The following is a 124,385-nucleotide window of genomic DNA, read 5'->3' on the forward strand; positions in this document are numbered from 1 at the left end:
GGGGGAGCCTAGAGCCCGCTGGGTGGATCCTTCCATCTGAGTCTCAAGGTCCTTGCCTCAAAGCATACTCAGTTCAACCCAGAGAAAGTTAATCTTATTAGGAGCCCCCGGGAATCCACGGCCCCTACCCCCTCAGAGTGCTGGCTCTCCTGGCCAGCTAAGGCACAGAAACAAACACCCCAAGGAAAGGGCTGAGCCAGGCTCAGAGCGTGGAAGTAAGGCAATAGAGAAGCATCGGGAGGGAACTGAGGAGGGCAGTAACAGGGAAATACAAGCAATTCCTGGCTTCCCCGGGAAGACAGAACAACAACTGCATAGAAGGGACAATCTGCCTAGGGCTAAAACCTCTGAACACCAGACAGAGATAAGAAAAGCTATTCCTCCCCACTCAGATAGAGATGGCAAACTCCACAGAAGCACAAAAGCCCCAAAATTCCAAGAAAAACAAGAAGAAGGGGGCAACTTTGGACACATTTTATGGAGCAAAAATACAAAATGCAGAGGAGATAGAAGAGGAAACACAAGCAAATGCTCCAAAACCTTCCAAAGGAAATGGAAACTCTCCACAAACCCATGAAGAATTTGAATCAGAAAGGATCAAAAAGATGGAAGCCTTCTGGGAGGAAAAGTGGGAAATAATGCAAAAGAAATTCACACATCAACAAAACCAGTTTGACCAAAGTGAAAAGGAAAACCAGGCTTTAAACATCAGAATTAGGCAACTCGAAGACAACGAGCAGGTAAAAGAGCAAGAATCAATAAAGCAAAGCCAAAAGATCAAGAAATTAGAAGAGAACATAAAATATCTCACTGACAAGGTGACAGACTTGGAAAATAGAGGAAGAAGAGATAATTTAAAAATAATTGGACTTCTAGAAAAGCCAGAAATAAACAGCAAACTCGACGTTGTAATACAAGAGATAATGAAAGAAAATTGCCCAGAGACTCTAGAACAAGGGGGCAATACAGCCACTGACAGAGCTCACAGAACACCCTCTACACTAACTCCCCAAAAGACAACTCCCAGGAATGTAATTGCCAAATTCCAAAGCTTTCAAACAAAAGAAAAAATCCTACAAGAAGCCAGAAAAAGACAATTTAGATATAAAGGAATGCCAATCAGGGTCACACACCACCTTGCAAGTTCCACTCTGAATGATCGTAAGGCATGGAACATGAATTTCAGAAAGGCAAGAGAGCTGGGTCTTCAACCAAGAATCAGCTATCCAGCAAAACTGACTATATACTTCCAATGGAAAGTATGGGCATTCAACAAAATAGAAGATTTCCAAGTTTCTGCAAAGAAAAGACCAGAGCTCTGTGGAAAGTTTGATATCAAAAAACAAAGAGCATGGAATACCTGAAAAGGTAAATATGAAGGAAAGGGAAAAGGAGAAAAATGTTATCTTTTTCTTTTACCTAAACTCTCTTCTATAAGGACTACATTTGTATCAATCTATGTATACTAACATGTGGGGAAAATGTAATGTGTAAATAGGGGGAAAACAAAGACCAAATAAAATAATCTTTCTCACACAAAGACTCACACGGGAAAAGTGTGACAAGGAAATCACTTTAAAGACTGATATATATTAATTTAAGGTCGCCAAGGGATTAAGCTATGTAATTCCTAAATGAAAACTCAAGTCAGCAGTCAACCTTTTATAGAGTTTAATTACAGACAGGAGGAAGAAAGGAATTAGAGATAGAGAGAGAGGGAGAGAGAAAGGGGAGAGAAGGGAATAGGGCTTAAATACCCCTTCTGTTTAGGCTGGGCCAAAAGGCCCAAGCCCTTAGATAGCTGGGGCAAAGAAAAGAGATCAGTCCCTATTACTCATGTGACGAAAATGGAGAAACAGTCTCAAAGGCCCCCACCTTCAGCTTCCTTCAGAGCAAGCTTCTCAGAGAACACTCCAACCACTCAGACCAACTCCTCAACCCCCTCTCTGAGTCTTCAGCCCCTCTATCTTTAAGGAAACCATCCAAGTTCCCTCCCCTCAGTTCTCACATCTACCAATCACTGTCCATCAATTTCCCTGTGCCAATGGAGGCTCTAGCTTAACCCAGGACCGCCCAGAGGTCTCTGGCTTTGCACATGTCTGCTGAAGGTCATATTCTCAAATAATTAAATCTTTGATCCTTTGCTACAGCCCTTCCTAAATCCTGTTAACCTGAGTAGGGTAGAGATTGGAATAATTAAATTTTGATCTATGCTGCAGCCCTTCCTCAATCCTGTTAGGACTGAGTAGGGTGGAGATTGATTCCAAGTATCTCCATTGTATCAATTCTAAAATCAATCATGACTCAAAGAAATTCCTGTTCTATGCTTAAGCATAGGTCAAAGTCCTTTCCATTGTTCAGCAAAAGGTTTCTGTCCTAAAGTAATCTTAAGAAGGGAGGAGGAGGAACCTCCCATGCCAATGGGGTTCACATTCCAATAGACTATCAGTAATAAATTTTCCAAGTATGAAATTTCCCAATGGTGAAATTTCCAACATTTATAAGTCTAAGGAATTTTAAGGTTTACAAAAGGGAGGGGAAGAAAACTCCTATAAGAAGGAGAGGAAGAGAGGGGGGTTTTTTACTTAAACCTTAAACTCAGGGAAATCAACTCTGAGAGGCAAGAACATCCAGATCCATTGGGATCGTGAATTCTATCTTACCCAACAAGGGAAGGGAGAAGGGAAAACCAAGGGGGGAGGGGAGGGAACACAAAAAAAAGGGAGGGAAGAAGAGGGGGGAGGGGAAGGGAACAAAAAGTGAGGGACTAGAAAGGGAAACAGATCAAGGGAGGGGACAAGGGGGACTGATTTAAAGTAAATCACTGGACTAAAAGGTAGAGCTGAAGAAGAAAGATTAGAATTAGGGAAGGATATCAAAATGCCAGGGAGTCCACCAGTGACAGTCATAACGTTGAAGGTAAATGGGATGAACTCACCCATAAAATGTAGACGAATAGCAGAATGGATTAGAATCCAAAACCCTACCATATGTTGTCTTCAAGAAACACACATGAGGCAGGTAGACACCCACAAGGTCAGAATTAAAGGATTAAAATCTTTTGGGCATCAACTGACAGAAAGAAGGCAGGAATTGCAATCATGATATCTGATAAAGCCAAAGCAAAAATAGACCTGATCAAAAGGGATAGGGAAGGTAATTATATTTTGTTAAAAGGGACATTAGATAATGAGGAAATATCACTAATCAACATGTATGCACCAAATAATATAGCACCCAAATTTCTAATGGAGAAACTAGGAGAATTGAAGGAAGAAATAGACAGCAAAACCATATTAGTGGGAGGGTTGAACCAACCATTATCAAATTTAGATAAATCAAATCAAAAAATAAATAAGAAAGAGGTAAAAGAAGTGAATGAAATCTTAGAAAAATTAGAATTAATAGACATATGGAGAAAAATTAATAGGGATAAAAAGGAATACACCTTCTTCTCAGCACCACATGGCACATTCACAAAAATTGACCATATATTAGGTCACAGAAACATAGTACACAAATGCAGAAAAGCAGAAATAATGAATGCAGCCTTCTCAGATCACAAGGCAATAAAAATAATGATCAGTAATGGTACATGGAAAACCAAATCTAAAACCAATTGGAAATTAAACAATATGATACTCCAAAATCATTTAGTTAGAGAAGAAATCATAGAAACAATTAATAATTTCATCGAGGAAAATGACAATGGTGAGACATCCTTTCAAACCTTTTGGGATGCAGCCAAAGTGGTAATCAGAGGTAAATTCATATCCCTGAGTAGGGAGAAATTCATATCCCCAAACTAGGGAGAGCAGAGATCAATCAATTGGAAATGCAAATGAAAAAACTCGAAAGCGATCAAATTAAAACCCCTCAGCAGAAAACCAAACTAGAAATCCTAAAAATTAAGGGAGAAATTAATAAAATCGAAAGTGATAGAACTACTGATTTAATAAATAAGACAAGAAGCTGGTACTTTGAAAAAACAAACAAAATAGACAAAGTACTGGTCAATCTAATTAAAAAAAGGAAAGAAGAAAAGCAAATTAACAGCATCAAAGACGAAAAGGGGGACATCACCTCCAATGAAGAGGAAATTAAGGTAATCATTAAAAATTACTTTGCCCAATTATATGGCAATAAATACACCAATTTAGGTGATATGGATGAATATCCATATCAAATATCCATACCAAAATATCCATACCAAAAATACAAACTGCCTAGACTAACAGAAGAAGAAATAGAATTCTTAAATAATCCCACATCAGAAAATGAAATCCAACAGGCCATCAAAGAACTTCCTAAGAAAAAGTCCCCAGGGCCCGATGGATTCACCAGTGAATTTTATCAAACATTTAGAGAACAGTTAATCCCAATACTATACAAACCATTTGACATAATAAGCAAAGAGGGAGTTCTACCAAACTCCTTTTATGACACAAACATGGTACTGATTCCAAAACCAGGCAGGTCAAAAACAGAGAAAGAAAACTATAGACCAATCTCCCTAATGAATATAGATGCAAAAATCTTAAATAGGATACTAGCAAAAAGACTCCAGCAAGTGATCAGAAGGGTCATCCACCATGATCAAGTAGGATTTATACCAGGGATGCAGGGCTGGTTCAATATTAGGAAAACCATCCACATAATTGACCACATCAACAAACAAACCAACAAGAATCACATGATTATCTCAATAGACGCAGAAAAAGCCTTTGATAAAATACAACACCCATTCCTATTAAAAACACTAGAAAGCATAGGAATAGAAGGGTCGTTCCTAAAAATAATAAACAACATATATCTAAAACCATCAGCTAATATCATCTGCAATGGGGATAAACTAGAAGTATTCCCAATAAGATCAGGAGTGAAACAAGGATGCCCATTATCACCTCTACTATTTGACATTGTACTAGAAACACTAGCAGTAGCAATTAGAGAAGAAAAAGAAAATGAAGGCATCAAAATAGGCAAGGAGGAGACCAAGTTATCGCTCTTTGCAGATGACTTGATGGTCTACTTAAAGAATCCTAGAGATTCAACCAAAAAGCTAATTGAAATAATCAACAACTTTAGCAAAATTGCAGGATACAAAATAAACCCACAGAAGTCATCAGCATTTCTATATATTTCCAACACAGCTCAGCAGCAAAAACTAGAAAGAGAAATCCCATTCAAAATCACCTTAGACAAAATAAAATACCTAGGAATCTATCTCCTGAGACAAACACAGGAACTATATGAACAAAACTACAAAACACTCTCCACACAACTAAAACTAGACTTGAGCAATTGGAAAAACATTAACTGCTCATGGGTAGGACAAGCCAATATAATAAAAATGACCATCCCAACCAAACTTATTTATCTATTTAGTGCCATACCCATTGAACTCCCAAAATATTTCTTTACTGGTTTAGAAAAAACCATAACAAAGTTCATTTGGAATAACAAAAGATCAAGGATATCCAGGGAAATAATGAAAAAAAAAACACACACAAATGATGGGGGCCTTGCAGTCCCAGACCTTAAACTATATTACAAAGCAGCAGTTATCAAAATAATTTGGTACTGGATAAGAGACAGAAAGGAGGATCAGTGGAATAGACTGGGGGCAAGTGACCTCAGCCAGACAGTATACGATAAACCCAAAGATCCCAGCTTTTGGGACAAAAATCCACTATTCGATAAAAACTGCTGGGAAAACTGGAAGACAGTGTGGGAGAGACTAGGAATTGATCAACACCTGACACTCTACACCAAGATAAATTCAAAATGGGTGAATGACTTAAACATAAAGAAGGAAACCACAAGTAAATTGGGTAAACACAGAATAGTATACATGTCAGACCTTTGGGAGGTGAAAGACTTTAAAACCAAGCAAGACATAGAAAGAGTCACAAAATGTAAAATAAATAATTTCGACTACATCAATTTAAAAAGCTTTTGTACAAACAAAACCAATGTAACTAAAATCAGAAGGGAAACGACAAATTGGGAAAAAATCTTCATAAAAACCTCTGACAAAGGTTTAATTACTCACATTTATAAAGAGCTAAATCTATTGTACAAAAATCCAAGCCATTCTCCAATTGATAAATGGGCAAGGGACATGGATAGGCAGTTTTCAGATAAAGAAATCAAAACTATTAATAAGCACATGAAAAAGTGTTCTAAGTCTCTTATAATCAGAGAGATGCAAATCAAAACAACTCTGAGGTATCACCTCACACCTAGCAGATTGGCTAACATGACAGCAAAGGAAAGTAATGAATGCTGGAGGGGATGTGGCAAAGTTGGGACATTAATTCATTGCTGGTGGAGTTGTGAACTGATCCAACCATTCTGGAGGGCAATTTGGAACTATGCCCAAAGGGCGATAAAAGACTGTCTGCCCTTTGATCCTGCCATAGCACTGCATCTGTACCCCAAAGAGATAATAAGGAAAAAGACTTGTACAAGAATATTCATAGCTGTACTCTTTGTGGTAGCAAAAAACTGGAAAATGAGGGGATGCCCTTCAATTCAGAAATGGCTGGACAAATTGTGGCATATGTTGGTGATGGAATACTGTTGTGCTAAAAGGAATAATGAACTGGAGGGATTCCATGGAGACTGGAAAAACCTCCAGGAAGTGATGCAGAGCGAAAGGAGCAGAACCAGGAGAACATTGTACACAGAGATGGATACATTGTAGCATGATTGAATGTAATGGTCTTCTCCATTAGTGTCAATGCAGTGATCCTGAACAACTTGGAGGCAGCTATGAGAAATAACACTATCCACATTCAGAGGAAAAACTGTGGAGTAGAAACACAGAAGAAAAAACCACTGCTTCAATACATGGGTCGAGGGGATATGGCTGGGAATGTAGACTCTAAATGAACATCCGAATGCAAACCCCAACAACATGGAAATAGCTTCTGATCAAGGACACAAGTAATACCCAATGAAATTGCATGTTGGCTGTGGAAAGGGTGAGGAAAGGGAACGGAGGGAAATAATGTGATTATTGTAACCAAGGAATAAAGTTCTAAATTGACTAAATAAATTAATTCCAAAAAATTCCCCAGAAAAACATGGACATGGTAGACAGGGACAGTGAGGCAAAGAAATTGGTCCAACGATTTCAGGAAGCAATTGGGAATGACACTCAGGAAGTGATAAGAATGTTCACATCCTTTTGTCCAGAGATTCCACTGCTGGGGATAAACCGCAAGGAAGCCTAGCCCATAGACACCAAAATATTTAGAGCAGCAAATGAGGAACAAAGGGGGTGATAAATGGTAAACAAATGAGAGTGGTGTGAAAAGAACAGCTAGTCCCTTTTTAGACATCGAGGTAGAGATCCAGAAGAAGTTACTCAAAGCCAGTTTTAGGATGATGCGTGACAGGATGTCTCCAGAAGGGATGGGCTCCTCAGTCAGTCCCATTTTACATCTCTCTTCCACACAGAGCTGAAACCTTGCTACAATGAGCCTCAGGGATAGCTTTGAAGAGAAGAATGATAAATGAATACATTGAGAAGGGGAAAAGAAAGAATACTTCCCAGGTTGACTACTCTGATGAGCAGGAATCAAGGACAGAGTTTAGTATTTGCTTATGTCTCAGGGCTTTTGATAATACTACGGAGTAAATTATCTTCCTCCTCCCAGCACCCCTCATCCCTGAAACACTGCCCAGTGCTGACTTATGCCCACCAGTCTCTATGAACCCAATTTTCTGAGCCCTGAAATAGTCCTAGATCACACATGGTTTCAGAGCCAAGAAAAAACCCCAAAGCATAAAATTCTGAGGCCTCTCCTCCATGAACTTTGAGTTCTTCAATGTAAAGTACAGCTCATCTCCTAAATAATTCAAAGGTGCTACTGTGGTTACCACAGCATCCAGGGAGTAGAATTTCTCAGAGAGAGATGACTGATTCTACTATCAAGGAGGATAAACCTATCCATCCTCCATCTGTCCAGAAACAGACCAAAAAATTGGGGTTTTTCATGATTTAAAGAGTCTGGTCTCAGATACATTCTAGCTGTATGATCCTGGGCAAGTCACCTGATCCCCACTGCCTAGCTCTTACTACTCTTCTGCCTGAGATGGAAGGTAATAGTTTAGGGGAGGTGAAAGTGAGTCTCTAAATGGGATTGAAGTCTCATTCCCAAGACCTTCCATTACCAACTGCCAAGGGCAAACATAAATAGGGAGTGGCCAATGGGGAACTCTTAACAGGTAAAGGTTGTCTTCTTTCCAGAAGTTGTTCAATGGCAATGACTGTGCCCAATTTAAGAATCCCAGATCCTCAGTACTGGGGCCATTTAACTTTTTTGTCATTGTCTCTCCAACACTTCCCACAGTATATGGCTCAGAGTAGGCACATGATCATTCTTGCTGATGGACTGAACTGACTGATCCCAGGAGATACCCAGTCTAACTTGGATGGGGAAAAGTCTCTCTACAATATCCCCACAAAAGTGATCCTCTGGCTTGGGTTAGAACATTTCCAGTGATGGAGAACTGACCACCTTCCTGGTAGCTTTTTCCACTTTGAAATAGCTATAATTGTTAAGGCGGATTTTCCTTGCACCCAATCAGAAATCTGTCCCTCCAATTTTCCCACAATGCTCCTATTTCTGTCTTCTAGAGCCAAGCAGAACAGCCCAATCCTTCTTCCACATGATTGCCCATCAATTACTTGATGGCAGTTATGTTCCTCCCACCTATTCCAGAGTTCTTTTCACAAATCCTGCCTTCGAACCAACTGTCATATGGTGAGATTTCCTGTGCTCTTCCTCTCCTACCCCCATGATCATGACCCCCAAAGGCCCATAGCCATTAAGAATGAGATCGCTTCCTTCCTTGAAATGCTCAGTACCCACATTTAAGCATTGCTGGGGAAAGGTCATTGGTTGGTGGAGATTCAGTCATTTCCATTGATCTTGAAGAGAAGTGAGAAGGGGGATCCCCAGGCTTCAGAACTCACACAGGCAAGACAGCTAAACTTTTTGGTGATGTCTCTACTCCCAAGCCCTCTTAGGATACCCTCTCCTTCACCTATTCAAATATTACCCACCCTGCATAGCACAATTCTCCTTTTACCAGGTCTGCCTACAATGACTTTCTCCTTCCCTGACTGCCCACGAGGCTGAAAATCAGCACCTCAAAACCCAAAGGCTGATGCTCCACTGTCATATTGGTCTGTGCTTGTTTCAGGTGTGGAACTTGTCCCAGTCCTCTCCCTTCCTCCCCACCCTCCAGTCCAGCAGCTACTTGAGGGAAGAGTCAGTGTCTTCTCTTCCTCTGAAGCCCCTCATTCGCAGTAAAAATTTGGAACCAAAAACTGAGGTACAGGGAGGGAAATGCTCAGTAAGAAACTACTTAACTGACTGAATGAAGGTACTCATAACCAAGAAGATCTTTCAATTGATTTCTGAACTGAGTGAGAAGTGGTAGCTATCTCCAAAACGTCATGTGGATGATTTAAGAAGAGAAGGGGGCAGTATGGTACCATGGAGAGAGACTTCTGAATTGGAATCAAGAAGCCTCGGGTCAAATCCCAGTTTGACTACTCATTTCCTGTTACCTTAAGTAAGTCACTTAATATCTAGTTTCTCAGATTCCTCATCTATAAAATTAGAGGGATGGGCCAGATGGATTCAAAGGACCACTCTTTCAAGTCTAGATCTATGATGCTGGGATTCAGTGCCATGTAGGGGAAAGAATGCTGCATTTGGAGTCAAAGGGTCTGTATGCCAATCCTCACTCTGATACTGACTTCAGACATAATCTGAAGGACGTCATTCCCCACATCCCTGAGCCTCTCCTCCATCATCAAAATGAGAAGAGCTGGCATTCTGGAGAGCAATGTGGAATTGTAGCAAAAAGAATGAATAATATGTCCATTCCCCTGACCCCCAGATGCCATATGAGGCATATGTAGGCCAACAAGATTAATGGCAAGGAAAAAGACCCCCAAATCTTACATATATACATACACACACATACACAGAAAATGTATTCAGGGCAACAATTTTTGCAATAGCAAAGAAACAAATAAATACATAGATGATGCCTGGGAAATATCTATACAAATTGTGTCTATACAAAACTATAAAAACATAGTGGAAAATGGCTACATTATAAGAAATGACAAGGGACATAGAAAAACTTGGGAAGATTTCTATAAATGGATGCAAAATAAGGAAAGCAAAATGCACACAATGGCTGCAATAACATGGCCATGGAGGAAAGAATGACAATTGCACAATGAAAAGGAATGTCTGGAAGAATATGATGACCAACCGAGGCCCCCCCAGTAAGACACAAGAAAACTCTCCTTTGATTCTTTCCAGAGCTGGGAGACTCTGGGTATGGAACACTGAATATAATAGCTAACTTTTCATGCATTGCTTGGTTTTACTGACCTCCCCACCCCTCACTTTTAATTCTTCACAATGAGGGATAGCTCTCTGGGAGGGCAAAGGGATATACTAGAAATGTAGGTGATGGGGCAATTCTTTCTTAAATGGGAAGTTGGACTAGGTGGCCTCTTAGGTCCCTTCTATTTCCAAATGTAAGACTCACGGATCCTATGACTAATGGGAAATAACTGTGACAATGGAAAGATTCCAGTACAAGGAGTTCAAGTTGTCACAAACTAGCCTCAGTTTCCCCACCAATGAGAATATTGGCCTTACATTCAAAGAGGGAGACTGTGGTCATGAGAATTGGCTACGATTTGAATCTACTAGGGAATGTTACAGAATCACAGAATGTCGAGAGTTGGAAGGTGCCCTAGTCCAGCTCATAAAAGAAGCCCCAGAATAACATACCTATCAAGTAGTCGTCTAGAGTTGGCCCATGGCACTTCAGAGAGGACGCAGGTGCCATTATCTGAGGTGACCCACTCCACTTGGAGCAACTCTCATGGTCAGGAAGTATATCTGTCATCAGGTCTAAACCGGCCAAAAGCAGCTTGCATACTTTGTTCTTGGTTCTGCCTTTTAAGACCCAAATAACAGGTGTAGATCTGGTTCCACCTGACAGTGTTTTGAAGATTTAAAGATTGCTGGCATGACTTCCAAGACTTCACTCCAAGACAAACAAGCTCAGTTCCTTCAACTGATCTTTCATAGAATGTAATCCTGTTCACTCTCCATGTTATATCAATATTTCATTAAGCTGTGTTGTTTACATTGAAACCAAGATGCAGGTTTAACCCCTAAGGATCCTTGTTGTCTTCATCTTCTCTCATCATCCATGAAGACACCAGAGCCTGTCCAGGTAATTTGGAAGACATCCTGACAGGTAACCATTCTGACTTTGTCCTCCGGAAACCAAGCCACTGGGGGTAGCTGGGTAGCTCAGTGGATGGAGAGCCAGGCCTAGAGATGGGAGGTCCTGGGTTCCAATCTGGCCTCAGACACTTCCCAGCTGTGTGACCCTGGGCAAGTCACTTAACCCCCACTGCCCAGCCCTTACCACTATTCTGCCTTGGAACCAATACACACTATTGATTCCAAGACAGAAGGTAAGGATTTAAAGAAAAGTTGATGGAGATGCATGCTGGGAGCAAAGGTAGCAAAATAAGGGACTCTTAGTTCACCCAAACCCCCCAAACATAAAAAAATGGAAAAGAAAGTATCGTAAAACAAAGGAAAGCATGATGGACACATCTCACTATGGAGAGAGGGGGGAGCAGCAAGCGTTCATCTTGGGTGTGCCCACGGCCTTCTAGAGAGGGAGATTCCATCATCCCGAGATGGCCCATTCCACTTTGGAACAATTCTTTGGTCAAGAAGGGTATCTCTCATCAAGTCTAAATTGGCCAAAAGCAACCTGCATCCATTGTTCTTGGTTCTGTCTTTTTAGACCCAACATACCCAACTCACCCAACAGTGGGTGCTGGGTGGGGGGAACTTGCAGAGCACCTACCGGCACAGCCCTACTCACTGCCAAGCAGTCTGAAGTAATGAAACAGCAGATAAGGAGCAGCCCAAGATGAGGGGTACAGAGATCTGAGTGCAGCCCTATGTGAGGCCTTGGCAATGAAACTGGCTGGGAGAAGGGGGGAACAGAAAGAGTGAAGGAGCTTAGCCCTATTCACTTCCGTGAGACCTGAGACAATGAGATGGCAGAGGGGGAGCAGCCTAACACTAGACATACTCTCTTCCACATTACCTGAAATAACAAAAGGGCAAAGTGGGGAAAGGCCAACACAGGAGACAGGGAAACCCAAAGCATGGAGGGCAGAATCTACCTGGAAAAAACTGTGGCAAGATTCCCCAGAAGAAGGCAGCTGGCACGCTACACCCCGAATTAGAACAGCCTGGACGCATGGTCTCTGTCCTCCTGGTTTGATGAGGCCAAATTCGGCATGTTTGTGAACTGGGGAGTGTATCCATGCCTGCCTGGGGCGAATGGTTCTGGTATAACTGGAAGGGCTATAAAAACCCAGATGCTGAAGCTTTTATGTGCAACAACTACCCTCCGGGCTTCTCCTACTCCACTTTGGCCCCCAGTTCCACACGAAGTTCTATGATCCCCAAAAGAGTGCAGAAATCTCTGAGGAGGCAAGGCCAGGCATGTGGTCCTGACCTCCGAGCATCATGAAGGCTATACAAACTGGCCCCGTCCTCTATCTTGGAACTGAAATTCTATGGACAGAGGGCCCCACTTGGATCTTTCCTTCAAGAGAGAAGAATATCCATCATGGTCTCTACCACTCTCTCCTGGAGTGGTTTCATCCCTTCTATTTGCTTGACAAGCAAAACAACTTCATAACACAGAACTCTGTCACTGCCGAAGACCTACCAAAATTGGTTGATCTTGTGAACAGATACAAACCTGACCTGATCTGGTCTGAAGGAGAATGGGAAGTCCCAGACACTTACTGGAATGCCACTGAGTTTCTCAACTGGCTGTACAATGGCAGCCCTGTTAAGGATCAAACTGTGGTTAATGATCAATGGGGCAAAGAAGATCTATATAAACATGGGGATTACCTTACCTGCCATGACAAATATAAGCCAGACACTCTTCCAAAAAGGAAATGGGAGATGTGCACCACCCTTGATAAAAAAATAAAACCTGGGGATATCAGAGAATGCTGTGGGGTGGGTCAGCCTCCCACAGGGGATGGGCTCTTGAAGGGGGGACAGTGTTGGCGGAATGGTGGATGGGACACAGCTTTCACATTCATCCCACAGCACAGGTTTCACAAGATAAACTGCTCTGCCTTGGCTGAGACTTGGCTTTATTTTATACCTTCATGATCACACATCTACTTGGCACACAGTTTCATTCTCAACATACATGTTTCCATATAACATAATAACAGACAGGAAGTCTAGGGAGATAGCCAACAAAACATTTTTGCTAAGTGCAGGGTCAGAGGGTAGAATCAGCATGACCCAGATATAGGTTGGGGAATTCAGAGCACAGATTTGCCAGAAGTTTTTATGCCTAAAAAAGAGGGTCCTACCTAAGTGGGTATATAAGAATCCTTAGGTTTAATTTTGTAAGTGGGATCTCCTGGTAATATCCTGGAGGGACAGAGTGGGACATCTGTATTAACCCTGCAAGCATGTTGCTCTCATCTATTTTTCCTGGGGCTAAGTAAAAATAATAATTATAGCAATTCCATTAATAAGGAGATGTTAATAATGAAAGTCACTTAGGGGGGTTTCAGTGGGTGTTTCCATCCTTCCTGGGGGCTGTTGTGCAGTCCCCAATTTCCACTTGTGACCATGTCAAACAGCATGGTCTTTGATGGCTCCCAGCATCTCTCCCCACCCCCCTTGCTTCCCCCATTTGAATAAGTTTATTTAGTCAATTTAGAACATTATTCCTTGGTTACAATAACCACATTATTTCCCTCCCCTCAACCCACTCTTCCCGCAGTCACCCTGAAATTTCATTGAATATTACTTGTGTCCTTCATCAGAACCTATTTCCATGTTGTTGTTTACACTAGGATATTCTTTTAGAGTCTACATCCCCAACCATATCCCTTTGACCCATGTATTCAAGCAGTTGTTTTTCTTTGGTATTTTTACTCCCTCAGTTTTTCCTCTGGATGTGGATAGTGGTTTTTCTCCTAGGTTCCTCTGAGTTGTTCAGGGTCATTTCATTGCCACTAAAGGAAAAGTCCACTACATTAAATTGTACCACAGTGTATCAGTCTCTGTGTACAATGTTTTCCTGGTTCTGCTCCTTTCACTCTGCATCAATTCCTAGAGGTTGTTCCAGTCCCCATGGAATTCCTCCACTATATTATTCCTTTGAGCACAATAGTATTCCATCACCAACATATACCACAATTTATTCAGCCATTCCCCAAATGAAGGGCATCCCCTCATTTTCAAATTTTTTTTGCCACCACAAAGAGCACAGCTATGAATATTTTTGTACAAGTCTTTTTCCTTATTATCTCTTTGGGGTACAAACCCAGCAGTGCTATGGCTGGATCAAAGGGCAGATAGTCTTTTATCACCCTTTGGGCATAGTTCCAAATTGCCCTCCAAAATGGTTGGATCAATTCACATCTCCACCAGCAATGAATTAATGTCCCAACTTTGCCACATGCCCTCCAGCGTTCATTACTTTCCTTTACTGTCATGTCAGCCAGTCTGCTAGGTGTGAGGTGATACCTTAGAGTTGTTTTGATTTGCATTTCTCTGATTATAAGAGATTTAAAACACTTTTTAATGTGCTTATTAATAGTTTTGATTTCTTTAACTGAAAATTGCCTATTCATTTCCTGTGCCTATTTTTCAATTGGAGAATGGCTTGATTTTTTGTACAACTGGTTTAGCTCTTTATAAATTTGAGTTATTAGACCCTTTTTCAGAGGTTTTTGTAATAAAGATTGTTTCCCAATTTGTTGCTTCCCTTCTATTTTTGGATGCATTAGTTTTGTTTGTACAAAAACTTTTTAATTTGATGTCATTAAAATTATTGATTTTACATTTTGTGGGGTTTTTTTTAGCTCTTGCTTGGTTTTAAAGTCTTTCCTTTCCCAAAGATCTGACAAGTATACTATTCTGTGTTCACCTAATTTGCTTTATAGTTTCCTTCTTTATATTCAGGTCATTCACCCATTCAGAGTTTATCTTGGTGTAGGGTGTGAGATGTTGATCCAAACATAATCTCTCCCATACTGTCTTCTAATTTTCACAGCAGTTTTTATCAAATACTGGGTTTTGGTCCTAAAAATTGAAATCTTTGGGTTTACCATAGACTGTATTGCTAAGGTCATTTACCCCAAGTCTATTCCACTGATCCTCCTTTCTGTCTCTTAGCCAGTACTAAATTGTTTTGATGACCACTGCTTTATAGCATAGTTTGAGATCTGGGACTGCAAGTCCTCCTTCCTTTGCATTTTTTTTTTCATGATTTCCCTGGATATCCTTGATCTTTTGTTCTTCCAAAGGAACTTTGTTATGTTTTTTTTATAATTCAGTAAAAAAGTTTTTTGGTAGTTCAATGGGTATGGCACTAAATAAGTACATTAATTTTGGTAGGATTGTCATTTTTATTATGTTAGCTCATCATACCCATGAGCAATCAATGTTTTTCCAATTGTTTAGATGTAGTTTTAATTGTGTGGAGAGTGTTTTGTAGTTGTGTTCATATAGTTCCTGTTTTTGTCTTGGCAGATAGATTCCTAAATATTTTGTTTTGTCTAGGGTGATTTTAAATGGAATTTCTGTTTCTAATTCTTGCTGCTGAAATGGGTTGGATATATATAGAAATGCTGATGACTTAGGCGGGTTTATTTTGTATCCTGCAACTTTGCTAAAATTGTTGATTGTTTCAATTAGCTTTTTGGTTGATTCTCTAGGATTCTTTAAGTAGACCATCATATCATCCACAAAGAGTGATAGCTTGGTCTCCTCATTGCCAATTCTAATACCTTCAGTTTCTTTTTCTTCTCTAATTGCTTCTGCTAGTGTTTCTAGTACAATGTTAAATAATAGAGGTGATAATGGGCATCCTTGTTTCACTCCTGATCTTATTGGGAATGCATCTAGTTTATCCCCATTGCAGATGATGTTTGCTGATGGTTTTAGATATATACTGTTTATTATTTTTAGGAAAGGCCCTTCTTTTCCTATACTTTCTAGTGCTTTCAATAGGAATGGGTGTTGTATTTTATCAAAGGCTTTTTCTGCATCTATTGAGATAATCATGTTGGTTTGCTTGTTAATATGGTCAATTATGTGGATGGTTTTCCTAATATTGAACCATCCTTGCATTCCTGGTATTAATCCTAACTGGTTATAGTGAATAACTCTGGTGATCACTTGCTGGAGTATTTTTGCTAGTATTCTATTTTAAAATTTTGCATCTATATTCATTAAGGAGATTGGTCTATAGTTTTCTTTCTCTGTTTTTGACCTGCTTGGCTTTGGGATCAGTACCATGTTTTTGTCGTAAAATGAATTTGGTAGAATTCCTTCTTTGCTTATTCTATCAAATAATTTGTATAATGTTGGGATTAGTTGTTCTTTGAATGTTTCATAGAATTCATTTGTGAATCCATCTGGACCTGGGGATTTTTTCTTAGGGATTTCTTTGATGGCTTGTTCAATTTCTTTTTCTGATATAGGGTTGTTTAGGTAATTTATTTTGTCCTCTTTTAGTCTAGGAAATTTATATTTTTGTAAATATTCATCCATATCACCTAGATTGCCATATTTTTTGCCACATAATTGGGCATAGTAGTTTTTAATGATTGACTTAATTTCCTCTTCATTTGAGGTGAGGTCTCCCTTTTCATCTTGGATACTGTCAATTTGATTTTTTTCTTTCCTTTTTTTAATTAGACTGACTAGTACTTTGTCTATTTTATTTGTTTTTTTTCAAAGTACCAGCATCTAGTATTATTTATTAAATCAATAGTTCTGTGACTTTCAGTTTTATTCATTTCTCCCTTGATTTTGTTGATCTCTAATTTAGTCTTCATCTGAGGATTTTTAATTTGTTCGCTTTCTAGTTTTTTAATTTGCATGCCCAATTCATTGACCTCTGTCCTTCTTAATTTGTTAATATATGAACTCAAGGATATAAATTTCCCCCCTGAGTACTGCTTTGGCTACATCCCATTGGTTTTGAAAGGATGTCTCATCATTGTCATTTTCTTCAATGAAGTTATTAATTGTTTCTACAATTTGTTCTTTAACTAACCAATTTTGGAGAATCGTATTGTTAATTTTCCAGTGAATTTTTGATTTACCTCTCCATGTACCCTTACTAATTATTATTTTCATTGCATTGTGATCTGAGAAGGTTGCATTTAGTATTTCTGCTCTTTTGCACTTGTTTGCAATGTTTTTAGGTCCTAATACATGATCAATTTTTGTGAATATACAATGTGCTGCTGAAAAGAAGGTATGTTCCTTTTTATCCCTATTTAATTTTCTCCACATATCTACTAACTCTAATTTTTCTAAGATTTCATTCACTTCTCTTACCTGTTTCTTACTTATTTTTTGGTTTTATTTATCTAGTTCAGATAGAGAAAGGTTCAGGTCTCCCACTTGTATAGTTTTTCTATCCATTTCATCCTTGTGCTCCTATAGTTTCTCCTTTAGAAATTTGTATGCTCTGCCATTTGGTGCATACATGTTGAGTATGGATATTTCCTCATTGTCTATACTGCCTTTTATCAGGATGTAATTACCTTCCCTATCTCTTTTAACTAGATTTATTTTTACTTTGGCTTTGTCAGATATCATGATTGCGACTCCTGCCTTCTTTTTATCAGTTGATGCCCAAAAGATTTGACTCCATCATCTTACTTTCACCCTATGTGTATCTACCTTCCTCATGTGTGTTTCTTGTAGGCAGCATATGGTAGGGTTTTGGATTCTAATCCAATCTGCTATTTGCTTGGGTTTTATGGGTGAGTTCATTCCATTCACATTCAGAGTTATGATTACCAGCTGTGTATTTCCAGAATTTTGATTTCTGCTCCTAGTCCTGCCTTTTCTTCTTTCATCCTTTCCTTCTAAACCAATGTTTGTTTTAAACCAGTCCCCCTAATTCCCACCCTTATTTTACTTCCCTTTCTACCCCTCGCTTCTTATTCCCCCCTTATTTTCCCTATAGTCTTTCTAAAATTACCCCCCCACCCTCTCCCTCCCTTGTACTGCTTCCCTCCTCACCAGTTAATTTATTGCTGTTCTACTCCCCTATAGGGCGCAAATATATTCTCTGCCCCAATGGATTGGACTGTTCTTCCCTCTTTGTGTCAATTTCAAAGCATGTAAGAGTTGAGTATTTCCTATCTCCAACCTCTTTACCCTTCCAATGTATTGATGTTCTCCCCCCTCCCGCCATGAGCTTCTTTGTGACACATGAATTTACCCGCATTTGTTTCTTTTCCCATTTCTTTTAGTATTAACCTCTCTTTTTTAGCTCTTGTTGTATATATCTATATCTATATATCATATATAAATATATATACATACACATACATGTATCTATGCATGCATATATCTATATACCTATTTATGTCCTGTCCTTTCATCCTATACAGTTTGTCACTGTTCCCTCTAAGTGTAATACTTCTAGCTTCCCAGGTGATAACAACAGTTTTTAAGAATTACCAATAACCTCTTTTCTTATAGGGATATATATCATTTTAACTTATCGAGTCTCTTAAATTTTTTTTTGTTGTTTTGTTTTGTTTTTCTTTTTTCCCTCTTTTTAAATTACCTTTTGATGATTCTCTTGAGTTCTGTGCTGGGACTTCAAATTTTCTGTTCAGGTCTGGTCTTTTCTTTGCAAATTCTTGGAATTCTTCTATTTTGTTGAATGACCATACTTTCCCCTGTAAGAATATAGTCAGTTTTGCTGGGTAGTTGATTCTTGGTTGTAGACCTAGTTCCCTTGTTTTCTGGAATACCATTTCCATGCCTTTCAGTCCTTCAGTGTAGATACATCCAGATCCTGTGTTATCCTCCCTGTGGTTTCATGGTATTTGAATGACTTCTTGGCAGCTTGTAATATTTTTTCTTTGTTCTGATAGCTCTTGAATTTGGCTATAACATCCCTGGGTGTTATCAGTTTCAGGATTAAGTACAGGAGGTGATCTGTGGATTCTTTCAATCTCCACTTTTCCCTCTTGTTCTAGGATATCGGGGCAGTTTTCTTGAATAATTTCCTGTAGCATTGTGTCCAGGATTTTTCTTTTGTTCTGGTCTTCTGGTAGACCAATAATTGTTAAATTGTTGCTCCTCAAATGATTTTCTAAATCCTCTGTTTTGTGAATGAGATGCTTCATATTTTCCTCAAGTTTTTCATTCTTTTGCTTTTGTTTTATAGTGTCCTGCTGCCTTGTGAGGTCACTTAATTCTAGTTGTTGTATTCTGATTTTTAAATAATGGATTTCATTCCTGGCTTTTTGGTCATCCTTCTCTTTCTGGTCTGATTTTCTATGGAGGTCATCTTTCATCCTCTTTACCTCATCTTTCATCTCTTTTGCCTCATCTTTCATTTCCTTTTCCTCATTTTCCAGCTGATTAATTTTGGCTTTCAAGACAATGTTTTCTGTTTCCAGATGACTTATCTTGCTATTAAAGTTGTCTTCAGCCTCTCTTAATTGTGTTTTTATTGCATTTTGAGTTCTTCCAAAGCCATCCAATTCTCTGGGATTTCTGATTTAGCACTTGCTGATCCCTTCCCCTCTGTTCCATTTGCTGTATAGAAGCTATCTATTGTAATTTCCTTCTTTTTCTGTTGTTTGCCCATATCCACCCCCTTCTTTGCTCCCCGCATTTGTCTGTGCTCTTGTTCCTCTCTTTTTTTTGTTTTTGTTTTGGTGGCTTCTGTCAGTCTCCCCTCTTGGAGCTTTGACAGAAGATCTCTTGGTGCAGTCTCTGGGGGAGGATCATTGGGGGTTTGAGCTTCCCTGTCCTGTGGAGGCTTTTGATTGGATTAAAGTCCAGCAGTCAATGAAAGAGGGGTGTGGAGCCTGGACTTCCCTGAGTTCTGAAGACTTTTGATGGGATTAAGTTCAGCTTGGTTGGGTTAGGCATGCTCTGAGGCCAACACCTCCTGTAAAGCTGGAGCAAATATGGAGGATCTCCACAGCTGTGGCCAAGCTGCCACCTCTATGCTTCCTCTCTACCTCCTTCCCTGCCATCTGTGTTTGATGTTCTGAGCTTGGCACAGCTCTGCCCACAAGGTACACCCTCCAGACCAGCACCTTTGCCCTCCCAGAAGTTCCCACTGCCACTGGAGTCTCAGTGCTCTAGGTGGGCAGGGGGAGGGGTCCTGGGACCTTCGGTCTGCCTTCCCCTTAAACCAGAGTGTTCTCAGATTCCGACTTTTGAAGGGGGGGCATACCTTTTGAATTGAGTACAGCGGAAGGGCTCCTTGTCTCTGTCTTGTTGTTAGGTTTGATTTTTAGTCCCCTAGGAGCATTCAGTTTGTGATTGGTAAGGAAGGGTATTCAGAGGTCTGAACTTTTGCTCATTCTAGGCTGCCATCTTGACTCTGCCTCTTTTGTTTTTTAATTGGAATGACTTCAATTCATCTTGGGCTTGATGTAGGATAGAACCTAGTTATGGATGATGACTGTTGTGCAATGTGGACTCCTTGAGCAATGGCTGTAGCTAGGAATGTAATGTAGGAATGGAAATAGCTAGGGATGTAAGCTTAAAGTGACTTAAACTTTAGGAAATCAGTTGTGGGGCATAAATGCCTAAATATTGTTCAACAACAAATACAATGAAGGGATTAGAACAACTGGTTAAAATACATCCTGAACAAGAACAAATTCTAGGAGTCTTGGGGGATAATATACACATCTGTAGGACCACTGAGAAAGTCAGAGTCATCTGAAGGCAGCAGTGCAATCAGGAGGTGAAAATTCCTGCTTGTGCTTGGGCTGCAGGTGTCTTGATTTGTTCCCAAGTTGGTAGAGTACTCTGGACTCATGCAACTAGATAAACACAATTACAAAATACTTTTTACACAAATAAAATCAGAACTAAACAATTGGAAAATATTAATTGATCATGGATTGGGCAAGCCAATATAATAAAAATGATAAACCTACCTATTAATTCACCACAAATTATTTCGTAGAACTAGAAAAAGTGATAATATAATTCATCTAGAAGATCACAGTAACCTAGTGTTCAATAAATTCAAAGATCCAAGCTTTTGAAGGAAGAGCTCACTATTTGACAAAAATTGCTGGGAAAATTGGAAATACAACATGGCAGAAAGTAGGCATAGACCCACATCTTACACCATACACCAAGATAAAGTCAAAAGGATACTAGATCAAGAAATAAAGGGGAATATCATAAAAAAAATTAGGGGAATATGGAAAAATTTGCCTTTCATACTTATGTGTAAGGAAAGAAAAAAGATACAATTTCTATTAAATATGAAAGTTTCTGTTAAACAAAACCAATGCAACCAAGTTTAGAAAAGAAACAACATAGGGGCAATGGAACTGTATAGCAAGTTCCTTTGACAAGCCTCATTTTTCAAATGTATAGAGATGGAGCCCAATTTATAAGACCACAAAGCATTTCCCAACTGATGAAGAAATTAAGACTACCTATAGTCACATAAGGAAATGCATTAAATCATTACTGATTAGAGAAACGCAAATTAAAACAACTTTGTGATACCATCTCACACCTATCAGAGTAGCTAATATGACCAAAAAGGAAAATGATAAATGTTAGAGGGGATGTGGGGAAATTTGGGCAATAAGGCATTGTTGGTGGAACTCTTAATGGATACAACCATTCTAAAGAGAAATATGGAACCACACCCAAAGGGCCATAAAACCTTTGACCCAATAATACCACTATGGGTCTAAATCCCAAAGAGATCAGAGATGGGAAAAAATATATTGTAAAAAAATATTTTAGATGCTATTTTTGCAGTGGCAAAGAATTAGAAATTGGGGAGGTATCCATCACTTGGGGAATGACTAAATAAGCTATGGTATATGATTGTAGTAGTAGTAGTGTCTCGGTAACCAAGGATGACAATTGTCTTTGTGCGTTTTCATCTATGATAGATGACTGTGCACAAAGACACTTGGGTGTGAAGGAGATTTAAGTGGAAAAGTCAATGCACAGAAACAGTCCCACTCTCTCGGCGTTGGAAGCCTGGGTCCAGTGGCACAAAAAGGCGTTACACCTGGAGACTTCCTCAGTTGCATTGGATGGCCATGTTGTCTTTTGTGCTCCAACATGCCCTAAGCACTCCACAGTGCTTTGCTGCGTTGCCCTCTCAGCCATTGAACCTTCCGTCTGTTCAGTTGAAGCAGTCTTCACATGCTGGGTGAGCAAAGCCTTAGTTCACCAGGGATCTACGACCCAATGGCTACCCTCACAAGGTTTAGCCAGCCTGTCGAAGCCGTTGCCTGGGGTGTGGCTGCTGCTGCATGCTAGCAACTACTGGGAGCCACAAGTGAGAGCTCGGTGTCAGGTGAGGGTCAGAGGCTGGAGAGCTGCCCTAGGAGGGCACGACAAGCCCTCCATACCAGAGATAATACTCCTCCCTGAGCACCCCATACAACCCATATATAATTGTAAAGGAAAACTATTGTGCCATAAGAAATGATGAACAGGATGGATTCAGAAAAACCTGGAAAGACTTATATGAACTGATGCAAAATGAAGTGAGCAGAGCCAGAACAGTATATACAGTGAAGGAAATATTGTATGATAATCAATTGTGAAGGGCTAAATTCTTATTAGCAAAACAAGTTTCCAAGATAACCCAGAAGGATTCATGATTAAACAACAACAACACTCTCTATATCCAAAGAAGGAATTGGTGAAATGATAAAATGCAGGGACTTAATTACTAGAAGTAAGGGGAGATTCTGCTACGTCGGAGACCTTGGTCTCTGGTCTTCAAATAAGAGGGTTGGACATGACTTCCATTTCTCTCTAAATTCTTCTATATCCCTATGGAAACTTCTCTCAATGGACCAAATGCCTGTTTCTCCCTATGGTCATGAGCTTTCCTGGTCCTGAATTCTGCCACATAAGCCCCAGGAAAGCAGAGCAGTAGGATGGAGACACAGTTCAAGCTACACATTACTCTGTGTGTTCCTGCCAGTTAGCTCATAGGTCATCCTGGAAATTCTCCACCTTTCATCTCCTGAATTCCTGCCCTGAGTTCCCTCACTGATGGCTGCCTCCTCACTGACCAGCTATTTCAGGCAGGTCCTAGTCATGCTTTCCTGTATTTCCTACTCCTAGACCATCTGGCCACTGTTTGCAGAACTGAGCCTCTCAGACTAGGCCTCCTACGCCTTCAGGTTCTGGTTCTGAAAGCAGGATCAGATCAACTCAGCCATAGTTCCTGGAAGGGCTGAGTCAACTGACTCCACTAGGACTCCACTCACCTTCCCTCTTACTTCCTGGATCGAGCAGATCCCCCTGCACTGCTCCTCTGTGTATTGTCTCCTCACTAGACTACAAGCTCCCTGAAGGCAGACACTGTTCTGGTTTTTGTAGTTTTTTTCTCCAATGCTGAGCACAATGCTTCCTGGGCACATAGTAAGCACTTAATAAATCCTCTTCATTTTTAAATGAAGATGAAACGATAAAGTGTTTACAAGGCTCACCTGCATTCAAATTTTGCCTCTCATTCATAGTGGATATGTGATTCTGGTCAAGTCCCTCAACCTCTCAGTGCCCCCAGTGACCCCAGAGGACAGACAGGACTGACTTGCACTGGTCAAAGGATTTTTCCTTATACAGGATGGCCCAATATAGATTAAATTCACTGTTCTGTCCCTGGAGATCACTATGGTACAGTGTATGAATGCTGAGCATTGCCACTGAACTTAGGAACAAAAGTCTCGAGTTCAAATCTTCCTTCTGACACTTAGCAGCTATGACATCTTGGGCCAATCCCTTAACCCCTCAAATGCCGTTTTCTCAGGTGTAAATGGAAATAATAATAGTACTTCTCTCACAGAGTGGCTGTGGGGACCAAATATATATAAAGAGTTTTGTAAGCCTTAACATGTTATGGAAATGCTAGTTGTCATCATCATCATCATCATCATCATCATCATCATAGCTCAGTTCAGCCGCTTGCTACCTAGGTGACCTTGAACAAATCAATTAGCCCTTAGGCATCACTTTCCTTATCTAGCAACCAACTGTTGGACTAGATTGATAATCCTATGAACCTGTGTTCCCTGTCTCACAAGACTATCAGGAGGGCCCCATGAGTAGAGATGGAAAAGACACTGAAAAGTCCAAACCAGATAGTGTCTTATGATGTTACTGTCGCTATCGTTCAGTCTTATGCTTATTATTGATTAGCCAGAGGTAGGATTTCATTCAGAGGAACCGACAATGAGGAAATTCCCTCCATCAGTTCAGGACTCTTCCTACTCTGCAACTTGCACCCCTAGGGTGTCACACAATTATAAAGAAATTCAAGAGAAAGAACTGTGGAACCAGAAATGCATTAGGAAAATGTATGATCAATCACATAGAGTGAAGGGGATCTCATTGGGGGTTTGATGTCAAAGGATCGCTCTACTGCTAATATGAATAACATAGAAATAGATTTTGGAACAATGATGCATGTATAACCCAGTGGAACTGCTTGTCAGCTTTGGGAGGGGGGAGGAGAGCATGAGAGGGGGGTCATGAGTCATGTAACCATGGAAAAACATTCTCAATAAAAATTTAAAAAATGAAATCCAGGTGATCAATATTCAAGATATTTCATGGATGGAAAGATCTCCTCTGAATGAAAACGTCATGGACCATCTTATTACCTCCAAAAGCCTTTTTTTTCTCAATAAAATGCAACCTTCAAGAATCTTCTCTTTTTTATCTCCAGAATACATTTAGGACTTTTTCTATAATGTCTTTGAAACTTGTTCACCTTTGAAAATGGCTCCATCTCTGAAATACTTTTGGCATTGTAAGTACTGTACTCTTTACTCCTATGACCTTTCTTTCTGATTTGCTAGTTTCTCCCAGAACCTCCACTTTTAGGGAGAATGCCCAGGATGTCTTCATTTCTCTCCAGGGTGCATTGCTGACTCTCTGGACTCACTCATCCATGCCTCCTTCACTTCTCCCTGCCTATTTTCAGAATTATCTTCCTCTACTAGAATGTAAGCTTCTTGAGGATAGGAACTATCTTTTTCCTTCTAGTCGTATTTCCAGAAATTAACACAGATTCTAGCACATAGTAATTACTTCCAAAATGCTTTTTGACTTGATGTGGTTGATTTCTCCAACAAGGTGTCCCTTCAGCATACATTAAGTTGGCAAAAATCTTTTCCTTGATGAAAACATCTACAGATATGGTTTTGACTAATGATCATCTGAGTATCAATAATCATGAGAATTTAAATTCAAATTAAGATAAATTGAAGCACAAAGGAGTAAATATGTTCAATTTATTAGTAAAGCATGAATTTACCAGTAAATAGAATCTTAACTTTCCCAATAAAGCTAAGACCCTGAATGAGGGGGACAGCTTTCTTTTATAGTTTTGAAGAGCAGAGAAGATAGGAAGGTTAGTATCATAGATGGAGGAAAATATGATTGGATAGAAACTAGAAATGATGACTAGAAACAAAGCCCTTCATCCTTTCCATGATTAGGAAATGTTCATTGAGTCCAGCTGCACCTGCAAAGATATAGATAGCAAACCAGAGTTCTTCAGATAACACCCTTGAAGGAAAGATTGGTAGTGTAAAGATACTAGTCCAAACTCCCTCCTGTCTACTTGTATCCTTTAAAGGTAACAGATTTTGTTGGACTAAGAATAGAACAGTGACTAATAGGAGAACTGGATTTCTAAACTTAATTCATTACAGGCCAGCTAAATTTCTAAATTAAGTTCAGAGACAAAGAATAATGACTAAGGCAGTTACAGGACAAAAGTTAACTGTAAATGCTATTGTTGTTGAGACATTTTAGTGGCATCTAACTCTTCATGATGCCATTTAGGGTTTTCTTGGCAATAAAGCAAGATCTTCTCCAGAATAAGATGCCTCCTATGCTTATTCCTGCACAGTGTCTGTTAATCAAAGGCTGACTGATGTGTTAATATCCCTTTGATCCCCCTCTCCTCTCCTCTCCTCTCCTCTCCTCTCCTCTCCTCTCCTCTCCTCTCCTCTCCTCTCCTCTCCTCTCCTCTCCTCTCCTCTCCTCTCCTCTCCTCTCCTCTCCTCTCCTCTCCTCTCCTCTCCTTTCCCTCTTCCCCATGGATCTTCCCTGCTTTGGAATTTTCTGACCTTGAGAGATCATCTAAGATCTAGTCATTGACCAAAGTGATCACAAATAGAATTCCAACAATGGTCCTCTGAGGAGCTATATTCTAAAAACTCACCAGATCTTTCTTCAGTCCCATCAATGTGAACCCTCTCTCCTTCCCTCCTTTGATGTAGTTTGCAAGCCATTAGATGCCTCATTTCATTAGAGGGCAATCCATCAAATGAGGACATTGCCTTCTTCCATTTTGTGGATATCAATAAAACTGCTTTGGGTGGCTTCTTGCTATGTACCTGACCATAGTTTTTCCAGTCATTTCCCATATATAAATCATTACTACTACCAATCAAACTGTGTGTGTATTGACAGAAGCCAAAGGAAATGTTTCAGTGTAAACTAATATATGAGCCAGTATGTACATACACACACACACCCATCAAGGGAGGAATCAGTCTCCTTTGAGAGGCAAGAGAAAGACTCCAGATATGAGCATTCATGCCTCACTTTGAGCTGCCTGTATACACTTAGACATCCTATGCAGATATACATGGGCAATAGATATCTTTACCTACAGATCAAATATATATAGCATAAAGTGAATAAATACAAATATATACAGAGTAATGAAATGCAAAGTAGCTTGGGAGGGAGAGCATTGGTATTTGTTGGGATCAGGAAATGCTTCACATAGAATATGGCAACTGAATACATATTAATGGAAGAGAGGCAAGGGTAAGGAGGGAGTGCATTCCAGGCACGTACAATGTCTATGCAGAGAAATGGAGACAGGAGATGGAATACCGTATGTGAGGAACATAGAGAAAACCAGTTTGCCTGGATGCAGAATGCGGGTTGGAGTATAATAATGTCCAGTGAGATTGGAAAGATTGTGAAGGACTTTAAAAACTAAATGGAGGGTATATATGCTAGATCCTGGAGGCAAGAGGCAGTTGATTGAATAGAGGACTCACATAGATAGATTTATTTTTTTAAACCCTTACCTTCCATCCTAGAATCAGTAATGTGAAAGGTTCCAAAGGCTAGGCAATTGGAGTTAAGTGACTTGACCAGGATCACCCAGATAGGAAGTGTCTGAGGTCAGATTTTGAACTCAGAACTTCCCATCTCCAGGTCTGGTTCTCTATCCACTGAATCACTGAGTCCCATCAGATCTATTCTTAAGGAAAATTATTTTGGGCAACATGCAAAGAATGTACTGGAATGGAACAAGACTTGAGGTAAGAAGGCCACATTGGATGCTATAATCTAGTTGAGAATTTATGAAGGCCTGAACTACATAAACAGAGAGGAGAGGAGAGATGCAAGAGATATTCTGAAGTTAGAGACAGTTAAGATATGGCAAAGGAGGATTGGATACAAAGGGTAAGGGAGAAGAGAGTCCAGGATAACCAGTGAGATTAGGAGCCAGAGGCACTGGAAGGATGCTGGTTCTTTTGACAGAAATGCAGAAGTTTGGAAAATGGAAGGGTTTTTAGGGTAAGGAATGAATTAATAATTAAAGTTAATGGGGGCAGCTTGGGGATAGAATGTTAGACTTAGAGTAAAGAAGGTCTGAAAAGATGTAAGATCCTAGGTAAGTCATTTAACCTCTCTCATTCTCAACCTTTGTTTCCTTATATTTAAAAGAATTTTCCTCTAAGGATTTTGTGAAGATCAAATAAGATAACACATGCAAAGCACTCAGTAAATCTTAAAGCCCTCTATGTAAATGCTAGCTATTATAATGGTAATGAGTTCAGTTTTGTCTATGTTGTATTTAAGTGCTCTATAAATGCTAGCTAAGCTTTTAGTTATTCCCTGGTGAAATCCTTCTATCCTTCTACATAATTCATCCTCTGTAAGGTGGAACAGTTAGCTCATGCCCAACCTGTGCCTTTCCAGTGGACAGCAGGGACATGTGTACTTGCCATACTTGTGTCCATGTCAAGTTCAAAATCCAAATGGTAGCTGGACTCCTTAAAAAGGGTGAGTGAGAGGGGGCAGCTGGGTAGCTCAGTGGATTGAGAGCCAGGCCTAGAGACAGGAGGTCCTAGGTTCAAATCTGGCCTCAGCCACTTCCTAGCTGTGTGACCCTGGGCAAGTCACTTGACCCCCATTGCCTAGCCCTTACCACTCTTCTGCCATGGAGCCAATACACAGTATTGACTCCAAGACGGAAGGTGAGGGTTTAAAAAAAAAAAAGGTGAGTGAGGTCTTCCAGATGTTCTTGTTGACTGTTTCCCTCTTCAATAACAGGCAATTCTTCTTTAAAAAAAAAAATGACTGAACTGGCAATCCAAATGGAAAAAGCCAAGCAAATGAAGAATGTCCATAATGTTTTCTGTGTCATGGACCCCTTCAGCAGTCTAGTGAAGACTGCCCTCTTCTAGTCCCCTTCTAGAATTGTGTTAACATAAGCTTACAGAAGAAACCAATAAGATGAAATTACAATCATGAATATGAAAATACAAATTCACAGACCCTAGGAAAAGAATAATTGGCCTCGACCATAAAAGGTGATTGGATGTCACACCAGTGCAGATATCTTGGGCAGGCATTCTGTGCAGACAAAGAAGCATGACCCAGAATGGAATAGGATGAAGAGAATGATGTATAATATTGGGGAAATGGCGCCACATTTACAATGACCACATACTGCTTGCTGCCACAATATTTTCTTGATGATGCTTTTTGGCATTGGTCCATGCAACAGGAAAATCTCAAAGGATCTTGTTACTCTTTGCTTCTTCCTAACTGGAACAACAGTTGCTGGCCCAGACTGCCAGAGACCATGAGAAGTTGACCCACTCAGCTTTGGATTTCTGTCCTGGAGATGGATTGTCTACAATAGTGAGAGGCAGAAACTCCCTCAGTTCACTAGCTACCCCCAAATGTGTTTCATACCCACCTACCCCAGGCATCATCCTTTCTGTTCTCTCTTTCTATACATACCCCTCTCTGGGGCACTTACGCATTTTTGAAATCCTGAAGGGGTTATTGAAGTGTTCTTTCTATATAATCACAAGCTTGGTGGTTGTCCTCAAAATGCAGCATCTTGGTTAATCATAACAGCCATTCACCCTCAAGCAAGATGTAGTACTCTCATCTGAAACTATGGGAGGGAGAGGTGATTTCTGCTGGCTGAGAGAATGATGGCCATGATGCTGCATACCTGCCATAAAGACCTTGGTTCAGTTGTCAACACACACTTTTATAATGAGCTCCTAGGACTCAAGAGAGAAGAGTGAATGGCAGAATGGAGTCCCCCAGGATATGTATGGAACCTGGACCCATTGTGTTCCTTAACTCTCAATTCCTTAACTCTGCAATTCTAGTGACTACTGAGAGTGGACCTGCCCTGGGTGAGATCATTCTCTCTCCTTGTTTGATCTGAGATTTTATCTCAGTCACCACCAGTGAACTTATTTATTCTCCTGTATATATTGACATTATGCCCAGAACTTGGATTTCTCTTTGCCATCTTGCCTAGATAAATGGGTTTACTTCCAATTCACTATTTATGATGATCTTTTGTGTAACCAGAATTCAATGAAAAGGAATTGAGTTGTCCAAAGTAAGCCAAGGACTATTTTCACCCTTGAGAGTGATCAGGGAATCAGATTTCCTTCTGAATCCACTCATACCCTTAGACTAGAAGCATTTGATAGGGAGCAGATTGATATAATTCCAAACACTTCTTGGAGATGGGAGAGATCATTCCGTTTTTGGTGGTTCTACTGCCTGGTTGCTCTTTATCTCCCCCAAGGCTATTGTTGGTACCAGCATTGCTCTCCTCATACTTTCACAGAAGTGCACTAGACCTCCGATTATAACTATCCAAGCCATGAACCATGTGTATAGTTCTTTCATAAAGATGTAAGCTCCTTGAAGAGAGAGAATATTTCATTTTTCTTTGTTCTCACAGTGCCTAGCACAGTGCCAGATACATAGCTGTTTTTATTAAATACTTATTGATTAATATCATATGTAGAAATAATAGATTGACTTAGAGTTGAGAAGAATGCTACCTCAGACCCTTGCAATTGTGTGACCCCGACTTTCTGTGCCTCGGTTTCCTTGCCCCATTCAAATGTGAACTCTTGAGATCGGGTACTAGTTTTGGTTTTTCTTTGCTTCACAAGGACTTAGTATAGTGTCTGATATGTATCAGACACTGAATGAAAGCTAGTTGGCTGACTTATCTGTAAAACAAGGGGTTTGGACTCTAGGATCCCTTCCAGCTCTAACTCTAGAATCCTGCTTATTCTATATTTTCCTTCCCCTCTTCCTAGCTACCCCCAAATGTATTTCATCCCCATCTACCCCAGGCCTCATCCTTTTTGGTCCTGTTTCTCTCCTTATCTATTTCTCTCATGAGCATTCATACATCTTTGAAATGGCAAAGGGGTTAGTGAAGCACAATGTAAACTTCCTAAGGGCAGAGACTTTCATTTTTGCCGTTGTATTCCCAGCACTGGCACTGTGCGTGGCACATAGTGGAGGCTTAGTACATGCTTGTCGACTAGACATCTGGTGATAAATGGAGTCTGTCTGGGATCAAATCAGAGCTCCCAGGTCATCTAGGACTAAGTGGTAAATGAGGAACACGATGAGATGAGGGAAGGAGTCCACACCAGCCAAAGATAGAAGAATAAGATTCTAGATTTAGGGTTGGAAGGTGCCTTCAAGGCCATTGACCCTCTCACTTCATAAATGACGAAACAGAAATAGAAGAGGTTAAATACATGTCCAAGGTAGCCCAGCTAGTAAGAATCTGAGGCAGGACTTGAATTGAGGTCATCTTGACTTCAAATTCTGGCTCCTATCAATACACCAAACTACCTTAATACATTATACTAATGCAATATCTTAAAAAAACAACAACAACCCTTTCTCTTAGAATTGATAGTAAGTATTGGTTCCAAGGCAGAAGAGAGGTAAGGGCTAGGCAATGGGGGTGAAGTGACTTGTCCAGGGTTATACAACTAGGCAGTGTTTGAGGCCACAATGCAGTGTCTTTGATATAGTCATTCTCCGGAGGTAGGCTGACCTCCAGCCTTTTCGGGGTTACCATCTTTCTCATTTTTGACTCTTAATTATGGAAGCTCTTGTTTGACTTGCATCTGGTAGCAGAGACATCCCAGGGCTCTGAGCACAGCTAGAGGAAAGGGTGTAAACTCAGCTGCAGAAGAACCCACGAATCAATGAGAGGTCCAAAACTCTAGCCTACGGCAAAGGGAATTTCCCTGGACTTGTGGTTTTACCCAGTCTCTTCCTTGGGTGGCAGGGGAGTTACCAGAAGATGTCAGGGTCTCTAAAGCATTTTAACACTGCTCCTATTTTTGTTCCTTTCCCTTACTTGAGTTGTAGGAATTGTCTTTGTGGCAATAAACGGGGTCCTGTTAAAAGCTATTCTTTGAGACTGTAGAAAAAAAGCCATACCTGGAGATGGGTTCAAATCTAGTCTCAGATACTTCCTAGCTGTGTGACCCTGGGCAAGTCACTTATCACCAATTATCTATCTCTCACTATTCTTCTGCCTTGGTTCTGATACTTAGTCTCAATTCTAAGAAAGAAGGTGAAGGTTTAAAAAAAATCCATCCTTTACTGGTGTTGAAGATTGTAACAACAGTAATGTTTGATCTCTTCTGATGCCAGCAAAACGTAACATGAATGTGTTACAGTGGGGCTTACCAAAAAAAAATGGGGACACAATGCCACAATGGGGACCCCAGAGAAATTCTCCAGAGGTTTGGGAGACCCCATTGTTCTCTGACATTGGTTCATTCACTTCAACTTGCTTCCATGCTAGCAGGTCTAAGTTTCCAGAGAGATACCACTTCCACATGGTTACATTTACCTTTCTTAGGGCCCCTGTTGATGAGAAATATATTTCCCCTACTTATCTTGAGCCCCCATCTGAGTGTTTTCCATAAACATAGCCAGTCACTCAAGAGAATGCATCCATACACCGCTCACTGTTTTTCCAGTCGGACACTTGCAATAAAGACACTTTAATATCATAAACATCATAATTTGCTGAAAAAATAAGGCAAATTCTATTAATGTTAAGAGTTAACAAGGTAGCACATAAATAACAAAATGCATCATAAAGAAGATCCCTCCATCAATGCGCTTCATAGTAGTCAATAAACAAGAGATAACCAACATTTATTTAGCTCCTAAAGCTACTATGTGCAAGGCACTGTGGGCGTACAAAAGAGACAAAAGATTGTCCCTGCTCTCAGGGAACTCACAATCTAATGGGAAGAGCTCTGGCCAGTGAGCTCATAATAGCTATAGTGAAGAATGGATGCACAGTAATAGGAACCTGTCAGAGAAACCCATAAGGGAGGAAGACTCATGGATTATGGGTAACTCACCATGTATAGGCTGGACTATAGGCTTTGATATTATCCATCCATTTAGAAGCATCTCTGTCACACAAAACTGCTTCTCTGATTACTGTTGGACTATTGAAGAAGATGAGAAAGGAAGAAAGAGAAGTCCTGTGTGCATCTTCCTTATTTCCTTCTGAATACTTCTAACTTTCTAGTTAGGGTACAAGGTCACCCTTCTTCCCTAGTCTCTATAGGCAATTCCTCTCATCCCTGGGAATTAGAAGTACATTTGCAACTTCCACTTAACAAATTCCATGTTGGATTTGAGGGTTACTATAGAGCAGTGATGGCGAGACTTTTAGAGACTGAGTGCCCAAACTACGTCCTCATGCCACATGTGAGCTGCCTTCTTACCCCAGACAGGGGAGGGAAAAAGTGCTCCAACTGAGCTGCTGGGAAGAGGGGCAGGTGATGTGCTCAGGGACAGTGGAGAGGGGAAAGGGAGCAGCCCCCTCTGGCACACTTGCTATAGGTTTGTTTGCCAGAACAGCTATAGATGCTTTCTTCCCTTTGAACCACTAGAGATCTTATCCTATTAACAACAGAAAGTTCCCTTCTTCCATCCCATCATAATGACCCATTTCCCCCCCTCCATTCTATGCCTTCTTTTGTAGTATTAGCACATTTGTATGTCTGTCCATTCCATCTATTCAGAAAGTAATGAGACATCACTTAGTACCTAATAAGTACAGAGACCAGTTAATTCTTGCCTTTGTTTCCCCCAGTGCCTGAAATATTATAGGTGACTGATAAATGCTAGGTGATTGCCTTTTCCTTGAGGGCAAAGATTTCACTTTTTCCCTTATATCTCCAGCACCTATCACTAAGTCTACTCATAGTTATTGCTCAAGAAAAGCTAGATGATTAATTGATTACTTTGAAATATATGTGGATCTTTTATCTAATTAATATGGGTTTTCTCCTTATAAGCTACCTATGGCTTCTGTAATTCTCATCTATGTTCCTCCATACTATACAGAGCCCAATTACCATGTTGGAGTTCTTAACCTTTTTTGGCAGGCTGGTGAAACCTTTGGACTGCTTTTCTGAAAAATTTTTTTAAATGAGTAAAATATAGAATTATGTTATGCATAGGATTAATACTTAGATTATAATGATTCATAGTGTTATATTAAAATATAGTCCTCTCTCTCTCTCTCTCTCTCTCTCTCTCTCTCTCTCTCTCTCTCTCTCTCTCTCTCTCTGTCTCTCTCTCTCTCCCTCTCTCTCTCTCTCTCTCTCTCTCTCTCTCTCTCTCTCTCTCTCTCTCTCTCTCTCCCTCTCCATGTATATATTTAAAATTCTTGCCTTTTATCTTAGAATCAATACCAAGAATTGGTTTCCAAGGCAGAAGAGTGGGAAGGGTTAGGCAATTTGGGTAAAGTGACTTGCCTACAGTCACACAGGCCGGATTTGAATACAGGATCTCCCATATCCAGACCTGGCTCTCTATCTACTAAACCACTTAAGTGCCCCCCACAAAATATTTTTTTAAAAAGTTCACAGATCCTCCCCAAGTTAAGGATGCTTTCTTTGGAGAGTTGATTATTCCCAACTCAGGCTATCAATCTTTCATCCTGTACTCTTACTACATAATCAATCTATTTCCTTTTCTGGTCCTCTCTGCCTTGATCATGGTTTTGTGTCATTTCTAATTCCCAAGGCATCACTGGACACACACAGTATTCTATTTGTGCCCATCATACATTTTGGAATTGTCCTTTAGATGATCTTATGTTTTATTTTGCCTCTTCAAAGGTGGTGCTGTCTCATTATTGGCAGTTGTGTAGCATATTTGTGAACAATCTGATCTTAACAAGGTGAGCTTTGGTCAAGGGGAGATTCTTGGGATAATTAAAAATGTTCCACAGTGTCCTAATTGTGAAACAAATTAATTAAGTTTTAGTAAATAATTATTACACACAGAGACAAAAAGGAGTAGTAAATAGAAAGTTAGTACTTAAGCCTGAAAGATCTGGGTTCAAGTTCTACCTCTCACACTTATGGGTATATGACCCAGGGTATTTGACCCTAGATAAGTCACTTAACCAAGCAGAACTGGAGGGGCAGCTGAATAGCTCAGTGGATTGAGATCCAAGCCTAGAGACAGGAAGTCCTATGTTCAAATCTGGCCTCAAATACTTCCCGGCTGTGTGACCCTGGGCAAGTCACTTTACCCCCATTGCCTAGCCCTTACTGCTCTTCTGCTTTGGAACCAACACACAGTATCGATTCTAAAGCAGAAGGTAAGGGTTTAAAACAAGTGTTGTTTCATAGAAGTTGCCAATCTGCATCAACAGGCAGAGTTTCCTCATGCGAGAGTTAAGTGAAATCATACCTCCAGTCACTGGACTGGACGATGGACCCAGACTATGTTCAAGGTCTGGGCTAGTCTTCAGGATATGGCTGCAACTATGCCTGTGGCTCTGGCTTGAGCTCATGTTCTCAGGCATATGGCCTGGGGGCTTGTGTCCATGAATGGTGACCAGAAGCTGGGCTTACCTTTACCCACTACAACCAAGAAGCAGAGGTAGCCACAAGTCCTAGCTATGCCAAGAAGCTCATTATCTAGCTAGTGGGGCTCTTTGATTTTAAGAGAAAAGCGAGCGTGCTGTTCTTTGGAAGCACCTCTAGGGATCATAATGGCAGACGCATTTCAGATGACTTTGACAGGGTTGGTCATCAGCTGGTGGTTCAGTATTCATCTGGTCATTGAAACCCATGTTCGGTGGGTGGCCCTTCCCTCCAAGATTCCGAGCTTCACCTCTGAGACCAGCACATATTTTCATTCATCCCCAGCGTTGACCCCTGTAGCTTTAGTTCATCTTCCCTCTTCTGGAAGGCGATGTGCTACATGGATTGTTCAGGACGTCTCATACCTGAGCCACATATGCACTAGCAGTTAATTGTAAGAAGGAGGCATTTCCGTTTCAGCCTTACAGTGGTTTGACTCCTTATTCTTGGGATGGAAACCCTAATGACTGACTCTAACCCTGCTCGACCAGTCTGTCTGCATCAAGGTCGTTGTCCTGCATGGGATAATGTCCAAATAGCCTTAGAGAACTTGTTATTGGTCATCATCCCCCATGCTCAATGAGAAAAAGAGGACATCACGATATTGGAGTCAAGGTACAGTGTGTTCAGCTGTGGCAAATCAATAGAATTTTAGCCTAGCAGGTTGGGCACAAATAGTCGATCTGAACATTTGGGATGGAGAGTCTCTAAATTTGCACATCTCATTTCTTTTGAGCCACCGCAATTCTGCTTTGCTCATAAAACGCGATGCCTTCTTTGATTTGGGCATGCCCTGTGCCAGCGTCTCCCATGTCTCATAACTGATACCAAAATTCTTCAGAGAGACCTTTAGAGTGTCCTTGTGTCACTTCTGACTTCTGTGTGAGCACTTGACTTGTGTGAATGCTGTGTCAAATAGTCTTTTGACTTTTGGTCAATGTGGTTGGCCCATTGGAGTAGTATTCTCATCAGTAGAGTCTGAATGCTTGGCAGGTCAGCTTGAGAGAGGAACTCAGTGCCTGGTACCTTATTTTGCCAGGTAACCTTCAGAGTTTTCCCAAGATAACTAAGAAAAGTGGTTCAAGTTTTTGGCGTGGCATTGGCCAACTGCCCAAGTTTATCAGGCATACAACAATGAAATCAACAGAGCAGCTCTGTAGACCTTTAGTTTGGTAGGCAGCATCATACCTCTTCTCTTCCACACTTTCACCCAAACACCGATCTAGCTTTAGCAGTATGTCCATCAGTATCACCATCTGTTATGGGACAGCCCAGGTGGGCAGTTAGTTATTTCTGATTTGTCATTGACTAGCACATGCCCGTGTAGTGTGGGTGTGCACAATTTTTGGGTGCTATACCAAGATGGAGACTTTTAAAATTCACACATCTCTGTGGACATCCCTGAAAAATATACTGCCAAGTGAAGTATCCACAGAATTCACAATTTCTCCATTTGCTCTAACCAATGGTTTCATGTATGGGTGGTGTGGTGCTGCCTATTAGAGAACCTCCATTTTCTTGGTGTTAATTGTGAGGCCAAATGAGCACATTGGCAGTCTCGGAGGGAGACTGCATTGAGTGTACAATCATCTGCAAATAAAAAGCCTCACACCAACTCTCTATCCATTTTAGTCTTGGCTTGTAACCTTTTCAAGTTCATAATTTCATCATTAGTGCAATAATGGACCTGGATGCCATTTTAATTCTCACCAAAGAAATCTGAAAAGATCTTGCCAAAAGGTATGGGAGAAAGTATACAGCCTTCTTTCACTCCATTTGTGACTGGGAAAACCTGAGAGCATCATCCATTATCCATGCAAGCACGCCATCATGGAGCTGGTAGACAATACTGATGAACTTCTCCAGGCAATCAAAATTTGTCCATGGTCTCCAATAAGCTCTTGTGACTGACAATACCAGAGGCCTTACTCAGGTTGAGCATTGTGTATGGATCATTGTGCTGCTTCTGAAATTTCTCCTAGAGTTGTCAGGCAGCAAACACCAGGTTGACTATTTCCTTGGCCCTTTCTGAAACTACACTGGCTCTTGGGTGGATGATCATCTTCCAGGTGAAGGACCAGCCCATTAAAGAGGACTCTGGCTAGGATCTTGCCAGCTATAATGACTTGAGAAAGACTCCCCTGTGATTGTCAGAAGACAATCTATTTCCTTTTCCCTTAGAGACAGCAGGTACATCCTTGATCTCCTGGGAGAGAATCTCCTTTTGCCATGACCAGAAGAGTTCAGTAAGCTTCTGTATGAGCGCTGGACCTGTTGCCTTGGAGATAGCTGCTGAGATGAAAGGAGTCTAATAGTCAACAGCTCTTCTTCAGTGGGGAGTTGAGCTAGAGAGGGATTGGCTTCCACCTGAGGTATAGAGTCAATGGTTTCCACACTGGTTGATGATAGTCACTTGGGAACACTATAGAAATGTTTAGTCCTTCTCCCCATTCACTCCTCTTAGAGAACTAGCACGATGACTGGCTGGAAGTCTTCAAACAGTAGCTAACTCAGCTGCAATGGGAGAAACAGCAGCCAATGGTTGACCTTGCCAATACTACTGAACTGAACCTCTTCTTTAATTTCTCAGCTACCTCTGACTGTTCTAAACAGCCCCAGCCATATTCTTCCTTGTCTCTCTGACCTTGGAGGGGACTACTTGCTTTGGGGCCATGGTCAGTCTGACAATAAAATCCAGGTAGAACAAAAAAAAAGTGATACAGAGACTAAAATGAAAGCCAACTGTGCAACCTTTACACCAAGGGCTTTCACATGATAAAATGGCACCCGTTATACTTTTGATGTGGGGTATGATGAGATTTCCATTTCTTTGGCTTATTGTCTTTACCTAAATAAGCCAAGAGTCTCACTCTCTGACATTCCAGAGTGTTATCACAAACTCTTTGAACTTCAAAAGTATAGCTTGCTTGCCTCATTTGAATCAACCAGTTTATATATAGATCAAAGAAAACAAATAGGGCCCAAATAGAGCTCAAGGGAAATATCTAATCCCTTTTATGAGCATCAATCTCCATACAACCTACAGAATGACTTCTAGTTCTATCCTGGCCAGAGAGACTCCTAAGCAGTGATGCCCCTACAGTAGACCGTGATTAAGTAGCTTTCCTAGTCATTCCTTCTCATTGTTTCTCTCCTTAGTAACTGACTGAGTCATGATCCCTCCTGAAGCTTGGTCTTCATGGGATGCTAGAGCAGGTGTCCCACATTTGACAATGACTCCTTTGTGGTTCTCTGTCCTTCTCTTGGTCTGCAGTTCTTGCTTGAGTGTGTCTGCCATGTCTCCTTTCTCCACTCTCAGCTGGTCGTGTCTCCATCAAAGGCAAGCCTTGTTGCTATGGAGGATATTGTAGAAATCCGAATCACAGAATGACAGAATCAGAGCATCTTAGTTAGAAGAGATCTCTGGAGCTAACTAGTCCAGTGAATCTGATAAAGAATGCTTCTACAGCATGTCCAATGGGTCATCATCTGCCCAGACTTTGGTCAAAGATCTCTAACAAGTGGAATTTCACTACCTCCCGAGGCAATCTATTCCACTTTGGATAACTCTGTTATTAGAAAATCTCTAATATAAAGAATTCTTTCCTTCATGTTAAGCCTAAATTTGCCTCTTTGCAATTTCCATCATTGTCTCTACTTCTACTTCCTGGCACCAAAGAAGAACAAATCTACTTCCCTGCCTCCTCTCCTTATCCTCTAGTAGAAATCATCCTTCAGCATTCTTAATCCCTTTAGTGGAGAACTGCTGCGGAGGAGGAGGAGAAGAAAGAAGAAAAGGAGGAGTCAGAAGAGTCTGATGATGACATGGGCTTTGGGCTCTTTGACTGAGAACCCACCCCAATCCCTGAGCAAATAAATGTTTTATTTAAGGAGAAAAAAAATCATTTTATTTAAGAACTCTCCTGTAGAGAGGGCCAATTCCTGGGCCTAGTAAATGCCAGAATAGATTTGACTCATTGTCCCTATGAGTCATTTTATTCTCTGGCCACCGCTTTGCCAACTGTCTTGCTCTCCCTCCCCCAATTTCCAGCTCCAGAGACATAATCAAGCCAATATATCCATTGCCACTGGAAAAGGTGTGCCATGCCGCTCCCCAATAGCTGCTCTCCGCTTCTTTTAAGTTTTCCAGTGCTGCCCAATAGCCCTTCCTGACATCTTCTGACTTTTTTCTGTATTGTCCCTGCTACAAGAATGTAAGCTATTTGAAGACAGGGCCCCTTTCTGCTTTGGAATTTGAAATTCAGGTGAAAGCATTTAGCACTGTGCTTGGCCAAGTTCAAGCACTGAATGTTTACATTTATTCAGCTTTGAAGACAACTAACACACTCTGCTCCAAGGGTTTTGGCAAGTCCATGCCAAGGCCATTTGCGGTAGGACTGGCCCAGATCCACACTATTTGGTGACTTGGCAGTCAAGATTCCAAAAGGTTTTGCTCGGCCGCCACATTGATTCAAATCGAAACCCACAAAATTTGAAAAAGATCATTGTAGTGTCTCATGTTTCAGGATAAAAAATCCACTTCCTATACAGCAGACAGGGAAGGCTTGCTGAGAAATCAGGCTATCTGAGGAGGATTCCGAGGCTCTGGTGGATTTCAGTCTCTCTATGGGCCATAATTCACTGCTCACATGTGAAGAAAGCATCTTCTGCTGAGACTGATTGACTCTATCCTATCATATGAATTGTGACTCTATCTTATCATATGAATTGGAGATAATAACCCATAGACAAATGGATGCTGTTTTTTCAAGAATATATTGAATTACTGATTTTTTCCCATATTTTTCTTATTTCTTTTCTTTTATTTTTTGATCAGAATATTTGATTTTTTCTCATTTTTTTGTACTGAAGGTACACATAATTAATATTAATATTATTTTTTCCTGCAGTAATACAAGTTAATATATATACTCTTGCTATAATATCAATATATGCCTAAAAGCTTTAAACTATGGGAACCTGCCATTTATTGATAAAATATTATAGGACTGTGATTAATGTTTGTGTCTGATTCCAGGAAAAGGGATAAAAACAAGGAGCACAGACTAAACCTGAATAGTGCCAATAGAGCACACAAGAAATATTAAAGTGAGACTCGAGGTTGCAACGCTTAACTTATGTTTAAGTCGTACAACTTCCTTGTATCTACACTCTTTTCGAAATACTCAAACAAGTACAAAGCTTGACTATCATGCTGGCTCCCTATATCCCTGAGGAAAAAATCAGACAAGGGAATGACATTTCCCCATCAAAATAGAATTCTAATTCTTTTCTTCTTATATAATGCAACTTCCTGTAGTCTTGGCTATAAATGACTAAGTGAAATATTACTGCATTCTGTCCTACATACTTGTGGGATAGAAATTACTTTAAACTGGACCTATACAAGGTCTATTTTGAATTTTTCTTATGTTTTTGATTATTTTTCTATTCTTTTGATAATTGACACATACACCCCCATAACTGAACATTGCATTCTGAGCTAAACTTGATATTTTTTTAATACTTACTTCAGGGGGGATTGTATTTTAATTTAAAATCTAAGAATTTTTTTTATTTTTGAATTTTTTTTGTTTGAGATTGTATTTTTATAAAAATCCAAGAATTTTGTTTAAGATTTTACTGTTATAAAAAATTCAAAGATTTTGATTCTGTTTGAGAAAAGATCTTCAAGAAAGAAGCTTGAAACTTTTATATCCAGAGAATGAACTGTTGCAGAAAGATGCCGAAAACCTACACTTCATCAAGAAGATCAAGAATGAACTTTGGATGTGATTGATTGGACTGAACTTTTGATTGAACATTTATTGTAACTGTACACATTTATGCCAAAAGGGACTGCCCCTAATTTGGCTTTCTGTCAATGCACCTAGCAAACATTGGTTTTGCTTTCTTTTCTTTTCTATTTCCTCTCTCACTATTCTAATTTCTCTTAGAAAATTGAATATTGTGTATATCTTTAGTTAGAAGTGAATTCAGAACTACAAAATGATTATGTTAAATGATCAATGGGGAGACTAGTCTCCCAATGATCATCAGGGGGGATTGTAAACCTTAAAATTTCTTAGACTTATAAATGTTGGAAATTTCACCATTGGGAAATTTCATACCTGAAAAATTTCCTATTGATAGTGGGAACTCTATTGGAATGTGAACCCCATTGGCATGGGAGGTTCCTCCTCCTCCCTTCTTAAGATTACTTTAGGACAGAAACCTTTTGCTGAACAATGGAAAGGGCTTTGACCTATGCTTAAGCATAGAACAGGAAGTTCTTTGAGTCATGATTGATTTTAGAATTGATTCAATAGAGATACTTGGAATGACAGAACCAGGTCTTGGAAACTACAATTTCCACCCCACTCAGGGTAACAGGATTTAGGAAGGGCTGCAGTCAAAGGATCAAGATTTAATTATTTGAGAATATGACCTTCAACAGACATGTGCAAAGCCACAGACCTCTGGGCGGTCCTGGGTTAAGCTAGAGCCACCATTGGCACAGGGAAGACATGGACAGTGATTGGTAGATGTGAGAACTGAGGGGAGGGAACTTGGATGGTTTCCTTAAAGATAGCGGGGTCTGAGGACGGAGGGGTGGTTGGTTGGAGAGGTTTTTGGTCTAAGAGGTGGTGCTTTGAGGGTTGGCTCTGAAGGAAGCTGGAGGTGGAGGCCCCTGAGACTGTTTCTCCATTTTGGTCACGTGAGTAATAGGGACTGATCTCCTTTCTTTGCCCCAGCTATCTAAGGGCTTGGGCCTTTTGGCCCAGCCTAAACAGAAGGGGTATTTCAGCCTTATTCCCTTCTCTCCCCTTTCTCTCTCCCTCTCTCTCTCTCTCTCTATCTCTAATACCTTTCTTCATCCTGTTTGTAATTAAACTCCATAAAAGGTTGACTGCTGACTTGAGTTTTCATTTAGGAATTACATAGCTGAATTCCTTGGCGACCTTAAATTAATATATGTCAGTCTTTTAAAGTGATTTCCTTGTCACAGCAGCCAAAGAGCAGAGGCGTGCTTGGGTTGTGCTAAAAGAAGAAGAGCTTCCAGGGAGAAGGAGAGCATCGAAAGTCCACTGCCTTCTGCTCCAGTGGGAATGCAGTTGGAGAACTATGTTCTGTTCAATTCTGAGCAGCACAGTGTACAAAGTGACAATCATGACCCCAGGCTCTCTCTGGAGGTGCTAGGAGCAGAGCAGCCAGGTTGGTTAAGGATCATGAGTCTGTGTCTCATGAGGATCAGTTGAAGGAATTGGAATGATTTGCCTGGAAAAAAACCCCAACAATTTGTGGAGTGGTGTATGAGAATTGTCATCAAATAATTTAATAGCTATTACATCTAAAATGGAATTGAGGGGGCAGCTAGGCGACTCAGTGGATGGAAAGCCAGACCTAGAGAAGGGAGATCCTGGGTTCAAATCTGGCCTCAGACACTTCTCAACTGTGTGACCCTGGGCAAGTCACTTAACCCCCATTGCCTAGCCCTTCCTTACCACTCTTCTGCCTTAGAACCAATACCCAGTATTGATTCTAAGATGGAAGGTAATGGTTTAAAAAAAATATGGGGCAGCTAGGTGACTCAGAGGGTTGAGAGCCAGGCCTATAGATGGGAGGTCCTGAGTTAAAATTTGACCTCAGACACTTCCCAGCTGTGTGACCCTAAGCAAGTCATTTAACCCCCATTGCCTAGCACTTACTGCTCTTCTGCCTTGGAACCAATACACAGAATTGATTCCAAGACGGAAGGTAAGAGTTTAAAACTAAAATAAAATAAAAAAATAAAATGGAATCAATTTGTTCTGTTAGTTTGGGCAGCTAGTTGGCACAGTAGAGAGAGAGCCTTGTCTGGATTCCAGAAGACCTGAGTTCAAATTTGACCCCAAACACTTGCTAACTGTGTTGCCTCTGGTGAGTCATTTATCCCATGTTTGCCTCAGTTTCTGTATATCTAAAATAAGGATAATAATAGCACCTCCCACTTGAGGTTGTTGTAAATAAAATAAGATAATAATTGCTCAGCACATAATAAGTGCTATAGAAAAGTTAGCTGTCATTATTTATCCACAGAACACAGAAGTAGGAGCAATGATGTAAGTTGCAAAGAGGCATACTTGGGCTGGGCATGTCCAGCAATAACTTCCCATCCATCAGAGCCATCCATAGGCAGAATGCACTCCCAGTGGAAGAGGAGATAGCCTCACATCTGGAGAGGCGTCTCTCTTGGGAATTGGAATGTTGCTCCCTTTGCTTCTGGTTCCTTCCGGTAAATGTACTCTCATTTAACCCAGCATGATCATATGAGCCTTTCGAGCCTTGATATGGCGAAGGAGCTCAACCCTTCAGATGGTGCCACGCCCAAGGGTCGGATTCCCATGCTCAGAGCCGGTACAGAAAATCGGGGCTGAGCCACTAGACAATAACCCAGTTCTTGTCCTGTCAGAGGGATTCACATGGACCCTGGAGATCTAGCTCGAGCTTCGAGAGCCATCTGGTGGCACGTACATGCAAGAGTAAGTAGTCTAGCCCAGCCTCCTCCAGGAGATTGGTGTACTGTGCATACCAGGGTAACCTGGGAGCTCCTGTGGAGAGGAACGACTGGGTTCCATGGGTTTCTCTCACGATTTTGCATCTTATTCGATCCTTCCCATCAGTGCAGCTTATTCAGTTTTTCAGTCTCAACTCTCACCCAATGGGCGAGCTTTCCACCCCCCCCCCTCCACTCCTCAGCTCTGTGTCTTGTGTGTCTGCTAAACGGAACATCTAAGGCTTCAGCCAAATGGGTAAACATCTATGAAATCACAGAGAGAGACCTTCCTTTGGGAGCCACTCATGATCCCTATTAGGGTGGTTCTTCTATGAGAAGCCCCAGGAAAATCAATGAGAGGAAAGAAAGCCTGAGCTCAAAGGCTAAATGCATACCAGCTGGAAATTCCATGGGTAGACAGCTGGTCTGTCTCACTTGGGCCATTGTGGGGATCAAAACAAATGATGTTTGGGAAACTCGTGTAAACTCGAAAGCAGTAAATGAATAGAAGGGATGAAAAATCAGATTAACTAGAGAGGTTCTGGCAGTCACAAAAGCTCACTTGAGAGAGTTCTCGCCTCTCACCAATAGTCTTGTTGAGAGTTGTTTTTGTCTTTGGGGGAGCCAAGCTCTTCTCTCTTTGCTCTTCTGGTCCACTCAGGGACTCTTGGATTTGCTGATGCCTGAAACGGGAAGAAAATCTGAAGGGGGTGTGTGATTCTCTCCCTTAGCTTCTTAGGACTGTTCTGGGTAGCTTTGTTCTTTTTTTTATTTGTTCTCCCACAATCCCCAGTCACGTAGGTGGTGGGATTGCCTCAGCCATGAAAAGGAAAACTGGGTTGGGATAAAGGCTGAAAGAAGAGCAGGTTCTAGGAAAGGAGATTCAGACTAAAAGGGACGTTAGAAATCATCTGGTCTAATCCCCTCATTTTCCAAGGGAAGGAAATGGCAGAGAAGATGCTAACCTGTTTTGGTAGAGGACTTCCTTATCCATGAGTGTCCTCTACCAATGTCCTATTCCCTAGCCTAAGGATGAAGTTAGACTCCTCAGAATATCTTGGGCTCACGTGTAACCAGTCCAATTCTTACTGACTTACCTGAGCACACTGGGAAGCTGTTGATGCTATGGGAATGGCTCACTTTCTAGTGCCTGACTATTCTTCTCTTTCTTGATAAGTGGCCATTCAACCTTTGTGGGAAGCTCTTTAATAAGGGGATGCCTACTTCCTCCCCATGACTTTCGGACAGATACCTTCAATTAAGTCCATACTCAAGGCCCTTCACCATCTTCCTAAGCCATCATCTTCTGGATGCTCCCAAGCTTGTCAATGTTCTCCCTAAAATGTGGGCCCCAGAATTGAATGCAATATTCTAGATGCTGTTTGAGCAGAAGGCATTAGGATCATCATCTCAGTGTAGGATGATGGGTTCTTCTCCTCTCACCCCACAACTTTGATTCTATCATCCTCATTTCTCCAGGTCGAATGTCTCTTGTTTTTCTACCCTGAAATCCTGACCACAACATAGACAGAGAGACCCCTCCTTTTTCTGAGTCACGATTCTTTATTTTCTTATCTACCGTTTTTATTTTTTATTGAAAATTTTTATTTAATTAATTACTTTAGAATATTTTTCCATGGTTCCATGATTCATGTTCTTTCCCTCCTCTCCTCTCACCCCTCTTCCCATAGCCAAGGAGCAATTCCACTGGGTTTTACATGTGTCATTGATCAAGACCTATTTCCATATTCTCATCTTCCCTTGAAGAGGAATGCTTTAAGGAAAAGAGGATTAGGCTGAAACTCAGGATGCCTCAGCCCTTTGGCCAGTTGGCAATGTGGCACTTTGCTATTGTTTTGCCCTCCTTCTAAGGCATTCTTCCAGCTCATAGTCCTATGCTCAGTTGTTATTGTTACTTTTCATGCTGCCTTCCCAATTTTGCCTTTATATTCCAGTTATAGTAAGCTAAAGGACCTGAGTTGGGATTGAGAGTCAGGCCTAGAGATGGGAGGTCCTAGGTTCAAATCTGGCTTCAGATACTTCCTAGCTGTGTGACCCTGGGCAAATCACTTCACCCCCATTGTCTAGCCCTTACTGCTCTTCTGCCTTGGAGCCAATACACAGTATTAACTCCAAGATGGAAGGTAAGGGTTTAAATTAAAAATAATAATAATAATAAAGGACCTGAGTTCCAATCTTGATTCTGTAGCCTACTAACTCTGTGGTCTGAAGCAAACTACTTGACCTTTATGGGTCTCTAGTTGCCTTATCTTTAAAATGAGGGAATGGTGCTCATTGATTGCTTCCATTTCTCTGTCCTCTGAAATCCAAGATTTCAGATTTCCATGTATTCTTTCCTTCCTCACACTCATTCCAGATTTGGGAGGCTTATGGGGAGGTGATTGAGGCAGAGCAGGGAGGGTTTGGTTGGATGATGTCTCCTAGTGAACTCTTATTTCTGACTTGTGATACATAGTAATGCCACTCTTTTCTCTGTCTTTCCACAAATAGGTGTCCGAGAGCTAGCACTCACTCATCTCTGCCTTCTTAGCAAAGATACATGAGTAAGTAGGCTTGGGAACTCCTGGCAGAGAAAAAGAAGATAAATATGACTGGTAGGCTAAGGGTTGGTTCAATGCAATTCATTTGAGAAGGGGGCCAACTCAAATCCCACCTCTTCCATGAAGCCTTCCTTCATAACAAGAGCAGCCATTGGTATTCTCCTCCTCCTCTATCCCTCGCCCCCAGCCATTATTATTGACACCATGCTTTGTCTTTTTTATATTATACCCAATTCAGTTCTTATTGCCTCATCTGCTTTGGTTTTCTCCCTCCCAGAAAGGTAGATTATAGCCTCCCTAACGTCATGGGCTCTGTCAGGGAGTTCTTAATAAATGCGTGTTTAATTGAATCGACAAGTCGGAAAAGTGGTTCTCATCTCCCCCTTCCCAGACCCTGCCCTGACTCCTATTAGAGTGAGGAAACCTCAGAAGGAGAAATCTCAATGAACGAATGAATCAATAGGCATTTGCAGGCATCAACTATGGGACGGGCACTGTGGAATCCAGTGTTTAGCCCAATGTGCAAATTGAAAATTCCATTCACCCAGAATAGTCTTCAGACTTTCATAGCAGACGGAAGTAGAAAGAACACTTCCCTCCTTTTGAATAGAAAGATCTGGGTTTGACCACCAGCTCCTGCTCCTGGATTACCTTAGGTAAGTCATTCAGTCCCTCTGGGTCTTCTCTTCCCCATCTGTCACATGCGTGTGGCGGTGATTCAGTGGCTGTTTTCTTAGATCTGTCCCACCCTCTGCTCTAAAACTTCATATGAGATATCTTTCTTCTGAACTCCGAGGACCACATTCACATCGATGAGTCAATTTATTCTGAGGAATTGGGGATTTGGGAAGGCTAAGGGGCAATTTAAATTTTACACATAGGGAAATTGGGACATAAAGAGGTCTATAGGATCATAGAATCCTAGACATGTTAACGTCATCTAGTCCAGTCCCTTCCTTTGGCAGATGAGGAAACTGAGGTCCAGAGAGTGTAAGTATTTCACTCAAGGTCATAAAGGTAGGTAGCAAGTAGAAGAGCCACAAATAGAACTCAGATCTTTATTAGAAAGCCTGTGCTCTTTCTAAGTAAATTATATAACAAGACCACAAGTGGGGCAACACATGCTCTCTCTGTCTGTCTGTCTGTTTGTCTGTCTGTCTGCCTCACTCTTTCCCTTTCTCTTATAGAAGCCATCTAACCTCTACTGGGTAGTGTCAATTTCTCATACCCACCGACTGGCACTAAGTGGCACATCCTCCATATTATTGTCAACAGCCAATTCAGTATTTGGTGACAATTCCAAAGGGATAAAGCCCACCCCCTGGCTGCACTCCAAGACTCATAAAGAGCTGAATGGTGGGTGGTATCTTTATCTAGCACTGACTAAATAAATCCCCTCTGCTGAAAGAGCACCACCCAACAGTACCTTATGGTTGACTGCCTTGAAAACTGCTTGTCCTAGAAAACAAAAACTTGGGTGAAATTGCTCTTTTAAGTCTGTCTTAGAACCTTTAAGTCACATTAGGCAGAAGAAAGAACCCCATTTTGACATTAGCCCTTTGTTTAGCTAGAAACCCTGTGTAGGACCGAGGTCCAAGGAAAAGATGGTAGAAGACAAGGATGGGGAGAGAGAAAGCAAAGGAATTTTCATGGAACCAAAGAACAAACAGTTCATTGTTCTTCCATTTGATGTAGGTCCCTTTTCATCACCACTGACCTAGAACCTCTTGCCCTACTGCTACAGATCCTCCACCACCCAGGTTCTTGACTTTTGCCCTGAGTGAACCTCCCAGAAATACGACCGAGATCTTCCACCACCCCTCTCTACCCTCTCAAGCAGCCTGACCACATAAACAGCATCTCTTTCGCTCCTCCCTTCATTCTGGCTGGAGGTCCTCCTCAGCTATGCTCATATCTTCCCCAGGGCCCTGATGACAGGATGACTAGAGCCTTAATGAGGGTCCTGGGAAGAGAGTCAGGCATCTCTGACTCTGAACATCTGGGATGCTTTTCAGAACAGGGTGGCATTGTCAGAAAGGAGGAGGCACTGAGGTCTGGAGACATTTCAGCCTGGGTATCAAGTGATCTAAGTTTACTGCCTGAATTCACTCACTTTGTGAGTGAGCTGAAGCATTTCACTCCATTTCCCTGAGTCTCCACTTCGCCATCTTTAAAAGAGAAAGAAACTATTATTATTTTACATGCCTACTTCTATTGGATACTCATGGATAGTTTCTTTGGTTAATAAATAATCAAACGAGATAATAACATATGAAGTGTCTTGAAGACCTCTGAACTATTCATGATACCAGCATTATCTCTAAGAGCATGGGGACCCTTTCAGAGGAGGAGTTGTTTAGTAGTTTTCAGTCATGTCTGAGCCTCCATTCCTGCATTTGGGGCTTTCTTCACAAAGATACAAGAGCCATTTCCTTCTCCAGATCATTTTTCAAATTAGGAAACTGAGGCAAATAAGGCTATCACCTGCCCAGGGTCACACAATTAATCAGTGTCAGAGGCCAAATTTGAATGTGAGAAGATGAATCTTCCTAATGTCAAGTCTGGCACTTTATACACTGTGCTACCTAGCTGTCTCTTTATGAGAAGAAGACAATCAGCTATTCCCTGCTTCCATAATATTGTAATAAAAGGGATACTGGGGTGCCAGCTGTAATAAAGGTGATAGTTGTAAAAAATAAAATATTACAACTATCTCCTTGATTACAATATTAACAGAAAAGACCTACAATTACACCAGGATGGATTTAGGTTAGGGATGATGGAATAGCTAGGGAGGCATATTTTCCGCTCTGTGGAGAGAGGTGATGAACCCCAATAAGGTGAGATAAATGTTACATTTGCTATTCTTTCATTACAGAATCCCAGATTTGGAAAAAAAAAAAACTTTGACAGCTACATAGTCCAAGAGAGTCTAGATATTATCTTTCAAGAAATTCTCAAGGAAAACTGCTCTCAAATTTTTGAACAAAAAAATAAAATAAAAATGGAGAGAATCCACTGACCACCTTCTGAAAGAAATCCCAAATAAAAACTCCCAGGAATACTGTGGCCAAATTCTGGAACCCCCAGGTCAAGGAGAATATATTGCAAGCAGCCAAAAAGAAACAATTCAAACCATAGACAAGAAAACATAAGACTTAGCAGCTTCTACGTTAAGTGACTGGAGGGCTTGGAATATGATATTGCAGAGGGCAAAGGAGCTAGGACTATAACTAAGAGTCACTTACCCAGTAAAACTGAGTATAATCCTTCAGAGAAAAAAATGGATAGTCAATGAAATAGAGGACTTTTAAGTATAACTGAAGAGAAGATCAGAACTGAATAGAAAATCTGACTGAAATACAACACTCAAAGAAAGATACAGGAGAGATACAGATAAACAGGAAGAGAAAACATAGGAGATTCAATAAGCTTAAGTTGTATATCCATACATGGGGAGAAGGTTCTTGTAATTCTTGAGAACTCTATCATTACTAGGGAAGTTATAAGGGATATGCATAGACACGTTTTTCTCTCCACCACCACTACCACACAAACTCTTTCATTTTGTCCCTGTGAAGCCAATGCCTATCACAGAGCCATCTGGCATATAGGAGGCATTTAATACAACCTTGTTGTAATATAATTAGTAGCTAACACTTATATAGCACTTATTATGTGCTAGGCACTGTGCTAAGTACTTTACAGTTTTATCTTCTTCGATCCTCACAACTCTTGAGGTAGATGCTATTATTTGCCCCATCTTACAGAAGAAGAAACTGAGGCAAATAGAAGTTAAGTGACTTGCCCCATGTCTGAGGTGACATTTAAAGACTCAGATCTTCCTCACTCTGGTCCCAGTGCTCTATTCACTGAGCTCCCCAACTGTTCCTTGAGCTGAAAGGGACCTTAGAGATCATCTACTTTATCTTCATCATTTTACAGATGAGCTGACTGAAGTCCAGAGAAATTAAATGCATATACTAAGATCACATAGGGCAGAGAGGTGGTCCAGTGGTCCAGGCTTTGAGCCAGAAAGACCCGAGTTCAAATCCAACCTCAGACACTTCTTAGTTATGTGATCCCCAGGCAAGTTATTCAACCCTGTTGGCTTTAGTTATCTCAGGGTGTAAAGTTAGGGGATTGGTCGAAGATCCCTTCCATTTTCAAATCTATGATCCTTAAGAGACTCAGAACTGATTCCTTTCCCTTTCTCTTCCCTGCTGGATTTCACCTTTGGAACTCCTTGCAGGATTTCTTTCTGCCAATGCACACAAAGGACCTTGTTCTTCTTAGCATCTGGAAGCACAGCTCCCTCTCCATCCTTGAGGCATGGACAGACAATTGCTGGCCCCTTTCTCAAAGCCTTCCCAGACTGGTAAAGCCAAAGCCTGCCTTGAACTGGTAAAGCCTTCCTGAACCTGCTGCCACTTCCATACCATGAGGAAGGATCACAAGAGATATTAAAGAGTGGACCTTTCGGAATCAAGGCTAGGAGGGAAGCGCTCGTGGGATCAGCCAGCAGCTACTACAGACTACAGAACGGGGAGGCTCAGCTCAGCTCAGCTCAGCTCAGCTCAGCTCATCCAAAGGACATAAGCAAGAGAGAAAGAGTTATCCCTCTGTGGCTCCCTTAGGTCAGGAAATGGCTTTGCTCTTACCTCAGTAGGTCTTCAGTGCTGACGTGTCCCTGGCATCTCATCTCGCTCTTGTGGCTCCTGTCCAAGAGACTCCTCTCTGATGCCCTGCCTCACCCCTTTCCCAAAGACTGGCACATGCCGTACTCCATACTTCCTCCCTCTCTTTTCCTGCCACCCCCAAACAGAAGCAGGTAGTTTTCCTTGGGTGGCATCACTGAAATGCTTGAAGTGGAAAGGAGCCCAGTCTTCCAGAGTTGGGGTTTGAAGGGCTCTGACTTCCTGCCCAGCTCTTCTCTGCCCTTTTATTTTTTGGCAGTCTTCTAAGGGATGGTCCATGGATGGGAAGTTCCACAAAGGAATGGTTCTCACACTATCACTTTCAATTCATGGGATGGGGCGGGTTTTTAAAGAGCCTTTCCCAGAAGGAGCCTGGGAGCGATAAAGGGCATAGCTAAAACACAGAGGAGGGGAAAGGGCACTCTTTGCTGAAATATCTGTCCCAGCATACCCTTGAATTGGCATAAATCTGCCCTTTAATCCTCCCTTAGAGAATAGGAAAGAATCATGGAGTTACAGAATACCTGTGCTACAAAAGTCCTTAGAAACCTAGTCCCATCCCCCTTGTTTTCACTTTTCTTTGTCCATTATAGCCCACTTAACACACAATAAGGCTGAATTGAGAATGTATTATTCTTAAAAAATAGTTAGGTGGCTCAGTGGATAGTTAGAACTTGAGACAGGTGGTCCTGGGTTCAAATCTGACATCAGAGAATTCTGTGTGACCCTGGGCAAGTCACTTAACTCATTGCCTACCTCTTACTAGTCTTCTGCCTTGGAGCCAATACTTAGTATTGATTCTAAGATGGAAGGTAAGGGTTAAAAAAACCCAGAATTCATTATGTTTAGGAAACAGAAAAACAAATACCCAGAAATTGGAAAGGGAACTGTCCACTCAAAATGTTCAGTGCAAATACAAACATTCCTGATGCGCCTATGTCTTCTATGGCTATCCCCCATACCACCTGCTCCCCAGTTGACTTCCTTTCTCCAATATGCTTCCAAGAAAGGAAACCCCCAACCGACTGGGCAGCTGATATTAAGGCAGGGACTTCCGTTCTTTAATGTCTGGGAGATTACTTTGCCAGCCTTTGAAAACAAGGCTCTCTCCAAAGCCACCTCTTGGACCCTGACCTAGTCAAGCCATCACTCTTTTCCTTGGTCTCCTACTCAGTGAGACCCAGCTCCGTCCTGATGCCGCCACATCCCTCGCCACCCTTTCTAGGACTCTGGCCATTTTCCCTCACCCCCCTCGGGGAGCTGAACACTCCTTACTCCTCATGGCCACTCTCACATTCTCCTACCATCATCCCCTCCTTGGACATTTGTGCTATCCAAATGATCGCCCAATCCAGGTCCCAGGGGTCATGATTGACTCATCCCTAGAACCTTCCCCTCTTTCCTCCCTCATTTCAGTGCCTAGAAAACAGACTGTCTCTTCCCTCCATCTCCAATCCTCCAACTGGGGAAATTTCAGCATTCATCATGATGTTTCTTCATGTCTCCCAATTGTCCAGTTCCCCGATTTACTCCTTCACCGCCACCTCAGCTACACCCAGTGATGGATCTTACTCAGATCCTCCTTCTTGCCATCACCTGCACATGTTCCACTTCCACGTCTAAGACTTTGGGGATGCCCTTCTGGGATCTCTTTATTATTCTATCTTTCTTTCTGCCTAACAGCCTAATCCTGTTTTTAATCCTCATCTTGACTTCCAATTCCTTCACCCCTTGGTTCTTTACTAAATCATTACTTTAGCACCATCTATACTTTCCTCCCTTAGTCATCTCAACCCCTTTCTGAACTGGTTCAACTCGACCCCTTTCCTCTACTCTCTACTCTGGATCCTTTTTGTTCAGCCACCTCTAACTCTCTGTGACCCCATTTGGAGTTTTCTTGGCAAAGAAACTGCACTGGTTTGCCATATTTTTCTCCAGCTCATTTTACAGATGAGGAAACTGAGTCAAACAGAATTAAGTGACTTGCCCAGGGTCACACAGCTAACACATATCGGAGGCCAGATCTGAACTTGGGAAGATGTGTCTTCCTGACTCCAGACCTGGTATTCTGTCCACTTCAGCATCACCTAACTGCCTCAAGGATAAAGATCCTCGTAGCTTCATGATCCTAAGCAAATCACCTACCCTCTGTTTGTCTCAGTTTTCTCAACTATACAGTGGGGATAATAATAATAGAACTTACCTCCCAGTGGATCGATGAGATAATTGTAAAATGCTTAGCTCAATGCCTGGCATTCAGTGGGTGCTCTATAGGTGCTGAGTCCCTTCCCTTTTTTTTTCCACGTCTCTAGCTGATCATGATTTGCCAAACTCCTCAATAGTCAACTGAAGATGGCCCTTGAGGTCTCTGCCAGTTCTAGCTCAAGGGTCCTAGAATTCCACGGAAAGTCCTCAGAAAAAACGGAGATTTTTCCTCTCAGTGTAGACACTTTAAATGCTCTTTGGCATCTTTTTTATTTCTTCCCTATACATTCCTCCATACATTCCTCTCTTCTCTTCCTCCCAGAGAACCATGAGTGATAACAATGAGGGAAAAGGAGCAAAAAAAAAAGTCCAGGCTGACTAACATTGGAAAAATCACCCATTCTTTTGGGGTTTCCCACCCAAAGGCCACACTCTGTGGTGGTTGTGTCTTTCCCTTTTTTGTATCCATGGCGCGTGGTGGGCCTTTAAGAGATGCCTCTTGATGGCTTGACTGACCCTGCCAAGATGGAGGAGAGGGTCTTCAAGCAGGGACTTTTCATGAATGGTTATGGAACTGAATTAATGAAGGAGGGAAGTATGGAATGAAGGAAAGAATGGAACAAGCCGAGGAAATGGGGACAGACAGAGGGCATGGAAGCTAGTAAGGGAGAAACAATGTAAGTAGTGAGGAAACTGAGGTAGTCCAGAGATGTATAAGGGAAGAGAGAACAGGAAGTGACAAAACCGGACAAAAGAAGGTGTAGGTAAGATGAAAACAGAGGTGGGCAGGATTTCCGAAGTTCGTAGGAAATAGCCAAATAGCTTTGGTTCACTGGACTCTGAGCTCCCTTCCTCTTGAGCTCGACTTTCATCCCTGTGCCTCAGCCAGGCTGTTTTCTATTCTTCCCATGCCGCATGGAGGGTTGAGAGATGACTTCCATCTGATTTCTTTCCCCATTGATGTAGCCCAATAGGTCCTGAGTACAAGGTTCCAGGGAGGGTGTCCAGGGCATTTAAGTAAATAGAAGAAGTGAGATATAAGATTGGAGGCAGCTGAGTGGTACAGTGTATAGAGTGCTGGTCCTGGAGTCAGGAAGATTCTTACTAGCTATATGATCCTGGAGAAGTTACTTAATCCTGTTGGCCTCAGTTTCCTCATCTGTAAAATGAGCTGGAGAAGGAAATGGCCAACCCCTCCAGGATCTCTGCTAAGAAAACCCTGAATCCTGTTGGCCTCAGTTTCCTCATCTGTAAAATGAGCTGGAGAAGGAAATGGCCAACCCCTCCAGGATCTCTGCTAAGAAAACCCTGAATCCTGTTGGCCTCAGTTTCCTCATCTGTAAAATGAGCTGGAGAAGGAAATGGCCAACCCCTCCAGGATCTCTGCTAAGAAAACCCTGAATCCTGTTGGCCTCAGTTTCCTCATCTGTAAAATGAGCTGGAGAAGGAAATGGCCAACCACTCCAGGATCTCTGCCAAGAAAACTCCCACTTCAAATAGAGTGACAAGGTGGCAGATCCGATGAATAACAATAACAAAGATTGCGGGAGGAAAGGGGGAGGTCTAGCAATTTTCTAGCAAAACCAAGGACAGGGCATGGGGTGAGGGCTACAGTTTCTGAAGGCAGACTCGTTCCCTGGGAAGTCTGTTCTCTGCCACACTATTATTATCTTTTCCTCTAGCTGACATACAGTGGGTTCCGGTTCTGAGACGTGTCTCCCCCACTGAAGTTCCTTCAGTGAGTGCGTGAGATCGCAGGTAAAGGGGGGACCTGAGTAGTTAGTGGGGATTTCCTCATCGGTTCCCCAACCTCTAGCGGGAGGCAGCCTCGGTTAGTTTTCAGGGCTCACTCATTCAATAACCCTTTGCCAGCTCCGAGACGAGGGAGGGAAGAGACGGAGACGGTTTGGATCTTATCATTCTGGAACACGTATGTGGGAAATTGTTATTCCGTGGAGTCAGGAAAATAAAATAGCTTTGACTGTAACCGTCATCATCATCACCAAGTGGGGTGCAGGGCAGCTGGGGGGGGGCACTGAGGGAAGGAAGAATTGGGCAGAGATGAATAAAGCGCAGCGCGTGGCTCCAGATCCACAGGACGACGGCCGTAGATCCGGAAGGGACCTCTGAAGCCCTCTCGTTGGACTCCCTCATTTTACAGGGGAAGAAACAGGCTTCAAGCGAGCCGTAGGAGTGAGACGTGAACCTCCGGGGCCCAGACTCTGAACTCTTTTACCTGGAAAGCAATTCAACCACCTGAGCCAATAGGTGCTGCCACGGTTCAGTTGGAGGCAAGACCGGGAAGGGAGAGTCAGGAGCGAGCAAGTCTGTAGACTTTGCAGGGCGATAGAATAATCCCGGCTGCCCGTCTACCTTGTCGCTCAGGAAGCTGAATTCATCTGCCCGGGCTCTGCTGGAACACAGTGTGGGCACGCGTCATCCTGACAGAGGAAACAGCTGGCACAACTGTGCCAGAGAAGCGCAGCCCTGAGAGTTTGACACGTCCACAAATCTGTGGTCTCTGTCACGTGGGTGTTTCTTCTGTGCGTGTAGGCAGGTGATAATACCGACAAAAATACGATGAATGGGATGGGGGCACCGCTAGGTGGCTTAATGGATTGAGAGCACCAGGCCAGGAGACAGGAGGTCCTGGGTTCAAATGTAGCCTCAGACATTTCCTAACTTGTCCTGGGCAAGTCACTTAACCCCCACTGCCCAGTAACTTATTGAAATTCTGCCTTGGAACCTATACATGGTATTGATTCCAAGATGGAAGGGAAGGGTTTAAGAAAGGGGGAAAATATAGATAGAGCTGTATGTGAAATATGGAAGGCAGCTAGGAAACCAAGAAGATAAGTCATGGCTAGGTGACCCTGGACAAGTCACAGAAACTCACGATCCTAGGAAATCTATCGAAGACTAACGGTGCAGAGATGTTATTGATTCCATCTGGCCCATGCCTTCAAGGAACTAACTTCTTTTAAGGGTTTGCCAGTTAGCCCTTCCTTTTCCTAAACATTCAACCAGTTTCATTTTCTTTCTGAACCATCTTTTGCTCCCAGTTGCCATGGATGACCAAGGATGCCTCTGGTCATCATCTGGAGGGTATACAGTCCTGAGTTCCATTTGCCAGTGAAAACTGGACAGCCAGCAGGAGGAAGAGGAGGAGAGGCAGGGCTCATTTTCTCGGAGTTGGGGGATGGCGAATCTTCTCAGGCTTTTTAGGGCATGTTAGGAAGCCACGTTTCTGGAGGTATTTGGGGTGGAGAACTTTTAACCTTAGTATTTTGGGGCTAGAGGACCAAAGTTAGGCTCTTCAGGAATGAGGAGATGAGCACCAGGCCCACTCTGTTCTAGGACAGCTCCTTTCCGGGGTCCTGTGTTTTGTTCTGGGTACCACAATTTAAGGAGGGCATCAGCAAGCTGGAGAGTAGCCAGAAGAGAGCAACCAGGATGGGGCCATGACATGGGAGAATCTATTGAAAGAGCTAGAGGGTTTTAGTCTGAAAAGGAGATGACCGGGAGACATAATAACTCTTTTCAAGTATTTAATGGACCATCTTGTAGAAATGAGATGAAATTTGTTCTCTTTTCCTTCTGGGCCAGAACCCGGAGGTGGGAAAAGAAGAGAGTTTGTGTTGTGGGGAGCTGCAAAGAAGCCAATTTCTATTCACTGTGGGAAGAAACCTTTTTTTTAATATTTTATTTTTCCCCAATGACATGTGAAAACAATTTTTAACATTCAGTGTTTGTTTAAAGTTTGAGTTCCCCAATTCTCTCTTCCCTCCTTGAGCTGGTGAGCAATCTGATACAGATTTTACACATGCAATTCTGTAAACCATTGAGGAAAAATTGACCAGTTGTGCCTGCTTGTGTAATGTTTGGCCTTGGGAAGGTGGGCAGGGAGAGAATGGAAGGTTCCTTCTCCCTGGATGTCTTCTAGCAGTAGCTGGACAATTCTACATCAGGTGTGTCATAGTGAAAGTTCCTTTCCTGTCTCGCTTGGACTAGATGGCATTGGAGTCTCTTCTCCACCATTTTGTACCACTTCCCCACCTATCTTCATGGAATGAAGGAGGAGCTCTGCATAAGGCTTGAGAAGAGAGTTGTGCAAAACATTTCTCCTGGTCATATCTTGAAAAAGGGGTTTGAAATATTGGCCAAATGTGAGTCTCACTCCCTTTCTCTGGAATATCACCTCAGCCTTCTTTGGAAAATCAAAGCATCTCTGATTGCCCTGATCACCACCAGGCGCTTTGAACAGTCCCCCATTCTACTAAGCTTCATAAAAAGCACTCCAGAGGAGGGCAGATACAGTTGAGAGCCCAGGCAATGCTACGGCAATAGGGATAAGAAGAGGCACGTTTGGGGATTCCCCCCCACACCATGCCCATTCCTTGACCCTCATTCAATGCCCCACATCTTCTCCATTATATCCTGCCCATCTTTAGTCACCTTGTGGTCATTGAATGTGGTCAATGACTCAGAGGTCATTGAAAGGGGTGGTAGCACCCATAAGGATGGATTCCAAGTGATATAACTGTTGGGTTTCAGGAGGCAGTCATTTAGGCCAGTAACCTGGTTTGGGAAGGCTGCCCAAGCCCAAGGTAGGCAGAGCCAGACCCTGAGCTAATAAACACAGATCACTATAGAACACAGCGACAGTTATTGTATTTAATAAACAAGGGAAGGTGAAAAGGGGATTTGGGATAATCTAAACTAATGCCAATCTACCTGGACCCACCAAATCTAGATATCCCTTCCTGGGGATTTCTTCTTAGTGGATTTCCTACTCTAAATTCTCGCTAACCCCAACTCTCCAGTCCCTGATCTTAACTAAAACCCTCAACTAAGCTCCCCTTTATTGGATTTAAGGAAAGAGGAAAATCTTTTCCTCTAAGCCTCTTGGGACTTGAGCCATCCAGTGAAACCAGACTGTCAGTCCATTGAGGCTTGCCCCTTCTGTGGGCTACTCAGGGAGCATGAGAAGTGCAAATATGGCAAATGCATTAGTCAGGAGGAGTTTTGCTTTGCTTGTCTGGAGAGTTCCCACGCCTGCTCTGTTGCCAGACCGAATTCCCATTTTAAGGACTGTGCCAAACCAGCGGCTCCAAGGCAAACAAAAATAAGCGCTTCTTTGAGTGACTACAGCATGTGCCAAGGGTTGGGTATACAAACAATCCTCAAAGAACTCACACGCTAACATGAAAGAGGAGATGCAAACTGTTAGTTAAGTTTAAAACAGGATATTTTGGAGAAAACCTACAATGGGGAAGGCATCTGCGTTAAGGGGGGATGGGGAAGACGTCCTGTAGAAACTGGAATTATAATTGGGACTTGGAGGAAGGCAGGGAATTCAGGAGGCACAGCTGAGGAGGAAGAGAATTCCAGGCAGTGGGGACAAGCAGCAAATAAAAGTGTTTGGAGTGAGAAGAGTGTCTCATTCAGGAAGGTCAACGGCACTAGATTGCAAAGTACAGGATGGGGTACACGTAAAGAATAAGCCTGGAATGATAGTAAAGTGTAGGACATGGAGGTCTCTAAAAGCCAAGTAGAAGATTTCATATTTGATCCTGGAGGAAATGGGGAGCCCTACAGGGAGACGACATGGTTACACTTGCTTTTTAGAAAGATTAATTTGATAGCTGAGTGCGGGATGGACTGAAGCAAAGAGACAAACCTGCAGGCTATTGTAATAGCCCAGGCATAAGGAAGACTTGGACCAGGGTGTTGGCAGTGTAGAGTCAAGAGATGATATCTAGGTTTCCAGCTTGCGTGCCTGGGAGTACAGCAGCATGCTCTAAAGTAATAGGAAAGTTAGGAAGAGGGGAGGAAGAAAAGATGAGTTCAGGGGCAGCTGGGTGGCTCAGTGGATAGTTAGGCATGGAGATGGGAGGACCTGGGTTCAAATGTGGTCTCAGACACTTCCTAGCTGTGCAACTGTGGTGGGCAAGTCACTTAATTCCCATTGCCTAGCCCTTAGAACTCTTCTGCTGCCCTGGAGGAAGGGCAGGGCAGGGCAGGGCAGGGCAGGGCAGGGCAGGGCAGGGCAGGGCAGGGCAGGGCAGGGCAGGGCAGGGCAGGGCAGGGCAGGGCAGGGCAGGGCAGGGCACGGCAGGGCAGGGCAGGGCAGGGCAGGGCAGGGCAGGGCAGGGCAGGGAAGGGAAGGGAAGGGAAGGGAAGGGAAGGGAAGGGAAGGGAAGGGAAGGGAAGGGAAGGGAAGGGAAGGGAAGGGAAGGGAAGGGAAGGGAAGGGAAGGGAAGGGAAGGGAAGGGAAGGGAAGGGAAGGGAAGGGAAGGGAAGGGAAGGGAAGGGAAGGGAAGGGAAGGGAAGGGAAGGGAAGGGAAGGGAAGGGAAGGGAAGGGAAGGGAAGGGAAGGGAAGGGAAGGGAAGGGAGAAAAGAGAAAGAAAGAAAGAAAGAAAGAAAGAAAGAAAGAAAGAAAGAAAGAAAGAAAGAAAGAAAGAAAGAAAGAAAGAAAGAAAGAAAGAAAGAAAGAAAGAAAGAAAGAAAGAAAGAAAGAAAGAAAGAAAGAAAGAAAGAAAGAAAGAAAACTTCCAAGGAAGGAAGGAAGGAAAAGAAAGAAGTTCGTAAGAGTTAATTTTTAGTGGTTGACTAGAATATATGAAAATTATAAATAATAATGGTGGTTGCTGATTCAAAGTATTATTGCTCAAAGTCAAAATGACTTTTAATAGCTTTTATTTACAAAAGAGGTGGAAAGAGTGAAAGTAGAGAAATACAGAAGGGTAGAGAAGACATTTAGCCTATTGCTCCAGTGCTTGACTCAGTCAGGACTTGTTGACATTCAACCAGAATTAAACTCTCTCCAGAAGATAGGAAGGGAAAGCCAGCTATCCACTCACCCAAGTTCCCTCCAAGAGGCAGGTCAAGATGATGACTTGAACTGAAGGTGACTCCTGAGACCAACTTTCTTCCTTGAGCCGACCTTCTTCTTGAAGTTGACTTCCTTCTTGGAGACAACTTCCCTTTTCAGCCCCAGCAATTCAGGGACTTTTATAGTGAGTTCTTGTCTCTTCCCCTTTTCATAGGGGTCAATCACAGCTTCCAAATTCTCTTGCACTTCTTCCTAGCATCCCAATTCTTGCTGCTCTCAGGGGTAAATCTGTGGTGTCCTCAGCCAGCCCTCCCCTCCCCCCCGCCCCCAACCTAGAGATTGCCCTGTGCTCACACCATAGGTGGAGTGGGCAAGAGGTGATAAGCTCATGCTTTGGTAGGAGTAATTTTACCCCCTTATAGCGTGGAAATGCCCAAACCCTGCCTATCTTCAAGGCTGTACCCTACAGTAGAGCCCCTTCATTTAGCTGGTTTTGATTTTTGTCCTTTTGAGGCACTTTATATAGGTCGGTGGTGAGGAGAAGACCCTTGCTTCTCTTCTGCAGCCATCTTAGCCCAGAATTCAGACACATATATCTTTAGCTGCCCATTAGTTACTTTCCTTTTCTCTGTGTACAATCTTTTATCTTTAAATAGATGAATGACTCATTGGCTCCATAATCTTATTGATGTGGATGCTTCTGTCCATTGAACAGAATGGACTGATTTCCCACTTCTCAGTCTACCTGCCTGGCTAATGTTCTAGAATAAATTGGTCATATGGCTGAAAGCCCAGAGCCAGATGGCAGAGGGTTGAGGGTCAGAGGCTGGGCTATTCCCATTTATCTAAGCACAATACTTAGACACTGAATAACCTCTTGGTCACTCTAAGAAGTCCTTTGCTAATACCAGTTTCTTGTTCTTCTGAGCTGATGAGTTTTTCTTGATAGTTAATTTTGAAGTTGCACCCTCTTCTCATCACCCATCTCAGCGTTGCATTGGAGGCCACTGGGGAAAGGGGAAAGTGATCCCACTGGGTTCCAAGAGCAAATTCAGCTGTGGGAGGTTCTACTGACATTTCCTTCTATTCTGGGATTATTCAACCAGTCTCTTGTGAGGGTCATCCAGTCAGCTAATTATTACCCATGATGTGCCAGGCCCTGGACTTGGTACTGAGGATCCAAAGAAAGACCAAAGACAGGCCTTGCTCTAAAGGAGCTCAGTCTCCTGGAGCAGACAGCTTACAAATCATTACATATAAATAATATACATCTAGGATGAAGTAGGAATAATCAACAGAGGGAAATTCCTCCTCTGACATCTCATGACCTATTTGCTAAGATTCCTTCTAGTTATGCCATTTTTTGTTCTCAGTTCACTTTTTTTAAACATTATTTTATTTGGGCATTTACAAACATTATTCATTGGAAACAAAGATCATTTTCTTTTCCTCCCCCCGCCCCCCTCTCTCCCCCTCTCCCATAGCCGACGCATGATTCCACTGGGTATCACATGTGTTCTTGATTTGAACCCATTTCTCAGTTCACTTCTAATGCTAACATTCTATGTTCTGTAGGCTAAGGTCTCCCCTATCAATCTGCAGAGCAAACCAGTCTATGAATGACTGGGTAACACAGTGGTTAGGGTACCAGGCCCAGAGTCAGGAGGAAGACCTGAATTCAAATCCAGCCTCAGATACTTACTAGCTATGTGACCCTGGGCAAGTCACTTTTCCCTGTTTCCCTCAGTTTCCTCATCTGTAAAATGAGCCAGAAGAAGAAATAGCAAACCACTCCAGTATCTTTGCCAAGACAACTTTCAATGGGCTCATGAAGAGCGAGATACAGCTGGAAAACTCCCAGCAACAAACCATTAAAAGACCTTTCATAAGATAAACAAAAAGGGCAGAGCACAAATTGCAAGATGGGGATGGAAGATGGGTAGGAGGGGAAGAAAACCCTAGTAGTTCCCTATGATCCTAGACCAACCTCATGTCTAAGCCCTGCCTAAGAGAGAAAAAGGAGGCTGGTTTTGGACTGCTTGGGGTGAGACTTTTTCAACTTTCTATTATAAATGCATGTATGGCGGGAGAAGTATCTGTACTTTGGACCACTCTGGGGAGTTTGGAAGTGTGATAAATAGTGAAAAATGGGTTCAGGCAGAGTATTAGTGGCTGGAGAAAGGTCTGCTAAGGAAAGCAAGGGATTGGACTATTCAGAGTCCTTCCCTGAGCTCCAGTCTTGAGGGCCAAGAAGCCCACCTCCATGTTGGAAGGTTTGGCTGAAGATACGGAGCAGGGGACACTGGGAAGGAAGCAGGAGGGGGCAGTTCTAGGAGGGTCAGACCTAGCAAAGAATTGACAAATAGAAATGAAGAACTATATTTATGCTGCTGGACTTTATTGATACGTTGAGTAAGTGTTGCTAAATTTCTACATTTCTGCTTTTTATTTTGTCACAAGGAATGGCTCTCTGAAGAGGCGGGGCATGGAGGAACATCTCTTTGGGTCAGGAGAGGTCAAAGTAAGTTTGGAAGATTAAAAAAAAAAAGTCTAGAGAAAAGTAAGGTCTGTAAGCTTGTCACAGACCCTGCTCTGAGATAGGTTAACTTCTTCCATTGGAATATAAGCTCCCTGAGGGAAGGGGCTGTCTTACTTTTTGATTTTGCATCTTCAGAGCTTGGCAGAGTGTCTGGGATGTTTTCGGTCAATGCTTGTGGATTGACTAAGTGGCTCAGAAGGAAGGAAAGGACTCTCTGTAAGGAGACTCCAAGGAAGTACCAGGCATGATGGATCTGAGGCCAGAAGACCTCTCACTTACTGCATCATTGGAGGTCTTTAAGCAAAGGCTAGAACAAGCTCTCCAAGGGCAGAAAGGACTAGAGGGTCTCTCAGGTCCTATCCAACTTCTATGAGTTTGTGACCTAAAGTGAACCTCACCTCGAGGTGCCCTCCTGGAGCCAGCTCGAACCAGCTTGAGCAAACCAATAATTGTTAAACATTTGGTGTGTGCATTTACACTTTGGAAATCAGCAAAAATGCTCCAAAACAGGACTTGATTTATCATTTTGTCGCTTTCTAGACTTAAAAGTGCAATGAAGAAAATATTAATGATTTAGATTTTACTTAAAGTTGCATAATTAGAATCTTCTCACCAGGACTCCAATTCCCAGCATCCCTCTTTCCTTCTCACGGTCAGTCCTTATGTTTTGGAGATAAAGTTTGTGTGTGACCCCGTCTCTCGCTTTTTCCACATGAAAACATGGCTGGGAAAACTTCTCTTTACTCAGGCTTTTTACTTTTTGTCTTTTATTTCTTTTACTTCAAGTGATTAATAAATCTTAAAAAATATAATACTTGGGAGTTATTAGATATTAATTTTAATCTTACAAAAGTGAATTGTAACCTCTGACCCCACTTTATAGCTCTCCACTTGTTCTTTACCTTTTATTCCATTTAATCCACCAAATATTTACTAAATACTTACTATGTGCCAGGCACTTCTCTGGATGCTGGGGATAGAAAGAAAATCCACGAGTCTCTGCCGCTGGAGGAGCTTCTCTTTGCTCAGAATCCTCAATTCTCATACGATATTCCTTTTTACACGTAGATCCTATATGGGTCAAACAAAATCAAACATGGCAGATATTTGGCATATAACTGTGAGGACACAATGGCTGAGATTCTTTTTTCACTTGTAAGTAACTGAAGCTTTGTGTCTCTGGTGGGATCTTAGCCACCAATGCTCACTGAGGTCTGGTTGGCATAGTAAACAAGGCTAAAAAATATCTCTATTTTAGTGATTCTGGTTAGTAACCATGTTGCTTTCCAGAATAATTGACCCAATTCAGTTCCACCAACAATGTATTAGCATGCCTTATTTTTTTTTAACGGTCTCTCCAATTGCTGTTTTTCTCTTTTGTCATTTTTGCCAAAGGTGACAATTTATGATATGAAACTTGAGCTGCCTTAATTTAAATTCCTGTTATTATTAGTGATTTGGAATATTTTTATATGGCTGTTACTATTTATGTGCTAAGGCATATATGTAATGGTTTTTGTTCTTATATATTTCCATCAAAACTTTATAAATCTTCAATATTTGACTTCTATCACAGAAATTTAAATATTTTTATTTCAATTCCAACTGCATCAATTTTGTTAGGTCATAAACTTCAATTTTATGTAAATGAAATTCTTTATCTTTATAATCATTTTTATTTGTTTTCAGGTTAGTATTCTTTACTCCTTGTGAAAAGTATTTTCATTCTCTTCCCTCTAGTTTTATCCTATTGCCTTTTGAATCCAGGCTGTTATATAGTTGGAGTTTATTGTGGTATATGATATCTGGGTTTGTCTAAATTTAATTTCTTTCTGACAGAAATTCATTTTCCTAGCAGATTTTGTCCAATGGGGAATCTGTACCCCTGTAGTTAAGTCTTTAAATTTATCACTATGCTATCTTAAGTTGGTTCTGTGTCTTCTTTACCTCATCTGTTCTACTTATCCATTTTTCCATTTTTTGACCAGTACCACATTGCCTTCTTTTAACTTCCCTTTTATAATTTGGAACTTGACAAATGTTAACAAATGTGAACATTTCTCTATATAAGGAAATGGAAGGGACTACCCACAAAACAGTGTCTATTCAGTACAACCTGTTTTTAAAAATTTATTATAAATTTAACATTTGAATTCCAACAACAACCCTAGGAGGTAGGTGCTATTATCACCCCCATTTTACAGATTAGGAAACACACTGATGGAGTTTAAGGGACTTGATTCAAGTCACACAGCTAGTATCTGAGAAAGGATTTGAATTCAAGTCTTTCTGACTCCAGGACCAGCACTAGCCATTTGGGAGTTTTCATGATTGCTATACTAAGTATCTGTACCTACTAGTTTTGGGGATTACTGCTTTACAGTATCATTTGAGATCTACTGTGGATTTCTACATTCTTTCTTTCTCTTGAGATTAATGATCTTTTGATTCTCTATGGGAATCTTATTATTTTTTTTAATAATTCTAAATTGTACAATCTACAAATCTGAAATCCAAATCTAAAATAAATACAATTCTAAAATGATAGGTAGTTTGGTATCACAATAAACCAGTAAATTAAGTAGACTCATTATATTTGTTATAGTAGAATAACCCAATCATGAGCAATTTACCTCTATCCAATTACTTTTCTATAAATATGTATTTTATAGGTGTATTCAGATAAATCTCAAGTATGTTAGGTAGACCCCAAGATATTTTATACATTCTCTAGTTATTTTGAACGGGATTTTTTTTTTTAGCACTTGCTTCTTTCTTTGTAAAATACAGAAAAGCTTATGATTTTTAAAGGCTTATTTTATATCCTTCTACTTACTGATTACTTCAATTAATTTTTAAATTTTTTCTGACTGAATTAAAAAAAAATTTTTTTAAACACTTTACCTTCCAATTTACAACCAATACTAAGTATCAATTCTAAGGCAGAAGAGTGGTAAGGGCTGGGTAATGGGTATTAAGTGATTTGTCCAAAGTCACACAGATAGGAAGAAGTGTCCTCTGAGGCCACATTTGAACCTAGGATATCCCATTCTCCAGGCCTGGCTCTTTATTCACTGAGCCACCCAGCTGCCTCTGATTGGGTTGTTTTAAATTCTGTTTCTTATTCTGCTATTACATGGTCTGGCCTGTTTTCATTCATTTATTATTTTTTTTTAAGTTATCAATTTTTTTGGTTTATAATTGGGAAGGATTTCTAACAAATATTATTACTTTATCTATTGTGATTTTTCCTGTTGGTTTTTCCTTATGCTATATCAAATTAGCTAATGATTTGTTTATTATTAGTTTTTTCAAGAAGTTCACTCTAAATTTTATTAATTCACAGAATTTTTAAAAAATGTATCTAATTTTCAAAATTTGTTTTGGAATTTACTTTTTGAAAGGTATGTAGTAGTTTTTTTTTTTCCCCTTTCCCATAGTGGTAAATTCAATTCATTTATTTTTTGTCTATTGTTGATGAACATGTTTGGAGACATTTTCCTTTAGGTAACACTTTGCTTATGTCCCACATCTTTAAGAATGTTGTCTCACTGTGATCCTTTTATTTGGAATTATTGTTTGGATTATTTGTTCTTTGACCCATGAATTCCTAAGATTTATAGGATTTCAATTATTTCTTCTCTCTTATAGAGTATTCAGTAAAGGATTTTCTCAATTTGTTTTTCTGAATTTGTTTACATTTTTTTTTATGCCCTAGTAAATAATTTGTGTAAAGGTGTTATACAAAGCTGAGAAGTATGTATACTTGTTATGATTCCCATTAAGAGATATCTAACTTTTCTTGTTCATCTTTTTATTAGATTTATCTACATCTCAAAGAAGCATATTAAAGTCCTCCAAATGTGTTTTTCTGACTATCTCCAAAGTTCAGTTAACTTTTAGACACTATGCTTTTCAGAGCATATATATTTAGTATGGGTATTTATTATCTATGGTGTCCATATATTTTCCTTATCGCTTCTAAGAGTATTTTTATTTTTCTGAAATCATGACTGCTCCCCATGATTATCTGCATTCTTGTGATGCCGTCATTCACGGGTTGTATAGTAAATGCTATCTATTCCTTTCTTTTAGCTGTGTGAATCCTTTTTCAAATGTGTAGCTTGTAAACAGTATGCTGTTAGATTTTGCTTTCTAGACCATCCTGTCACTTTCCTCATTTTTTGGGGGTGAGCTCATTCATGTTCAGTTATAACGGTTGAGGCGTTTTTTTCCCTTCTGTCTTATTACTGTTCTTTTTGCAAGGTGATGGGATTTGTCTGTTAGCTATAATTGGAATGGTCAGCTCCTACTCTTGTTCCTTTCTACCCTGCAACACCTCCACGCCCATCCCCCAGGTAGCAACCTTTTCACTACAAGTATTTCGCAGGGAGCCCCTTGTCAATCCCAGAACCAGGAGCCCTGCCAGGTTCCCCTTCTCCTGTGCTCTCAAGGCCTTTCACAGATCAGATCCATCCTGAAACTTTACACTAATCATCTAGAGGCTACATTTAAAGCAAAAGCACTTAGTGCAAAGTATTAAAATACAGACCATCCTCCCCACAAACTACTTCCATGGTTACCTGACTCTGATGCCCATCCACCAGGGGATGCTATGGTTAGGAAGCCTCTCTTGCAGTAAAGGATGTCAGTCCTAAAATGTTTAGTTGTTTTTGCCTCTAGTTGGGTCTGAGATAAAATTTTACACCCAGGGGTTCTCTTCAGGGCTGCTGGCTACTCTATCACTAGCCATGAGGCTGAGAGGAGGGAAGTTATTGTGGAGTCACTTCACATTTTTGTGTAATTGTGAATATTGTGAAGCCTGCAGGGGCCCAAAGCTCTTCCCTTGGGTCAGGCTGCTCTCAAAAGGTGGTTTGCTTCCCTTTGTTTTAGCATTGCCTCCCTGGGGGAAGCCTCACCCACTCGGCCCCAGATAACTTGCAAGGCTCCTAAGTCACAAAGGGTGTGGGAAGTGTGTATGCTGAATCAGGAGTTCTTAACCTGGCGTTCAAGGAGCTGAAAGTGGTTCATGGATAGATTTCAGGGACTCCATGAACCTGGGTGAGGAAAAATATACAGCTTTATTTGCATTAACCTCTAAATTGACAGCATTTCAGTCAAAGATTATAAAGTCATTATTCTAAGACTGAACCCGTTGGCTTCAATAGGCTGGCAATAGGCTGGCAAAGGAGTCGATTACACAAAAAAATATAATCTCCAGACCGCAGCTAGTGCTCCTGTGGGCAGGTAGACACCAGGCCCTACTCAGCTAGCCCTGGGGAGGCTATCTTCTCCCGAGTTGTAAAGGGGATCATGTTCCTAACTGCTGGATATGCTCTATTGTGGCCAGATATTATCGGAAGGAAAATACCTTTATTTTTGATTAAAGGGCCTTTGATTGGCCCACCACTCAGAGCTGGAGATAAGGAGGTTTTTCTGCCAAGATATGGGGACTGTGGAATTTCCTTCTGCAGCTAGAGGGGGTCTTTGACTGGAATACCTGCCACCATCTACTGAAGAACAGAGGCAGAGCCCAGAGGACCAACAATGAAGAAGACTACCCACTGCCTGATAGGTTTTAGACAACATTAAAAATGCTCTGGGTTTTGGTGTTTTGTTTTTTGCAGGGGGTGGGGGACAAAAGAGAGAAAATAAGTGCTTGTGAATTGAAAAATAAAAAGAATGGCAAGTGGAGCCACACCGAGGGATGGCTTTCTGACGGGCAGTTAGAGAGAACTACAGGGGGAGAAAGGAGCAAAGGGGAGCCACTCTATGCATTCCAGACACTGGTGGCAACAGGAAAGTAAGCCCCAAGAGAAAGCTTGGCTTAATGGAGAGATGGGCTCACTCCTGCTTCTTGGCATGTATCGACATGGTCTGAGTGAGTCTGGGTAAGCCACTTAATGACAACCCTCAGGTGTCAAAGGATGGCACAGCACTGCCTAATCGGTTTCCCTGCCTTGTCTCCCTCCATTCTAATCCACCCCCATACAGCTGTAGAAGTAATTAGACCTGTCCGTGTCACTCTACCATTCATGGCTCTGTTGGGCTCCCCACTGCCTCGAGAACCAGCTGGAAATGCCTCCATTTGGCATTGCAAGTGCTCTGCATGTAACCCCAGCTGCCAGTCTCCTTAGACGTTCCTGGCTTTTCCACAAACAATCCCTTCTTACTGTTAAACACACCGGGGATTTCCTCTCTCTCCCATTTGCGCAAAGCGCCCCCCCCCCCCACTTCTCAGAGTCCCAGCCCTTCTTTCAATGATTCAGACCAAACTCTACCTTCCACATGCAATCTTTGCTGACCCTCGAGCCCTCAAAACTCCCTTGTTCCTGTCTCCTTTTTGTACAGGTCTCACAGTGATAAAGAACTCCAGGTGAGGAAACCCCCTCATCAATTTGGATCAATACTTTCTTGGAAACCGCCTAGACCACTGGGAGTGTCTTGTACAACAATCTATCAGAACCAGGACAACTTTCCAAACCCAGATCTTCTTGGCTTCAAGGCTAGCTTCACACTTTACGTTCTTCCTCTCTTTTTAATTTTGTTTAGATGTATGTATGCTGGCAAATCTTTAACCACCAGCTCTCCAATGCAGAACATACTTTTAAAGTTTAATCTGCATTATAAACATCTTCTTTATTGCCCTCTCAAGTCTGGACCATCAATAAAACAATAAATCAAGTCTTAATTTGTAGCATTTACTGCTTTGCAAGGTATAAATGCTTGGATTGAAAATTTAACCATCAGCTAGCTCTCTTGAGGCCATCTGAGCCAGTTCCAGCACACTCTTGCTTATATATTTGCATGCCATCTCTACCACTAGAACAGAAAAGCTCCTTGAAGGCAGGAGCATTGTTTTTCTTCCTAGTCCTTGGTAACCAGCCTGAACAAACGCTCGCTGAGGAAGTGCTAACCAGATGCAGGAAATTTCCTCATAAGGTCTTTACCCACACCCAGGAGGGACCGGGTCTAATCCAAAAGAAACAGGAGCCCTGCTGTACCTACCCAATCGATGATTTAAACTTTCCTAAACTGCAAAGTCACAGGCCAACTATTTTCCCCTTTGAATTTAACTCTGAACACTTCTTCAAGGATGAAAGGCAGAGCCACCCGCAAATAAATTTAAATACTTCATCTCCATGGAAACCTCCTCCTTCCCCTTTCTTGCTGGTCACTACATTGGCAGGAATGTCATGTCATCAAAGGATGGCCCAAGACTGAGCCTGTCCCTGGCTCTGGGGAACAGCCACAGAACTGTTTGGCCCTGGCCACTGGGGGAAGCCCCCTGGCGGCAAAGATGAAAACTGCAAACCCCTTTAGTAGAGGAATTTCCTCTTGGGGCCCTAAAATCTTATCTCTAACTCCCTCAAGCCATCAGTCTCTTCTAAATCCATCCTTGGCAAATGGGAAGGATGCTCAGGGTTGGTCTGGATTGATACAAGGACTTCTAGGAAATGCTCTCCCCTCCCAACAGCTCACGTAAGGACATGCACTTTTAAGTGTAGCTCCCCGCTAGGTGGATCAAAGGAGCCATTTCTCTTGTACAAACTGTAGAAGACGGAAAAGGCCATTTCTAACTCTAGTCAGGAATTTCAAACCCATCTTTAAATTAGCTCACCAGAAGTAGGTGTGGAAAAAGAATTCTCATCATTCTCTAGGATGTCTGTTTCCTTCATTCTTCTGACAAGGAAAAAATCCAAGTGGTTCAAAAGGGCAAAATATAAAGAGGAAAAAAGGCAAACAGAGGGAGAACAGGAAGAGAGGTGTATCACTAGAACAAAAGACAAGAAACGAGAAAAAGTAACAACCAAATGTATTTAAAAACAGACCTCTCCACTTGAAACTTTGAGTAAAATGGCTAACCACCACCCCATGTCCTGAAGATGCTTTTCCATAGCTTCCAAGTCACTGCCGGCTGTTACTGTTTCAGGTTCCAGAACTCTGTAGAGAGCACCAGGCATTGGCTCCTCAAAAGGAGAGGTAAGAGTTAATCTTTCAGTCAATCGGTTTCCTCACTCCTTTTCTGATTGTAAATGGACAAATGCAAACTTTCTCATTCACTCCATGAAGGTCATTAGAAAACAAAATCTTGTATGTCTTTTACAAAAAGCACACCTGCAGATAATAAATATCTCTGATCCATTTATCGTGTTAAAGTCCAATTTTATCCACTTAATATCCTTGCAGTCCATTGTAGATCTTCTGCACTGAGTCTTGCTCCAACAGCTGTTTGATACCTGACAGAAAAAAAGAATGAGGAATTGTCTGATTAGTGGAAAGGGTGAGCCCCTGGGGCTTGTGTGAGTCAGCAGCCACTTGCCAGAGGAGACATCTTGACACCATTTAGGGGTGTGTAATTAGAAATCTGTTACCCTAAAAAAACTACATTTCCCGGGATCCCTCTGACTTCCTGTCGTTGTGTACTTCCTGTAGACAAGGGATATTAGCCAGTGGGTTGGTGGGCCACAAACTCTTTTTGCCTTGATGAACGTGAGCATGGTGGTGATAAGCAAGGGTTTAAACTGGCTGATTAGCCATGGAAACTTGGTTTTTATTTGGTACCCCTTTTATTGCTTTATTTCTAAGGATCATTAATAAATCTCCTAAAATATAGTTTTATTATGGCACATTAATTTTAATTTTTACAGGGGACACCATGAGTTATTGAACCATCTTCATTTCAGAGTCTTGGGAGGAAAAGGGCCTATTGAGAATGGACAGGGAGAATGAGGACAAGCCCATCTCCCCATCCTGGGACTGAGAAGTAGCCTGTGTGGGTGACAAGATCCACAGACAAAGAGTGGGCAGAGGGGACACTTTTGAACAAGGCCCTGTTACTTACCTACCATCCCTCCTTCCACCTTCCATTGCTCCCTTTCCTTCTGGGCTGAATAGTTTCTGTATAATTTATCACTGACCTTCTGAGGCATATGATGTAATCCTTTGTTACAACTGGCACAATGGACTGATCACAGATTATCCTCTCCTGACTGCCCCTTACCCCAGTTCTCTAGCCTCACTAATATGTAGGAAGAGCACATCTTTCTATATCCTTTTAAGGTTCATGAAGCATTTCCCTCATGTGTCCTAGTGTAAACAGTATCCATGCTTTAGAGAAGGAGGAACAGACCAAAAGTGAATCCCTCAAAACCATGTGGCTAAGTAGCAGAGAAGCTGGGGTCTAGGCCCTGGTGCCCTCAGCTGTGGGTCATTCCCTCCTGCAGACATTAGCAGCTGTCACTAGTCAATAGGGCCAAGATCTATCTTTCTGCTCAAGATTCAGGCTGTGGAGAGCACCTACCTTCCCTCTGTTGCTCTGTAAACTGCTCCTTTGGAAATTCAACATCAAAGGTGATGATGAGAGAGCCCCTGATGTTGTTGTTATCAAAGCTCGGCAGTCCTTCTCCCTTTTTCCATAGCTTAGCTCCAGGCCTAGTGATCTTATCACGGGCAACGTGAACCTGAAAAACAGAGTCAAGAAAGAGCAGAACTGAGGACTTCCGGTCAAGATGGCAGCTTAGAGAAAGCTAAAGTTCGGAGCTCCAGAAACCCTTCCTTACTGATTTCAAACGGAATGCTCCTAGGGCATCGAAATTCAAAACAAACAGAAGAATAGACCCCGGAAACACTCCTCTTGGACCTGGATCAAAAGGTACGGCCCCCCAAGAGTCGGAGCCCGAGATCACTTGGATCTAAGGGGAAGGCAAAGGGAAGGTCCCAAGACCCATCCCCCCCAACCCAGAGTGCTGAGTCCGAGGCAGCAGCAGGAACCTCAAGGCAGGCAGGGGGGCCTCAGGAGCCGGCTGTTCTGAGGGCTGCCCCCTGAAAACGACCTGAGCCAGTCTCGGGGGCACCCAGACAGCAGGGGGGTGGTGGTGGAGGGAAGCCTGTAGCCCCCTGACCTTCCATCTGGGTCTCACTGAAGGTCGCTGCCTGAGGGCATACTCAGTCTGAGGTTAATCCTATCACCAGCCCTCAGAGCTCCAGGAAGCCAAGGCACCTCCCCCCTCAGAGTGCAGGGTCCTCTGAAACAACAGTAACCCTCAGGGCTGGCAAAAGGGCCTCAGAGCTGAAGGCCGAATCTTGAAAACAACCTGACCCAGTCGAGGGGGCACCCAGACAGCAGGGAAACAGAGAGAGACAGGAGGAACCTGTAGCCCCCTGACCAGATCCTTCCATCTGAGTCTCACTGAAGGTCCTTGCCTGAGAGCATACTCAGTCTGAGGTTAATCCTATCACCAGCCCTCAGAGCTCCCAGTGCTGGCTCTTCCTGCTGGCTGAGGCACAGAAACAAGGGCCAAGCCATAGAATAGACAATCTGCCTAGGGCAGAATGGATTAGAATCCAAAACCCTACCATATGTCTTCTTCAAGAAACACACATGAGGCGGGTTGATACCCACAAGGTCAGAATTAAAGGATGGAGTAAGACCTTCTGGGCCTCAACTGACAGAAAGAAGGCAGGAGTGGTAATCATGGTATCTGATAAAGCCAAAGCAAAAATAGACCTGATCAAAAGGGATAGGGAAGGTAATTATATTTTGTTAAAAGGGACTTTAGATAATGAGGAAATATCACTAATCAACATGTATGCACCAAATAATATAGCACCCAAATTTCTAATGGAGAAACTAGGAGAATTGAAGAAAGAAATAGACAGTAAAACCATATTAGTGGGAGACTTGAACCAACCATTATCAAATTTAGATAAATCAAATCAAAAAATAAATAAGAAAGAGGTAAAAGAAGTGAATGAAATCATAGAAAAATTAGAATTAATAGACATATGGAGAAAAATAAATAGGGATAAAAAGGAATACACCTTCTTCTCAGCACCTCATGGCACATTCACAAAAATTGACCATACATTAGGTCACAGAAACATAGCACACAAATGCAGAAAAGCAGAAATAATGAATGCAGCCTTCTCAGATCACAAGGCAATAAAAATAATGATCAGTAAAGGTATATGGAAAACCAAATCAAAAACTAATTGGAAATTAAACAATATGATACTCCAAAATCGTTTAGTTAGAGAAGAAATCATAGAAACAATTAATAATTTTATTGAGGAAAATGACAATGGCAAGACATCCTTTCAAACCTTTTGGGATGCAGCCAAAGCAGTAATCAGAGGTAAATTCATATCCCTGAGTGCATATATCAACAAACTAGGGAGAGCTGAGATCAATCAATTGGAAATGCAAATAAAAAAATTCGAAAGCGATCAAATTAAAACCCCTCAGCAGAAAACCAAACTAGAAATCCTAAAAATTAAGGGAGAAATTAATAAAATCGAAAGTGATAGAACTATTGATTTAATAAATAAGACAAAAAGCTGGTACTTTGAAAAAACAAACAAAATAGACAAAGTACTGGTCAATCTAATTAAAAAAAGGAAGAAAAGCAAATTAACAGCATCAAAGATGAAAAGGGGGACATCACCTCCGATGAAGAGGAAATTAAGGCAATCATTAGAAATTACTTTGCCCAATTATATGGCAATAAATACACCAACTTAGGTGATATGGATGAATATATACAAAAATACAAACTGCCTAGACTAACAGAAGAGGAAATAGAATTCTTAAATAATCCCATATCAGAAAATGAAATCCAACAAGCCATCAAAGAACTTCCTAAGAAAAAATCCCCAGGGCCTGATGTATTCACCAGTGAATTCTATCAAACATTCAGAGAACAGTTAATCCCAATACTATACAAATTATTTGACATAATAAGCAAAGAGGGAGTTCTACCAAACTCCTTTTATGACACAAACATGGTACTGATTCCAAAACCAGGCAGGTCAAAAAACAGAGAAAGAAAACTATAGGCCAATCTCCCTAATGAATATAGATGCAAAAATATTAAATAGGATACTAGCAAAAAGACTCCAGCAAGTGATCAGAAGGGTCATCCATCATGATCAAGTAGGATTTATACCAGGGATGCAGGGCTGGTTCAATATTAGGAAAACCATCACATAATTGACCACATCAACAAACAAACCAACAAGAACCACATGATTATCTCAATAGACGCAGAAAAAGCCTTTGACAAAATACAACACCCATTCCTATTAAAAACACTAGAAAGCATAGGAATAGAAGGGTCGTTCCTAAAAATAATAAACAGTATATATCTAAAACCATCAGCTAATATCATCTGCAATGGGGATAAACTAGATGCATTGCCAATAAGATCAGGAGTGAAACAAGGATGCCCATTATCACCTCTACTATTTGACATTGTACTAGAAACACTAGCAGTAGCAATTAGAGAAGAAAAAGAAACTGAAGGCATCAAAATAGGCAAGGAGGAGACCAAGTTATCACTCTTTGCAGATGACATGATGGTCTACTTAAAGAATCCTAGAGATTCAACCAAAAAGCTAATTGAAATAATCAACAACTTTAGCAAAGTTGCAGGATACAAAATAAACCCACATAAGTCGTCAGCTTTTCTATATATCTCCAACACAGCTCAGCAGCAAAAACTAGAAAGGGAAATCCCATTCAAAATCACCTTAGACAAAATAAAATACCCAAGACAAACACAGGAACTATAGGAACACAACTACAAAACACTCTCCATACAACTAAAACTAGACTTGAGCAATTGGAAAAACATTAACTGCTCATGGCTAGGACGAGCCAATATAATAAAAATGACCATCCTACCCAAACTTATTTATCTATTTAGTGCCATACCCATTGAACTCCCAAAATATTTCTTTACTGATTTAGAGAAAAACATAACAAAATTCATCTGGAATAACAAAAGATCAAGGATATCCAGGGAAATAATGAAAAAAAAAACCACATATGATGGGGGCCTTGCAGTCCCAGACCTTAAACTATATTACAAAGCAGCAGTCATCAAAACAATTTGGTACTGGCTAAGAGACAGAAAGAAAGATCAGTGGAATAGACTGGGGGAAAGCGACCTCAGCAAGACAGTATACGATAAATCCAAAGATCCCAGCTTCTGGGACAAAAATCCACTATTCGATAAAAACTGCTGGGAAAACTGGAAGACAGTGTGGGAGAGACTAGGAATAGATCAACACCTCACACCCTACACCAAGATAAATTCAAAATGGGTGAATGACTTAAACATAAAGAAGGAAACCATAAGTAAATTGGGTAAACACAGAATAGTATACATGTCAGACCTTTGGGAGGGCAAAGACTTTAAAACCAAGCAAGACATAGAAAGAATCACAAAATGTAAAATCAATAATTTTGACTACATCAAATTAAAAGGCTTTAGTACAAACAAAACCAATGTAACTAAAATCAGAAGGGAAACAACAAACTGGGAAAAAATCTTCATAGAAACCTCTGACAAACGTTTAATTACTCAAATTTATAAAGAGCTAAATCAATTGTACAAAAAATCAAGCCATTCTCCAATTGATAAATGGGCAAGGGACATGAACAGGCAGTTCTCAGCCAAAGAAATCAAAACTATTAATAAGCACATGAAGAAGTGTTCTAAATCTCTTATAATCAGAGAGATGCAAATCAAAACAACTCTGAGGTATCACCTCACACCAAGCAGATTGGCTAACATGATAGCAAAGGAAAATAATGAATGCTGGAAGGGATGTGGCAAAGTAGGGACATTAATTCATTGCTGGTGGAGTTGTGAACTGATCCAACCATTCTGGAGGGCAATTTGGAACTATGCCCAAAGGATGACAAAAGAATATTTACCCTTTGATCCAGCCATAGCACTGCTGGGTCTGTACCCCAAAGAGATAATGGACACAAAGACTTGTACAAAAATATTCATAGCTGCGCTCTTTGTGGTGGCCCAAAACTGGAAAACGAGGGGATGCCCATCAATTGGGGAATGGCTGAGCAAATTGTGGTATATGTTGGTGATGGAATACTATTGTGCTCAAAGGAATAATAAAGTGGAGGAATTCCATGGAGACTGGAACAACCTCCAGGAAGTGATGCAGAACGAGAGGAGCAGAACCAGGAGAACATTGTACACAGAGACTGATACATTGTGGTATAATCGAATGTAATGGACTTCTCCATTAGTGGTGGTGTAATGTCCCTGAACAATCTGCAGGGATCCAGCAGAAAAAACACCATTCATAAGCAGAGGATAAACTGTGGGAGTAGAAACACCGAGGAAAAGCAACTGCTTGACTACAGTGGTTGCGGGGACATGACAAGAGGAGAGACTCTAAAGGAAACCCTAATTCAAATATTAGTAACATAGCAATGGGTTCGAATCAAGAACACATGTGACACCCAGTGGAATCACGCGTCGGCTACGGGGGGTGGGGGGAAGGAAAAGAAAATGATCTTTGTCTTTAATGAATAATACTTGGAAATTATCAAATAAAATTAAAAGAAAGAGCAGAACTATGATCCAAGAAGATCCATCCAGCAGCTGTCTGCAATACCAGTCAGCTCATGTCTTCATTCAAGACAGAAGAAGAAAGTGAAGCAAGGAAAATAATCATGGGGGTGGGGGAGAAGGGAGGAAGAGTTTAAAGGAGAAAATACACTATCTCATGACTGTTAATTCTCTAAGCAATGGATTAGCAATGCCACTGGATAAAGCTTTTCAATGGTTTGTTTTTTTATGTGAAATCAATTGTACAGAGGCTAAGGGAAGGAGAACAGGCAGATACAGTCTGTTGATCTTACCTTGTGGCCATCCAGGTGCTGGATATCCATCTCAAAGCCTATCAATGACTCCACCAGGGAGATTGTCACATTTGTGTATAAATCATCTCCTCGTCTCTCAAACACAGGGTGCCTGCAGAGTAAACAAGAGCAGAGATGGAACTTTGGAACTTCCAAGAAGGGTTTGGGTCTTAGAAGAGAATTAGGAAAATTTTCTCATTAAGGCAAAGAACAATTCTATTTCCAGAGGTCCTTCTACCCAGGCTTATATTTGTGTTGGTTGGTTTAAGCTGATGCCCACTAACAACTGGATAGAGAGCTGTAGGAACTTGCAAGCCTCTGACGTCCAACCCCTCACTTCCATCATGGTATAGCCTCCTTCTGGCTCAGGCCTTGGTTGGGATACCTGCCTTTCCTTGACTCTTTCTAATCACATTCAACGCGAAGGTCAATTTTTCTGTGGAAATGTCTATCACATTTGTCCCCTCTTTTTCTAAATTAAGTGTTTTATTAGGCATGATCGAGTGGACACTAGACACTAACCCTAACCCTAAATGTGTTGAGTTAGATTTGCCTACTTGGTTTCCAATCCATTTTCTCAAATGATCCTAGCCACTGTGGCCTTGATTCTATTCTTTGGTATCATTTCATAAAGATATATAAAGAGTTCTTCCTAATCTTCATTGTATTACTGCCCTTTACATTAATGCCTCCCCTTCTAATTTTTCATATACAAAATGTAATTTTAAAAAGTTATTCCTTTCTGTAAGTGCATAATCTTATAAAACCAAACCCCCCCAATAAAAACCCAAATGAAGAAATGAAAAATTGTATCTGCATGCCTACTCAAACAGTTCTTTCTCTGGAGGTGGATAGAATTCTTTGTCATAAGCCCATCCAAATAATCCTGGATCATTATAATACTGAGAGTAACTAAGTTTATCACAGTTAATCATTTCACAACATAGCAGTTAGTATGTATAATGTTCTCCTAGTTCTGCTTATTTCATTCTGTATCAGTTCACTTAGGTTTTTCAGCTCTTTCCAAAATTATCCCATTCATCATTCTTTATGGCACCATAGTATTCCATAACCATCAGATACCATACTTTGTTCAGCTATTCGCCAATTGATGGACATCACTTCAATTTCCAATTGCCACCATAAAAAGAGCAGCTATAAATATTTTTGAACAAAGGTCCCTTCCCATTTTCTTTTTATCTTTCTGGGATTCAGACCTAATAGTATTATTACTGTATCAAAGAGTATGCACTGTTTTAATAGCCCTTTGAGCATAATTCCAAAATGCCCTCCATAATGGTTGGATCAGTTCACAACTCCACCAGCAATGCAAAATGCAATTTTTAAACCAGATCAAATTATTCTTTCATGTTTATTTTTTATCCCATCCCCACCTCCAAGAGGAAAGAACAAAGATTTAGCTAGTTCAATTCTCATTTACTGATCAGAGATCCTGGGTTCAAATCTAGACTCCCTAGATACTCCCTAGCTATGTGATCCTAGGCAAGTCATTCACCCCCCCTTCCTCCCCCCATTGCCTAGGCCTTATAGCTGTTCTGTCTTGGAACCAATCCACAGTATTGATTCTAAGATGGAAGGTAAGGATTAAAAAAAAAAAGAACTATATAGGTACTATAAATACTTCACAAAAAAGGAAAAAAGTTAGAATCCTCCTATGGTATAAAGAAAGTGAAAAAAAAAATTTACACACATTTTTCAGATTGTGAGGGTACTGTACCCCAATCTGTGGGAAGTAAAAGGGTACCTTTATGTATATATTCATATATATGTGTGTATGTACATATATATGTGTGTGTTCTCTCTCTGTCTTTCTCTCAACATATAGTCCTAGAGGAAAGAAAACTTCAATCTGCTCTCTGTTAAAGACATTTAGATATGACTGAGAACAAAGCACTTACTTGAGAACTTTAATCCGGAAACGCAAATCTCCAGGCTCCCCATCCACATGTGGTTCACCTAGGGCAGAAAGTTACAGATTAATGCATGTCAGAATCTAAGGAATCACAAAAGCAGAAGCCCTAAAAGTGTTTGGCAAAAAGCCTTTCTGCCAGCCCTAACTAGCATCTATTAAATACAGATGAGAAGCAAGCTCTATTGATCTGGAAGCAGCAAGCTTGAAACTCTTTAATATCTACACCAGAGGCTCCAGGAAACTTACTAAACAAATTTTCCAATTTCATAAATAGTTTGAAAAGTAACTCCACTGAAATGATAAAATATATAAATGTCCCTTTTAGGGTATTTAAGATCAATGCCAGAAACTGAAAGCATATGGGCTATCCTCCCCTTTATTTCCTTCATGATTTTTTTTATTATACATGTGATATGTGTCTTCTATCACAACAAGAAAAATATGGAAATATGTATTGCATGAAAGCACTGATATAACCTATCTCAGACTATCTGCTGCCTTGGGAGGGGGGAAGGAAGGCAAGGAGGGAAAAAATCTGAATCCCAAAATGTCAGAAAACAGTTGTTAAAAATTGTTTCCATTTGTAACTGAAAAAAAATTTAAAAAGAAATCCATAAGTAATAAAAAAAAAGAATGTAATGAATTATATTGCATTGTTCTATTTTATAACTGATTTTATTATTTCCCCTGAATGAAAATTTCTTGGAAAAAAAAGAAACTGAAAGCACAGTTGTGTTGCTATCAGTTATGGATGTATGTCTTTTTAATAAAAACTCATTAGAATTCATGTTTTTCTAAGCTCTAAATCTGGAAAGCCTTTGATGATACACAAGGGCTTCTTTTATCTATTATGCTAAAAGGATAAACCCTAAGACTACTACTTGGTTAAATAACTATGATTATCAAAGGACTTATACTCTAAAAAAGCTCGAAGACAGCAAGGTGTTTTCTAAGCACCACTATGCAGCCATTAGGATAAAGACCTGGAGAAACTGCCAAATAACAAGAGAGAGAGAGAGAAGAAAAGGCCTATGAAAACATGACATTAAAGTTTTCACCTTCTCCAATGAAGGGATACTCCATGCTATCTCTCACCCCTGGCTCTATTTCCACCTCCAGAGTTCGCTCTTCATTCACCAACCTGAAATGGAAAAGAATTCAAACATAAAAAAGACAAGGGACTGGAAGCAGTAGGTAGCTCAGTGGATTGAGAGCCACGCCTTAAGATAAGAGGTCTTAGGTTCAAGTCTGGCCTCAGACACTTCAAAGCTGTGTGACCCTGGGCAAATCACTTAATGCCCATTGTCTATCCCTTGCCACACTTTTGCTTTGGAACCAATACACAGTATTGATTCTAAGACAGAAGGTAAGAGTTTTAAAACAAGTTAAATAGACAAGGGACCACACAGGGAAGAGCACCCACACTACATGGGCATGTGCTAGTCAATGACAAATCAGAAATAACTAACTGCCCACCTGGGCTGTCCTAAGCCAAGCTTAAGCCACCATTGGCACTTGTGAGGCATAGGAAGTGAGGTAGGGAACAGCCTCTGAAATTTGCTCACTTCCTGTGGACAGAGCTAGACTGCAATTCGTGCTAGGAACTGGAGCAGAGAGGACACCCGCAGACAGCTTTCCTTCAGATAGGTCACATGAGTCAAAGACTGATTTTCCTTTCTACCTTGACCTTAGGGCCTAATCTCCCTCTGGCTTGGCCAGAAGGTTGAGGTAACCCTTTTCCTTTTCCTCCTCTCTCCTTTACTCCCTGTCCTGTTTCCTTAATCCCATTGTAATTAAACCACCATAAACTCCATTCTGACTTGAGTGTTTCATTTTAGGAATTTCATAAGTAAATTCCTTGGTGTCCATAAATTAATATTATAACAATCTTTAAAGGTGATTTTTTTCACCACAACAGTGCACACATGCCAAGAGAGAAAGCTCTCAAATACACGCCATGATGCCAGCCTTCAAAGGAGCTACCAGCCATCTCTATCTTCTTCTTCAATTACACCAGCCTCTCAAAAGAACTGCCCTAAGCTGAAACAAAACCACTCCATCCCAGCTGTTCAAACAATTGCAAAGTTAATGTTTCTGAAACTTCCATTGAGGTACATAAGGATACTGTCCCTCAAACAGATTTCTCTTGATTTCTAAAGTAATCAGTTTTGCTTGTGAATGCCAGTGGAGCCTCCCACATCAGCCCCAGTCCGAAATCTGTTGCCATATGAGGACATAACAATAGCCACTTATATGCCGCTGCTTTCAGATTTACAAAAGATTTTACAGACAATATCTCATTGAATCTCATGACTACTCTAGAGAAGAAATAACACTTTAAGAAGATGATACCAGAAATGGCTGACCAGACCAAGTGCACCACCTTCATAGCCACAGGGGGGACATTCTTCTTGAGGTGTCTTGGGGAGATAAAGAAAAAAAAAATTCAAAAATCCTAGAGAATGTTATTACTCAGAAAAGGTGATAAAGAAGGCCTCAATAACCCATATGCTTTTCTCTTCAATTTTGTGTGTTTGTGTGTGTGAAAATGATCTCAAGATATTTTTGATTAAAACAGGAAAAAATAGGTGGGCTTTCTCAAATGGCCTTCTCTAGCAGATCACAACTCTACAGTCACACAATAATTGTTGACTGACTGAAAGGAACAAATAAGATTCTGACTGTCCTTAATGCTTGCTGATTATCAAATGAGAAATAGCAATGGAATACACAGCCTTAGGTAACTTCCTAATGTACATGTTAAGATCTTATGATAAATACAGATAAAACTGCTTAAATGATCCTCTGATTACTAATGATGGAATAAGGAACATATGCCCTGGCCAAATTTGCCTCTCTCGAGAATGTCCTCAGCTGAGTTCAAAAAGAAAGAGGCATCCTCAAAAAACCAAGAAGACCTATACAGCCTGTCCCAATTATAGATGATGCTGTGCCTATAACAATGAGCAGATTATAGAAACTCCTTAATGAGGTACAGGATTACTCAAGAAGTTGTTCTTAACAGTTTATGCAGTTCATACAGAAAAAAAAAAAACAAAACAAAACAAAACAAAAAACGAGCTGAACTTAATAGATAATCACATTTAAACTAAATGACCAGGCCAGTAAGTTAGCATATACACTGGGGACGGGCACACAAGATGGACAACATGACTTGTATCCAGAATTGAGAAAGAGTTAGAGAATGAGCTAGTCTGAATTTGGGAAATCATGAAAAGAGCTTTAAATGATCCCAAAGTGCTCCTCAGCAAAAAAACCTACCTCTTAATACAAATGTTTTCCTGGTGATAGAGTTGCAAAAATTAGGCACTGCCATCTTTCTTTTTAATTTGATGTTTTTATATGTCTAGAACATTTATCTCTCCTCCCTCCCCACAGAGCCAAAACAAACCTAATAACCAATATTTCAAGAAAAGAGATTTTGAGATCCCACAAAACCAAGGTCAGTGTCTTCCCTACTGCAGTCTATCATCTATGTAGCTATCAATGACCTTAAAAGCATAGGTCTGACCCTGTGAACCCACCAATCAATAACTTCCAGCAGCTCCAATATCCCATTGGGGCAAATAAAGAGGCATCAATTTGGCCTATAAAGCCTTTTCCAGACTGGCCTATTCTTCCCTTTTCAGTCTACTTGCATTTGACCCCCCCTGATTTATGCTATGGTCCACCAAGGTAGCCTTCGTGTGTTCTCTTACAAAACACTATCTCCAAACTCCGTACACTGTCACTGATTCTCCCCTATCTCTGGAATGCTCTCCCACCCCAATTCTGCCCCCTGGCTTCCTGCAAGACTCAGCTCAACTCTCTCCTTTAGAGAGGCCTTGCCCAGTTTCCTTCTCTCCTCTAAAGACAGTGTCTTCCCATGGAGGTTCCTTTCTATTTACAAACTACATATCACATATAGGCAGTTGTTTGCTTTGGCCATGTGAGGGTGAGTTCCTTAAGGACAGAGGCCATGGTTTTTGGCTTTTGTGGTAACTTAAGCACTCAGCACAGTGCTTGGCACAAAGTAAGCACATAATAAATGTTTGGTGATTGACAATGATCATATTTAATTGAAAAGAAGAAATTTGAGAATATGCATCCCTCCCTTCTTTATTTCCACTCACAGGGGATTCAGTTCAGGATACTGCCTTCACTGTCAGACTCCAATGACTTGTTGGCCAGTTTTATTTTCTCTCTTTTTAAATCTTTGTTACAAGGAATGACTCTCAGTGAGCAGGGACCAATTCCGAGATGTAGATGGGATAAAAGTCCAAAAAGTAAAGGACTGAAATTCAAAGTGAAATCAATGGTCAAGTTCAACAGCTCTTACTTGACATTGGGACACTCATCGCAGACTACTTCCTGGGTCATCTGGAAGCGCCCTGGTCCCAATTGTGTTGTCCTCATCTCTTGTCGACAATTGCATTTCCGTTTGCCAGGTGCCTGCCGGGCCACAGGTTTATTTCTAACCACCTACAAAAGGAAGACAAAGGAGGGGTCAGACAGCCCTCCAGACTCTTTGTTTCAGCCCACTGCTCCTGGGTTTCATGCACTAAATGAAAGAACACTTAGCTGCCTCAGTGATTTATCCAAGAAAGAAGAAAATAAACATTTATTAAGCACCTACTATGTGCCAGGCACTGTGCTAAGATATCCCAGTTGATCCTCTCACCACCCCCTGGGAGGGAAGGGCTTTGTTATCCTCATTTCACAGTTAAGGAGCTGAGGCAAATAGAGGTTAAGTGACTTACTCTGGGTCATACAGCTATAAGTGAAATGTCTGAGGGTGAATATGAACTTAGGTCTTTCTGACTCCAGGCCCAGCACTCCCTATATCGAGATCTGTCCAGTGGTCTCTCTGAGGGTCTGAGGTTATCTCTGTCTACGTGTGGTGATCCCATCGAATAATGGAGATGAGAAACACTATGTGTAGACCCACGTATGCAGGTATCACACACAGTGCTCTGCCATAGTACTGTGGTTTATTATACAGGTTTTCAGGTACATACTTCTTTGACACAATCAATTTTCTACATAGGTACCATTCTACATTCTGATTGGGTATTATCAAGTCACCTAAACAACACTCCAGAGATGTTACTACAACAAAGAATTCTGTGATCATTTACTATGTTTCTACAACACTCTGTGATGTATATGAATAACATGAATAAGGTCCTTTGAATTGCTGAGAGGATTATTGTGCTTTTGATCAGCTTTTGCTATCAATCAAAATTGCTTAGGAGATGAATAACAAAACATTTTCCTATCTAGATGCAAAGTTAAAAGGTAACTTAAAGCAGACATGATTTGGGGTTTTCCTCAATTTACAAGTTCTGTTTTTCTTGTGTTACTTTGAAGTGCCTAGCAATGCTGCTTGGCTTCTGTTCCAACAAATTCATTGGAGTGCGATAACTGTAAGGAAAGATTTATTATAGTGCTCAAGCATTTGGCCACTGTTTATTGTAGTGCCTTGGAGCATATCTGTGCTTGAGGAAGGAGGAGTTATGGGCAATAATAATATGGGCAATAATCTGTAATTGCAAACTTTTGGGGGTAATAATCTAGGGGGATTAAAGTGATGCATACATACATACATATCCTATAAGTATTTGCTCTCATATTATTTCTCCCATATTGGGGAGAGACTAATAATCATAACAAATCCATTAGTAGGGAAAGTTGGAGAGCGGTCACAGAAGGGAGTTGGGGGTGGTGGTGGTGTTTTCGGGGGCTGCTTTGCAGTTCCCCAGCTTCCCATTGTGACCGTGTCAACCAGGAGGGGTCTGTTGGCTCTCCGTATCCCTATACTATACCTAATCCTAAACCAAATTCCTACCACTATAGTCCCTTATAAAAAACAAAGCCCTCAGAACCTTGTCAATCCTAAAACAGAAGCAAAGACTCAAATATCACAACTTTCAAAAGGAAAAAAGGCTCAGTTTGAAAAACGCTGTGATTACACAAATATCTATAATTTTTAACTGCAGAGATAAACTCTCCAAGTGATGATGTCAAGAAGGGAATTAGTGTGCAACAGTAGAGAAATATTGAATGCAAATCAGAAGACTTGATTTCCAGTGCTGACTCTGCCCCCGACAAGCTAAGCAACCTTAGGTTAAGAGTCAACAATTTCTCAGAGCCTCAGTCTACCCATCTATAAAACTGGGCTAGTAATAACTGAGTTGCCTACCACGTCAGAAGATATAATCAGATAATATAAATGAAAGCCCTTTGAAATCTGTATTACTATGAAAAGATCTTGGACATGAAAATGTTTAGGCTTTACCCTGGACAGCACTGACAATTGTCATAGCACTAACAGTAACAGCTTCTAGACATAACCTCAAGGTCATCCTCAAGTATTCATGAATTCTTTTTAGAATTCTACATGTGGAAGTCTCTCCTCCTCACCAACTCCAGTCTCAAATTTTAATATGTAAGAAATGAAAGGCCCATTTTTTTTAAAAAGGTTGTATAATCAAACATCCAAATTCCCTCAAGGATGAAGAACTTCATTTTTTATTAACTTTTAAAAAAATTAGTTAAGTACTCAACTGAGAAGCAAAGACTTGGACAGAATGGTGACATATACTTGGAGAAACTGACCATTTGCAAGCAGTCCCAACATGTGAAAATGTAGGTTTGTAGAAAAGTATAATTTGTCCAAAGAAATTATTTCCTTCCCAAAAGGACTAAGAATATGATCATTTAAATCACATACCCCACTAGAATATTTAAAACAGAATCTGATGCCATCATTTTGGTGATGTCCACTTGCCAACTATTTGATGACAGGCCTCCTTCCAAACCTAAGGGTTGTGAAGCCTCCTATAACTCAAGGTTGCCAGAAAAAGAGATTCCTGCCATCCAGTTAGTTACTTATGACAGAGCTGCTCATCCTTGTTACCAGAATGATGATCCTACCAGCTCTCTTCCCTTAGAGACACAACAGCTGCATTATGTGACAATCAAGGTTTTTCTTAAAAATTTTTTTAAGAAAGATGTTAAGGGGGAAGCTAGGTAGCTCAGTGGATTGAGAGTCAGGCATAGAGATGGGAGGTCCTGGGTTCAAATGTGGTCTCAGACACTTCCTAGCTGTGTGACACTAGGAAAGTCACTCAACCCCTACTGCCTAGCCCTTACCACTCTTCTGCCTTGGAACCTGGTACGCAGTATTGATTCTAAAATGGAAGGTAAGGGTTTAAAAAAAAAAGATACTGAGGACAAAAAAGTTTTCAAGAACTTTTCTTGGTAGCATCTGCAAATTCTGAAGCCTATCTGGGTAGCCATTCTTTTCAACTTACTTCCACAAAATTTCCTGAATATACTTCTTCTAAAGTGACTTCTAGGTCCACAACAATGTCACTTCCTCTTGGAATGTTCCTGTCCTGCTGGCGTGGGTTTCCTCCAAACATGAAGCCAAAATCTCCAAAGAAACTGTAGAGAATTATGAAATCATTAGGATGGGGGAAAAATCCAAGTTTAGACAATCATTATTGAAATGCCTACTTGTGCCAGGTACCATGCTAATCCTGGGGATAAAAAGGAAGGCAAAACCCAATTCCTGTTCTTAAGGAGTTCCCAGTCTAATCAGAGAGACAACATGTAAATAAACAAAATCTACAGATAGAAATTGCAAATAATCTCAAAAAGGAGGCATTGAGATTAAAGAGGACTAGCAAAGGCTTCTTACAAATAATGGTTAGATCTAAAACTCCAGATAAGAACCCTATGAGGTTTTAAAGACAGTAATAATCTTGTCTATTCTTTACATTGTTCACATCTTGGAGGCAACAGAATTTGAGTGTCACATTTCCTCCTTAGGAGTCATTATATAAGCCAAAACCTAAAGATAATGTCTTCATTGAAGTGAAAACCATTAAAAGGTAAATCAATAAGCAAAGGCAATACGTATCTAATGTGTGAGGAAGTTTCTTTCAATAACAAGGGTAGCCCTTTGGATTAACCCCACACCCCCAAACACATACCCACCTCTCAGTGCTATTTTTCAAAGTTCAAAGCCCAGGAAGTAGTTGTGGCCAACTTTGGGCACCTAGTCACTGCAGTTCTTTAAAAGCTCTTTATTTGACAGTTTGTCCTCTCTAGTCAAGGGGTAGACAGGCAGGTCTGGTGGTCTGTATGAAGGTACATCTGTCCAGTCCAGTACGTCTCACTAGGTGATGTTGGCATAGATCGGTTTTCAGAGATTAAGAAGGGGCTATTTGTCATGGAATGTGACAGTTCTATTCCTCCACAAGAATGTATGCTCGGGATGCTAAAAAGCTAGTAAGCGATGGATTATAAAGGTCTCCACTCCCCACTTCTCAACAGGATATAATCACTATCCCCACACTTCTGACATGGAGGGCATGCAATGAGAGTAGAAGAGGAAGGAGTGATAATTATGTGTAGGTCAAATTTCCTTCTCTGTTTTATATGGCCGATTTTTATAGGGAGAACACATTCCAAAAGCTAAGCAGAGTAGAGATAATTTCCCAGTGTCATGAATATGTGAATCATTCTCACAGGCAGGATAGTTTATAGATAGGAAATTTCTTACTGTGAGAAGATATCACCATGGGAGCTCTGGTGCCCATCTTTCAATCCCTCTTCACCGTAAGCATCATATTGCTTTCGTTTCTCCTCATCTGATAGCACCTATGGATAAAATACACAACAGGAAGTTTGAAATGGCTGGCCTTAGTTATATTCACAATGATATTTACATAACCCAATACCAGTCTGGAGATTTCTAAGGAAAAGTAACCTTCACCTAAACTTATATTACAAGCACCTTGGGACAAATCACCAGCCTAACCACCTAGGGCAGTGAAGGCAAACCTTTTAGGGACTACATGCCGTGCCCTGCCCCACCCTCTCCAAACTGAGTGCTACATGCACCCCACCATGCCCCCTACCCCAGACAAAGGAGGAAGTGCTCCCATTGGGCTGTTGGGCAGATGTGAAAAATGTGAAGATGGTGATGTGAAAAAAGGTTGCCAGGTATTATGGAAAGGGGGAGGGGAACAGCTCCTCCGGAGTCCCCCTGAATGTCCTCTTTGGCATGTGTGCTATGGGTTTGCCATCACAGACCTAGGAAGTCCTCATTTAGTTACAAGTTTGATGGATATTTTAGAAGAAAGTAGAATGAGTTCTCATTTCCCCTGCAGGGCTTTTTCAAAGTCCTACCAGTGCTGAAGTAAATATTCATTCAGCTCCCTTTGCACTAAGGTTCTCAGAAAGCCAATTTCTTGTCTGAACAAAGGTTAACAAAGCCAGATTTACTTTACCACAAAAATGGCAGGCTGATAGAAAAATTTACCACCTGCAAATAGCATATAAATCATTTTAAGTTTCTATTGACTAATGTGATGAGCTTAAATGGCAACAATGGCAAACTCAGACAAAGGATGGAGGTAATAGGATGGAGCAACAAAGAGTATTGGACAAGAAAGGACCTCAAACTCAGACAAAGGATGGAGGTAATAGGATGGAGCAACAAAGAGTATTGGACCAGAAAGGACCTCCGTTCTTTATGTGTGGCTGTGGGTAAGTCTCCTTCCTCATAAATCTCAGTTTACTTATATATAAAATGAAAGGAGTTGGACTGGAAATTTCCAAGGTCATGCCTAGCAGTTAGGTTCTCTGATTTTATGATTCTAAGTCCCGAGTTAGACAATGCCTATTAGACCCTGGAGCAAGATGTGAATGGAAGCTGTGGAGTCTCTTTTTTTCTGACTTTTAAAGAAAGGACAAGGAGTTAATCTTGACCTTGGTCATTTACTGACTATAAGACTTCAGTTAAGTCATGTAAAATGTTTCATCTTACTCATCTGTAAAATGGGGATAATAATAGTACCTTCCTACCAGATCAAATGAGATCCTATTAATAAAGTGCTTTTCCAACCTTTAAAGCATTATATAAGTGCTAGCTAATGTTGATTCTACCTCCAGTTATCTCTTGCATCTACTTTCTCTCTATTCACAAAGCTCCTTGGTTCAGGGCCTTAATCAACTCTCATCTAGTCTACTAATAGTCTCTTAATTTGTCCCCCTGCTTCCACTATTTTCCATTTCCAACCTATCCTCCACCCAGTTGCCAAACTGATATTCCTAAAACACAAATCTGACTATAACATTCCCATTCAGGAGTAGCAACTTATTGCTACTGGGATACAATACAACCCCCTCTGTCCCTCTATCTGACATTTAAATCCTTTCAAAATCTGGGTCCAACAATTTCTAGCCTGGTATATTTTACTTGGCACCTCACACACCATCCATTCTAATAAAACTGGCTCACTGGCAGTTACCCTTATATGACACTGTGTCTACCACCTGTGTGCCTCTGCATAGGGGCTTGGGTTTAGAGAATGTTTCTTCCTCACAGCTTCTTGGAATTGCTAACTCCTCTCAAGGCTCAGCTCAAGTGCTAACTCCTAATGAAGTGGTACTTTCCTGCTCCCTTTTACTCAGGTGTTAGCACTCATACATTCTCCCACTAAATTACTTTCATGTTTTCCCTAAATATCTGCTCCTTGGAGTCGGGGGCCATTTTCTTTTTATCTCTGTATGCTCAGCTCCCTACATAGTGCCTAGAACATATCAAACATTTAAGAAATGCTAGGTGAATGCTATCAATTGTTGGGGCTAAAACTTATGGTTGGACTGAATATATATTTTAGTTGGTTGCCAGGGATTTAAATTCTAAATCCCAATGAAATATTCAAGTCACAATGGAATTTTGTGGTGGTTTATTTTATTTAAATAGAGTGAAGATATTAAGGAAGAAAGAAAAAGAGGAAAAGGAGAGAGATACCAGGTGGGGGTGGCCAATGGATTAAATCTAGCACTACTTCCAGCCAGGAGGTTTCCTCCAAGATGAGGGGCCTCCTTGGAGGCTGGTGCCTCCAGAAAAGCCAAGGAAAGGGGAGTAAGCCTTGCACTCACCAGGTGATAGTCTAAGAGAAGCAGTCTGAGGTCTCACCCTAGAGCTCCTCCAGGGTCGAGTTCCATTGCCAAGTCCCTCTCACAGGAAGTGATGCAAAATATAAAGGCAGTGCTTTATATCACTTCATGTGTCTCACATGTACCAATGGTGGCTTAAACTTGGCTTTTGGACAGCCCAGGGGGTCAGTCAGTTGTTTCTGATCTGTCACTTGCTAGCACACTCAGGTCATAGACCTTCCTCCCCCACACTTAATCCTTAAGTGGGGGGCATATACAGTCCTGGCTGCTAAAATTCTAAAGACTAAGCAGGGTGGAGGAAATCTAAAATTCACATAAATAGGGACTTTCAAACAAAAAGAAAACATCAGGATCACAAGCTCTAAGACTATCACAATATATGGCAGACAAATAAAACCATCCCACTAGCTATGTCAGTGGGGTTCTTGATCATTTGGATGACAGAAGTCAAAGAGGACAGGGACCCAACAGAAAAGGACTAAGTGTCTAGAGACTAAGAAGAATGGCAAGAATTGACTAGTGAGAAAAGTAATCACAAGGATAATGGCTGAGAAAAGGGTCCTTAGAAACTGGAAGGGAAAATAATTTATAAGTTATTTCTTCTAGGCCCTCTCTGTTAATATTTTCAAAGCTATATCAAACTAACTGAATAGCCCAAGACTCTTTTTTATTTTTATCCACCAAACAGTTTAGATCTCAATTCCTCATGAAGGTGACATTTAGGATACCTGAAATCTGAAATGACCACACACCACAAGCTCCAATGGACAGGGCTGATGGAATTAAGGAGGTACATCTAGAGCAGTGGTTCTCAACCTTTCTAATGCTGTGACCCCACAATACAGTTATTTTGGTGGCTACTTCAAAACTGTAATTTTGCTACAGTTATGATTCAGAATGTAAATACCTGATATGCATTATGTATTCTCATTGCTAAAAATTGAGAGGTTGAGAACTGCTGATTTAGAGGAACAGAGGAAGTATGGAATGACTTTAATCCCTGGAAATATCTTTGAAAGGGGAAAAAAAACCAAAACCCTTTCCTCCTTTGTATTCCTGGGTAGTGGCAATGAAAAATCCATCTAAGATTTTTAAAAAATTGTAACAAATATACTACATGGATTGCAGTGAACCTTCCATGACCTCATGGGAATAGAGTTCCTCTTCCCAGGTGTTTGTGACATACTATTCCTGCTGAGTACACCAAAACATAGAAATCCCAGTTCAAGGCTGCATAAACAGTTCCAAGAAATCCTGAGAACGGGTTAACTCCCCTGTTCATATTCTGGGGAGGATTGGGGAGGATAGATTGTTTCTCTCGAGAAGAGCTTTAAATCTGGTGTGCTGCTTACAATAAACGTTCATTATCCTTGCTTTGAAAATATTCCAGTCTTTCTTTCTTGCAGTCCCCTGTTGCGACTCCGTAAATGTCCCTGACAATGGATATGAATCATGTAACAACAAATTCCAACAAAATGGAAACTAGTATCATTCCGAGTATGATAGAGATGAGCATGGTGGGTGTAAGCAAGCTGCAAACCAAACAAACTAGGAAGAAGTGGAGGAAGATGTGTCATCAAAGAAATGTACGATTGAAAAACAAAATGTTGTGGTCATATAAGTAAAGCATAACTGATGGATGGCCTCTGTGCTCCATTATTATGATTATGATATCAAAAAAATGCAAGTAAGGTCTTAGACTTTAGAATAATGGGTAGAATTGTGGTGAACTTATGGGAGGACAAAGAAAAGACTTGGATAAATGGGTTGTGATTTATGTTGCTAGAGCCAAGTTTCAAAGCACTCCAATTATAGACACAATAGTATATTTTGAATACGAACCAAAAACCTGACATCCACAATGTAGTAATGCCCAGACCACAATGGATGAATAAATAGTTGATGGCTATGAACAAACCAGCAGGATTTTTCAAAATTTTCAAAATAGGAAACAAGTAACAATGAAACTCAGCGTTGGTGAGCTTGTGAAGCTGTAGTGGAATCACCTGTATAGTCTTTCTGGAGAGCAATTTGGTGGTATGCAGTAGCCAGTTAGTCAACAAATATTCATTACATGCCAATCGTGCCCTAGGGATATAAAGAAGGGTGGCCAGTCCCTGCTCTCCAGGAGCTCACAATCTAATGGAAAAGATAACATGCAAACTAGGATGCAGGAGAAAAAAAAAACCATAGACAAGATACAGAGGAGATAATAGAGAGAGGGAAGGCACTAACATTAAGGGGAATTAGGGAAAAGGCTTCTAGCAGGTGAGATTTTAGCTGGATCCTGAAGGAAGACAGAGAAGTTAGGAGGCAGAAGTGAGGAGAGAATGCATTCCAAGCCTGGGGGGCCAACAAGTGAAAATGTCTGGAATTAGAAGTTGTGGACTGTGGAGATGAGCGTCAATAGATTGCCAAGTACACTGGGGAGAAAGCAGCCTGGCAAGGCATAAAAGGTAACGTTATGGAGGGCTTTGTATATTTGATCTTGGAGGCAATGGGGAATCACTGGAGTTGAATGAAGGGAAGAGGAGACAGATCTTGATTTTAGGAAGACCAACTTGACAGTTTAGTGGAGGGAGGACTTGATTAAAGGGACTCAAGGGAGAAAGGTCAATCATCAGGCTCTTGCAATAGTCCAGGCACAAGCTGATGAGAGCCTGGACAAGAGTAGTGGCAGTGTCAGAGAAAAGAAAGGGGCCTATTTGGAAGACCTGGGAATTTATAAACAATAAGAATTGGCAAATGACTGGGATATGGGACTAGGGAGGAGCAGGGGATGAGAGCTGGGTTGTAAGCTTATTAATTCAATTGCTGGAAATAAGCTTCATAGTGTTTTTAGTTTTGTTTTGTTTTTAAACTCTTACCTTTTTTTAAACCAATACTGTGTATTGGCTCCAAGGCAGAAGAGTGGTAAGGGCTAGACAATGGGAGTTAAGTGACTTGCCCAGGGTCACACAGCTGGGAAGTGTCTGAGGCCACATGTGAACCCAGGAACTCCCTTCTCTAGGCCTGGTTCTCAATCCACTGAGCCACCCAGCTGCCCCAGTGTTTTGAGTTTTTAAAGGCCATCTGTTCAGAAATTTTCATAATAGTAGTAATATATGTAATTGAAAAAACTAAAGCAAATTAAATATCCAACAGTAGGGAAATGTTTAAAAAATGAGAAATATTAACATAATGGGGTAGACTATTCAAATTAAAAGGAATATAAAGTAACTGGAAAGACTTTTATGAAAGAATGAAAAGTTTAAAAAAAGGCAAAAGCAGGGGGCAGCTGGGTAGCTCAGTGGATTGAGAGCCAGCCCTAGAGCCTGGAGGTCCTAGGTTCAAATCTGGCCTCAGACACTTTCCAGCTGTGTGACTCTGGGCAAGTCACTTGACCCCCATTGCCTAGCCCTTACCACTCTTCTGCCTTGGAGCCAATACACAGTATTGACTCCAAGATGGAAGGTGAGGGTTTAAAAAAAAAAGGCAAAAGCAGAAGAATGGAGCTCACAAGGACAATGATCATATAAGGAAAAGTGAATCAGAATGAATGATCAAAAAAAAACCTGATAGAGAATTCAATAAAGACAAAGTATATGGTATATTTTCCCCAACAATTGAATTACTGAGTCAGAGAATATTACTCTTTTTTGTACCTTTCCTCATTCAAACCTTCCTCTCATCCTCTTAACTTCCCTATTACAGTAGATGTCACTTGGGCTCACATCCTCTACTTACTCCTTTAGGCACTGGAAATAAGATTCTAGCTCCCTTTCAGAACATTACTATACTTTCTCATTGTGATCTTGAACTTTACTTTGTGCAAGAGATTGAATTAGTGCAAGTCTTTTTTTCTGGTGCCTGAAGAATTCCTGCTTTTTCATTCTGGATGACTGTGGTTCAGTCTTTCATCAAAGCCTCTCCTCCAGATCTGCCTCATGATAGTTTTCCCACTAATTCTGTTGATACCAATGTAAAACTATCATCATCCTTTTGCTACATGCACAGTTACAGATTTCCTTAAATGAAATAATGGATATGAAGCACCCTGAAATCCTAGTTCTTTATAAATGTTAGCTAGAATTATTCCCTTAATGGTTCCATAAACTCTTGAAAATTCTTCCCATTACTAATGGGTATTTGCTTTCTATTACAAATGTCTCTAAAATAATGTAATGCAACTGTCTTATTTTAATGTGATTAACTACCACTAATCAGCAAATGGAAGGGCAAAACTATTAACAATCTTTTCTTCCAATGGTCCAAGAAAAAAAGGAAAAAACCATTAGCAAAGGAAGATAGATATCAATGATGGTGTGTGGTGTGTCTAAAAGAGGGGGTGAGATGGGAAAGAGAAAATTATGGCAACAATTGTAAATATTGCATGCATTCATAGGGTTATACAATGTCTAGAAGCATCCTGAGAGGCCAAAAGCCCTTACTACAAAACAGATACCAGTTGAAATCATCAAGAGCAAGAGGAAATCTTTTGGCAGCTGAGCTTGGGAAAAGTATAACATTTTTTTTTAAACCCTTACGTTCTGTCCTAGAGTCAATACTGTGTATTGGCTCCAAGGCAGAAGAGTGGTAAGGGCTAGGCAAAGGGGGTCAAGTGACTTGCCCAGGGACACACAGCTGGGAAGTGTCTGAGGTCAGATTTGAACCTAGGACCTCTCCAGACGTGGCTCTCAATCCACTGAGCCACCCAGCTACCCCCAAAAGTATAACATTTTGCATTGTTTTATTTATCGATTTGTTGGACAATCCCCACTAAAATCCTACTCCAATATCTTATCATGTGGTCCTTGGTTTTCAAGGGCTTATGGAATATGAGCTGAATCCAGGAAAAGAAACAGAAACAAGTGGTCCCCACCATACCAGAAGGTCCTGGAGTAAGGGCAATAGCCATATTATTGGCCTGTCATCCTAAGGTCAGAGACATTCATTACCAGAAAATGATACCATGGGAAGTTTTGGAGGAAGGGGGATCATCCACATAGTAATCTGGTCATGGCAACTCATGAAAATATAAACAGGTTGTGATTGGTAACTATGGAGCCAATACTGTCTCTGAAGCTAGAGAGAAGCATAAATCTCAAGAAGGATAGTAACTACTAACAATTTCCCCTTTTATGGATCTTCTACCCCCAAGATTAATTTTCATGTTAAGTTATCACTCTCTCTTTTCTAGCAAAAAGAAGGAAGAATTCAAGATTTCTCATTCCATTACAGGGGCAACTCACTTAACCTTCTTCCCCATGCCATTTTGCTCGAAGAGAAAAAGGATCCCTGAGAATAATGACCACACAGTGAGGCAGCATATTTGACCATCAATATGACCTCATTAGAGGAAAAGTCAGGGGGACTGCCATTCTTTCTGATCCTGGATCCTCAAAGATGTGTACCTGGGCTTTAATCTTTCTTTTAACTTTCATTCTCCCAAAGAAATTGAAGAGAGCAAGTTAGCTAGGAAGATGAGTGTGGTGACCACATCTGGTTTTGTATAAAATCCTCCTTGGGTTTTGATCTGACCTATTTAAAATAGAAGCTCCCTAAGCTAAGAGATGAAGTCTTTCTCAGTGATAGATGGACTTCTGAGTAGCTATTTGGGCCTATTCACAACTATAACACATTTATTTTCTTGACTGACCTCATAGGCAGCTCCCAGATCTTGGAACTTCTCTTGTGCTCGAGGGTCATCGGGGTTCCGGTCAGGATGAAGCTGAAGAGCCAGTTTCCGATAGGCCTTTTTAATATCTTTTACAGATGCACTGCGGGGCACCCCTAGGATCTTATAGAAATCTCGCCTGTGGAGAAGAAATTATTTTGTTATAAGAGTTTTAGACTATTTTGTGGAAAATACCATCTAAGTTTTTCTCAGGCTTGTGCCTGAATAATGGGGAAGACGACAACTCAGAAACATCAAAGACTATACTAGAGGTTTGATCATGAGATTTAATGTTTAACAAACCAGAACTTACACATCCAGTAAATGTTATCCCCTTCAAAGTAGTCCCCTTGAGAGGCTACAAACCTGGAGGCAGTCGTAGTGTAGTGGAAAGAACCCTGGGAATGGAGTCAGAAGCCCTGGGTCTGAGTCCCAGCTCTGCCACTTACTAGCTGTATGCCACGTCACCTCCCTGAGCCTCAGTTTCCTCATCTGTAAAATGGGGATAATAAGAGTTGTACTATCTACCTTCAATAGTTGTTGTGAGAGCAGATAAAGATGTAAAATAAAACACTATCTAAAGAGAAGATACTTATAATTAGGGCTATTTCCACTACCACTATTGATCCCCTGAATTATACTTTTGCTCAAATGCTATTTTGTAATTCTCTTTGAGAACCACCCTCAAAGATTTTATAGCCATGCTTCATCGTTTTTAGCCCAAACCAGCATTACCCAGGATGATCACCCACTTTATTCACCACATTCGACCAAGAAAAAGTTTTAGCTATTGTAAAAAATCAAATCTTTCCTCCAGGGGTGACATTTCCCCCCACGAACAGGGTTCCAAAAAAAAAAAAAGTGTAGCAAGCTCAACAATCAATTTCTACAGAGAAGGTCCCAAAATGATTTTGAGCATTGGAATCTACCTGGCACTTCCCAAAGTGACTTGACTACTCTGAAGGGAACAATATTCATTAGAATTCATGATTTCTGATGTTCTTGTTTAAAGGAAAAAAACCCTACCAGTGCTCTTATTACCTTATAGTTCCACATCCAAGTAGTACAACAGAAAGGAATATGACTGGTTATTAGCGTGGTTAGGCTACAATAAGGTGATTCAGTAAATGTTCTAGACTCACGGTGAGGAGAACTCTGCTGGGTTCAACAGCTCTGACACTGATTAGTTGTGTGACCGTGGGCTAATCATTTAAACCAGAGATGTCACTGTAAGCAGCCCACAAGATTTCCCAGTACTAGCTAGAACCAGATTAAAATGTAACTGGGAAATGTTTAACAATATAAATAAAAATGTAATACAGCACAGGGAATTTTTTTCTAAGTTAATATGTGGCCTCAGGGGATCTGGACCATCTATAAAATGGAACCTAACACAGTACCTGCCTCATGAGAAAAGGACCATATTAGTCTAAATTTTATGAAAAGGTATGATTTAACTAACTGCCAGTAGCCCAAAGGCAGCTCACAAGAATTTATAAAAGTTTACCAGTAGTCTAGGGCTTTTGAGTAAGAGTCGCTCCTAAAGGTCCAGTGACCTCACTGGTGGGAAGAATAAGATGCTTTGGAACTAAGTTCATTGAAAAAGGTTATTCTTTCTAGAACCATTTCCTATCCTGATGCAAGTTAATCTGAATAAATTATGAATACTAGCTCATCTCCTTCCCCTCTCACTGCCAGGAGGTCAGGTTATTTTTGACAACTATAGGACAGATAAAAGTGCTATGTCCCAGGACATGTGGCATAGAACACATGGAACCTAGAAATTGTATGAGAACTCTCTTTCCCATTAGAATCTAGGTAAAAGAATTGAACCAGTCTCAGGTTGCAAAATATCCAAAGTTGTTTATTATATTAACAAATAATTTGAAAATTCGTAAAAGTACTTTAAAGTTTTCAAAGGAACTGTCAATCCTGTCTCCCTGATAAGGGCTACACAAATCAAAAGGATAACTAACACAAATCTTAATCATATTTAACAAGATTTGACCAGAACATGCTAATAAAAACAATTCTGGATAAAAAACAAGTGGTCTTTCTGGAAGGATAAAATATTTTCACATGATCTGTTTTGGCAGTGACACTTGAAAAAAATTTAGTCATGAGATAGCAGGTAGGATATAACATAAACTTGCCAGATTAGGTATAACTGACATAAAAATATAAGCACAGATTACATAGATAGAACTCCACAATGTCAGTAATACTTAAAAACTTTAGGACATATCAATGCTTTACATGTAAGTAATGGTGAGATTATATTTATTTATAAAGACAAGAAGCTTTAGTGACTTTCAAGGTATCATCTCCTACCTGAAGCCTTTCCTACTGCCCTTAAATTGTTCATATTCTCTCCTTCCTCAAATTATCCAGTTTAACTTCTTCTCTTTACATGTTTTGTTCCCCCAGAAAATGTAAAGTCCTTGCAAGCAGGGATTTTTTAAAAGCCCCAATGCATAGCAGAGTACTTTTCAGATGACAGTAACATTTATTAAGTGCTACTTGAGTTGAAAAATAGAAAAAAAAAAAGGGCTTAGGAGGAAATCAGATCAAGGTACTAAAGAAATTACTGCCTACGATCTCATAGAATCCTAAAGCCAGGAAGAGCCCTTAATAGATCATACTATCTAGTCCCCTGCCTTCATTCAGATATCTTATAATGCTTATTTTGCAGGAAAATTGAAGTCTAGAGAGGTTGCGTAACATCTAGAAGGTCACGCAGCTAATAAATGATGGAATGAAGGCTAGAACCCAGGTCTTCAGTCTCCAGCTGTGCTCTTTCCACGACTTCACACTGGCACTCAAGGAGGTACCCCAGACAGGGACACACAAGGAACAAAAGGTGTTAACGGTGCTTAATAAACTCCATTGGGTTTGGAAAGAAAAGGTCTCTAAGGGTCTCACTTCCCTTACATCAGCATAGTTGTGCACCCCTGTCAGACCCCACTCAGCTTGACAAAATCACTCCTCAGTTTTTGAAAAGATATTCCACCCAGAGGTGAAACATACCCTTGATCCTTCTATCTAGTCCCTTCTCCCCACCATAAATCTTCATTCTGTCAGTTCATGCGCCACTCCCCCAGTAAAACAGAACTGGTCACTGACACTCCCATTAATTATCTACATTCACTATACTCTGCTCCTTTTCATCCCCTCAATATTCTACTGGTCTTTCTCCCTCCTTCCCCAGAATCACAGAATGTAAGTTGAAAGGGGCTATCTATAGATTGGGGTTGGATCAGAGGCCATCTAGTCTAACCTATAACTAAATAAGAATCTCTCTTTCCTTTACAACATTAACATAGATTTGGTCATTGAGTTTTGTTTTGTTTTGTTTTTCTGGAAGATCAACTGGATGGAATCTACTACATGCTGAGACCATTTTGGGAGAGCCCTTATTAATAGCAATTTTTTATTCTTGTTTCTTTTCCCTTTCCTCAGGACTAAAGTGGCCACTTTGCAACTTCAATCTGCCGGCTCTTAATTCAGTCCTTTGGGGCTAAGCAAAACAAATCTATTTCTACTCCCACCTGACAGCTAATGATCTTGTCTCCCATAAGTATCCCTTCCTCCAGACACTCCCCAGTAATACACCTGACACTGACCTCCCTGTCACCAGAGCTCAGCTCCCTCATTACTCAGCTTCCCAAATATTGCTCCTGGAAAAGCCAGTTCTCCCTATCACCCCCCCCCCCCAGCAGTCTTACCCCTTCTTCCAGCTCATGGTACTCCCTTCACATATTGCCTCCAGCAGATTTCTGCCCCTTTTATTCCTCAATGCCTCCAGTATTGCCTTTCCCAGTACAACACAGCTTTCCTCTGCCTTCAACAGTCAAGCCCAGTCCTCCTCATCCATTCCACCTGCCCAAGGCTACCTCTTGGACCAGTCCTGCTCCAACTCAACCCCCACAGTACTCTCCCCAGTCTCCTCCCTCTGTCCCCCTCAGCCCTCCCGTCAGACGGCCCAGCCCCTTTCTCTCTTGCTCCAGCACAGACAGCGCCCCATCCCCCTTCCTCCATCCCTTCTCCAGGACAGAGCCCTGCCCTCTCAGTCCTCAACCCCTCCCCCAGTACAGCTCTGCATCCTTTTATACCTGACAGCCCACAGGCCACAGCTCCCCAACTACCTCCACCCTCAGGACCAGCAAACCTGACCCCTCAGTCCCTAGCCCCTCCCCAGTACAACCACAAGTTCCTCATCTCTTCCCCATGCCCTCACTCATCCCGGGTAGCCTTGACCCCTCAAGTCCTCAGCCCCTCGTTACTCTCCCATGGCAAACAGCCTCGTCCTCCTCACTCTCCAGCTCCCCCCAACCCCCCAGTATAGACAACCCAGCGCCCTCAGGCCTCAGTCTCCCTTACCGTGCCCTCTTTCCTCCCACCCCACCTTCACATCCCCGTCCCCTCCCCCTCCCAGCAGCCCTGCGCCCTCCGTTCTCAGCCCCTCATCCCCTCCCCCATCACAGGCGGCGCTTCCCTCCCTCACCCCCTCAACCTCCCGTATCCTTCTTCCCCGGTCTCCTCACACCCTCCCCGCCGAAGCACCGCTCTTCTCACCCAGCCATCACGGCTCCAAGCATGTAGAGCAGAAGGAGGAACAGGCCGCCCAGCTTGTGCGGGGCCATGGTCCGTCTCCTCAGCGACAGCCCGCACCTTCTTCCCCTATCCCGGGAGTCCCCGCTCCCCGCGGGAGGCGGGGCCGAAGCAGCTGCAGGCCAATCAGAATCATAGGCATCAGCGCGTGCGGGCGCCGCAGCCAATCACCAACGGACACTTCAACGCCTAGATCGCGTTCCCGTGAGGGACGGACCGGGAGAGCGGCATCCTACGACCAACCAATCACAGGCGGCAGCGTCACCGGCGTCGCAGCGACCCTCCCTTTGCCGATACCGATACGCCGCTCTCGGATTTGAGCAAAATGACGGGCTGCTGACCAATCGCGGGCAGTAGCGCTTTTTGTGAACCCCGCCTCCTGCCTCGCTTTACCAATCCCTAAAGCCCATAGCTTCTTTTACCTAATCCCAAACCAATCTTCGGGAGCTTTATGGCAGCCCTGACTGGGGAACGGGAAGGGCTGTTTTGTCAAAGTTTGGGGTCAGCAGCAGCTGAGTCTCTTCTAGACCCTCACCCTCGATATTAGCCGAGTGAAATTCCGTGTTCCGAGTTGGGGGTTGTCAGCTAGAGCTCCGAGAAGAGCCACGTGATCTCGCGTTCTGCCGGTTCAAAACTTGGACTGCCCCGGAAAAGAGGCTCCCGTGGCCGCTCTAGGCCTCCCGGCGGACTCCCGGATTCTCTCCTTGTGTGACTGCGCCTGCGCCTGCGCTTTGCCCGCCCCCGGCCTCCGCAGAGACTGACTCAACGCAGGCGCAGGCGGGTTTCAGGGCAGTCCCTCGGGCCCCGCCCCCTGCTCTGGCTGGGCGCTGATGGCAGGTAACGGTCAGGGTCTCTGGCCTGGGAGGGTAGGGGTCACTACCCCTGCAGAGGTGGGTCTTGGGTTGACCCATGACCCCCTCATTTAAGGGAGGAGGGTTTCTGGGGTCTCCATTTGAGAGGGATCTCGGGTTCTCCCTCATTTGTCGGGGATCATCCTGTGCACTCGAATTTAAGGGGGGGGGGGGTCCTGGAGCCTCCCTGTTTGTGAGGGTTCCCAGGTCCTGTCCATTTGTGGGGGGTCCAAAGTTCTTCCCATGGGGGGTCCAGCTTCTCATTTGGAGGGTACAAGGTTAACCCCATTTTTGTGGGGGGATTCCGAGGGTCTCCCCATTTGAGGGGATCCAAGCTTCTCCTGATGTAAAGTAGAGGGTTGTGCAGTCTCTCCAGTGGAAGAGTCTTTGGGGTGAATTAATGCCATCTTGCTAGAGGGCATCCCATGGCTTCCCTTGGGGGTCGGAGGATGTTCACAGACTCTAGGGGAGGGAAAATAAGGGAAGACAATGTCACTGTAGCCTTCTTCTGTGGGGAAGTTTGGGGTAACAGGCCTGTCAGGGCAGTGAGTGCCCACTCCATGGCACAGGTTGAGATCCCAAAGCTATTTATCAGTGACTCCAGGAGTCTGGAGGGTGGGGGGAGTCTGAAGGGTGGGGCTGGTGCTGGATCCCAACATCACTGAGTGATGGGAAGGTAATAGGAAGCTGTGGGTCTCTGAGAGGGAGCTTTAATTGTACAGCTTGCCTCTTCAGCCTTAAAATCAATGGTCCTTTCACTTTTGGGGATGATTTGAGAAAATACAACAAAAATGAGGAAATCTAAAGCAGTTTTGGGGACTTCAGACTATGTCTAGTCTGACCACTCATTCCGGCTAGCCTATGCTTGAGGTCAGTGGAAGCTAATTAGGAAACATTTTTCTTATATTAAACCTGAAATCTGCTTCCACTTTCACCCACTTGTTCGGGAAGTTGTGCCCTCTAGGTCTAAAAAGGACAAGTTTCATCTCCTTTCCTTCTTTCTAGACTCTAAAGACAATTGTCATGACCCTCCCCCTTTTTTCTCCAAAGTCAACATGTTTCCCTCAATCTTTACATGACAGTTTCCAGTTCCATTACCCTCTTGATTTTTTATACTATCTTTTTTCCCCAGGATTCCAAGGGGAAAGATTTCAGCCCAATATGTGTTTGAAATGTACTTCAGAGGCAGAACTTATTGCAGCTGCATGAGTTTTACCTTTCTTCATGTTATTGACAGTTTGGAAAATTACTCAGTAAACAGGAATAAATGACTTTTCCAAAATAACACTAGGCACTTCAAAAAACCAACTATAGTTATCAGTTTTTCACAAAGGGAAGGGAGAATCCATTACATTCCACTGATTGAATTTTGAAGTGTTTTTGTCCCCCATTTCCCTCAGAATGAATAATACAACCCTGTAGGCTCTTCCATTCATCCAGAAGACACAGGAACAAAGAGTAACACTTATGGGCAGCATAGATATAGGTGAATATCTGTATGTATGTGTGTTTCCAAAAATATTGAGATTGGGGAGGTGGCAAGACAAAACAAGGCTGGAAAAGGGAGAAACAAACTCCCCTGTCCCTTAAATTCTTAAAAGAAACCTGTGGAGCTGGGGGAATTTTCAATCTGGAACACCTTAGCCCCACTTGATTTCTGAAGACCTGCCATGGAACCACCCACTTTTTGTGCCTCAAGAAGTTGATCTTTTGAGCCATTTCCATTTTGTAGATGTGTTGATGGTCTCTTAGATTTTTCTCTCTGACATCAGTGAAATGACTTCCCCTAAGGGTACTGCCTTTTGACATTTTCAGTGACCCCATTTAGGGTAAAATTTCTATTGTTGATCCCTTGTGCCTCTTCTGAATTACTTTCCTATGCCATCATAATCCTGGCAGTGCACTTCAGGTGATTTGCAATGATCTTTGGCCAAAGTCAGGAATCCCAGAAATTTGGGAAGCTCTGAACAGATGAGTCTGCATCCCAACCAGAAGAGGTCACTGATTGCCTTTTTCTACATTTATGTCAGCTTTTCAGTGCCCCTATTAAAATGGGACACAATGGATAGTCTGATCATGGTGGACCCCAGCAAGACTATCAGTATCCATGCTATGAACTTGATAATGCAGGCTAAGGACTTGTTCTTCTAGGCTTAAGTCAGGTATCACTGATGAGTAAAGCCTTTTTGGATTTCATTCCCTGGCTTTTTGATCTTCCTTTTCCTTTTAATCTATTTTTCTTTGTAGGTCTTATTTTTATCTTTTACTATCTTTGCCTTGTTTTTGATCTGGTATTAGGCACTTGAGAAAAGGTCTGTTGAATTGACTTTTCTTGCTTTTTGTCTCATACTCTTGTATAACAATGAGATCACAGTAATATAAAACCCTCTAGACTTCTCTGCATTTTCTCTTAGATCTTTGATTTCCTAGGGCAGTGGTTCTCAACTTTTCTAATGCCATGACCCCACAATACAGTTCTTCATGTTGTGGTGACCCCAAACCAAAAAATTATTTTGGTGGCTACTTCAAAACTGTAATTTTGCTACAGTTATGATTCAGAATGTAAATACCTGATATGCATTATGTATTCTCATTGCTGATTTGTATCTGATTTGTATCAAACAGAATTTAAACATAGTGATTAATCACAAAAACAATATTTAATTATATGTTGAGAAATATTAATCCAGCAGGAGGCAGCCTAAGCACTAGGGTGGGGGTCCGCAGATGCTGCCTTCTTCTTCCTGTCGTCTCCCTCGAGCTTGAGCTGAAGCTTCACTTTGCTGGGGTTACTCGGCTCCGTTATCCGCTCCAGGAGTTATCTGCTCCAGTACTTGTTCTTAACCCCTCCGGAGCCTGTACCTGGGTGTTCTCTCTGGGTCTCTGTTTCAGTCCGGTCTCCAGGTAACAGGGTAAATCAAATCCGCCCCTCATAGGGGGAGGGCTGCTGATAGGTAACTAATATTAGTACAATGTGCGGGCAGCTGGGTCCCCGTTCTTTCTGAGATCTTGCTGTAAAGTAGTGCAATTTCTCAGTGGCTAAAGCCATCGGAAATATGTATTTTCTGATGGCTTTAGGTGACCCCTGTGTTTTGGTCGTTCGACCCCCACCGGAGTTGCGACCCACAGGTTGAGAACCGCTGTCCTAGGGTGATCTAACTGGCATTGGAGGTTGCCACCATCCATCCTTTTCTTATATGACTCTTAGTCATGTCTTCCCATAAATTTACCATTGGAAGTCCAGTTAACCTGCCAGAGGCCTTATTCACCTTCTCTTGATATCTGAGGATATCTTTGGAGCCCTCCAGCTTTCTTCCAGTCATTTTTTTGCCATGTAAGCAATCCGTCTTCCTTCTATCTTATGCATCTCCCAGATGGTGTTCTAAATCCTGTTCATCACAGAATTCTTCACTATTTGTCATATGTTGCAGCCTGCCCCCAAACACATTGATTGCTGTCTGTGTGAATGTCATTTTTAATTCTTCAGGTACTATTGTGTGCCACGTCCCACAATCAAACAAATCAACACTGACAACTTTAGTCATTGTTAGTAAGATGGACTTTTGTTTTGGGAGTTCAGGATCTTTATGGTTTTTGGAAGGCAATCCAGCCTTCTCTCCTGTTATTGAATTGGGGACCCATCTGGTTTACTTGTATTGTTTCTCCCTGTTATAAATAAAAATGAATCTGGAGGCTTATTACCAGATTTATAAGCATTTATTAGGAAAGAGAGAGAGAGAGAGAGAGAGAGTTAGAGATCTCAGCCTTCCTAACTTTAGAGATACAGCTCTTGCTTTTTAAATACTCTAGCTCCTTCCTCTGTGGCCATGTTGCACTTGATCTGACATGTTGACGTCAGGGGATGCCAGAGTCAGGCCTTCAGATCATCAGATGGACACATGACTTGGTGACTCTTATGTCCTGCTGCTAGGGTGTGTGGGATCAAAAACTGGAATGGAGGTCCCTGGATATTTTATTTCACATATCCCAGATATACATACTGATGGACAAGAGTTACATTTGTCCATTTAACTCCATATCATAGTCTGAGTAATAGATACTCTTCTTCCATTTGGTTTTTGTTGTGTGAATGGTCAGGTCAGGCTTTCCGGGGGAGTGATTACCCTCCATCCCTGTGGCCATTTCCCCTGGCAAGCAGACATTGTCCTGGTGTGAACCTCCCTCAATGTTTTTGATCCCAGGGTCATTGAACATGATTATCTCTAATATCTTTCAAAGTCTCTGGAAGCACTTTGTCGTCTTTGACTTCTTTTTGTAACTCCAGCACTTAGCACATTGTCCTTGTTGTTGTTCAGTTTCAATGGTGTCTGACTCTTCATGACCCCAGTGGGAGTTTTCTTGGTAGAGACAGAGGAGCAGTTTGCCATTTCCTTCTCTAGCTCATTTTACAGAGGAGGAAACTGAGGCAAACAGGTTGTGACTTGCCCAGGGTCATACAGCTGAGTGTCTGAAGCTGGATTTGAACTCAAGAAGATGAGTTCCTGACTCCAGGCCCAGCATTCTCTCCACTGTGCCATCTAGCTATCCTAGGGTAAACATAGGTCAGAAATGTTTTAAAAGAAATGATGCCAGTCACTTATAATTTGATATTGCCAAAACTCTGCTGGCCTTTGGGCTAATTTTTAATCTGGTGTTCATTTAAAAATAGTTCAATATGTTGTCAGTGTCTGATAAATTTATGCGTTTTTTTGTTTCCAGTTCGTTTATACAGAAACTTTGTTTCCTGGACTTCCAAAGGAGCCTCTTAAACTCTCCATGGTGTCTAAGTTAAAATGGAGCAGTCAGCTGTCCACCTGTGGGTCAGAACTGAACCATTTATTGTGGGTGCTTTGCCTCTACCTCCGCCAGCCAAATTCAGCCTTCACTATCTCAGAAAGATATCCACTTATGTTCGAACCCGAGCCAGGGAAGGAGGTTACCCGCGTCTCTTCTGGGCCACTTGGAGGCATATCGCCTGTGGGAAGCTACAGTTGGCCAAGGACATTGCTTGGCTTTACTTTGAAATATTTGATAGTCTGGTGGTGAGGCCCCCCGAGGAACGTCTGGAATGGGCCGAATTGGTATCTAACTGCTCATGTGAGGAGGAAGTAGAGAAAGAGAGGAATAAGGTAGGTGTTTGTGCCCAGTATTTTTGTGGTTCGGTTGGAATAGAAGCCACAGTTGGTACAATTCCAGTCTCTAGGCTAGGGAGGCCATCTGTGACCTGGAGCAATTGGGCAGTGAGCACCCAGCATTTCTCATTATAAGTCCATCCTAGCCCTCCCAGCAACATTTTAATCACCTGCTTTTTAGCAGGTGGAGCCGTTTCTGTGGCTCTTGGGGGAGACAGGGGTGACAGCTTCTTAATCCAGAATAGAAAGCTGGTTATTCTCTCTTTGTGCTGAGTAAGTGGAAGAACTAGTTAATTTTTCAAATTTAACTTTAAATGCACAGTCTGTGGGAGCAAGGTCAACCCCAGACCCATGATTCCTTTGGTGTAGGGAACTTTTCTACAATTCTTTGTCTTCTAGAGTGCCTGGGGACAGCCTTTCCCTTGGAGCTAGTGTGTATCAATACCAAGGATTCAGCCCACAGGTCAGGTCAGGACAGATCTCTGACTCTTCAGTCTGCCCGTCCACACTTCCACACAGCCATTCAGTATGTTTTTTGTCATATGGATAAACCTAATAACAAGAGAAGTCAGAAAAAGTTTAGTTCTGATAATGAAGTGACCAAGCTGCCTTGTAACAGGTCAGGTTAAAGGGGCCTTTGAGATTGGCCCTCAAAGTCTCGTTCTCTTTAAGTTTTCAAGATGGGGATTGTGCTTCTATGTGTGCCCCTTTGGTGTGAATGATAGTATGAACCTGTAACCGCTTTTGGAAAAACAAATCTAAAGGCTACTCTGGACCAACTGACTAGGAAGCCCGAGATTGTTCCTAGAGTCTCTGGAACCCCTAATTAACCAAATAATGGCCAAAGGACTAAGTACTGAAGCAAATTTGGCTCTGCCATCTGAACAACAGAATTTGAACGGATCCTAAAAAAAGGACATTTTGACCATCTTAAAAATATCATAAAGAAGGTTTATACTAGTGTACGTGTATTCATCTTGTTCAAAATAGTTTGGGCTTGTCTGTTTCTTTTCTACCAGAATCTTGACATGCTTAGGAAGGAAGGTTTCTCAGAATATTTGGACTTCCTTGTATTTTTTCAATTCTGTTTCAGTTTAACTGTTATTGGAGCCCACAATTATGCATAATATGGAATTTGATTAAGAATGATAATTAGGTTTTGTTAGAATGATTTTTGATTTTGTAACTATTAAAACAAAGAACTTTTTAAAAATTGTGCTAAATAGGGGCTGCTGGGTGGTTTAGTGGATAGAGAACCAGATCTAGAAACAGTTAAGTCTTGGATTCAGATCTGAGATGAGACATTTCCTAGCTGTGTGACCCTGGGCAAGTCACTTAACTCCAATTGCCTTGGAAATGGTATTTAGAATCCTAAGATAGAAAGTAAGGGTTAATTTAAAAAATTTCTACTAGGGGGCAGCTGAGTAGCTCAGTGGATTGAGAGCCAGGCCTAGAGACGGGAAGTTCTAGGTTCAAATCTGGCCTCAGACACTTCCCAGCTGTGTGACCCTGGGCAAGTCACTTGACCCCCATTGCCTAGCCCTTACCACTCTTCTGCCTTGGAGCCAATACACAGTATTGACTCCAAGACGGAAGGTAAGGGTTAATTAAAAAAAATTTTTTTAAAGAACATTTTATTGTCATTTTGGGAAGTGAACATGGAAGCCTGGGGGTGGGGGAGAGGGAGGGGAGAGAGGGAGGAAGGAAGAGAGAGAGAGACGGGGAGAGAGAGACACAGAGAGAGAGAGAGACAGAGACAGAGAGAGATAATGTGTATGTATACATATCTTTTTAGATATTGGTTCTATTTCTGAAAACCCTACAGGTTTTTAACTAAAATACATATGGCGAATGACTCTCACATTTCAGTTTACTCTTCTGGTGAAATAAAATGTAGCTCTGCCCTATTTAGTTGTAGGCTGATAGTTGATTTGTGTCTGTAGACATGCTGACAGTTTCTTATTCCTTTTCTTGGACAGCTTTCAGTAGACACCCTTCAGTTCCTGCTATTTTTGTATATACAGCAGTTAAACAAGGTTTCTTTAAGAACATCCTTGATTGGGGAAGAGTGGCCAAGTCCCAGAAACAGATCTCCATCACCTGACTTGAGTGGAAAATCTGTTTGTCATAATAAGGTACTGTGGACAAAGCGTTCTGATTTTCTTGTGAACAGCTCGCCTGTCGATCAGGCTGACCCTTTACGATCCCTTTTAGAGTCAGTATCCGCTGATGAAGACTTCTACTGAGCGAGGAAGAGGAGGACTATCAGTCCCCAGCTTTCCTGGCCTGACTCGTGAAGAAGCTGCCTGCATGTTCCATTTGCATATTTGATGAGATTATTGTTATATCTGCAGAATGCTTAGAACTTCACTCAGTACACTTACTATCAGCCAATCAGTCAAAAAATGTTTATGAAGCTGCTAGAATAGGCCAGGCCCTGTTATGTCGGCATTCAGGTGATTGGCTATGGCACTGCGGTCCAAAGGTAAATTTAACAATCTCACTGAACAAATAGCATTTAAAAGAGATGTATGATTGCTCTTTTTCAAGGTGGTTTAGCAGGGCAGCTAGGTGGCATGGTGGATAGAGTGCCAGCCCTGGGTTTGGGAGGACCTGAATTCAAATCTGGCCTCAGACACTTCATAGCTGTGTGACCCTGGCCAAGTCACTTAATCCCCATTACCTAACCCTGATTGCTCTTCTGCATTACAATCAATATCAATTCTAAGGCAGAAGGTAAGGGTTAAATGAGTAAAAAATAAAGATGGTTTCTCTATTTCTGTAACAGGATTTTAAGTGCTTTAGGAGAAGCAGCATGATCTGTGGCTCTTTTCATCCTCTTATGAATATTTATTTTTGCTTTGTCTGTTAGCATGATTGATAGAACAAGTTTATCTTCGACCTTCATTTTTATTTCTGTGTTTTCCTTATGGAACCTATGGTGGGGTTTTGCATTCTCTTATGATGTCACTATTTTGTTTTATTGCCTTTCCAAGGGGGTAGAATGGAGTTTTGGTAAGCCTGTGGGTCATGTGAGGCAGCCGCCTGGCAAAGGGGGAAGGAAGGGTGCTGAATAAGCTGAGCTGTTACATGGTAAGGTTCTCAGTGCCAGACCACGGAGACAGATGAAATCGTGTTATTTCTTACACATAATTCCTATTTCGTTGATATTTAGGAGGTCCTAAGGATCCCAAAAAGGGTCTAATCCTTCATTTTATTGGTCATGTGTGAAAAGTGGGATGGTGCCAGCTTTGGAGACAGGGACCTGTTTTCAAATCCTGGCTCTTATGCATGATAGCTCTGTGGCTCTGGATAAATAATTTACTTTCTTGGTGCCACAGACAGCCCTCTAAAAGTATGGCTTACCTAGGAAATCCTGCTGTTCCTCAGCATGGATGGAATTATTGGTCTAGATCCTCCTGAAAAAAAAAATGAAAGACAGGGCTGTGCAAGGTGAGATTGTGGTAGCATTTGGCAATGTTCTTAGGCACTGTTATGATTCCTGTTGTGTTGTGACTTCTTCTCAAAAGCACCCTTTTGTTCAGTGGGGAGGGGGGGGGTTGTCCCTCTTGAATATACACACCGTATGGTTTCAGCCAAAGGATGGTGAAATATCTGTCCTCTATCAATGAGGGCATGGACTTCCTAAGCTAGCTGGATGTCTTGTGGTTAAGGTCGCATTTGTACTGGGTTTGATCTGAGACTTTAAGGGTGCTTTTGAATAGCTGAGGTGAAGAGAAAACCCATCTCTTGACTCCTTTTCATCTCCATCTTGTACATACTCTTCAGAAAGGATATATTGGATCCAATGCTTATGTTTTAGGAAAGCTCTTCTCTTGACTAAGATTGTTTTCTTTTGATTTCTCAGACCTGGAATGATTGCAGCCACCAAGCCTTTGTCTATAATCACCTGTCCAATCTCCTGGAGCTTCTCTTGGACCCAGAGGAGCTCACTGATTCCTCCCACTCCACCCATAAAAGCTTGGTCTCTCCCGAAGCTGTCCAGGCCCTCAGCTTTCTCATTGAAGGCACAGTCAGCAAAGCCCGGAAGGTCTACCCACTCCATGAGCTTGCACTATGGCAGCCCCTGCATGCAGAGAGTGGCTTCTCAAAGATTTCCAAAACCTTCTCCTTCCCAAAGCTGGAGGCCTGGCTGAGATGTTGTTTGACTACAAACCCGTTTGGCACAACTGCTTGTCTCAAGACTGGGAAGAAGTTGGCTTGGGCCCAACAAGGTAGGTTCTAATTCCTCGTGCATCTCCAGTGGAATGATTTGTTGTTTTGGAGGTCTAAATGATGCTGTTTCTTCTGTGACTTACCTCAAAACAGAAAGATACCCAAGAGAGACAGAGAACAGAAGAATGTCCCTTTTTCCCTCTTTTTCAAAACCTTACTTTCTGTCTAATAATTCTGCATATTGGTTCCAAAGCAGAAGAGTGGTAAGGCAGTGGGAGTTAAGGGACTTTCCCAGGGTCACACAGCTAGGAAATGTCTGAGACCAGATTTGAACCCAGGACCTTCCATCTCTAGATCTGATTCTCTCTAACTATACCTATATCCCTTTTTTAAAAATAGGAAATTTTTTCTTAAAGTAACACCAACCTCAGAGATATATAAACAAATGTAATCTATTTTGCTCTTCCTATTTTTTTTGTTCATTCAATGCCATTTCTTAATGCCCTGGGAAACTTACCTAGGACTGTGATTCTAGAGTTCAAATATGATACATTCTTCTTTGTCCTTGATTCTGAAATGAATTGTTAAAAACAATTTTTTCTGGTATTGATCTTTTCCAGTTTTCCAGTTATATATAGGTTATAATTTGGATAGTCTTCTCAGTCTTTGCAGAATTTCTTTGCCTCTTCATTTGCTATATTAGGTGTGTGAGCATAATCAGTCAGTCAGGAAACACTTATTAAGTGCCTACTATGTTGCAAGGCACTGTGCTAAGTGGCTCAGGATACAAAAGGAGGCAAAAGACAGTCCTTGCACTCAAAGAGAACCCAATCTGACATGCAAACAAATATATTTAAAATAAGCCATCCTCAGGACAAAAAGGAAGAATTAAAAGGACTAGTAGTAAGAGAGATCAGGAAAGGCTTCCTGGAGAAAGTTGGATTTTAATTGGAACTTAAAGAAGGGTCTTAAAGTTATCAAAGTATAGGAGGGAGAGCATTCTCAGCATAGGGAACAGCCAGAGAAAATGACCCAATACCAAGAGATGAAGTATCTTGTTTGTGAAACAGCCAGGATCCAACAGTATATGTTGGGGTGGAAGGTGGAAGAAGGCTGAAACATAGGAGGAGGCTAGATTGTGAGGGGCTCTGAATGCCAAATAAAGGATTTTCTGTTTGATCCTGGGACCAGTGGAATTTATTGAATAGAGGAGAGACATGGTCAGACCTGGGCTTTTAGGCCAATCATTTTAGTGGCCAAATGGAGGATGGACTAGAGTGGGAAGAACCTTGAAGCAGGCAGCTCCCAACCAGTGGTTAGTTCGGTGATCTAGGCAGTTAGTTATTTGCATGGTGGTCCTTTTATAGTGCTTCTCAGGAGCACTGCAGTATAAGATCAGGAAGGTCATGGAGTTGTGACTTTTTTGCCCTTGGGTACCTGATCGATCTAGCTCCTTGATTTGTCCCTACAAATGGAACCTGTGAGCTGCCCTGTCATTTAATGAACAGCTTTTTTGTTTTTAGCAAAAACGCCAAAGTTGGCAAAATTCATTTCCTATAGTAGTTTGTTCATTTGTTGATTAATGAACAAACATCTCACATGTAGAGGACCTACATAGCTTAGTGAAGTTGGAGGTGAGAGAGTGAGGAAGACAAAGTTGGGATCAGGGGAATATAGGAATGTAGAAAATACTTAGAACAGTAACGGGGAGAGCTCAAGAGTGTTACAAGGAAATCACTTTAAAAGACTGATATATATTAATTTAAGGTCGCCAAGGAATACAGCTATGTAATTCCTAAATGAAAACTCAAGTCAGCAGTCAATCTTTTATGGAGTTTAATTACAATAGGAGGAAGAAAGGAATTAGAGATAGAGAGAGAGAAAAAGGGAGAGAAGGGAATAGGGCTTAAATACCCCTTCTGTTTAGGCTGGGCCAAAAGGCCCAAGCCCTTAGATAGCTGGGGCAAAGAAAAGAGATCAGTCCCTATTACTCACGTGACCAAAATGGAGAAACAGTCTCAGAGGCCCCCACCTTCAGCTTCCTTCAGAGCAAGCTTCTCCGAGCACACACCAACCACACCGACCAACTTCTCAACCCCCCACACCCGTCTTCAGACCCCTCTATCCTTAAGGAAACCATCCAAGTTCCCTCCCCTCAGTCCTCACATCTACCAATCACGTGTCCATCAATTTCCCTGTGCCAATGGAGGCTCTAGCTTAACCCAGGACCGCCCAGAGGTCTGGCTTTGCACATGTCTTTTGTAGGTCATATTTTCAAATAATTAAATCTTTGATCCTTTGCTACAGCCCTTTCTAAATCCTGTTAACCTGAGTAGGGTAGAGATTGGAATAATTAAATTTTGATCTAGGCTGCAGCCCTTGCTCAATCCTGTTAGGACTGAATAGGGTGGAGATTGATTCCAAGTATCTCCATTGTATCAATTCTAAAATCAATCATGACTCAAAGAAATTCCTGTTCTATGCTTAAGCATAGGTCAAAGTCCTTTCCATTGTTCAGCAAAAGGTTTCTGTTCTAAAGTAATCTTAAGAAGGGAAGGAGAAGGAACCTCCCATGCCAATGGGGTTCACATTCCAATAGTCAAGACCCACTATCAATAGGAAATTTTTCAAGTATGAAATTTCCCAATGGTGAAATTTCCAACATTTATAAGTCTAAGAAATTTTGAGGTTTACAAGAGATATTACAAAGTATTGCTTGGCAGCTGTGAAGGCCCATTTAAATTTAGAGCATGGATTTATCATGTACCAAATATATGTGATTTTGCACCTTTTCCCGGCAATGCTAAGCAGCCTGGCAACAAGGAAAACAGCTGGTGAACTTGATGCCCAATTGTTACTGACCTCAGAGCTAGATCTCTCTGGCTCCAAGAAGAACCTTTGGTCCTTAGTTGGGAAATGTAGCATGGTTTGTGGTGGGCTCTGGATCATACTTTGTGGCCTTCTTTCATGTAATTTTTAAGTATGTTTTTTAATGAAAAAAGGTTTGTTTTTCAGTGAAAAACTAAAGGCACAGAAAGCCTTCACCTAAGGCCTAAGCCCTAGTGGGGGGAGAAACTCAAGAGAGTGGTCTAACTCTTCATTGGAGTTGGGGGAGAAATCATTATTTCCCAGGGTCTTATTTCCTCGCTTTTTTTTTTTCATTGGAAATGCTGTAATGCTTGTTGCATGTCCATGAACATCTCTTGATACCTATCCTTCATTTTAAACTATTTCATTAAGAGGTTTTTAATGTGTGTGTGTGTGTGTGTGTGTGTGTGTGATTACAGTTGAAGGAACTACCAAAAGAGCCAAGATTGCTTGCAATACCCATGTGGCTCCCAAGATCCATCGCATTGTGGTGATGACCCAGGTTTACAAGCAGACATTGGCCAAGAGCTCAGAGACCTTAGTTGGGGCCCATGTGAAGATTCACCGCTGCAACGAATCTTTCATATACCTATTGTCCCCTTTACGGTGAGTGCGACCATCAGTGCAGCCCAGAAGGGCTCTCTTTATTATATGACATTTCCCTTTAGTCCAGCACCTCTGCTCTCGTAGAGTTCAGTGCATCTGGTGCAGGAAATAGCTCCCTGTCTTTGTGTCTCTTAGGTCTGTCACCATCGAAAAGTGTAGGAACAGCACTCTGGTCCTGGGGCCGGTACAGACAGCTCTTCACCTCCACAGCTGTGACAACGTGAAAGTCATTGCTGTTTGTCACCGTCTGTCTGTCTCCTCCAGCACAGGCTGCACCTTCCACGTTCTGACGCCAACACGGCCTCTTCTCCTTGCTGGTAACCAGATGATCACCTTTGCACCTTTCCATACTCACTACCCAATGCTGGAAGACCACATGGCCAGGACCGGGCTGGCCACAGTGCCCAATTATTGGGACAAGCCAATGATTGTGTTCAGGGAGAATAATGATGCGAGGGTCTTCCGACTCTTGTCCCCCTGTGAGTTCTATGTGTTTGTGATTCCATTTGAGATGGAAGGGGACACAACAGAGATTCCAGGAGGTCTCCCACCAGCCTATCAGAAGGCACTGGGCCAACGAGAACAGAAGATACAGGTCTGGCAGAAGACGGTCAAGGAAGCAGGCTTAACGAAGTGAGTGAGTTATTCCTAGTAGCAGAAATACATGTGTTGCACAAAACAAAGCTGAAAACCAACTTTTTTGCAAATTACTAACACCATGATCTTGCTGTTAAAAGGAACCAGGTGTTTCCCTGAGACCTACAGTGCATGCTTCTTTGTGCCCAGTTGTTTGAGCAAGGGGCCTCTCCCAAATACCGAGTGGTATGCCACAGCAGCAGGAGCATACGTCCTCTTCTTGCGTGGCCAAGAAAGTGTTGGGAAATAAGATCAACACACCAGAAACAACCAGAGAATTATAGAAGACGACATTTATATTTATATATACACACATAGATAGATGGATATTTATTTGTTTATTTATTTATTTTTTAGAGGGCAATATCGAATCAAATTCTGGGTTGTATGTGCAGACAACAGCTGACAAAACTCAGGAAAAGAAATTGGCCTGGTCATCAGAGATGCCTTATGGCAGAGAGGGGGCTTGAGTTAGGTCATGAGCCCTGAGGAAGATTTGGGTACATGAATGCAAAGTATTTATTAATTAATTAAACCTATTAATCGTGCTGCATTCCAGGCCCTGGAGCAAGTGCCTCGGATACACATGCACACATTCAAGAGAGTCCATACAGAGAGCTTACATTCTAATGAAAAGAGATGCCATGTAAAGGAGAGTCATGTGCCCAGGAAAGGGTGTTTTGGAAGAGATTTCTGGATAGGGACTAGAGCATGAACAAAGCATGAAAGCAGAAGAGAGGGTGGATTGGGTCAAGGATGGTGGAGAGAACAAGGATTCCTGCGGGGAAGGGAGAGAAAGGGCAATCAGGTTGATGGGGCCAGTGCCAGAGGGCTGTTAGCATGTGGAGGCTGAATCGTTTGCAGTTGATACCCAATCTTCCTAATGATGAGCTTCTTATCTTTGTATTAATTGCCATAACGTTGTGATTGGTTCTCTCGGAAAGTCTGAATAATGTTCCATAGAAGTGGCAGGCATTCAGTGAGCATCTGCACCTTCTTTTTCCTGAGTCCAGTGACCTGATGCTGTTACTGGTCAGACAGTCAGTCAACAGGCATTTATTGGAATCTAACCATGTGCCAGGCACTGTACTAAGGACAGAGGATTCAAAGAAAGACCTAGAAAAGGATCCTGTATAGCGGGGGTCTCCGGACGGTTTACCCAGGGGCCGGGTCACCGTCCCTCTGACCGCTGGAGGGCCGGACTATAAAGAAACTGAACCAAGCTGTATCCGGCTGTCTGGGATAGCGGAGGCTGCGGCGCTGGCTGGGATGGGCCTGTCACACCTGGCACAGCCCATCACTGCCACCACTATACCGGGCAGCAGGATACACAGTGCGGAATCCCCTCCCCCAGTTCGCCGCTCACCATGCTGACGTCTTCCATTGTGCAGCCACAGAATCCTTTGTGCGGCGCCTCGTTCTCGTTCAGTTACTCTCAGAACAAGGCGCCACGCGAAGGATTGTCACAGAAGTGGTGCTGTACGTGAGTGACGCTGTGCTTTGTGGTGCTGCCACATACGGTGCTCCTCTCACTGACCACCAATGAAAGAGGTGCCCCTTCCAGAAGTGCGGTGGGGGCTGGATACATGGCCGGGCGGTGGGGGTGGGGTGCAGTTTGGGGACCCCTGTTGTATAGGGACCTGGTGATGTAGTCCAAGAAATGAAGGTTGGCAGGCCTGGTCCCTTCTCCAAAAAGAGGAGCTAAGGGTGGGAGATACGAAGAGTCCAAAGACAGTCCCTGCCCTTGAGGAGTTTATGATTTAATGAGAGGGATGACAAACAAATAGCGACAAAGTAAGCCAATGCAGAGTAAATAGGAAATCATTACAAAGGAAGGCCTTGGGATTTAGAGGGCTTCATGGAGTCTTCCCAAAAAAGAAGGCATTTAGTAGAGACTTAAAGGGGCCAGGCAAGATCTGATGTTGGAGCAGAGGAGAACGAGCCTGAGAGAATGCTGGAGCCGAGAGATGGATCAAGCAGGACATGGTAGACAGGAAGGAGGGTAGCAGGGGGCTGGGTTAGGAAGGGCTTTGAATGCCAAACAAGGGGTTTGTATTTGCTTCTAGAGGCAAAACTTACTGACTGGGGGGAGAAGTGATCAGACCTGCACTGTAGAAAAGACACTGAATGACTGAATGGAAGATGGACCGGAGCAGGGATAGACTGGAGGCAGACAGACAGGGTGAAGTTCTATGGCAGGGTGAGGGCAGTGTCAGAGGAGAGAAGGGCATATTGAAGAGATTGTGCAAAGGTAGAATTGGCAGGCCTTGGCACCTGGGGGGGGGAGAGAAAATAAAGGAATCCAGGATGAATTCTCATCTCAGTAATGGTGATGGTGGAGCCCTCTGCCATAGCAGGGAAGGTAGGAGGGGAAGAGTTTAGGGGAGAAGATAAGAAGTTCTGTTTTGGACATGCTGAGTTTGAGAGGCCTCCTGAACATCCAAGTGGGAAGAGGGCTACAGAGTCAGAGTGAGGCTGCTGAGGCATGACAGCAAAGGCCAGTGGAGGGGCAGAAGGGGCTACTTGGATGCATTTTGTTGGATGAGACTAGAAATGAGCAAAGATCTGCCTTGTCCGGAGCAATGATCGTCTGGTAGGTAAATAGGAGAACAAAGAACTAGGGAGAGGAGCCAGTCTGCCTAGTCCAAGTCATGGCAGAAGAAATGGCTATAATGTGTTGGAATTTCATGAAAGTTTTTGTTCCAAAGGGGTTTTTTATTTTTCTTTTTGTTGATTTTAGTCTAAATGCCTCAAGCATGGGGATTGACTGGTCAGAGAGAAAACAGATCATCAGAAGTGGCTCATCAGATAGTCACTGTGGTGGTCTGGAGCAACATGTTGTGTTATCCTAGAAGTTAAAAGCTTCCTTGCTTTTTTTCTTCCCTGTCCCTATCCCTGTATCCTGCATTTTAGGGATCAAAGGAAACAATTCCAGGTGCTGGTCGAGAATAAGTTTTACGAATGGTTAATTAACACAGGACAAAGCCAGCAGCTCGATAGTCTGGTGCCCCCTGCAGCAGGTTCCAAACAAGCCGCGGGATAAGTTATTACAACACCATGGTAGGCCTTTGTTCTTATAATTTGACATTTTTAAACACTTTCTATATTTTAGCAAGGAATAACCCAACCAAAAATACTCCCATGAAGCTGGTGAGATTAGGGTTGGGCATCATGGCAGAATCAGAATTTAACTCCCTTCCCTAGGTGGTCACCTCTCTCATCCCCACGCATCTCTCACACTGCCACGAGGCCCTGCTTTCCCTTAATGATGCCTTTTCTGACCCTCTTGTCTTTGGTTGCCCCAGGTAGGTGGCTGATATTTCTCTGGGACCCATATGTGCCCAGGACTATTCCAAATAATCTAAAGGAACTTTTGATTCTTGCCCTCTGGCAAGCCAACAAAATGAAAGGCCACACTGGTAGAGACAGAAGCACAGGAGGGCATATCATGCAAAAACATAAAGGGTGAAGCTTTATAATTGGGCTTGTGGGTCTCATGATTTTGTCTTATTCTATTAGGTATCTGGAGGAGGATATCTCATGGGAACAGGCAAGTGATCTCAGGAGAATGGAGAAGCCCAGCAGAGAAAGGAGTTGCACTCAGAGCCCCGCCTCTTTCTCCACACACCTCAAAATAGATTATAATTGATTGTGAATTTTAGAACAGAAAACCAGGTTTAAATGATTCTGGTGGATTCCTGTCCTTTCTAAGGAAATACGAAATGGAGAGGTTGGTACTGTTATCTGTTCTGTTACCAGGAGGGTGTAGGAGATGCAACAACAAACTGAAGAATTCTAACATCTCAAGGCTAAGTTAAGAAAGGGACTCTTGGGGCAGCGTTAGCCCTGGAGTGAATCCACTGGGCTTTATTTTGACCTATTTGGGACTTTTGCTTGATTTTGTTCCTTACTCTTTTCTTACAGTACAAGTGGAATTGGAAACAAGCCTGCCATAGAGATAAAAGGGACTCACAAACCAAAGAGTGCCAGTTTTTATCATTTGGAAAATGGCAAAGTTGGTGCCAACAGTCCCATGTTATTATTTTTATACAGAAGTGTCAGGCTATAGAGTTACAGGCAGCCTTTATTTTGAGGCAAAAGGGTTCTGCCCCTTGTAGAGCCAATGAAAGATGTGGGTTTTTATTTGTTTACTGCAGCTTGGTATGCCTTTAAAACATTTTGATGGAAATATGCACATATATATATATATACACATACACATATATATGTTATTTCTTGGTGTATAAAAATCAAAAGAAATATTTTTATAGAAATATTGTTCTAGCCTTTAATCTGTGAAAAATAAATTTAAAAAATAATGTTTATTATTCTCTGTTAAAAATTATAACTGATTGTAAAAAATATTTTTGCTTTCTTGTGAGAATATAGCGCTTCTACCTTTATGCTTGAGATTTCTAATTAGAACTATTCTGTGATGTCAAAATAAAGTTTACATTTTGTTAGAGAAGCCTCTTTCCTTTATTTAAGGAAGAGAGGGGAAATGCCTTAAGTAGTGAGATTAAAAAAACAACAACTTTATTTCAAGTCCAAATTCTCTCCCTCTTATCAACCCTCCCTCACCCTCTGAGAAGGCAAGAAATACATATGAAGTCATTCATAATCTATCTCCACGTTAGCCATGTTGTGAAATTAAAAAGCAAAAAAAAAAATATGCTTTTAATCTTCATCCTGATTCATCAGTTCTTTCTCTGAAAATGAATAGCATTTTCCATCCTGAGCTCTTTGACATTGTCACAGGAATCATTATGCTGATCAGAATAGCTAAGTCATTCACAGTTGATCCGTGTTGCAGTACTGCTGTTACTATATACAACATTCTCCTGGTTCTGCTCATTTCATTGGGTCTGTTCACATAAATCTTCCCAGATTTTTCTGAAGCTATCCAGTTCAGCATTTGTTATATATATAGCACAATAATATTCCATTGCAACATATACAACAGCTTTTTCAGCCATTCCCCATTTGACAGGCATCCCCTCGATTCTTTGCCAAAAAGAGCCAGGTCAACTTGGGGGAAAAAAACTCAGACTCACTCAGTGATCAGTAAATAAAGAAGAGCATTTATTCAGGGTCGAGGAATTGCAATTCAAGACAATATGCTGCCTTCCTCAGATGGGGATGGTCAGAGGGGAAGAGGAGAAGCATGCTCTTAGGACACAGACATGGGGAACTAGGAGAACAAATAGTCTGAGTACAGAGAGCGGCCACACTGCAGGAAGGGAGTGTTTAAGGTGCTGAGGGTTCATATAAACAAGGTTGCAGAAATTTCCTTGAGGTTATCTCTTGCCTATGAGCAGAGGTTGGGGTTGGAAACTGCTGGGTATATGTAGGGGTCTTCTTGGGAGTAGTTAGAAATTACTGGTCAGAACAGGATGGAAACCCAGGGTTTTCGGGGGTTGACGGCTCCTATAGATATTTTTGTACAAATAGGTCCTTTTCCTTTTTCTTTGATATGTTTGGTATATAGAACTAGTGGTATTGCTGGGTCAAAGGGTATGCATAGTTTGATAGTCCTTTGGACCTAGGTCCAAATTGTTTTCCAGAATGGTTGGACTTATTCACAATTACACCAACAGTACATTTGTGTTCCAATTTTCCTATTTTTTTAATTAATAGTTTTATTTACAACTATATCAGCCCATCCTTCCCATCTCTGCACCATAGAAGGCATTATCCAGGAGACGACTATGTATATATAAATTATATCTTTCATGTTTCAGTTTGTTATCTGGAGGTAACATCTTCAAGAATTAAATCTATAGTTGTGTATAATTTTTTGGTTCCACTCATTTTGTTCTCCATTATCCCTTGTAATTCTTTCCAATTTTTTAAAAATTTTATTTAATTAGATGATTTAGAATAGTTTTCCATGGTTACAAGACTCATGTTCCTTCCCTCCCATTATGATGCACAATTCCACTGGGTTTAGCATGTGCCATCGATCAAGACCCATTTCTTTATTATTAGTATTTGCACCAGGGTGATCTTTTGGAGTCCATTTTCCCAGTCATAGCCCCACCGACCCATGTGATCAAGTGGTTGTTTTTCTTCTGTGTTTCTTTTCCCACAGTTCTTCCTCTGGATGTGGAGAGCGTCCTTTCTCCTATGTCCCCCAAGTTTTGTTTGTTTTTTAATCTGCTCATTGTTTCTTGTGGCATAGTAGTACTCCATCACAATCATATACCACAATTTGTCTAGCCATTCCCCAATTGATGGTCATCCCCTCAATTTCCAATCCTTTGCCACCACAAAGAGAGCTACTAGAAATGTTTTGGAACATATAGCTTCTTTTCCTTTTCTTGAGAAACAGACCCTGCAATGCTGTTTCCAGGTCTAAAGCTATACACAGTTTTATAACTTGAGTTTAATTTTAAATTGCTCTTGAAAATGTTTAAATAGGTTCACAGCTCCACCTACGGGGTATTGGTGTCCCCATTTTTTCACATACCCTCTGCCATTTGTCATTTTGCCCTTTTGTCATTTTAGCCAATCTGATGGGTGTGAGATGATATCTTAGAATTTGGGTTTTGGTTTGCATTTCTCTAATCAGCATTTTTTTCATATGATTATCAATAGCTTTGGGTTTTTTTTTCTTCTGAAAACTATCTATTCATATCCTTTGACCATTTGTCATTGGGGAGTAATTTTTATTTTTATAACTTTAGACTCAGTTCCCTAATGACTTGAGAAACAAGGTCTTTATTATGAAAGCTTGATTAAAAAATATCCCCCAGTTTCATGCTTTCTAATCTTGGCAGCTTTGGTTTTATTTATTAGACAACTGTTTAATTTAATATAATTCAAATTATCCATTTAACTCCTGTAATCTTCTCTATATCTTGTTTGGTCACAAAATCTACCTCTATCTAGATCTGACAGATAATTTCTTCCATGCTCCCCTAATTTGTTTACATCATCCTTTATGTGGGAATCATGTACTCATTTTGATCTTATCTTGGTATACAGTAATCAAATCCTAGTTTCTTCCAGACCGCTTTCTAGTTTTCCCAGCAGTTTTGGTCAAGTAGTTCTTGTCTCCAATGTCTCAGCTCTTGGCTTCGGTGTATCATGTGCCTATCATGTACCTTGTTAGCCAGTACCAAATGGTTTAGATGATTTTTACTTTGTAATATAGTCTGAGATCTGGTCCTGCTTCACAGTTTTTCATTGATTTTCTTTATATTCTTGACCATTTGTTCCTCCAGATAAATCTACAAAGCAAGTCTTTGGTAGTTTTGTTGGTATGGCATTGAATAAGTACCCTTAGATAGTATTGTCACTTTTATTAGATCGGTTTAGTTATCCACAAACAATTAATATTTCTCCAGTTGTTCAGCTCTGTTTGTGTGTGTGTGTGTGTGTGTGTGTGTGTGTGTGTGTGTGTGAAGCATTTTGTAATTGCATTCAGATAGTTCCTTTGTGTGTTTTGTCAGTTAGACTTCTAAGTATTTTATATTGTCTGCCTTTATTTTCGGTGGAATTTTTCTTTTTCTTCCTGTGGGTATTCTTGCTAGTAGACAGAAGTGCCGACGATTTGAGGGTATTTATTTTATATCCTGCAACTTGGCTGAAGTGGTTTCAGTAAATGCTTCCCATTTCTCTGTACCATCATATCTTCTGCAGAGAGTGATCATTTGGGGAGCAGCTGGGTGGCTCAGTGGATTGAGATCTAGACCTAAAGGCAGGAAGTCCTCAGTTCAAATTTGGCTTCAGACACTTCCTAGCTGGGTGTCCCCATTGCCTAGTCCTTAATTGCCCTTTTGCCTTGGAATCAATACACAGTCTACACTTAGAGTTCATCAACTCTTTCTCTGGGAGTGGACAGCATTTCTCATTTTGGGTCCTTTGGAATTGTCTTGGGCCATTGTATCGACTGGAGGTATAGCCAGCATTTCTAGTACAGTGTTCAAGAATAGTCATGATCATGGACATCCTGGCGAGCTTTGCCCTCGTTCTTATTGGGAAGGCTTCTAGTTTGTCCCCATATTTTATTATTGATGCGGTATCACCCCTTCCGTGGATACTTTTCCTCATATTAACCGGCCCTGCATTCCTAGTATAAATCCGACCTTAGCAAAATATTGCTGTAATCTCCTCCTGGGGAGGTTCAGAGGGAGCTACAAATGCCCTGGAACCGTCTGGCCAAACCCAGGATTGGGTGAAACAGGGACAGGCCTGACGTGTGTGCCACAGAGAATACAACGGCTTCCAGAATGTGGGCTCATCACTTTCGAGGCGATGTTTTTAACAAGGCATTGCACAGCGGATGTTTTCCTTTGAAATTGTACTGCATCAGCCAGTGGGTAGGTTTTTGTAGACTATTTCCAACAAACGGGGTCTGAGAAAGGAGCTACGGGAAGAATTCTGGCCGATGGTTTGGCTGATTCATCCTGGATGCTTCCCACCTCCTCAGGGTGCAGGGGAAGACGCATTATTCTGGACGTGGCCGGAGTGGGAATTTATTTGGCTTTTCTAGGAAAGTGTATTATTGGGGGGGAGGTTCTTTCCTTTTCAGCTAGGGAGGGGGGGACCAATGGGAGGGACAGAAGGTAGATTTCCATTCATTGAAAAAAGTTTTAAAAAGAAAGGGCCTCATTTTATTTGCTGTAGGAAATGCTGGATTGTTTTTCAGCTGTGAGCTTCAAAGCTCCTAAAAGCCAGGAAGCCACCCTCAGCGATATCATTTGATAGATCCAAGAGCTTCCTCAGAGGGGTTACTGTTCCCGACACTTACTTACACCGCTTCATCCTGCACTCTTTTTCTCCATGCCACCCAGGTCAGATTTCTCATGACCACAAACAATGTTTTCTGACATTTTTTCCTAATTTGATTTAGATTTTGACTCTTGTTCCAACTATAGCCAGTGATCTGACTACATCTAGGAAGCTGATTGACAAAGGGCTTTCATGCCAGTAATGTCCCATTTTGATGCGACAGGCCCACTTTTTCGGATGTTACTCATTTTGCTTCCAGAATGGTTCTTTTACCTGGAACCTGTCTGTCTGTCTGTCTATTTGTCTGTCTCTCTTTTCTTTGCCTCCATTCTTCCATCCAGATAATGAGTGTGTTATATAACCACTGGTTTCCACCAGGCCTTTTCAACTTGCCAACATCAAGGACACCCTGAGAGAAAGAATAACGGGCAGCCACCTCCTCTTCCAAGCAAAAGAGAGGAAAGGTCGGCCCTATCTCCCTCATGGTTGCTAAAAGCAATGCTGTTCCTCTGTGTCCTAAATACAAGTAAGCAGTCTGCATCTTACGCTACTGGTCCATCCTCTTAAAACGAGGTCTTTCGGAAAAGGAAAAAAGTGTGGACCAATGAACGCCCATTGAAAACAACACAAATTATAACTACTCTCAAATTTTATACCGGTGTTGACGTGTGAATATGCAAATATGGATGGATTACATGGATGTGTGTATATTTACGTGTGTGTGTGTGTGTCTGTGTGTTTCATTGGAGATCAGAAGTGGGAAGAGCAGGTGGGAAGTCGAACCTGCATCCAAAACCAAAAGAGGAACCAAGAAACATTGATGTTTGAGATGCAAATGGAGAGACGTCGTCCAACTTCTAAATGTGCCTTGACCAAAGGCAGCTAACTCTGTGGACGATTCAGAAGGGAAAAACCGAGTACACCAGAAGATGTCCTGTACACCAACACCCGTGTTGGATGAAATGGTCCACTCCAAAATTCCGTG

General features: G+C 41.6%; 2 protein-coding genes and 1 pseudogene across 2 annotated transcripts; 2 read left to right on the top strand and 1 right to left on the bottom strand.

Annotated features, from left to right (window-relative positions):
* Positions 1-12,247: 12,247 nt before the first annotated feature.
* On the top strand, positions 12,248-55,293 carry LOC100026970 (tissue alpha-L-fucosidase-like; annotated as a pseudogene).
* A 15,044-nt stretch (positions 55,294-70,337) lies between these two features.
* DNAJB11 (DnaJ heat shock protein family (Hsp40) member B11) lies at positions 70,338-100,611 on the bottom strand. The gene is made up of 10 exons (XM_001377350.5): positions 100,360-100,611; positions 95,767-95,923; positions 87,721-87,818; positions 86,465-86,597; positions 83,488-83,630; positions 80,207-80,289; positions 79,135-79,192; positions 77,216-77,327; positions 71,843-72,002; positions 70,338-70,778 (listed from the first exon to the last, which is right to left on the bottom strand). Exons 1-10 carry the CDS (start codon positions 100,425-100,427, stop codon positions 70,714-70,716), a joined length of 1,077 nt encoding a protein of 358 aa, XP_001377387.2. The 5' UTR covers positions 100,428-100,611; the 3' UTR covers positions 70,338-70,713.
* A 499-nt stretch (positions 100,612-101,110) lies between these two features.
* Positions 101,111-119,127, top strand: TBCCD1 (TBCC domain containing 1). The gene is made up of 8 exons (XM_001366048.4): positions 101,111-101,232; positions 105,966-106,375; positions 108,358-108,513; positions 110,247-110,613; positions 113,842-114,028; positions 114,164-114,661; positions 117,578-117,724; positions 118,184-119,127. The coding sequence occupies exons 2-7, from the start codon at positions 106,040-106,042 to the stop codon at positions 117,705-117,707; spliced, it is 1,674 nt and encodes a 557-aa protein (XP_001366085.1). The 5' UTR covers positions 101,111-101,232; positions 105,966-106,039; the 3' UTR covers positions 117,708-117,724; positions 118,184-119,127.
* Positions 119,128-124,385: the final 5,258 nt, after the last annotated feature.

This window comes from Monodelphis domestica, chromosome 2 (genome assembly GCF_027887165.1).
Source record: "Monodelphis domestica isolate mMonDom1 chromosome 2, mMonDom1.pri, whole genome shotgun sequence".
NCBI classification, from domain to species: Eukaryota; Metazoa; Chordata; class Mammalia; order Didelphimorphia; family Didelphidae; genus Monodelphis; species Monodelphis domestica.

Coding starts and splice junctions, on each gene's coding strand:
- TBCCD1 (XM_001366048.4), top strand. CDS start 106,040: ATGGAGCAGTCAGCTGTCCACCTGTGGGTCAGAACTGAACCATTTATT. Junction 114,029..114,163: donor TACCTATTGTCCCCTTTACG/GTGAGTGCGACC, acceptor TGTGTCTCTTAG/GTCTGTCACCATCGAAAAGT. Junction 114,662..117,577: donor AAGGAAGCAGGCTTAACGAA/GTGAGTGAGTTA, acceptor CCTGCATTTTAG/GGATCAAAGGAAACAATTCC.
- DNAJB11 (XM_001377350.5), bottom strand. CDS start 100,427: ATGGCCCCGCACAAGCTGGGCGGCCTGTTCCTCCTTCTGCTCTACATG. Junction 86,598..87,720: donor CATGGTGATATCTTCTCACA/GTAAGAAATTTC, acceptor AATTCTCTACAG/TTTCTTTGGAGATTTTGGCT. Junction 80,290..83,487: donor GATGAGTGTCCCAATGTCAA/GTAAGAGCTGTT, acceptor TTTCCATTTCAG/GTTGGTGAATGAAGAGCGAA.